This window comes from Zootoca vivipara, chromosome 3, assembly GCF_963506605.1.
Source record: "Zootoca vivipara chromosome 3, rZooViv1.1, whole genome shotgun sequence".
NCBI classification, from domain to species: Eukaryota; Metazoa; Chordata; class Lepidosauria; order Squamata; family Lacertidae; genus Zootoca; species Zootoca vivipara.
Window position 1 is genome coordinate 2,879,823 of NC_083278.1, and position 144,179 is coordinate 3,024,001.

General features: G+C 43.7%; 1 protein-coding gene and 1 long non-coding RNA gene across 2 annotated transcripts; both read right to left on the minus strand.

Annotated features, from left to right (window-relative positions):
• Positions 1 to 22,725: 22,725 nt before the first annotated feature.
• On the minus strand, positions 22,726 to 33,469 carry LOC132591868 (uncharacterized). The gene is made up of 5 exons (XR_009557275.1): positions 33,095 to 33,469; positions 31,423 to 31,561; positions 28,642 to 28,905; positions 28,034 to 28,289; positions 22,726 to 27,246 (listed from the first exon to the last, which is right to left on the minus strand). It is a non-coding gene; the product is annotated as an uncharacterized LOC132591868 (long non-coding RNA).
• Positions 33,470 to 47,085: 13,616 nt separating this feature from the next.
• Positions 47,086 to 101,133, minus strand: PELI1 (pellino E3 ubiquitin protein ligase 1). Its single transcript, XM_035102541.2, has 7 exons — positions 100,684 to 101,133; positions 67,629 to 67,773; positions 64,869 to 64,998; positions 54,579 to 54,680; positions 51,134 to 51,331; positions 50,827 to 51,015; positions 47,086 to 49,458 (listed from the first exon to the last, which is right to left on the minus strand). Exons 2-7 carry the CDS (start codon positions 67,697 to 67,699, stop codon positions 48,892 to 48,894), a joined length of 1,257 nt encoding a protein of 418 aa, XP_034958432.2. The 5' UTR covers positions 67,700 to 67,773; positions 100,684 to 101,133; the 3' UTR covers positions 47,086 to 48,891.
• Between the last annotated feature and the right edge of the window lie 43,046 nt (positions 101,134 to 144,179).

Sequence of the window (144,179 nt, forward strand, 5' to 3'; positions counted from 1 at the left end):
GTGGTCCCTTCCGACTACAATTCTATGATTCTATTGATATATTACCATAGCATATGCATCATTCTGCTTTCTTGAATTGACCTACTCCTAGGCATAGCAGCCAACTCCTAGAGGCCTAGGTGCCTCTCCCCCCCCCCCAAATTACTGGTAAATACCGTATTTGAAAGAGTCATCCCCCCATGTTGATGGGCTTTCTCTGTGGGGCTTATCTGCCCCCCCGTATTTTATTAAGGATGGAAGAGGGAGGGAAGGAAGGAAGAAATAGAGAGAGGGATAACTCATATTTGTGGGTGCCTCTGAGTGACGCTGTTATGCTGGAACTCTGCAGCAAGAGGAAGATACGGGTACGCCTGTACAGGAGCCTTATAAGCAGCTTTCTCTCTGCTTGATTTACAGCAGGCACGTCCAACAGGTAGATTGTGATCTACCAGTAGATCACTGGATGTCTGTGGTAGATCACTGGTAGGTCACTGGCACCCCTAAAAAAAGCTCACCCAAAATTTTCCTCCTCCCTAAAAAAAGTTGAACTATGACCTGAAGCCCAAAACAAAAATGGGCCTCCCTCCCTCCTAAAAGAAGCTCAACAAGTTTGACCTAAACCCCAAAAAACCGGGCTTCCCTTCCTTAAAAAAACTCAACAGCTTTAACCTGAACCCCCCATAAGGGGGTAGATCACTCCCAGTTTTAAACTCTGTGAGTAGATCAGAGTCTCTTGGGAGGTGGCCACCCCTGATTTACAGTATACAGATGCAGGAGGAGGGGCAGACTGGAACACCACTGCTTTTTATAAACATCACTGTGTCTGTCAAAGCTACAGCCCCCCCTTTCTTATTCACTTCCTTTTAGCCTTGCAGAGCCACCTTAGTCAAATTGAATCCTCTGCACCCTCATTAAATCGCCAATAGAACTCTTAATGCGATTCCTGAATGCTCATTAACAACTCCCACTGAAGAACAATAGGGTGAAGTGGTCAGCTATCGAATATTGCCTGGGGATATCTGCTCCATTGTCTTAACTGCTTAACTACTGGTAGCCACTTTGCTTTATTTATTTGATGTGTTTTTGTTACAGCTGCCCCCCCCCCAGCAAGCGGAGACTTAGCTGCTCTTGCTAAAGCAAAGCCCTTTCCACTTCAGTTTTTGGAGGGGAAAAGTGCTGGTTATGGTCTGTAAAATACATTAATTTTTTGTTTCTAGGGGGGGCAGCTGCCCCCTCCTGCCCCCCCTGCCTACGCCCATGAACAGAAGTATAGTGTCATAGTACACGATAGTATACTATCAAGGGAAGTCATAGTACCACTCTGTTCTGCCTTGGTGAGACCACACCTGGTATACTGTGTCCAATTCTGGGCACTCCATTTAAGAAGGGTGTTGACAAGCTGGAATGTGTGCAGCGGAAGGAGGACCAAGATGATCAAGGGTCTGGAAATCAAGCCTTATGAGGAACAGTTGAAGGAGCTAGGTATGTTTAGCCTGGAAAAGAGACTGAGAGGAGATATGATAGCCATCTTCAAATATCTTAAGGGCCGTCCCATGGAGGAGGGAGCATGCTTGTTTTCTTCTGCTCTGGCTGGTAGGACTCAAACCAATGGTCCAGAACGAAGATTCTGATTAAACATTACGAAGAATAGCTGTTTGGCAGTGGAACACTCTGCCTTAGGAGGTTGTGGACTCTCCTTCTTTGGAGGTTTTTAAGCAGAGGTTGAATGGCTATCTGTCATGGATGTTGTAGTTGAGATTTTGGCATTGCAAGGGGTTGGATTAGATGACCCTTGGGGTCCTTCCAACTCTAGAATTATATGATTCTATTACTTAGCACTTTTCCCCTTGCTTGAAAACAAATTGGTAGGGCATATTTACAAAAAGGAAAAAAGGAAAACTTTAATTGAAACATCAGATTACTATTATTTAAATTTCTGCAGTTTCACATTGATTTTTTATATCTCCCTCAGAATATCCTTAAGTCACACAATGCTGGGCTAGGTTTCTCTTGGGAGATCACAATGGAACAAAATACATGTTTGTTGTCTTAAGGACCTGATATGAAGCACTCTAAAGCATGGCTTTTAGATTCCATTAGCATCTAGAGTTCTTGCTGCAGCAGCAATTGACTAGTACACAAGGCTCCAAAAAGATTTTTCTTGATGGGGGTAACTGCCCCTCTTTGCTCCCGCTTGGCTAAGCCCATGCTGGGCCCGTTGTTGTTCAACATCTTTATAAATGGCTTAGATGAAGGAATTGAGGGGATGCTCATCAAATTTTCTTTTTATAACTCTCTGTGATTTTTGGACTTTTTTGCGGTTTTTAAATACGTAGTGTGCCTTATCCTCTGTTAGTTGCTTTCTTCTTGTTGTGTAACAATAAAAGCATGATTTATTTTTAATCATGGTATGTTGTCTGAAATCTGACAGCTGAATTTAGACTCAGCCTAGGTGCAGGTAACTTAACTGATTTATTTACATCTTCTGTGGTGGTCTAGCTGATCTACAGGTGGATTCCTCCGAGAGCTAGAGGTGGAGGGTGCAATCTGGACTGTTTTTCATGGAGCAGTGCTTTGTTCATTTACTGTTCCTGAAAACAATGCACACTGGACATGCTCAAAGATTATTCCTACTTCAAGTCCTCTAATGCCAGGACTGAAACCTGAAACTGAGAACAGATTTGAGCACTGGCTTTACTTGCATTTTCACTATCTGCCTCTTTACAGTGCTATAAAACATCTTTGTGTGGGGAATGTATATATTCCTTCAGGTTCCCCCCCTCTCCATTTCCCTAGCTAATAAAGCATATTCATCCCTTAAGCGCTCCTTGTTTATAGTGCACTACTGTATGAAGAAACCGTAGTAGGACAAAAGCAGTTGTCGGCCGTAACTTTCCATTATTGCAGCAGATGGCAGCCCAACACCGTACAGTAATGTGAAAAAGAATGTAGAATCCTCTTTTCTGCAAGAGAGTTGCTTGTTTTCTACAGAAACACTGGCTACAGAAGGATCTGCTTTGCAGTCAGGACTCCGGTGCATGCAACCAATAAGGCCATATTGTCAAAAGGTGGAGAGATGCTTAAAAACTGTGACAAGCAGCTTTTTACCCCAAACTTACCCAAGCTCAGCAACATTCAATGATGAGTGAGAAGTGAGATGGGTGGACAGGGCAATACTTGATTCAGCAATAGAAGAGTCTATAAAAGTCTGTGATTCGGCATAATAATATTTTCTTGTAGCAACCAATTATCTAAAGATGCAAATAATCATGAAACATTACCTCTAGGCGGGACCTCTGTGTATACTCCCTCACCCACAAATCCATGCTGGTATTCTACCTATTTTTCTGTTTATTGGCTTCTTCAGCTGGAAAGTTGGGATTTGTGCCTAATTTTTATTCTCTGGCTAGTTTTCCCCTCAACGTCTGCTGAAAACAGCTAAGCAGACTGTTAAGCCTGTGCACCAGGCTCCTGTGAGTGGAAAATTAAATTTGAAACATTGTTAGAATATTCCACACTTTTTTGTTCATACGTAGCCTACAAATTGGGTTCGACTGTAGCCCATGTTGGTGTAGAACTGTTGCTGACTTGTTACCCCAGTCTAGGTTTCTGTGACTGAGGTTTAATAGTATAATCGTTCAGTTTGGGTGGCCAGATACAAGAGGACAGAGCTTTTGTGCTTTTGTCTGCTATAGACAATTAGTTCTTTGCTTGTCCTAAATCAAGCTGCCAATCAATTTCATTGATGAACCAGAGTTCCAGTACAGTGAGAATACCCTCAGATGTCAAAACTGTGGGATAACTAGTCTAGTATAACCCACAAGCTTAAGTTGAAGGGGTTAAAACCACAGAGTAAGCTGTCCTGCCATACCTAGCCTAGGTCTCTCCCCTCACCTTGGGATGAAGGTAATCAAGCCTATTGGTGCATCTCAGTCAGTGTACTGAGAGGTTTTGACCTGGTTGCTGCAGCTCAGACTGCATGGCTCTTACAAGCCATTCTCGTTAAAGACCAACTAAGTTTTTATTTTGGTATGAGCTTTCGTGTGCATGCACACTTCTTCAGATACAGTGAAATGGAAGTTTCCAGGCACTTATGTAGAGAAGGGGTGGGGAGGGGTGGGGATGGGGAGGGGGGATCACTCAGAAGGGTGGTGGAAATGGGTGATTGACTGACTGATAGCTGTTGATGACCGCAAACGACTGCAAATGGTTTTGCATGAAAAAGCAAGGGTTGAGATGGCTGAAGATCGCTTATCATGTATAATGAGATAAGAACCCGATATCTCTGTTCAAACCAGGTCCCTCCATGGTTTTGAGCTTGGTGATAAGTTGCAATTCAGCAACTTCTCTTTCCAGTCTATTTCTGAAATTCAGAAACAGAGATATCGGATTTTTATCTCATTATACATGATAAGCGATCTTCAGCCATCTCAACCCTTGCTTTTTCATGCAAAACCATTTGCAGTCGTTTGCGGTCATCAACAGCTATCAGTCAGTCAATCACCCATTTCCACCACCCTTCTGAGTGATCCCCCCTCCCCATCCCCACCCCTCCCCACCCCTTCTCTACATAAGTGCCTGGAAACTTCCATTTCACTGTATCTGAAGAAGTGTGCATGCACACGAAAGCTCATACCAAAATAAAAACTTAGTTGGTCTTTAAGGTGCTACTGAAGGAATTTTTTTATTTTACTTCGATCCAGACCAACACGGCTACCTACCTGTAACCAAGCCATTCTCGTGTTCCCCTACCAAGAATTTAGGAAGTTTCATCACTGTAACCAAGCCTATGCAGCTTTTTCTGAATACTATATGGAAAAGCATGTGGACCTGACCTTTGGAGAGGTTGTTAAGTGTTGTTGTTGTTGTTTAGTCGTTTAGTCGTGTCCGACTCTTCGTGACCCCATGGACCATAGCACGCCAGGCACTCCTGTCTTGCACTGCCTCCCGCAGTTTGGTCAAACTCATGTTCGTAGCTTCGAGAACACTGTCCAACCATCTCGTCCTATGTCGTCCCCTTCTCCTAGTGCCCTCAATCTTTCCCAACATCAGGGTCTTTTCCAAGGATTCTTCTCTTCTCATGAGGTGGCCAAAGTATTGGAGCCTCAGCTTCACGATCTGTCCTTCCAGGGAGCACTCAGGGCTGATTTCCTGAAGAATGGATAGGTTTGATCTTCTTGCAGTCCACGGGACTCTCAAGAGTCTCCTCCAGCACCATAATTCAAAAGCATCAATTCTTCGGCGATCAGCCTTCTTTATGGTCCAGCTCTCACTTCCATACATCACTACTGGGAAAACCACAGGTTGTTAAGTAAACCATAGCAAACTTGCCAAATGTGTGAACTCTTTCTATGCTAGGGGAAGTAGGAAAATTTTGAAGGACTTATTTTAAAGATCTAGCAGCCTATATTTTCATGGTTTACTTTGCTGCATATTTTGTGAATTTAAATCTCTGCTGGGTTTCTCTCGCCAAATAGCACCTGCCCCAAACTTGGGTCGTGGCAACCAGGGAATTCTCCTATATTTATACATATTTTTCCTTCATCATAATTTGCATTGCTAATATCCTGTTTAAGAGAAACTCCAGCCATGGGTATTTGCATAGTAACATCTCGGTGATGCAGTATTTGACAACATTCTCAGTATGAATGGCAATAGTATACCTTTAAGGTATGTCTCAGGTGCAACCAATTAACTTTGTGTGCTAGCATAACTGAGATTCAGTAGGATTTGGCATTAAAATCAGGGCACCGGGAACTATTTTTTTCAGTGAGATTTGTATGATTATAAGATTGATCAGCAACAATTATTTATGTGCTTTATTTTTTCAAGTAATTAAATTATGGCTATAGGAGCTTTTGGAGTATTTTGATATAACTTTTACTGTATTCATGGAATTATTTGTATCAGCAGTCTTATGGTTTAAAAATATTTATAGACTGTATATTGAACTGATATTAATTATTGTTTGTGTGTTTTGTGTATACAGTAAATGGTATATACATTGATGAAGGATGCACTTGGAAACCTACTCAGTCTGGGTTTTTTTAATAGCTGAATACACTACTATTTGAATTTTCAAATTGGCCTTTTCATGCATGTTTTTGCTTAGCTTTAATAGCATGAATGGATCATGTGCCTTCTGCTCATTTTTTAAGTAGCCCTTTCCATATGAGCCCTTTACAAACGCTTAGACTTTCAACCGACCCCCGTCTCTAAATTAGTGTTTCCTAAACTTGGGTTTCCTGCTCTTTCCCCCATAATCTCTGACCACTGGTCCTACTAACTAGGGATAATGGGAGTTGTAGTCCAAAAACAGCTGGAGATCCAAGGTTATGAAACATTGATTTAGATAATGTTTAATCACAAATAAAGATGTACCAGTGTGGAACATGGCTCTGCTTGGTTGTATAGACTTCTGTGAAGAGGATTTTGCCTGCTTTTCACAAAGTAAGTTAACACCTCTTTTTAAGGGCTGTTTTTCAAAATGCACATTTCATTGTTTTGATGGCAAATTCCATTAACTAAAAAAGGAGAAGCAGGATTTATGATTTCCCACTTTGTGGTGCAAGATATATTCATTTCAACCCCTGAATTGCTACATCATCCAGAGCCACCTGTGGCAAATATATATATGGCAGCTACATTCAGCCAGGATTATTAAGTCATCTGGTTGCCATTGGTTACTAGAATGGGTGCCCAGCTGATGGGTAAGTCAGAGCTCATAATTCACAGCACACTCCCTAAGTACTAGTTGGACTTAGTAGAGAAAGTTACTGTTTTATTTTGCGAAGAGCTCTCTGCGTGCATCATTGTTGTCTTGATCACTCAGCCAGTTTAAGACAATTTAGTGGAACTGTCTTCTGCATTCTTGGAAGGTGCATTTGGAAAAAGAGAAGGAGAAAACAACTGGAAAACTGCCTTTTGCATTAGATAGAAGATTGTGCAAGGCTGCTTCTTGGATAGGTAGGATCTATGAAGGGGAGTCAAGGTTAAAAGGATTCTTTCTATGCAACTGTAGCCATGATTTTTCTGTGTGTCCCTTTGTGTTCCTTGAAAGTTAAACCATGGTGGGAAAACGATTTCCCACATTTATTTCTATTCCTTTTGCTTTGATTTGAATGTAATTCCAATGCAGCTGTTTTTAACTCATTTTCTGAAGTCACAGAAATGTTTGAAAAAACAGAAGTGGCTTTTGACTTGTATTCACTGCAACTCTAAGTACGGTAAGTGCCCTGTTAGTGAAAGGGTTGGCTCTTGCTTAGGGGGACTTTCCTCCCTGAAGGGAAGCTTGCTTGCTTAGTGCTGTACTGGATACAAGCCTAAAAGCTTCCCTGCAGGGCAAGTCCTATCTGTTTGTTTTTTGGAAGGCTGGTGACTCTTGTGAACCTTCTTCATGTGGAACCCAGGCACTTTCTTCTGAAGGTGAAAGGAGGTAGAGACGTAAGCCGTTTCTTCTTTGTTGGAAGATCAAGAAAACTTTGCTATAAACTTTGATAATGATTATGGACAAAATAGTTATGGACAGGTCTGTGAAGAAGGCTTATTTATTTACTTATTTACCTATTTTTTTACACACACACAAACTTGTAGTCTGCCCTGTGGAAAGATGGGATATACATATTTTAAATAAATACATGACAAAGGTAAATATTTCTGTGGAGGAAGTAATTCTTCAGGAAGAAGAGCAAGATTATTGCTGTAAACTCTGAAATAATGAGAGTCAGAATTAGGGAAATCAATTTCTGATTGGCTTGAATGTACATTCTCTTTGAATGTGTCTAATAAGCCGCCTTCTGAACTGCTGTGCCCATGACTAGAAAATCCAGGGCAGAGCCCTGCTAAACTTGTTTTGCTGGTGATCTCACAGAACAGGCAGTTCCTTCTTGGTGTTCAGTTTATGAAAGTTAACAGTAGAAACTCTGACAAATTCTCTCTTTGGTTCCCCCCCCCCTGTCCCAACGTGGGTTAACCCAAGCAGGATGTCTTCCAAGGAATTTGGAAACCAGCTATTGCTGAAGCTTGCGGGGCTACCGAAGGCCGAACCTTTCGAGGTTGGCTTGTTCTGCGTTATCATCTTATTCATTGGTAAGTATGAATCATGCTTGCAACTTTCTGGGCTCATCAGATGGGTCTACAGTATTTTGTCATTCCGGAGCTATGAAAAATGTATTCTTTCTTTGAGCTTTTCTTTACAGAAATAGTTAACTCTGGGTCAAACTCTGGGTCAAATGGTAGTGTTGTTTTGGGCTTGCATACTACAAGATTATGCAGGAGGTAGCATGTACTATTCAGAGCTACTAGAGGGCCTTAGTTTGCCTACCCATGTTCTAGAGCTCTTGTTGTTAGCAACTCTTGTGGCCTCTAGTAATTCCAGAGGACACAAGACAAATGTTAAAGCCACAACTGTCCCTTTCTGGTGAGTCTACTCATTGTAATAGCAGGTTGGGTTGTTCTAACTCCTGGCTAGCAATTCCAGAAGATAATGTGTTCTCTCTCTCTCTCTCTCTGCCTTTCAGTCACGGTCCTTTCAGTGGCAGCCATAGCCTGCACAGCTTGCTGTGCCCGCAGCAAAAATAATGTGAGGCGGATTCAAGTAATGCCAGCGCACAATGTCTGAAAAAAAACCTGAAAGTGACCTAGCAAAACATTCAAATCAGAAGCAAAAATAGAAAACAGCGAAGAGGGGGGAAAGCACCAGCCTCCGCAAAAAAAACCCACATCTGCAGGAGCACAACAAAACCACATGCTACCGTACTCCAAGTTCCTCTCCCGAATGTACTTTGTGCTCTTAGAGTAGAGCCATGTTTCTGCAGCACAGGGAAAGGCCAGACCAGCCTCCCTGCAGAGAGCATTGCATGGGACCCACGACTGAGAAGACTTAGGGGCCATCCTGAAGACATCTCAATTCCAGCTGGTTAGAGACTGAAACGTCCAAATAACAACAACACCGTAATTGGGATAAGGAACAAATCAGTGGGACTTACTCTCCATAAACATGCACTGGGTGGGACTTGCCCACTCCCCAGCTCCATTCCTCCCCCCATTTCATGCCCCATTCTCCCACCTGCAAACATTTTCATAAAGTGTAGCATCTCCCTTTCCCATTTCCTGTTTTAGAGAAAGGCAAAGCTTTTGTGCCTTTACATTAATGTATTTTTAAATGTATTTTGAAGTAATCAGGGTAGTTTACAATAAAAGGACCCAAAAAGTTGTCTGTGACTTCCCACCTTTGAGTTATAGCAGACATTTTGTTCCAAATGACAATGCATGTATTATTTACCTGATTAGTGGGATAGATATTGATATTTTGTGTTGAGGACAAATTGGTGGAGTGGACCCATGGCATTTCATTGTATGGAACAGGGGGAGGCAACCTAAGGCCCGTGGGCCGGATGCGGCCCAATCAGCTTCTCAATCCGGCCCGCGGACGGTCCAGGAATCAGCATGTTTTTACATGAGTAGAATGTGTCCTTTTATTTAAAATGCATCTCTGGGTTATTTGTGGGGCATAGGAATTCGTTCATTATCCCCCCCCCCAAAAAAATTGCAGTCCGGCCCACCACATGGTCTGAGGGCGGTGGACCAGCCCGCAGTGGGAAAAGGTTGCTGACCCCTGGTATGGAATAAGAACAATATTATTTACCTTTGCTGTGAGTGCTGAAGATCGCTCCCTGCAAGGCCCTTCTCCACCTGACCTAGGGGGTGGGGATCAGACCCTCCCTGCTCTGCTTTGGACTCCTGGGAGGCTGCAGGGACATTGCCCGCCTGCGAGTCCTGAAGGGCCCAGACTCACTGGAACAAACTCGGGGGTTGGGGCAAATATCAAAAATGCTTTTAAATGTTTTTAAATAGTTTTTAATCTGTATTGTTTTAAATTTGCTTTTTTTTCTTTTGATTCTGTTCTGTTGGGGGTAGGATTAGTTTAATTTTAGTATAAGTGTAAAAAATACTTAGTTTCTACTGTTTTGTTGTTTTATTGTATAATGTAGTACCTCGAGTTACAAACACCTCAGGTTACAAACGCTTCAGTTTACAAACTCCCCCAACCTGGAAGAGTTACCTCGAGTTGAGAACTTTGCCCCAGGATGAGAACGGAAATAGTGTGCTGGTGGCGCAGCGGAAGCAAGGTGTACAAAAGCGCACCTCTAGTTTCAGGTTAAGAACGGACCTCCGGAATAAATAAAGTTCATAACTTGAGATAGCACTGTAGTTTCATTCTGTTCTGAAGGGGATAGGGTTGGGGCTGCCTGGGAGTGGGCCCCAGCCAACAGAATAGATGGGGCAGGTTCCACAGAGGAGGGTGCACTGGGACACCCAATCTCTGTGATCACAGGCAGGAGGACCAGACCATGTCATTACTGAAGAGGCAGCTTTAGTCGTGGTCTGAAGACTATCTATGCGTCCAGTTCTGATCCTGACTGGAAGAATGCTGGGCTCTACAAGGGAGACCCACACGACCTTAAGGTGCTGCTGTGCAATGCCAGCTCAATGATTCACAACACTGCTGTCATCCAGGGCTATCAACTGTCTGGCTCTGAAGCGCCCTCTCCGATTGCATGGAGCCTGGACAGCCCCGTGGTTTTCCCCAGAGCTGAGGGCAATGAAACAATTGCCGAGATGGCTAGAGTGCAAGTGGCAGAAAACTCATTCTGAATTGGACTGGACATGGGTAGAGCTTAACATTGACACAGCCAATATGGTCAACTATCGCCCAGTCTCAAATTTTCCATGCTTGGGCAAGGTGATTGAGTGGGTGGTTGCTGAACATCTCCAGGCACGCCTGTAGGGTGCGGAGCATTTGCATCCCTTCCAATTCGGATTTAGGCCTAATCATGGTACTGAAACTGCCTTGGTTGCGCTGGTTGATGATCTCTGGCAGGCAGGGACAAAGGTGAAAGCTGCTTCCTAGGTGTGCTGGATCTCTCAGTGGCCTTTGAGACAATCAACCTTCTCGATCGTCTAGAGGAGCTAGGAGCTGGAGGCACTGTTATGCAGTGGTTCTGCTCCTTCCTCCTGGGCCGTGTCCAGAAAGTGGTGTTGGGGGATGAGCGTTTAGACACCTGGGCTCTCACTTGTGGGGTGCCTCAGAGTTCTGCCCTCTCCCCCATGCTTGTTAACATCTATATGAAGTTGCTGGGAGAGATCATCAGGGGTTTGGGCTGGGTGTTCATCAGTATGCAGATGATACCCAGCTCTACCTCTCTTTTAAATGAGAACCAGTGAAGGTGGTGAATGTCCTGTGTGAGTTTCTGGAGGCGGTTGGAAGATGGATGGCGGCTAACAGATTGAGGTTGAATCCTGACAATCTAGAAGTAGTTTTGGGGGGACAGGGCGAGGGCAGGTGTGGATGACTCCCTGGTCCTGAATGGGGTAACTGTGCCCCTGAAAGACCAGGTGTGCAGCCTGGGAGTCATTTTTGACTCACAGCTGTCCATGGAGGCGCAGGTCAATTCTGTGTCCAGGGCAGCTGTCTACCAGCTCGATCTGGTACGCAGGCTGAGGCCCTACCTGTCTGCAGACTGTCTCACCAGAGCGGTGCATGCTCTCGTTATTTCCCACTTGGACTACTGCAATGCGCTCTACGTTGAGCTACCTTTGAAGGTGACCCGTAAACTACAACTAATCCAGAATGCGGAAACTAGACTGGTGACTGGGAGTGTATACCTGAAGGAGCATCCCCCCCCAATCATTCAACCTGGACACTGAGGTCCAGCTCCAGGGGCCTTTTGGCAGTTCCCTGACTGCGAGAAGTGTGGTTACAGGGAACCAGGCAAAAGGCCTTCTTGGTAGTGGTGCCCGCCCTGTGGAACGCCCTCCCATCAGAGGTCAAGGAAATAAACAACTATCTCACTTTTAAAATACAATTGAAGGCAACCCTGTTTAGGGAAGTTTTTAATGTTTGATGTTTTATTGTGTTTTTAATATTCGGTTGGGAGCATCCCAGAGTGGCTGGGGAAGCCCAGCCAGATGAGCAGGGTATAAAGTATTATTATATTATATTATATTAATTATATTATATTATACTAGTATCTTGAAGCCCGCTAAAATAACGGGTGCTAGAACAGTGAGCTAAGGAAGGAAGTAAGGAAGGAAGAAAAGAGGGAGCAGGAGGGAGAGAGGAAGGAAAGAGGGGAGAGAAAGAAGAGTAGGAAAGAAGGAAGGGAATAAAGAAGGAAAGAATAAGAAAGAGGGAGAGAAGACAGAAAGGGAGAAAGAAGGAAGGAAGGAAGGAAGGAAGGAAGGAAGGAAAGAAAGAAAGAAAAGGAAGCGGGGGGCGCCTTGATTCGGCGCCAGAGAAGAGCGGGAAGGGACCCAGGGGCAAAAAGCATTTCCCGCGCAGCGTGAGGCAGCAGGTGTCGGGTTTTTTAGGAGAGGTGCGTATAGCCTCCTCAGAGTTGCACGTTAGCGGGGAGGGTGCTGAGCCGCGGCAAGAGGAGGAGGAGGTGGCGGCTTGCCGGGTCGGCGAGTCCTGAGTCTCTGGGACACAGCAGTGCTCTGTAGCACTTTGAATCCTCCTCCTCCTCCTGCCATGGCTCGGGGCGCTCCACGCAGCGCTGCTGGATGCTTTGTCGGTGCTTCAGCAGCAGGAGGAGGATTCTGTTATGTATTAAGTTAACTGCAGTTCTTACCCTGCTCACTGTGGCTGCAGTTCTCACTCAGGTCCACAGTGGGTGTTATGTATTAAGTTAACTGCAGTATTCCTTCTGGCCACCATGGCTGCAGTTCTTACCCTGCCCACTGTGGCTGCAGTTCTCACTCAGGTCCACAACATGCAAATGAAGGATTGAGAGTGCTGTTCACGGATTGGGTAGCTAGGGGAAGTTTGTTACTGTTGCAAGTTACTGAGTACTATATAAGCCAGTCGGCTAAGCTGCTGTTCAGTCTGGACTCAGAGCTAGAATAAAGAGCTGGATGTTTTGAGAGCTGTGTCTTCATCCTTCTTACCCACCATTTCACAGATTCAAAGTCCTACAGAGCACTGCTGCATCCCAGAGGCTCGGGACTCTCCGGCCCCTCCCATGGCGCTCTAGGCTCTTTGTGTCCCTGCATCCGTTGTGTGCTTCCCCCGACGTCGTCGCGTCTCCCGCCGTGCGCACGCACGCCCTCCCGCCTTTCCCAACCCACCCAGAGCTGAGCCCGCCTTGCCTCACTCTTTTTACGGCTATCTGAACCACCGGGTAGGGGGAGGGGTTGGGATGCGGCGATGGGGTGGGGAACGGCGATGGGGTGGGGGTGGGGAACGGCGGCTCCATCACGCGCTCGCGTCACAATCACTCGCGGTCCCTTCCCCTCTTCCCCTTGTGCCGTTAGTCGGGAGGCAAGGCGCGGAACGGCGGTTTGGAGGGGAAGCCGTTGAGGGAGAGAGAACCACATTCCGCCCCCCCCCCCCGGCTCAAGGGCGCGAGTGAGTGCGCGGGGACGGGGATTGGGCTCTGTGCGTCCAGTCCCTGTGTCCGTGGGGCACATGCGCAGTAGCGCAAACCCAGGGACACAGGGAATACTGGACGCAGAGACTATATTATATTATATTATATTATATTATATTATATTATATTATATTATATTATATTATATTATATTAATCTGACTTTGACCAAACCCAAAGAGTACTAAAAAAACCATTCCTTGAAAATGAGGGATCAGTGGGGTGCCTCAAAGTTCTGTCCTGGACGCATTGTTCTTCAACATCTTTATAAATGACTTGGATTAAGAAATTGAGGGGTTGCTATTCAAATTTGAGATGACACCAAACTATGAATTGTAGCTAATGTTGCAGAGAACAGATTCAGAATTCAAAATGACCTCAACAGATTGGAGAACTAGGTCCAAGCTAACAAAATTAATTTCAATAAAGACAAATGTAAGGTTCTGTACTTAGGCAGGAAGAACCAGACTGGCAGTTGAATCACAACTATAGGATGGGGGACATTGGCTTACTTGCAGAACATGTCTTGGTGGGACACAAGCTTAACATGAGTCAACAGTATGATGCAGCAGCAAAAAAAGTGAATGTGATTCTAGGCTGCGTCAACAGAACTATAGTGTCATAGTAAACGATAGTATACAGTGGTAACTCTACTTACGAATAACTCTACTTACGAATGGAGCTCCGTCCACCATCTTGGATGCGGTTTAGATAGGATTTTTTCTACTTACGAATTTTTAGATAGGGTTGCTTCTACTTACAATTTTTTTCTCCCAATGCATTCCTATGGGATTCGACTTACAATTTTTTTCAACTTACAAATGTGCGTTCGGAACGCATTAAATTCGTAAGTAGAGGTACCACTGTACTATCAAGGGAAGTCATAGTACCACTCTGTTCTGCCTTGGTGAGACCACACCTGGTATACTGTGTCCAATTCTGGGCACTCAGTTTAAGAAGGGTGTTGACAAGCTGGAATGTGTGCAGCGGAAGGAGGACCAAGATGATCAAGGGTCTGGAAACCAAGCCTTATGAGGAACAGTTGAAGGAGCTAGGTATGTTTAGCCTGGAAAAGAGGCCGAGAGGAGATATGATAGCCATCTTCAAATATCTTAAGGGCCGTCCCATGGAGGAGGGAGCATGCTTGTTTTCTTCTGCTCTGGCTGGTAGGACTCAAACCAATGGTCCAGAAAGAAGATTCTGATTAAACATTACAAAAAATAGCTGTTTGGCAGTGGAACACTCTGCCTTAGGAGGTTGTGGACTCTCCTTCTTTGGAGGTTTTTAAGCAGAGGTTGAATGGCTATCGGTCATAGATGTTTTAGTTGAGATTTTGGCATTGCAAGGGGTTGGATTAGATGACGCTTGGGGTCCTTCCAACTCTAGAATTCTATGATTCTATTACTTAGCACTTTTCCCCTTGCTTGAAAACAGATTGGTAGGGCATATTTACAAAAAGGAAAACTTTAATTGAAACATATCAGATTACTATTTTTTCTGCAGTTTCACATTGATTTTTTATATCTCCCTCAGAATATCCTTAGGTCACACAATGCTGGGCTAGGTTTCTCTTGGGAGATTGCAATGGAACAAAATACGTTTGTTGTCTTCAGGACCTGATATGAAGCACTCTAAAGCAGGGGTTCCCAACAAAATTTTCTCGAGGACCCCTCATCGAGCCGCTATTGTGACAAGGACCCCCATTAATTCCTAATCCTAAAATTAAAAAGTGAGAGCCAAATTAAGAGTCTTTATATATTTTATATTTATACGTTTTTTACAGTTACAACAGAGTACTCCATCAGTATACAGTTAGTTTTAATTTTCAGTTCTTAATGAGATGAGTTAAATCTGTCCTTTGAGTCCATTATTTCTGAAATATTAGGTTCCAAACTTGAAACTTTCACTCTGAAATCCGACCGCATGTCGAGCTGATTCCTATATTTGTTTTTCATGAAACACATGGAAGAAAATGCTTGCTCACACCGATATGTGGTTGCAAATGGAAGGATATTTTTCATTGCCTTATCTCCAAGTTTCTTGTAGTCCTTGCGTGCTGATGCCCAGAAGTCTATAATTTTATCACCAAAGAGGCAGCGTGCGCCAGGGAGGAGGGAGGGGAATGGAGAAGACAGGGTACCTGCGCAGTAGCACACAAATGAAGCCGACACGCGCAAAGCATCTTGGGGAGGTGAGCGTTAGTAGAATGCGCGCGCTGCCTCTTTGAAAACAGTAGTGTTTGTAAAGCGCCACCTAACGGCATACAGCAGAACTACTGCCTCTATCTTAATTCTAGTTTTGCGCTAGACTCTGCTCATGCAGGAAGCGGCCAAAACAAAAAATCTGTTATCATACAAAATATATTTAATATATTTTTTATTCTAATAGGATCTTGAGGACCCCTCTGGCATAGCTCGCGGACCCCTGGGGGGTCCCCGGACCACCTGTTGGGAACCACTGCTCTAAAGCATGGCTTTTAGATTCCGTTAGCATCTAGAGTTCTTGCAGCAGCAGCAATTGACTAGTACACAAGGCTCCAAAAAGAGCTTGTAGGTGTAATCTCAGAGCCTTTGTCTATAATCCTTTATAATTCTTGGAGAACTGGTGAGGTCCCTGCAGACTGCAGGTGGACATATGTTGTCCCCATCTCTAAAAGGTGGGGGGGGGGAGAAGAAGACCTAGGTAACTACCAACCAGTGAGTTTGAAATCGATTCCAGGAAAGGTCCTAGAAAAGAGAATTCAGCAGTCGGTCTGCGAGCACTTAGAAAAAGATGCAATTACCAAGACCCAGCATGGGTTTCTCAAAAACAAGTCATGCCAGAGGACACTCTCTCTCTTTTGGATGGAGTTACAAGCGTGGTGGATCAGGGAAATGCCATGGACCTAGTATTGCAAGGCTTCATTTCAGTAAGGCTTTTGACAAAGTCCCCATGATATTTTGTGAGGAAGCTGGTATAAATGTTGGTTGAATGCCCGCCCCTCTTTGCTCCCCCTTGGCTATGCCCATGCTGGGCCTGTTGTTGTTCAACATTTTTATAAATGACTTAGATGAAGGAATTGAGGGGATGCTCATCAAATTTGCAGATGACACCAAACTGGGAGGGCTGGCTAATGCTGCAGAAGGCAGAATGACCTTAACAAAATGAATTTCAGTAGGCACAAATGTAAGAAAACCAGATTGGCAGTTGAATCATGCTCCAAGACTGTTGACTGGGCCTTTCCTTGTGCAAACTGTTGTGTATTGAGTCAAAGGATTTTATCTCTGTATTATTATTGTCTGTATTTGCATTAGGATAAAGTAACTGCCTTTTGGTTCCAGAGAGTACAGCTACTATTGGTTCATTGAATCTGCTGTATTTGGATCCTCTGTCTTATTGGTTCCCTCCAAAAGGCAGCACTGTGATTGCCTCCAAAATGTATCCCTTTCTAGCTAGTTCCCTGTCCCTATAAATGTAGCCTTCCTGCCCTCAGAGTCAGTCTTGTTCACTTTAATAAAGAGCTGTTACTAGAGAACTGTCTCCAGCATATTATGTCAAGAGAGCTGAAATCACAAACCCGTCACAACACAAACACAAGGGCATCAGGCTGGCTTAGGGAGTTGCAGAGCAAGCCATAAGATACACCCAAATTTTCCTCCAGAACAGGGGCACCATTGGGGGGGGGGGTGCAACATGCGACGTGTCACACCCAGTGGGACATGCTGTGGGGAGGAGGTCGAGCGAAGCAGCACTATGCCCCTCCTCCCCACCCAATGCCGTATGCCCGGGGGGGGGGTTGTGGAGAGGGTGATATTCGCCCTCGCTGGTCCCAGCCCCCTCCTGGCTCCTGAGTGGGAGCTGGAGCACATGGAGGGCACCTTGCGGTGGCAGGAGATGTCAGCCCCTTCAATAGTGATTCAAATATTGAGGGGGTGGAGCCCCAAGCACCCCCATAGCTGCAAAGTCTCCCGTATTCCCCGGAAAATCCCCATTTTTCCAGCTGTTCCTAGCTGAAAAACAGATTTTTTTGTTTCCCCCCAGTTTATTCTGGCGTGGCGGCCATTTTGGAACTGGGCGGAGCATGCTTAGAAGCGACTTTTGATACTGCTCTGCCCAGTTCCAAAATGGCTGCAGTGCAACTTCTGGTGCGGTGGCCATTTTGGAACTGGGCAAAGCAGCATCAAAAGTCACTTCTGAGCATGCTTCACCCAGTTCCAAAATGGCGGCAGCTCTACATCCGGTCTGCTACTTCCTCCCGGTCCCTTATTTCTCCAACAGCAACTTGGCAGGTATGAAGCACCCCCAATAGCCAGCGTCAGTGCTTCAGGACCTTACCACTTCCCAGCAGGGGCGGAGGAAGGGGGATGCAGTAGGTGTGGGCTGCCCTGGGTGTCTCCACTGAGGGGGGTGACAAAATGTCAGGTGGCACTGCCCAAACGGTCTGCCCACTGGCTCCCTCCGCCCATGGGGTGCCTGAGTGGGAGGAGGGAGGCAGACTCCAGAGGCTCCGCGGTGCGCCCCACCCCTGGGCCCCCTGCCCCAGGCACCCGAGCGGCTTCCTCCGCCACTGCACCTGAGGCAACTGCTTCACTCAGCCATTGCAAGGCTAATAAATTAAAACTAATGTTGCTTCCTTTACAATGTTTTAACCGTGAATTATTTTATATCCACAAATATAAGAAAAAGCTTCTGGCCATTGAAACATGTGATTAATTGTTGTGACGCACCCACATCCCCACTTATTACAAGGTGCAGGGCTTTTTTATGCCCCCAGTTTTATGGAAGGCCCCATCCATGAATCATTCTCACTTCAGGGCATTTTAATCAGTTTACTGGATGAGATCCTCTCATAGCTGCCAAGTTTTGGATTTGAAAATAAGGGATCAGCACCCTCACCTGTCCCGGGGACAGTCTACGATTCTAGAATCATAGAATCATAGAGTTGGAAGAGACCACAAGGGCCATCCAGTCCAACCCCCTGCCAAGCAGGAATCACCATCAAAGCATTCTTGACATATGCCTGTCAAGCCTCTGCTTAAAGACCTCCAAAGAAGGAGACTCCACCACACTCCTTGGCAGCAAATTCTACTGCCGAACAGCTCTTACTGTCAGGAAGTTCTTCCTAATGTTTAGGTGGAATCTTCTTTCTTGAAGTTTGAATCCATTGCTCCATGTCCGCTTCTCTGGATCAGCAGAAAACAATCTTTCTCCCTCCTCCATATGACATGCTTTCATATATTTGAACATGGCTATCATATCACCCCTTAACCTTCTCTTCTCCAGGCTAAACATACCCAGCTCCCTAAGCCGTTCCTCATAAGGCATCGTTTCCAGGCCTTTGACTATTTTGGTTGTCCTCTTCTGGACACGTTCCAGCTTGTCAGTATCCTTCTTGAACTGTGGTGCCCAGAACTGGACACAGTACTCCAGGTGAGGTCTGACCAGAGCGGAATACAGTGGTACTATTACTTCCCTTGATCTAGACGCTATACTCCTATTGATGCAGCCCAGAATTGCATTGGCTTTTTTAGCTGCTGCATCACACTGCTGTGCTGACTCATGCCAAGTTTGTGGTCTACCAAGACTCCTAGATACTTTTCACATGTACTGCTCTCAAGCCAGGTGTCACCCATCCTGTATTTGTGCCTTTCATATTATTATTTTTTGCCCAAGTGCAGTACCTTACATTTCTCCTTGTTAAAATTCATCTTGTTTGCTTTGGCCCAGCTGTCTAATCTGTTAAGGTCATTTTGAAGTGTGATCCTGTCCTCTGGGGTATTAGCCACCCCTCCCAATTTGATGTCATCTGCAAACTTGCTCAGGATGCCCTCAAGCCCATCATCCAAGTCATTGATAAAGATGTTGAATAAGACTGGGCCCAAGACAGAACCCTGTGGCACCCCACTAGTCACTACTCTCCAGGATGAGTCACTACTCTCTCTCTCACCCCTTCCTTCCTTCCCTTCTCCCTTTCTTTCACTCTCTCACCCCTCCCTCCCCTCTCACCCACCCACCCCTTCCTCCCTCCCTTCTCTTTCTTCCCTCCCTCCCCCTCCTTCTCTCTCTTTTCCCTCCCTCCTCTCTTTCTCATCCACCCCTCCCTCCCTCCTCTTTCTTCCCTCCATCCCTCCCTCTCTCCTTCCTTCCTGCTCTCTCTTCCCTCCCTCCCTCTCACCCGCCCCTCTCTCCCTCCCTTGCTTCCTTCTCTCTCTCTTCCCTCCCTCCCTCCCTCTTTCCTTCTTTAAGTCAATGATCAATGGTCTCGTTAGACAGAATTCATGTTAAATTGCTGTTTTAGGGGGTGTTTTTCATCATCTGGAACAGATCAATCCGTTGGAAAGTTCACTTCAGGTGAAGTACACTTCAGGTTAAGGACAGACTTCCGGAACCAATTAGGTACTTAACCTGAGGTACCACTGTATGAGCAAAAGCTTGAATGAAAAATTAGACAGGATGGACGCAAAGATAGATCAAAATTTTAAATTAATAATGGGATTAACAAATCAGACTTAAATATAATGGACAAAGAACTGGAAAAAGCAGTCCAAGAATTAAAAACTAAAACCAATAAACAAGATGATGCAATGAAGAAAATACAGATTAGGAATAAAGAACTGAAAAAGCTATGAGAAATCAAACGATGAAATAAGGGAATTAAGACAACAATATGAAGAACTTATCTAAGAACAATATGGGATGCAAGCAAAGCATATATAAGAGGTTTCTATATTGTACAGAATGCTAGACAAGGAAGAGAGAGGGAAGAAAAATTAGATCAAATAAATAAAGAAATAATGTTAAATGAGAAAATATTAAGTAAAGATCCAAAAAATGAAAAGGCAATACAAAAAATTAAAATCTTACAGACCAAAATCTCATCAATAGTTAGTTATGAAATAGAAAATAATATCCGGTGGATGAAGCAAAGAACATTTGAATTCACAAACAAACCAGGAAAAATGCTCAACGTGGCAACTGAAGAAAAAACAAAAAGAAAGAATAATTGACAAAATAATGGAAGAAGGGGACTTGTTGGATAACCTGAAGGAAATAAATTATAGTTTTGTGAGATATTTCCAAAGACTATACAAGAAAGAGAATGAGACAGAAGAAGAAATAATAGAATACCTACCTGAAGGAAAAACATTTGCCAGAGATCCCAAAGGAAAAAATTGAAGTTCTGAATGCCCCAGTGTCGACGATGGAATTACATGAAGTTATAAGAAAAACAAAAATAGGAAAAGCCCAAGGACCAGGCAGAATTACAGCTCTACATCACAAAAAAATAGAAAATTCATTACAGATTGAAATATACTTGGAGTCGAGAGTGAATTTCATGCTCTTTATTCAGCCTTTAGTAGTAAAAGGAGAAGAGAAGGAAGGGCTCTTTCCCCAAAACATCTGCTTATATACATTATTTACACAATGGGCCGTGCGTGATTGGCTGCTTCAGGGCTGCACCTGTAGGCCAATCAGGTTGCGGATTCACTTCTGCCAGCAGCCTGATTGGCTGCTCCTGCCTGATTCACTTCCACCTGGAGCTGGATTGGGTGGCTCCTGCGGACCAATCAGACTGCTGCATTCTGGATCCTATTGTTCTTGGATTCAGCTCAGTACATAATACAGATATCAATGAAAACACTAATAAACAGTATAATGAAGGAAGGGAAAACACCAGATACTTGACAACAAGCACATATTGTAGTGATACCCAAACAAGGAAAAAACAGAGAAGATATCAGCAATTACAGACCAATATCATTACTCAGCACAGACTACAAAATTTACACAGACATACTCGCCACAAGGTTAAAAAAGGTATTAAAAGATTGTATAAACATGGACCAAGTGGGGTTTTTACCAAATAGGAAAATGAGTCCCCCCCAATGTTTTCTTTAAAAACATTTTTTTAATTTATTTTTTATTTACATTCTTTATAATCACACTTTCACCCAGGGACATCAAATAGGTTACAAAAAATCATTCAGTAGAAGGTCTATCAATAACATGCATCAAAATCATCACACTATTGGCTATACTCGACAGTATATACTTCTCTCCCTACTCATTTATCCTATGCTGTTTTCTCCCCCTTCTCCCTCCCCTTTAACCCCTCCCCCTAAATAATTATTATTTCTTAAAATCTTTAACCATGAGCACAGATTATTCATTCTAATTTGGATGCTTGGGTTGGCTATCCAATTTCTATAGTTTGTCCATTTATTTGAGATCTTTTGACATTTGTTTTCTTTTGACATTTGTTTTCCCACATCATTACCTGTTCAATTATCTCAGATTGTACATATTCAAAAACATTACCATTCCATTTTTCCATTGTCCATTTACCCTTTTCTTTCCATCTTGATGCAATAACTAGCAGACCAGCTAAAATCATGATATTATACCAATCTTGCTCATTTCTTTCTATTTTACTATTCCCCACTATTCCAAAGATAAGCATTTCTCTGTCGACTTCTATCTTAACAGGAAATAAATCAGAAATTACCCTTAAAATCTTTTGCCAATATTCCTTTACAAAAATACACTTCCACCACATATGTGCATATGCCCCTAACTCTTGACCGCAGTGCCAACACTTTGGGCTCAATCCTTTCACTATATATGCCTGTTGCGCCAGGGGTTCTATACCATTTCAATATAAATTTCCCTCCCATCAGATGTCAAAGAGAAAAACAACTACCAGACTTTTAGAAGACATCTGAAGGCAGCCCAGTTTAGGAAAGCTTTTTAATGTTTAATAGATTATTGTATTTTAATATTCTGTGGGGCTTTTGCATTAGATTTATTAGATTTTTCAAGGCTGCTTATTCGATAGGTAGGATCTATGAAGGGGAGTCAAGGTTAAAAGGATTGTATGCAACTGTAGCCATGATTTTTCTGTGTGTCCCTTGAAAGTTAAGCCATGGTGCTAAACTTGTTTTGCTGGTGATCTCACAGAACAGGCAGTTCCTTCTTGGTGTTCAGTTTATGAAAGTTAACAGTAGAAATTCTGACAAATTCTCTCTTTGGTTTCCCCCCGCCCTGTCCCAACGTGGGTTAACCCAAGCAGGATGTCTTCCAAGGAATTTGGAAACCAGCTATTGCTTAAGCTTGCGGGGCTACCGAAGGCCGAACCTTTCGAGATTGTGGTGTTCTTCTGCATCATCTTATTCATTGGTAAGTAGGAATCATGCTTGCAACTTTCTGGGCTCATCAGATGGGTCTATTTAGTCATTCAGGAGCTATGAATAATGTATTCTTTCTTTGAGCTTTTCTTTAATCTACATGGTTTCTGATTCCGCAGCAATTGTGATGTTCAGGCTTTAAGTAAACGTTTGTAAGAATTCAGTGAAGATCTACACTGCTAAGCTTCACCATGCAATATAAATGCTGTTTATGTATGTGAATATTTGTGTGGCAGAATCCGGACAGGCAACCAGCCCCTAGGTTCTATAGCACTTAAAAGTTTCAATCTGAACTTTATCATCTGAATGGCATGGGAGCCAACATTTACAGAAATAGTTAGCTCTGGGTCAAATGGCAGTGTTGCTTTGGGCTAGCGTACTACAAGATTATGCAGGAGGTAGCATGTACAGTTTAGAGCTAACAGCGGAATCTCCCAGCATGAAGAGAACGAGGGCCAATTCACACATAACTTCTCATCACTTGCATTCTCAGATGAATGTATGAAGTGTGCATATCCATTGCAAAGCAGCATATCCAAAGCAGTATGAAATGTCTGTCTGTGATAGATGTTCAAATATGAAACAGTCATCGTGATTAACATACATGTGTCATGCACAAATTTTCTTTGTTATCTCTGTACCTTTATTTGTATTCTTTGTGATTTATACCTATTATTATTATTATTTGTATCTTTTTGGCTTTTGAAAACTAAAATTAAAAGAAAAGGGTGTGGAGGTAGTGAGGAATGTGTGCAGACTGCTGTCAGCACAATACTCTTCAACAAGATAGTAGATGAGAGCACTAAGGAAGAGCAGCGAGAAAGAGACCTCATCCTGCCTAGGGTTTTATGCCATGGTCACTGTAGGGCACTGATGAAGTGATGGAGTTCAGTATTTCTCTCTCTGCCCCTTTGCAGACAGTTTACTATCTACCTGGGGGAGTTCTAGGAAGACGTTGAATACAAGCAGTTTACACTGAACTTCGAGCCATGTGCAATGGCTCAGCAGAACAAACAACCTACCGGTAAGCAGAACAACAGAATAAATTTATGCTGATGAATAATATCGGCTGATGAAGACTATCACGAAACAGTAGTATCATTCTGGGGGATTTCCAGGCAGTTAACAGTAGAAATTCTGACAAATTCTCTCTTTGGTTTCCCCTCCCCCTGTCCCAACGTGGGTTAACCCAAGGAGGATGTCTTTCAAGGAATTTGGGCGGGGTTAAAAAAGGCCGAACCATATGAGATTCTGGTGTTCTTCTGCATCTTCTTATTCATTGGTAAGTATGAATCATGCTTGCAACTTTCTGGGCTCATCAGATGGGTCTATTTAGTCATTCAGGAGCTATGAATAATGTATTCTTTCTTTGAGATTTTCTTTAATCTACATGTACAGTTTAGAGCTACTAGAGGGGCCTTAGTTTGCCTACCCATGTTCTGGAGCTCTTGTTGTTAGCAACTCTTGTGGCCTCTAGTAATTCCAGAGGACACAAGACAAATGTAAAAGCCACAACTGTCCCTTTCTGGTGAGTCTACTCATTGTATTAGCAGGTTGGATTGTTCTAACTCCTGGCTAGCAATTCCAGAAGATAATATGTTCTCTCTCTCTCTCTGCCTTTCAGTCACAGTACTTTCATTGGCAACCATAGCGTGCACTGCTTGCTGTGCCCGCAGCAGAAATCACGCAAGGCGGATTCAAGTGATGCCCGCGGACAACAATGTCTGAAAACAACTGAAAGTGACTAAAGAGGGGAAAGGAGATCCATCCCAATGGAGCTAGGGAGGGAAGGAGGTGGCCTGAAGGAGGGAGAAGAGGAGAAAGAAGGGGAAGGCAACACGGGGTGGACGAGCTGAAAAACAAAGGCAGAGGAGAGGAAAAGGGGAGGAAACGGAAGGACAGACCAAGAAGGGAAAGAGCGGCTGAAGAGGAGAATAATGGCGGAGTAAAAAAACAAAACAAAAACTGAGACATCACTCAGCGGAAGTAGGCGATCCCGAGTAAGACAAAGAGGCGTCAGTTGGCACGTAAAGGAGCAGGAATGATCCTTTGGAAAAAGGCTATCGCCACCTAGTGGTCACAAAAGAATTTACTTAGGAAACAACAGGGGGAGATTGTAAGGAGTTCAGACGTGTTGGCTCTTCCTAGACCTATTACCTCTTTTCTTCTTTATTTGTTGTGCAGGGTTATAAAAACCTAGGATATCAATAGGAGAACACAGAAACATAAGTTCAGTATTTCTCTCTCTGCCCCTTTGCAGACAGTTTACTAACTACCTGGGGGAGTTCCAGGAAGACGTTGAATACAAGCAGTTTCCACTTAACTTTGAGCCATGTCCAATGGCTCAGCAGAACAAACGACAACATAAACATGTTGAATAACATCAGCCGATGAAGACTATCATGAAGCAGTAGTATCGGTCCCGAGACACAGTCCTATTGAGGCTTTTGAGACGTCTTCCGCCGAATCTTCCACGGGGACTCGCCGAGCGGCGCCGAAAATGGCGCCTGTGCAGCCGCAGAAGCGATTCCAGCACTGTGAACATGCGCAGAAGCTATTTCCGGTGCCGAGGACATGGGCAGTGTGGCACTGGAAATAGCTTCTGCGCATGCCCGGAAGCGATTTCTGGCACTGCGGACATGCGCAGAAGCTACTTCCAATGCCACATTGCCCAGGTCCCGGACACCGGAAACGATAGTCCGTGGGAATTCTTCAGCCCACAGCCAGAAAACGTTGCTGACGCCTGTTCTATCTCCTGGCTAGGAATGTGTGCAGACTGCTGCCAGCACAATACTCTTCAACAAAAAAGTAGATGAGAGCACTAAGGAAGAGCAGCGAGAAAGAGACCTCATCCTGCCTAGGGTTTTATGCCATGGCCACTGTAGGGCACTGATGAAGTGATGAAGTTCAGTATTTCTCTCTCTGCCCCTTTGCAGACCGTTTACTATCTACCTGGGGGAGTTCTAGGAAGACGTTGAATACAAGCAGTTTACACTGAACTTCGAGCCATGTGCAATGGCTCAGCAGAACAAACAACATACCGGTAAGCAGAACAACAGAATAAATTTATGCTGATGAATAATATCGGCTGATGAAGACTATCACGAAACAGTAGTATCATTCCGGAGACATTGTCCTTTTGAGGCTTTTGAGACTCCTTCCGCTGAATCTTTTGAAAGACTATTGAGAGACTATACTTTTGTAACTTTAGAGATGTCTGCTGTTGAAACTTTTGAAAGACACTTGTGAGACTGTTCTCAGACATTTGTTTTGGCTTGATGGTCCTCACTACCACCCTGTTATATTGTACATATGAACTTTGATTGGCTTAATCCTACAATTTGAATATCATTATCCTATTATATCTTCTCTACTAACTATTAGCCTATGCGTTCTGTTTGTATTATTGTGATTGGTTTTTATTGCAACACAGGGGTTTGTTTTTGGTTCATTGTTGTGCCAAGAATACAAGAGCATGTGATGTTTGATCAAGTCATCCATTCAGGACAAATGGTGATGCAACATTGCAGTTGGCATATGAGTTCAGAGACTCTGAAGAAGAGCACCAGTAACAATTCTCCCCCACCCCTCACTGCCTCCATTAAGGAAGGAAAACTGACAACGAGCCATCTTCTTTGAAAGGATGAAAACAAAAGGATGCCGAGCCCCCACAACACTATGTCGTTTTGCTCGCCTGCCTTAAAATGAATATTTTCCTCATTTAAAAGATATATTACACATTTGGGTGTTTTCTTTCTCATTCAAAAAGCCTGCCTAGTTTCCATGTTACAAAGCAGTTCTTTAGTACGGTGAAAGGGGAAGCATATATTGTTTATGTGCTTATATATTGTTTATATGCATTCTCTTAAATATATATGATATGAAGAGTTTATATTTGTGGCATTAATACATTAATATTAAGGCAGTTGTGCTGGGAGAGCTTACAAAAAGAGGGACAAGGGTAAACCTCCACTTTTAGAGTATTACGTTAGAGTTATTTGTGGAAAGAACATAATAAAAAAGGTTAAATTCTTCAATCCATTCGTTGGTCTCTGTAGTTTAAAGTGTGCTTGTACACAGAGCTAATAAGATGCAGCCAGGGCTGGTTTATTTCAGGAAATGTGTGCAGCAGCTGGGCAAGCTAAAGCACAGCCAAGAATGAGCTGCCCAGCCACAGTTTGCAACTGAAAGGAAATCCATTTCCACAAAGACAGACCTTGTGGACATTTGGTTTACACTCCAAGGAACTTCAAAAGTTACATGTGTACAAGGTAAAAGGAATGGAACCAACCACGTGCAAAAGAGGGAGGATTATTGCCACAATGCAATGAACTGCCTGGGTGTCATTCCTAAAAGATATAAATGTCATTTCTAGCCATTTAGGAGATGCCCTTATTCAAAAAATCAGATTAGCCCAAGTTGTCAAAACCATGACCATGCACCACCAGAAGCGAACAAAGAATTATGTGAAGGATCTGACAGGATTCTGAAAGTCTTACAGCATGGGTAGGCAAACTAAGGCCCGGGGCCCGGATGCGGCCCAATTGCCTTCTAAATCTGGTATCCTTTAGCTTGTTTGATTGCGCGTCCTCTGAGCTTTCTGTGACATCTGGCCTAGCACTTTTGGCCTTCATACCGCCTGTCCTTTCAGTTTCCAACACACACATGCACAACCTGCAAAACAATTTCCAGAAATTCAAGGAAGATCTAAGAAACACTGGAATACAATGGAAAGGCATGCCAATAAGATACTTGGACATATTGTTACCAGAAAAATGCCCATTGCATAACACACACCCCTGCCTTTTGTGTTCGTTGCCTCTTATTCTGCTATTTGTGCAACCCTATATGTATTTACAACCTTCCGTGATGCACATACATAAGTGCATTGCTATGTTGCCTCAAAACACAACACTACACATGCTTCCCCCTATATTAAAAGTATAGCACAATTATACACCAAAATTAACTCCAGCTAGTTTTTAGAGGAGGAAAGGGGAAAAGCCCTGTTTTTTTGAGGATCACCTCAACGTTGTGCAGCTTCTTTTGCAAAGGGGAAAAGCCCCGTTTTTTGACGATCAGCTCAAAGTTGTTGAGCTTCCATTGCAAAGGGAAAAAGTCCTGTTTTTGTGGGGTTCAACTCACAGTTCTGCAACTTCTTTAGGAAAGGAAAGGGAGTAGTTTCTACAATTTCCAGATAGATAATCTAATCAGCCAGTCACTTGTTGCTGGGGAAACAAACAGCCTCCGTCTGCAAAACATTCAACGATGTAGGTCTGGGCAAGGGGGCGGGGCCAGAAAGGGAGCCACCGATCGACCACACATTCGCTCCATAAGACGCAGAGACATTTTCCCTTACTTTTTAGGAGGAAAAAGTACGTCTTATGGAGTAAAAAATACGGTAGCTTTGCATTACAATGCAAACCAAACTGAATTATTCCCCCCACCCATCTCTACTCACTGTGCTCATAGTAGTGCCTCCCATAGGCTTCCTTGATGTCAGAAGGGGCCCGGCTCCATGCATTCTTGTAGCTCTCTACCATGTTTGACTGCATGGGTGTTTTGAAACAACCAGGTTCAATAATGCTGACTTGGACCCCGAAAGGACGCATCTCTCGCCTGAATTGAAGAGGAAAAATCAAGAAACACGTCTTCTTTCAGAACCAGAATAATCATGCAGGTCATGATTTGGGGTCCAAGGAATAGAACATCTTTCCCTAAAGAAAGAAGAAGGGAGAGGGAGAGAGAGAGAGATATGGTGAAATGCACCTTCCTGTGTTCTTCTGTCCTGCAGGCACCAGGGTATTGTCTATGACACGGTATCAGGTATATTCAGAGGCAGCCACCAGGAAGCTGGTGCTTACAACTCTTACTGGTACATTAAATAGTTTCCTCAAGAAAAACAGGTGTGCAAACACCTGCTGATTACTTTGTAAGTCTTTGGTGCAGTCCACATGTCCCAGCACCTGCTCTTTATTCATTGCAGTCCTCTGCTTGAAACTTAGCTGGAGAAGCAGACATCCCACTAAAGCAAGGGAAAAGAGGAAGCTACAGAACTATCAGTTTTACCTCAAGATGATAAAGAAGGCTTCCACGCTGTACTTGGATGCGGTATAGGGTACTGCAAAGCATGCCTGTCGTCCCATCATACTGGACATGTTGACCACCCTCCCTCTGGCTCTTCTCTTCTCACCAGGGGCAGCATGTGTAGCGTCATGTCAATCATCCCAAGAAAGTTGACACCGATCACATTTGCAAAGCCATCTTTGGTCAGCCATTCACTGGGAGCTGATGGGGCACCAGTGCCTGCATTGTTCACCAAGCCCCAGAGCCCTGTGTGAGAAGAAAAAATTATTCTTATTGTTCCAGGTTGCCACCTGCCTTAATAATTGGATATACACAATTCTTTGGAAATGTGGGTATAGAATCATAGAGTTGGAAGAGACCACAAGGGCCATCCAGTCCAACCACCTGCCAAGCAGGAAACACCATCAATGCATTCCTGATATATGGCTGTCAAGCCTCTGCTTAAATACCTCCAAAGAAGGAGACTCCACCACACTCCTTGGCAGCAAATTCCACTGCCGAACAGCTCTCACTGTCAGGAAGTTCTTCCTAATGTTTAGGTGGAATCTTCCTTGTAGTTTGAATCCATTGCTCCGTGTCCGCTTCTCTGGAGCAGCAGAAAACAACCTTTCTCCCTCTTCTATATGACATCCTTTTATATATTTGAACATGGCTATCGTATCACCCCTTAACCTTCTCTTCTCCAGGCTAAACATACCCAGCTCCCTAAGCCGTTCCTCATAAGGTATTGTTTCCAGGCCTTTGACCATTTTGGTTGCCCTCCTCTGGACACGTTCCAGCTTTGAACTGTGGTGCCCAGAACTGGACACAGTATTCCAGGTGAGGTCTTACCAGAGCGGAATACGTCCCTTGATGTAGCCACCCCTCCCAATTTGGTGTCATCTGCAAACTTGATCAGGATGTATATCTGCATTCTTGTGAGCGCTCTCTCTCTCTCTCTGCATCTCTCTCACTCTATATGTGTTTTTTGCACTGTTTTTTTGTGAATTTTTTCCCATATTGTAGTCCGGGGAAAAATGTTTCCCACTCCCTCAGAAGAAGGAGGCTTTTCCTTCTGCGCCACAGATAACGGACACCATTTTCTCGACTCCTTTATCTTTTGCTAAGTCAAATTAAAACTTCCAGCAAGGGCTGCACAGGCAGATAGCTAATTACAATTGGAAATCCACCTGTATTCCGTTTAATGTTAGTTCTTTCTTGGTGAGGTTCAGCATAGAAGAGCACATGTAGATACACAGAAAGGAAAAATAACCGCTCACCTCACATTCATGAAAATACAACAACAGGAGTCCTTTTCAAAACCTTGACATCCAGCGACTGGTTCATTTACGAGATCTTTTTTATCTCCTTTCCAGAACACATCTTGTTGCGGAGGGCAGATAACGGACGATCTGCGGGTGGTGTAGCCTCCCCTCCCGGGAGGGGGGGGGCAATCAGCAGGACTAATTACCCTCATATTAACCCTGAATTACTGGCAAGACTGAGGGCCCGATCTCTTGGGAGGCAGCCATATCTCATGGCTGGAAACCAGAAGCGAGTATTAATTGCTTCTTATAAGTTTTTTGAATAGTACTCGTTCATTTGACATATTGGAAGTCACTTTGGGCACATTTTGTGGGAAAGTGGAATAAAGATAAACAGGTGATGATACAGATAATCCCTGGGCTGATCCAGAGCATGGAAACAACACAACAAAAAGCTACCTTTGTTCCCCACTTGTTCCTTCTCCCACTCCGTCGCTCATTTCTTGACTAAGGGTTTTTGTGGGGGGGGGCAAACTTTGTTGGGGGGGAAGCTTTTGTTAGGGTGGCAGACCCTCAGATCTGTATTGGATTTTATTGATTTGGGGAGGGAACTGCCCCCCTGCGGCTATGCCCATGCTTAAGGTAGGCATTGATATGGCTCCAGAAACTAAAATATGAACCTGGATTAATCACAGCTCATATAATAAACTTTGTTGAACATTTATTTTTATTATATCTCCATCTAACTGTCATTACATTTTCACTGGCAAGGTTACAAATGTTCCAGTTATAACATTTGGAAGATATTTTTAAAAACTCACATTTCAGTGCCTGCAAATGATTCATGTTGATATTACTTCCCTCGCTGATGTAATAACAGTAGTCTGTCAAAAATTTTGATCAATTAAATTAACCTAATACTTATCTAAGTAAGCTACCTCTTAATGAAACACATTGCAGTTATTGCAGGCAAAGCACCTGGAATCCATAGGCAAATAAACATAAATAATCCCAAGTAAATTCCCTGAAATTCAGGCACTCCTTGCTTATTCCAAAGCAGTTTCAGTAAATGCAATGATTGCCCTTGTCCAAGTCAAGAAAGCAAATAAGAGTTGTCTGCACATCCAAACTTCCAAAGACCTCTGAGCTGAAGCCAAAGTGCTTTACCCTGAAAGTTCCTCATACTGCTTAATTTAAACTGTTTATAAAGTATATATGAACAGTATACAATGGTACCTCGGTTTAAGTACACAATTGGTTCCAGACGTCTGTACTTAACCTGAAGCGTACTTAACCTGAAGCGAACTTTCCCATTTAAAGTAATAGAAAGTGGATTAATCTGTTCCAGAAAGGTCCACGGAGTACTTAAACTGAAAATACTCAAACCAAGGCGTACTTAAACCGAGGTATGACTGTACAGGATATCATATCAATGTTAGTAGTCTCTACTAGTATCAACAAGATGTTAGCAATTTCACTTCTCCGATGCTGCATTTTGTGATTGGTATAATTCACATACCTGTCTGAGAAGACTGTGGGAACGGAAGACAGCCTTATCTCTCTTCCGCTGTATTTACTTGGTAATGTACTTTTACTTTTACTTCGTTCTGTTCGTTTTCTCTCGGAGCTGAAGAGAAGGGTCGCCATTATGCTGTAGTCTGTACATAGTGTGTAAATAAATAGTAGATTAGACTACAATCTAGCTGTGTTATGCTAGATGATTAGTGTGCATAAATCAAGCTGGTTTATGTTGTTGAGTGCACTGGATGAGTGGGGAGATGCCTTTTCCAGCGTTGCAAAGGATGCTCAGAGTTCTGGGAGTTAGCAGGCACCCCTGGGTGTTTCCCAACGCATTGCAGTCTGCAACTATCCTACAAATGATTTAGTACAGGCATCCCCAAACTTCGGCCCTCCAGATGTTTTGGACTACAGTTCCCATCTTCCCCGACCACTGGTCCTGTTAGGTAGGGATCATGGGAGTTGTAGGCCAAAACATCTGGAAGGCCACAGTTTGGGGATGCCTGATTTAGTATAACAATATTAAGTTTGCATGCCTTAATGAGGAAAGTCCAAGAAAGTCCCAGTAAGAACCCTCATGTCCTTTGAGCTTCTTGCCATGCTCACAATAAGTCGCCAAAATATTTTATTTTGAAACTTGGCTGGCAAATTTATTAAACAAAATAAATATCTGTCTGTCTGGCTATCTATAAAATTATTCATGGTAAACACATTGTGCATCTGATAAAATGGACTGCTGATGCTGGTCCAGCAGTTTGTGGCACCTACTTGCCCTCTGTGGGGTTTGCAGGATACAACTTCCGTGGAAAGAAAGGGCAAGGGAGATAAATTGGGGGCGGAAAGGATTGCCTGCAAACAGTGCCCTATGGCTTAAAAGGGGTGGAAGGTATTTGTGTAAGCAGTGGCTGATATCCTCTGGAAAGGGAACTACAGTTATAGCGTCACAGCTCATGCCAACTGGGAGGGAGGGAGAGGAAAGGGGTTCTGAGGAAGCATCGCAGACCCTCCAAGTGTCCCTCTTTTCCAGGGACCTCCCTGATTTAGAGAAGCTGTGCCAGTTTCTGACTTGATCCCGGAAAGTCCCACTTTTCCTTAGGACGTCCCAATTTTCATTGGAGGCTATGGAGTTGTTTGACCTCCAAGCCACCTGAAGGCTTTAAATGTTTAAAGTTTCATGATGTTTTTCTATACTGTAGGTTGGAAGCTGCCCAGAGTGGCTGGGGCAGCCCAGGAAGATGTGTGGGGTATCAATCGTAACATTATCCTTATGGAATGGGAGAAGGAAGGGTATGGCTGGCCTAGGTGCTGTCTCCCTGGGTGCCCGAGCACCCACCCAATTCCCCATGAAGGGGCCGGGCACCCACAATGTGACGAAGGCAGCCTGACCCCACAAATAAGGTGGAGGGAGGAAGAGAGTATCTCCTGCAAAGCGTGCTACGGACAGGCCGGTGGGTGGCCTACTACTACCTTGGGCTGCCTGCCGGTGGGAGAGGGAGGGCACTACGCCTTGACCGAGGGGTCGGATCCGGCTGCTGGGGGGCCGGCCGGCCGGCAGGCAGGCAGGCAGGAGCGCAGTTCCGGGTCGGATCCAGCCTCTGCCCCTCCTGGTCCGTGGCCTGGAATTCATGGCGGCGGGGCTGACCAGGTCGCCTCCCCGGCCCCTCCGTACGTACCTGCAGCAGCCGCTGGGGCTGAGGGAAGAAGCTGCCAAGGCGGCGGCGCGGCCTAGCGCCTCCCAAGCGACACGTCGCCACCATGGAGCGGGCCGCTCTCCTTGCTCCCGGCTGGGGCCCAGGCAGGGCGGGCTGCTCGGCCGGCCGGTCGGTCGGCGATGCGGCAGCGAGCGAGGAAAGCGGCCCCGGCAAGCGCCGCCTCTCCCGCAGCCCCGACCAGAAGCAGCAGGAGGAGCTGCTGCGCCTGCGGCTGCTGGGGGCGAGAGGGGCCGCCCGCCCGTCCGCCCGCCGAGCCTCTTCCGCCTCTTCCGTCCCCTTCTCGGCCGGCCCAGCTGCTGCAGCAGCATTCAGCAGCGCCGGGCTGGTGGCGTGAGGAGGCGGAGGTGGTTGGCCGGCCCGCCCGTCCGCCCGTGGAGCGCCGGGCCTTAAAGGGCCTGCTGCGGTTGGCGGACGGACGGGCGGCCCCGGAGAGCGAATGCTCCCTTTCCCTCCCTGTCAGCAAAGTACAGCAACCGTAGCCAGCCTATACTGTATTAAATAAAGAACAACCATTTCACTCCGAAACCACCTGCCTAAGTTCAGGGTTAGGGCCGGCCCTGCGCCGCTTTCTGCTTCAAAATGTTTCTACGTCTCGCCCTTGGCATGAGAAGGAAAGTGCGCCCAGGCTGCTGCTCATCCTAGGTAGCAAAACATTCAAATCAGAAGCAAAAATAGAAAAGCACCTGCCTCCGCAAAATAAACCCACATCTGCAGGAGCACAACAAAACCACATGCTACCGTACTCCAAGTTCCTCTCCCGAATGTACTTTGTGCTCTTAGAGTAGAGCCATGTTTCTGCAGCACAGGGAAAGGCCAGACCAGCCTCCCTGCAGAGAGCATTGCATGGGACCCACGACTGAGAAGACTTTGGGGCCATCCTGAAGACATCTCAATTCCATGGGAGCAGGGCCAGGGTGGGAGAGTGTTAGAGTCAAATCCAATCTGTTACCTCCAAGGATGTGGACAGGCTGCTTGGACTAGTGAAACTAAACACCTGTCTCCTTGATCCTTGCCCATCCTGGCTAATAAAGGAGAGCCGGGAAGGGCTGGGCGATGGGTTCTGCAGGGTGGTGAATGCTTCCCTCTGTGAGGGAGCCTTCCCAGACCTGCTGAAAGAGGTGGTTATTAAACTGCTTCTTAAAAAAGCATCTTTGGACACAGCCAATATGGTCAACTATCGCCCAGTCTCAAATCTTCCATGCTTGGGCAAGGTGATTGAGTGGGTGGTTGCTGAACATCTCCAGGCACGCCTGGAGGATGCGGAGCATTTGCATCCCTTCCAATTTGGATTCAGGCCTTATCATGGTACTGAAACTGCCTTGGTTGCGCTGGTTGATGATCTCTGGCAGGCAGGGACAAAGGTGAAAGCTGCTTCCTAGTTCTGCTGGATCTCTCAGTGACCTTTGAGACCATCAACCTTCTGGATCGTCTAGAGGAGCTAGGAGCTGGAGGCACTGTTATACAGTGGTTCTGCTCCTTCCTCCTGGGCCGTGTCCAGAAAGTGGTGCTGGGGGATGAGCGTTTAGACACCTGGGCTCTCACTTGTGGGGTGCCTCAGAGTTCTGCCCTCTCCCCCATGCTTGTTAACATCTATATGAGCCAGTGTGGTGTAGTGGTTAAGAGCGGTAGACTTGTAATCTAGGGAACCGGGTTCGCGTCTAGCGCCTCCACATACAGCTGCTGGATGACCTTGGGCTAGTCACACTTCTCTGAAGTCTCTCAGCCCCACCCACCTCACAGGGTGTCTGTTGTGGGGGAGGAGGGGAAAGGAGATTGTTAGCGGCTTTGAGACTCCTTCGGGTAGTGATAAAGCGGGATATCAAATCCAAACTACTCCTCCTCCTCCTCTTCTTCTTCTTCTTCTTCTTCTTCTTCTGGGAGAGATCATCAGGGGGTTGGGCTGGGTGTTCATCAGTATGCAGATGATACCCAGCTCTACCTCTCTTTTAAATGAGAACCAGTGAAGGTGGTGAATGTCCTGTGTGAGTGGAATAGTGCCTGATGATGATTCCGGTTCATCATGGGTTAATCTATCACTCCCACTATAGGCAGGTGTTCCTTGGGAGGGAAAGCTAGATGGCATTCTAAATGGCAGTTGGCGGTTGGGAGTTGGCAGTTGAGAGTAGAGTGTCAGAGAGGGATGCAGGAGCTGTATTAACAAGTCTGTGCTATATAAAAAGAAGATATGTGATTTTAAGAACCAAATAAATTCATGTTTATAAGTTAAATGTGCTTAAACGTTCACTGACTCGGCAGTGTCTCAGTACCTTCAGAAGTGTGACAAAGAGGGGAGAACAAAGCTTTCCTGGGGAAGAGGAAACTGTTTGCTTTTTCTCCTGTCATACAAAGGGCTGGTTAGCGAAGCTGAAGGAGCCACATAGTTGCCTAAGGGAGAGGCACACTGTAGCAGTAGGGATCCATGGGAGGAACACCCCACTGGTGGCAATAGGTTTCGAACGCAGTGCCTGAGGTACTCTGGAGACAAGTCCAATTTGGACACTGGAGGTTTTTCTCCTATTTGTGGAGAAGCACAGGGAGAGCCTCCTGTTGTTGTAAGCCAAAAATTGGCTTATCTTCTGAGTTAGCCAATAAAACTCAGAGACAAGAGGAGTTAGGAGTCCATTATGTTTATTGCAAAGCAATAAGGTTACAGTCGAATCTTTTCGCAAAACTGCAACCCCGCCCAAAGGTTGGGCAGGAATTTATAACATTTCAGACAAAGGATTTTGATTTAACCAATCACATAAAGCATTACATCATTTAATATTTTAATATTCATCATTATCTCATTTCATATTTAATACGTATATCATTACCTAATCTAATACGCATGCGCAATAAGCATTGCTAACTAGGCCAAGGATTGCTAGCTAGGCCTCTGATTCTCAATAATACGTTACATTGTGAGATAGTATGCATGTTGGGAACCTGTGTTACGTGTTCTATGTAACAATTTGTGTTCTAGCTTATGAATTATATCTTTGTGATTTGCGTGTTAGCTGACCTTCTGTTCTGGTAAAAGAACGGCATCTTGCTAGATCATCAGTTTCTTAAAGCAACAAGTTCCCATAATTCACTATTATAAGCATATTCTAGGATTTATAGGGATTTACATTATCACCTTAATTGGGGCCCTTTAGGCCACCGCTACATTGTTAAAGCAGGGAATCCCTCACACCTTCTTGTTGTTCAGTTTATGGTGTTCAGTGCATATGCCCCTAACTGGTAACACTTTGGGATCAATCCTTTCAATATATATGCCTGTTGTGCCGGGGTTCTATACCATTTCGATAGAATTTCCCTCCCATCAGATGTCAAAGAGAAAAACAACTACCAGACTTTTAGAAGACATCTGAAGGCAGCCCTGTTTAGGAAAGCTTTTTAATGTTTAATAGATTATTGTATTTTAATATTCTGTGGGGCTTTTGCATTAGATTTATTAGAAGATTTTTCAAGGCTGCTTATTGGATAGGTAGGATCTATAAAGGGGAGTCAAGGTTAAAAGGATTCTGTGCAACTGTAGCCATGATTTTTCTGTGTGTCCCTTGAAAGTTAAGCCATGGTGCTAAACTTGTTTTGCTGGTGATCTCACAGAACAGGCAGTTCCTTCTTGGTGTTCAGTTTATGAAAGTTAACAGTAGAAATTCTGACAAATTCTCTCTTTGGTTTTCCCCCGCCCTGTCCCAACGTGGGTTAACCCAAGCAGGATGTCTTTCAAGGAATTTGGGGGGAAACTATGGGTGAAGCTGGCCGGGCCACTAAAGGCCAAACCTTTCGAGATTGTTGTGTTCTTCTGCATCATCTTATTCATTGGTAAGTAGGAATCATGCTTGCAACTTTCTGGGCTCATCAGATGGGTCTATTTAGTCATTCAGGAGCTATGAATAATGTATTCTTTCTTTGAGCTTTTCTTTAATCTACATGGTTTCTGATTCCGCAGCAATTGTGATGTTCAGGCTTTAAGTAAACGTTTGTAAGAATTCAGTGAAGATCTACACTGCTAAGCTTCACCATGCAATATAAATGCTGTTTATGTATGTGAATATTTGTGTGGCAGAATCCGGACAGGCAGCCAGCCCCTAGGTTCTATAGCACTTAAAAGTTTCAATCTGAACTTTATCATCTGAATGGCATGGGAGCCAACATTTACAGAAATAGTTAGCTCTGGGTCAAATGGTAGTGTTGCTTTGGGCTAGCGTACTACAAAATTATGCAGGAGGTAGCATGTACAGTTTAGAGCTAACAGCGGAATCTCCCAGCATGAAGAGAACGAGGGCCAATTCACACATACCTTCTCATCACTTGCATTCTCAGATGAATGTATGAAGTGTGCATATCCATTGCAAAGGAGCATATCCAAAGCAGTATGAAAGCTCTGTCTGTGATAGATGTTCAAATGTGAAACAGTCATCGTGATTAACATACATGTGTCCAAAGATACACCAGGTGGCATGGAGCATTTCCTGAAACAAGTGACGGGGTAATTAACAACCAAAGAAAGCTGGTAGATATAAAAGCAACTGTACTGTATAATGCTTTCTTCTGCTGAATTCCAAAGAAGAAAAGTCTGCTTGTGTACTGCAACAAATCTTCCCCCTGTTGGAATTGGGAAAGAGCCAGATGAGCCTAGCTTTCTTTCAGCTGTAACTCTGGGCTAGCCTGAATTAAAGCTTTTTGACTAAACATGTTGAAGATTATTTCCTCTGTCCTTCACCTGCTGGTACTCCAGTTCTTTACATTAGAAATCAGCTGTACCTTGAAGAACAGCTACTACCACTCATATTCTGTTTGATTTGCAAAGGGGTTTATAATCATTGTGCAGCTCACACCATCCTTTAGGAACTGTCAGGCTTGTACAAGGCCTCACAACAAGTTCATGAGAGAGGTGTATGACTTGACTCCAGAGATTCCCAGTTCCAGCACTCAGTGCCACTCTAGCGTTGGCATGATGTAAAAGGAACAGGGAACACAACCTCACACTTTGTGCTCTTTCACCATATAGACAAAAGCCATTGGTAGTAACAGTCGTTGTACAACAGAGTGAGTTCCTAAGTTGGAAATCCATGCAAAATCCTTCCTCAACCCATTACAAGAATTTCCTCTCCCAGTCTCCACTGTAGCCCAAGTGTTGTTTATGTCCTTTATCCACTCCACTTCCCAGGCCTCAGAGAACCAGCTACTACTTCCTTTCCCTCCCTCTCCCTGCCTGTATTTTCTAGGAACCCATTACCTTGACAGTGATCCTGACTGCCTACTCTCCACTCCAACTCTGGGTGTGGCTGGGAGAGCAGGAAAGCGCAGGTTACTCTTTTTTTGTAGGTGCCAAAAGCAAAACCATTAAAAACTACGAGCGTAGTTTGGGCATGCTTGTTCTAGAACAGGGGTTAGCAAAAATTTTCAGCAAGGGGACGGTCCACCGTCTCTCAGATCTTGTGGGGGGCAGGACTATATTTTGAGGGGGGAGAATGAACGAATTCCTATGTCCCACAAATAACCCAGAGATGCATTTTAAATAAAAGGGCACATTCTGCTCATGTATAAACATGCTGGTTCCTGGACCGTCCGCGGGTCTGTTTTAGAAGACGATTGGGCCAGATCTGGCCCCGGGACCTTAGTTTGCCTACCCATGTTCTAGAGCTCTTGTTGTTAGCAACTCTTGTAGCCTCTAGTAATTCCAGAGGACACAAGACAAATGTAAAAGCCACAGCTGTCCCTTTCTGGTGAGTCTACTCATTGTATTAGCAGGTTGGGTTGTTCTAACTCCTGGCTAGCAATTCCAGAAGATAATATGTTCTCTCTCTCTCTCTCTCTCTCTCTCCCCCTTTCAGTCACGGTCCTTTCATTGGCAACCATAGCCTGCCACTGCTTGCTGTGCCCGCACCAGAAAACCTGCAAGGCGAATTCAAGTTATGCCCGCGGACAAAAATGTCTGAAAACAACTGAAAGTGACTAAAGAGGGAAAAGGAGATCCATTCCAATGGAGTAAGACAAAGAGACGTCGACTGAGCCTTTAGAAGAAGACTAGCGCCACCTAGTGGTCACAAAAGAATTTACTTAGGAAACAACAGAGGGAGATTGTAAGGAGTTAAGAAGTGTTGGCTCTTCCTAGACCTCTTTTCTTCTTTATTTGTTGTGCAGGGTTATAAAAACCTAGGATATCAATGGGAGAACATAGAAACATAAGTTTAAAGGACAAAAGGGAAATAGAGAAGCTTTTAAAATATATTTTAAATACATTTTACATTTCTCCTTTGCTCTTCAGAGTTGACTTCCATTCGTTCTTCTCCTGTCTTCTTTATGCCAACTCTTTCAGTTATTGTTTTAAATTATACAATATTTGTAAATTCCATTTATTCCAATTGGTTATAATTACCTTTCTATTAACTTATTATTGTTGTTCCAATAAAAAGAAATTATTCCTGTTATGAGGTTTACTTCATTCTGCTGGTCTTCTAACTTTCGAAACAACCCCTGTGTTGCAGACTTGAGTCAAAATACCAAAAAAAGAGGCAACCCGTCGACCAATTCCAATGGGTGAAATGTATCTGTTTTTATCTTTATAAACTATAACGACATGCGAGACAGTGATCCAAGGTAATCACACTGTTTCGTTTGGTCTTCTTCAGTTTTTTAACTACAAAAAATAAATCAAATAAATATATACCATTAATTATGTCATATATTATATTAAGGCCAATGGCCGGCATGAACACGATGAGTCTATACAGTCCACAGTATCTTAATATTGAAAAAATACAGACGAATACAAAAATAAAACATACCTTGGTGTTTGTATACAATCTGCGGAACAGGGGTCATACACATATGTAACCCTTGTTGCCTGAAGCAGAAAATGAAAAGCTTAATATACAGTTCCACCACAGGTAATACCCTAGTACTAATCAAGGCTATTGGAATTTTTAAAGTTACATGCAATCTCAAGATCCTGAAAGTAAAATAATTAGATGAAACCATTCAAATCTAACTCAGAGTTCAATCCTTCTGGATGAAGCGTTTTGAACATAAAAATAAATTGTGATTCTTTTTGTCGTAATAATTTTACATAATCACGTTTAGCGTTCACCTTCTTCCTGTTAATCCACAGTACAGTGTAAAGCAAGTCCGAGTCTGAATGATTGTTAGCTAAAAAATGCTCAACCAGGGGTGCTTCCCGAACCGCATTCCTAATGCGGGATCGGTGTTCACTAATTCGTGTTCCCACAGACCCTATATAAAATATTATATTGTTGACCCTATATAAAATAAATTACATGGGCATCTAATTAAATACACCACCTCCTTTGTTTGGCATGTACTGAAATGGTTGATAACAAACTTGAATTTGGTCTCTTTGTTATAAATCAACTTGGTTTCCAAGGCCAGAGGGCAAGCGGGACACCTGCCACATCTAAAATGTCCCACAGGACCTCCAGGGATACGGGTGCAAGATGGTCTGTTGACGTCAGTATGCACTAATAAGTTCTTAAGACAATTAGTCCGTTTAAGTCCTATCAAAGGAAAATCCAAGCCAATATGGCCAACTATCGCCCAGTCTCAAATCTTCTGTGAGGGAGCCTTCCCAGAGCTGCTGAAAGAGGTGGTTATTAAACTGCTTCTTAAAAAAGCATCTTTGGACACAGCCAATATGGTCAACTATCGCCCAGTCTCAAATCTTCCATGCTTGGGCAAGGTGATTGAGTGGGTGGTTGCTGAACATCTCCAGGCACGCCTGGAGGATGCGGAGCATTTGCATCCCTTCCGATTCGGATTCAGGCCTTATCATGGTACTGAAACTGCCTTGGTAGGTAGGGACAAAGGTGAAAGCTGCTTCCTAGTTCCGCTGGATCTCTCAGTGACCTTTGAGACCATCAACCTTCTGGATCGTCTAGAGGAGCTAGGAGCTGGAGGCACTGTTATACAGTGGTTCCGCTCCTTCCTCCTGGGCCGTGTCCAGAAAGTGGTGTTGGGGAATGAGCGTTTAGACACCTGGGCTCTCACTTGTGGGGTGCCTCAGAGTTCTGTCCTCTCCCCCATGCTTGTTAACATCTATATGAAGCTGCTGGGAGAGATCATCAGGGGGTTGGGCTGGGTGTTCATCAGTATGCAGATGATACCCAGCTCTACCTCTCTTTTAAATGAGAACCAGTGAAGGTGGTGAATGTCCTGTGTGAGTTTCTGGAGGCGGTTGGAAGATGGATGGTGGCTAACAGATTGAGGTTGAATCCTGACAATCTAGAAGTAGTTTTGGGGGGACAGGGCGAGGGCAGGTGTGGATGACTCCCTGGTCCTAAATGGGGTAACTGTGCCCCTGAAGGACGAGGTGTGCAGCCTGGGAGTCATTTTTGACTCACAGCTGTCCATGGAGGCGCAGGTCAATTCTGTGTAAGGGCAGTGGTCTACCAGCTCCATCTGGTACGCAGGCTGAGGCCCTACCTGTCCGCAGACTGTCTCACCAGAGTGGTGCATGCTCTAGTTATTTCCCGCTGGGACTACTGCAATGCGCTCTACGTCGAGCTACCTTTGAAGGTGACCCGTAAACTACAACTAATCCAGAATGCGGAAACTAGACTGGTGACTGGGAGTGTATACCTGAAGGAGCATCCCCCCCCCCAATCGTTCAGCCTGGACATTGAGGTCCAGCTCCAGGGGCCTTTTGGCAGTTCCCTGACTGCGAGAAGTGTGGTTAGAGGGAACCAGGCAAAGGGCCTTCTTGGTAGTGGCGCCCGCCCTGTGGAACACCCTCCCATCAGATGTCAAGTAAATTAACAACTATCTCACTTTTAGAATACAATTGAAGGCTGCCCTGTTTAGGGAAGTTTTTAATGTTTGATGTTTTATTGTGTTTTTAATATTCGGTTGGGAGCTACCCAGAGTGGCTGGGGAAGCCCAGCCAGATGAGCAAGGTATAAAATATTATTATATTATATTACATTAATCTGACTTTGACCAAACCCAAAGAGTACTAAAAAACCATTCCTTGAAAATGAGGGATCAGTGGGGTGCCTCAAGGTTCTGTCCTGGACGCATTGTTCTTCAACGTCTTTATAAATGACTTGGATTAAGAAATTGAGGGGTTGCTATTCAAATTTGAGATGACACCAAACTATGAATTGTAGCTAATGTCGCAGAGAACAGATTCAGAATTCAAAATGACCTTAACAGATTGGAGAACTAGGTCCAAGCTAACAAAATTAATTTCAATAAAGACAAATGTAAGGTTCTCTACTTAGGCAGGAAGAACCAGTTTGGCAGTTGAATCACAACTATAGGATGGGGGACATTGGCTTACTTGCAGAACATGTCTTGGTGGGCCACAAGCTTAACATGAGTCAACAGTATGATGCAGCAGCAAAAAAAGCGAATGTGATTCTAGGCTGCATCAAGAGAAGTATAATGTCATAGTACACGATAGTATACTATCAAGGGAAGTCATAGTACCACTCTGTTCTGCCTTGGTGAGACCACACCTGGTATACTGTGTCCAATTCTGGGCACTCCATTTAAGAAGGGTGTTGACAAGCTGGAATGTGTGCAGCGGAAGGAGGACCAAGATGATCAAGGGTCTGGAAATCAAGCCTTATGAGGAACAGTTGAAGGAGCTAGGTATGTTTAGCCTGGAAAAGAGACCGAGAGGAGATATGATAGCCATCTTCAAATATCTTAAGGGCCGTCCCATGGAGGAGGGAGCATGCTTGTTTTCTTCTGCTCTGGCTGGTAGGACTCAAACCAATGGTCCAGAACGAAGATTCTGATTAAACATTACGAAGAATAGCTGTTTGGCAGTGGAACACTCTGCCTTAGGAGGTTGTGGACTCTCCTTCTTTGGAGGTTTTTAAGCAGAGGTTGAATGGCTATCGGTCATGGATGTTGTAGTTGAGATTTTGGCATTGCAAGGGGTTGGATTAGATGACCCTTGGGGTCCTTCCAACTCTAGAATTATATGATTCTATTACTTAGCACTTTTCCCCTTGCTTGAAAACAAATTGGTAGGGCATATTTACAAAAAGGAAAAAAGGAAAACTTTAATTGAAACATCAGATTACTATTATTTAAATTTCTGCAGTTTCACATTGATTTTTTATATCTCCCTCAGAATATCCTTAAGTCACACAATGCTGGGCTAGGTTTCTCTTGGGAGATCGCAATGGAACAAAATACATGTTTGTTGTCTTAAGGACCTGATATGAAGCACTCTAAAGCATGGCTTTTAGATTCCATTAGCATCTAGAGTTCTTGCTGCAGCAGCAATTGACTAGTACACAAGGCTCCAAAAAGATTTTTCTTGATGGGGGTAACTGCCCCTCTTTGCTCCCGCTTGGCTAAGCCCATGCTGGGCCCGTTGTTGTTCAACATCTTTATAAATGGCTTAGATGAAGGAATTGAGGGGATGCTCATCAAATTTTCTTTTTATAACTCTCTGTGATTTTTGGACTTTTTTGCGGTTTTTAAATACGTAGTGTGCCTTATCCTCTGTTAGTTGCTTTCTTCTTGTTGTGTAACAATAAAAGCATGATTTATTTTTAATCAGGGTATGTTGTCTGAAATCTGACAGCTGAATTTAGACTCAGCCTAGGTGCAGGTAACTTAACTGATTTATTTACATCTTCTGTGGTGGTCTAGCTGATCTACAGGTGGATTCCTCCGAGAGCTAGAGGTGGAGGGTGCAATCTGGACTGTTTTTCATGGAGCAGTGCTTTGTTCATTTACTGTTCCTGAAAACAATGCACACTGGACATGCTCAAAGATTATTCCTACTTCAAGTCCTCTAATGCCAGGACTGAAACCTGAAACTGAGAACAGATTTGAGCACTGGCTTTACTTGCATTTTCACTATCTGCCTCTTTACAGTGCTATAAAACATCTTTGTGTGGGGAATGTATATATTCCTTCAGGTTCCCCCCCTCTCCATTTCCCTAGCTAATAAAGCATATTCATCCCTTAAGCGCTCCTTGTTTATAGTGCACTACTGTATGAAGAAACCGTAGTAGGACAAAAGCAGTTGTCGGCCGTAACTTTCCATTATTGCAGCAGATGGCAGCCCAACACCGTACAATAATGTGAAAAAGAATGTAGAATCCTCTTTTCTGCAAGAGAGTTGCTTGTTTTCTACAGAAACACTGGCTACAGAAGGATCTGCTTTGCAGTCAGGACTCCGGTGCATGCAACCAATAAGGCCATATTGTCAAAAGGTGGAGAGATGCTTACAAACTGTGACAAGCAGCTTTTTACCCCAAACTTACCCAAGCTCAGCAACATTCAATGATGAGTGAGAAGTGAGATGGGTGGACAGGGCAATACTTGATTCAGCAATAGAAGAGTCTATAAAAGTCTGTGATTCGGCATAATAATATTTTCTTGTAGCAACCAATTATCTAAAGATGCAAATAATCATGAAAAATTACCTCTAGGCGGGACCTCTGTGTATACTCCCTCACCCACAAATCCATGCTGGTATTCTACCTATTTTTCTGTTTATTGGCTTCTTCAGCTGGAAAGTTGGGATTTGTGCCTAATTTTTATTCTCTGGCTAGTTTTCCCCTCAACGTCTGCTGAAAACAGCTAAGCAGACTGTTAAGCCTGTGCACCAGGCTCCTGTGAGTGGAAAATTAAATTTGAAACATTGTTCGAATATTCCACACTTTTTTGTTCATACGTAGCCTACAAATTAGGTTCGACTGTAGCCCATGTTGGTGTAGAACTGTTGATGACTTGTTACCCCAGTCTAGGTTTCTGTGACTGAGGTTTAATAGTTTGGGTGGCCAGATACAAGAGGACAGAGCTTTTGTGCTTTTGTCTGCTATAGACAATTAGTTCTTTGCTTGTCCTAAATCAAGCTGCCAATCAATTTCATTGATGAACCAGAGTTCCAGTACAGTGAGAATACCCTCAGATGTCAAAACTGTGGGATAACTAGTCTAGTATAACCCACAAGCTTAAGTTGAAGGGGTTAAAACCACAGAGTAAGCTGTCCTGCCATACCTAGCCTAGGTCTCTCCCCCTCACCTTGGGATGAAGGTAATCAAGCCTATTGGTGCATCTCAGTCAGTGTACTGAGAGGTTTTGACCTGGTTGCTGCAGCTCAGACTGCATGGCTCTTACAAGCCATTCTCGTGTTCCCCTACCAAGAATTTAGGAAGTTTCATCACTGTAACCAAGCCTATGCAGCTTTTTCTGAATACTATATGGAAAGGCATGTGGACCTGACCTTTGGAGAGGTTGTTAAGTAAACCATAGCAAACTTGCCAAATGTGTGAACTCTTTCTATGCTAGGGGAAGTAGGAAAATTTTGAAGGACTTATTTTAAAGATCTAGCAGCCTATATTTTCATGGTTTACTTTGCTGCATATTTTGTGAATTTAAATCTCTGCTGGGTTTCTCTCGCTAAATAGCACCTGCCCCAAACTTGGGTCTTGGCAACCAGGGAATTCTCCTATATTTATACATATTTTTCCTTCATCATAATTTGCATTGCTAATATCCTGTTTAAGAGAAACCCTAGCCATGGGTATTTGCATAGTAACATCTCGGTGATGCAGTATTTGACAACATTCTCAGTATGAATGGCAATAGTATACCTTTAAGGTATGTCTCAGGAGCAACCAGTTAACTTTGTGTGCTAGCATAACTGAGATACAGAAGGATTTGGCATTAAAATCAGGGCACCGGGAACTAAATTTTTCAGTGAGATTTGTATGATTATAAGATTGATCAGCAACAATTATTTATGTGCTTTATTATTTCAAGTAATTAAATTATGGCTATACAGTGGTACCTCGGTTTATGAACACAATTGGTTCCGGAAGTCTGTTCATAAACTGAAGCGTTCATAAACTGAAGCGAACTTTCCCATTGAAAGTAATGGAAAGTGGATTAATCCGTTCCAGATGGGTCCGCGGCGTTCATAAACCGAAAATTCATAAACCGAGGTGTTCATAAACCGAGGTTCCACTGTACAGTAGTAGCTTTTGGAGTATTTTGATATAAATTTTACTGTATTCATGGAATTATTTACATCAGCATAGTCTTATGGTTTAAAATTATTTATAAATGGTATATTGAACTGATATTAATTATTGTTTTGTGTCTTTGTGTGTTTTGTGTATACAGTAAATGGTATATACACTGATGAAGGATGCACTTGAAAACCTACTCAAGTCTGGTTTTTTCTCATTAGCTGAATACACTACTATTTGAATTTTCAAATTGGCCTTTTCATGCATGTTTTTGCTTAGCTTTAATAGCATGAATGGATCATGTACCTTCTGCTCATTTTTTTTATTAGCCCTTTCCATATGAGCCCTTTACAAACGCTTAGACTTTCAACCGACCCCCGTCTCTAAATTAGTGTTTCCTAAACTTGGGTTTCCAGCTGCTTTCCCCATAATCTCTGACCACTGGTCCTACTAACTAGGGATAATGGGAGTTGTAGTCCAAAAACAGCTGGAGATCCAAGTTTATGAAACACTGATTTAGATCATGTTTAATCACAAATAAAGATGTACCAGTGTGGAACATGGCTCTGCTTGGTTGTGTAGACTTCTGTGAAGAGGATTTTGCCTGCTTTTCACAAAGTAAGTTAACACCTCTTTTTAAAGGCTGTTTTTCTTCTAAAAACATTTCAATATGCACGCATCATTGTTTTGATGGCAAATTGCATTAACTAACAAAGGAGAAGCAGGATTTATGATTTCCCAATTTGTGGTGCAAGAAATATTCATTTCATAAATAGCTCAACCCCTGAATTGCTATATCATCCAGAGCCACTTGTGGCAAATATATATGGCAGCTGCATTCAGCCAGGATTATTAAGTCATCACAACTGGGAAACTGCCTTTTGCATTAGATAGAAGATTGTGCAAGGCTGCTTATTGGATAGGTAGGATCTATGAAGGGGAGTCAAGGTTAAAAGGATTCTTTCTATGCAACTGTAGCCATGATTTTTCTGTGTGTCCCTTTGTGTCCCTTGAAAGTTAACCCATGGTGGGAAAACGATTTCCCACATTTATTTCTATTCCTTTTGCTTTGATTTGAATGTAATTCCAATGCAGCTGTTTTTAACTCATTTTCTGAAGTCACAGAAATGTTTGAAAAAACAGAAGTGGCTTTTGACTTGTATTCACTGCAACTCTAAGTACGGTAAGTGCCCTGTTAGTGAAAGGGTTGGCTCTTGCTTAGGGGGACTTTCCTCCCTGAAGGGAAGCTTGCTTGCTTAGTGCTGCACTGGATACAAGCCTAAAAGCTTCCCTTCAGGGCAAGTCCTATCTGTTTGTTTTTTGGAAGGCTGGTGACTCTTGTGAACCTTCTGGCAAAGCTACTCACACGGGTTCTAGCCACATCTTAAATACTTTGAATACAAATATATTGCAATGCAGAAATCTTATGTGTTATTCAGATAGGCCTTCGCTATGCGAATTTGTTTTACCAACCAGTATTTGCTGATATTGTAATTGTGTATGATGTATACTACCTTGCTATATTTTTGTGAATGTATGGTTTATAAATATTTAAATACATGCATGCATATATGTGCAGAGATGTATTCATATTGCAACATGGGAATAATCATCCTGGGTTATATTTTTCTTCCCATAAAATGCCGGAATACATCACCTCAATTAATTTCCATTTTAGGGAGGGAAAATGAATTGACTATGGCCTTTTGCAATGGTACAGTATGTATGAACATGTACACAAATACCGTACATCTCCATGGTATCCTAATGTGCTCCAGTATCAGTTCCTAATCTAATGTACAGAACCTGTCTAACGCACTTCCTGGCTCTCTTTTGTTTCTCCCAATGGAGGAAGAAAACGGAACTCCTTGTATACCTTGGTGTTTTCTTTTTTATTTAAATAAGCATAAACCCTTCAGTGCTGCAAATGCAAAAAACAAGGCAAGAAAAAAACAAACCAAATACATAATATATAACATGGAGGGAGAAAAGAACTTCATTGAGGGCAAATTGCATATTCCAAGTATCAGGTAAATGTTATGTGACCAGTTCATTTTGTTACAGTTCTACCAGACAGAGAAAGAGAAAGAAAAAACAAGGGTTTTTATCAAGTAACCCAACATGTAGTTAAGCACTTCAAAAAGCACATCAATTTAATTTGCTTTAGTTATGTTTTAAAACCTGCTGCTTTTCTACCAACTCAATATTGATTTAGTCTTTTACAAAATAAAGCAAGCTCATCTATCATATTCCCATCTCCTACCCTTTCCTGATCCAGAACTAATCTACACATCCAGTCAATGGATGCAACACACAACTACCATGCTACTCTATCCAAGTCACCTAGGATAATGTTTCATAGTAAGATAAAAAGAAAAAGGAGTTACTATACATGTTGCTCTATCTTACATGTTTGTATCCAAGCTGTAAACTCATATCCTTTTGAACTGATCACTTTCACCCCCTCAATTATATACTTTTTAAAAAGACAAATTTTAGATATTAAAGGCATGTTATTCAAATCATTTACATTGAAGGCAAAGAACATTATCTTTTCCATCTCAAAAATGATGGGCTAGGAACTATCTTCAGTCTGCTCCAGCTATCCACCACCAATCTTTTCTACATAACCAGCTTCATCCATTATCTAGAGGAATTCACCACTTAAATAATAAGTATTCTTCATCTCAAAGTAAACTGTAAAAGCCCAGAGAACGAAATAGAGTTGAATTTAAGACAGCAGTTCATTTGAAATTAGAATCTTTTAGCTTATGTTATTTAAATGCAGCTCTCAGATAACACGAGTTAGTCAATCGGTCCTTGGAAAATAAGTCTGATGTAGCCTTGTTCACCAGAAAGCTGATGTGCGCAGAATGGACAGGCTGCATGAAAAGTGTGGGTACCATGAGGAAGAGGTATTTGGGACCAATAGGCAGTTGTCTTTTCTGAGCACACATGTCCACATGGGCTGAATGCGTGAGTTGGAGGGCCAGCATCCACATAAAATCCAGCTTCACATCCAAGCCAGAGCGGCACATAAGGGCCAACAGATCGGCACATGGGGCATTCCCGGTCCTTCCCATCTCTCTCTTCTTTGTTACCCCAGTTGTGGTAGCCATGGACGTGGCCACAGTTCAGGTAAACCCAGGGTTGCTTTTCATCTACAACATCTTTCCTCTTCATACTAGGAAAGGCTAGTGTGTTAAAGCCCACAGGGCACTGAGGTCTAGCAGCATTTATTTCCTGTCTTAGAGCTTCCAAGTGCTTCACGGTGGGAGTGCGCGAAAGGCCTTCTGCAGTGCGCCACAGTAATGTTGCTCCACAGAGGTCAATCAACGAACCATCCTGAAGTTGGTTTGTTTCGTTTTCAACCTGGAAACAAATACAAATTTCACAAACGATGACTTAATACTTAATGACTTACTTAATATTTAAGGCTGAGGCACTTCATTTAAAACAGGCATAGGCAAACTCGGCCCTCCAGATGTTTTGGGACTACCACTCCCATCATCCCTAGCTAACAGGACCAGTGGTCAGGGATGATGGGAGTTGTAGTCCCAAAACATCTGGAGGGCAGTGTTTGCCTATGCTTGATTTAAAAAATAAAAATGGTAAGGAGACCAGAACACTGTAGCCACATCTGATACTAGCAACACTGTTCCTCTGAATGGGCTTTATAACCATCACTTTGCCAATGATGGCCAACTCAAATTACCAACTATTAACAATTGTTTAGTATCTGAGCCTGAAATAAAAAGTCACATGGCTGGCCCCTATTCTAGATTAAAGTTCCTTTTGCCAAAATGATGCACAAGAAGAGCTTTAAAACTTTTGAAACTCTTGAAACACACAGTATAAACACTGGCTTTAACTAAGCACAGAAATAAAAGACTGGGGTTAGGAAAATGGAGTTTGTTCTATAACTGGCTACTTGAAGCAACTTCATAACGAAAGAAAGTCTTGGTTTCAATAGCTTTTTTTAAAAAAAAACCCATTGCAGAATAGCCCACAACTGTTTTGTTTTAAAACTTTTTGAAAACTGATTTTATGGATTTTCTTGATTTTATGGATTTTAAAACTGTATCTTGATGGCTAAAACTGGCCAGCATGCTCCGTTCTGTCAACATTTCCACTGGGGGAATCTCTGGCCTCACCAAAAATGCCCCAAGCTTTACACCCCACCCCACCCCGGCCTGGAATTCTACAATGTTTCAGGCAACAGAGTCTAGTCACAATTTATAATTTCCCACAGTGCTTCCAGCATGGCATGAAGCATTTTTCTGTGGCATTACTGGAAATTTAAAATGCATGACCATTGGCAATATATTTCTTATGTAAGATAATAGGTACCAATCTAGGTTTCTGCTTGCATTATATAGGATTGTATAAAGTTCCAGGTAGCAGATACTGAAAAAGGAACTATATTCTAAATTTGAAAGATGGCAGGAAGGATGGGAGGAGGCCGACACTTGGAAAACAAGACAGTAGTTGCAGGAGTGTTTGCAAAGAATATCTTTTGTACCTCACCTTTCGTTTCACACAGAAAAGCATCAATATTAACTTAACAGCTCTTGGGACTAAATGCAAGGTGCTCATACTAACATAGATCCTCATTCTGCAAATATCTAGTAGTGGATTAGATCCTCTTGGAAATAGGGCAATGGACTCAAAATGTAGCATGACATCTTCACACACACTGTTTACAGCTGTCTGGCAAACTTGCTATTTTCTCAGACTTACCATTTTCCCCCTCTGCTGAGCAGATCTTGTTTCACGGAGACTGAACACATTCCCACATACAGATATCTCCCTCCATACTCCTGGCTTGGAGTCTTCGGTGAATCCATTGCGAGGATGCATAACAAGAACCCCATTTGTGGTTAATCCATCCATTTGCCCATCCAAAGTCTTCCACTTGGCAGCTTTCTCCTATAGGGGGAAACATCAACAAAACAGCTTTTATCCATTGGTTCTTTGCAGATCAGTTGAAAAGCAAGCTAATATGTTTAAACCTGCACTGAGCAGCAGAAGGCAGCAGCCCCCTTACCCCTAGAAAGATGTTTTTGGAGGAGTCAAAGCCAGCAGCATATATTCTTGCTGTGAAAGGAGGATTTCGTTCACATATGATTCTGCAAGCAAACCTTGAGATAGTGCTCTGAACAGACTGAGTCTCTGAATTGCTCTGGCTTCCAGGAACAGTATCTGTCACTACGAAGTCTATGGGGCTCTCTGTTGATCGTCCAATCTGACAAAAACAAAATGGAGAATAGATTTAGATACAAAGTACTCTAGCGAAAGTCAACAATTAATATTTCACCCCTGCCCTAAGCCTCAAGCATGCTACCCTATCTTAATCATTTGACTTTTAATGCTTTAGTACTGTAAGCCAGACTCAAAGAACAGCCCCTCGAGATCTTTGGAGCAATGGGAAACAATACTATCCATCTATTCATTGAAGAAAGCATGCAGAAATTCCCAATGCAGGCATTCTAATATGGCTGAGAACTACTGCCAAAAAATGTAGGGGAGGGGAGATGCCCCCTGAAGAGAGTTCTACTTCAGCACAATACTCTACAGCAGAAGCACAGACCTAAGACGCTGATATCTTGCATCAAAGTTATAGAACAGTAGTATGTATTGTCAAGTTCAATGTGTGGTTTTTTTGCACTGGGTTGTGAATCCAAAGTTACATTCCAGCAGCAGTTCTTCAATTAATGCCCTTGCTGTGATGAATCAGAGAGCACATGTATTGTTCACTCTGAGACCCTGGACACATCCCCACCACATTGTTGGGAAAATGTTAGCCTGAAATTATTAATGTTCTTTCCACACGCATATGGTCAGAACACAGATAAGCTACTCAGTTCCAACATAAACACAGATAGCCTCACACCTTTTTTAATGGCTGAAAACAATGGGTTGCTGGCGGCTCTTGGCTGCAACCCAAGAATCCCCTATTAGGTAAAGCAAGCAACACTTTTCAGGTTTTATCAAGAGCTTCTGCGAAACCAAAACATTAATGCCCCTTAAAAAGGGGGGGGGTATTAAAAGGATGTAGCACAGCAGACTCTCACACAGCATAGCTGTTGAGTAGTTACTGAAATGGGTCCAAATGGGTTTTAATGTATCTATGTGGGCTTTATTGTTTTGTTTGTTGGTTTGCTTGTTTGTAAGTCACTTTAGGTTGCCTTGGGGAATGAACAGGTTTAATAAATAAATAAAAATAAATTGTTTAAGCAGCTATTGGAACCAGCACATCTTAAACGTTGTTTTTTATCGCCCTCGGTCAAAGTGACAGCCTCATTTCTGTCAAACCCACCCCCATTTCCAAAGCACCAAAGATGGCACTTTTATTTGCCCTGTTTTGAAGTGATCAAGAGCCAAGGGTTCTACACATCGGTCCACACCCGAAGGAACACAGGCAAAGTGTTTTTACACCCTGTTGTGGTATTTTAAGGTTGTGGGTCATAAAAACCTTTTGACCCACGCCGGCAGGATAATCAGCTCGATTTACAACCTTGTCTGATGTTTATGGCTGCCCAGCACTCTTCCAAATGCGCTCAGGCACACTTCAATTCTCTTCAAACGTAGCAGAGTTCCAGCACAGCAAGGACGATGGCAATTGTCTGTGTCTCAGTTGTGGTGTCTCAAATAACAACTGACACCAATGCTTCTATTCTAATAAGTCTTTATTTAGAAGCATAAAGCAACAGAAAAACCAACTGAAGCTAGCTCTTATCTCTCTTACAGAACCAAAACTAACTCTCTCTCAGACTCAGACTCCTATATACTCAGACAGACTGAGACAGAACAGACTGAGAACAAATGAGAAAATGCCTGGATAATATGGGCAGTCACCCAGAGAATAAGAACGCCCTCAGGAGTGTTTCACTCTGTCCTGTCTAGAATCCCAACACACCCTCAGCCCATCATGTCAAACAGCAACTGCAGCTGACCTCTCCTGCTACTGTGATAACCTTTGGCCACTCACCTGGACTGTGTTCCTGGGCCAATTGATACTATCAAAAGTATCAACATAGGGACAAAAGAACTGCCTTAGACTGAGAAAAATCATTGGTCCACTTAGCTCAGTACTGTCTACATTGGGTGGCAGCAACTCTCCAGTTTCAGACAAACTTGAGACCTTCTGCAAGCCACTGAGATGAAGTGCTTCAAGCAGCAATGCTTTTTACAAGGTTGCTTTGTTTCAGGCTATGATATGTTGGAAGATTAAAGTTCCTACAGATAAAAATGGATTATGTTGGGGTGAAGGCTGGACTAGAATTCCTTGGTGTGCTCATTTTCCACCTGATTTTCTTGTAGGGGATCATTTGAGGCATGCAACTGCCACATGCAGGCTGAACTGGTAAATTTCAGGGAAAAAGCTTTACCACTTTGATTCTTCAGATTGTTTATGGTGTTTCTTTTGTGTTCCCTGCCTGACAAAAAAACAGTCTCATCAGGATCAGGTACAGTATGTGGCTTGCCAGTGTATTCCATGAACAGAAACACTGTGTTCAAGAGAATCCATTTACAGCAGCTGCTTAATTTTGTGCTCCTGTGACAGGCCAGGGCCTTTTCCCGACAGCTCACAGCTCAGCTTTCCTCAACCTGGTGTCTTTCAGATGTTTTGGACTACGGCTTTCATCATCCCAGGTTATTGGCTATGCTGGCTGGGGCCAGTGGGGCAACACAACATCTGGAGGGCACCAGCTTGGGGAAAGCAGGCACACTGGATATGAAGATTCATGCCACAATAGGACAGTTTGAACTGACACTGTACTTTTTGCCCTCTCCCTGCTGCAGCTATTTTTCTTGGATCTGAATTTAAAAGTGCCTGTGGTCCACATTATAACTTACAAAATCTGCAATGTAAAAGTCCTAGGAAGGTAAGACAGAAGAGTAGTATATTTTGGATGCCACTATAGTAATAGAATATTAATAGAGCTTTGAGCAAAAATCATTAAATTTAACCCAGATCAGAAATTTGAACAAAACTCAAGTTTGAAGAGCATTCTCTCTAGAAATAGTTCACTGTACCCGCAATACAGCTTTTCATTAACATGTAGTGATTGTTTTCAGCTGAGACAAACATTTCTTTACTACTAGAAATTCCTTTATAGTAGGGGGTGGTGGTGGAGGGTGATACGCAAGAAAGGAAGAGAAAGATCAAATTACTTGGCCCTTAAAAAAATGTTTACTCTGGCTGCCTGTGGAAAAGAGGAGAACAAAACCCTGAGTCTCTTTTATAGGGACTTCCTTCCCATCTCCATTAGCCAATAAACCCCCAAAGGTCTTTTCTAGTTTTACTTTTCTCAGGGTTGTTGAGTTGCTGGTGCTATTAGCGTTAATGGCCTGGGCAAGCAAAATAAAAACCTTATTTTTTCATGTTACTGCAACTAGAGTTGCTTCTTTCAACATGAGAACAAGTTCCGATGGTGACAGCAGTGTTAATCCCGGGGTGATCTGTAACTCAAGCATACTTTATATACCTGAAACATGTCTGTGTTGCTGTCATGTGTATATTCAACCACCACAGTTTGAACTCGAGATAAGGTGTAGGATATACTATGCTGGTCCTTGTTGCTTATTGCCTGTGGAAAAGAAAAAGTGTATTTTTGATTATGATAAACCAGACAGATAAAATAGATTAGCAAGAGCAATTCTTCATCCTAACAGAGCACACTCCTGCAAGAATAAAGCTGGTTTTAAGCAGAATTTTGAATGATTAATTGTTAATGTTTTAAATGTCTATTGTTTTAATACTATGTGAACTACAGAGAGGACTTTGTTGATAGGGCAATCAAAGAAAGGTTCAAAACACACACACAGTTATGATTTCCAAGTCTCACTATTTCAAATAAATGTTTTACAGGTCACAATGAAACTGCAGTACTCTATCTCAACTTTCGAATGACCTAGGTTAGGAGAGAAATACTTCAGTATATGATTTCAGCATAACCAATATGACCATAACCATAACTTCCACTATTACTGCTAAAACCTTCTGATATCTCAAGTTCTCAGTATTTGGCCAAGAGCTCTGACATTATAATAATAATTAGTAATGTCACGACTTTCTTAATACATGCTAACTGCATACTTCTCTTTTAATTTCATGCTTATTACCAGCATTTTGTCTCGCTTACTCACACACATGCAGCCTGCCAGGGCAGTGATTCTGCAATATCACCTGGCCAATGATATGTCTCAGCATGACAATGCCTCTTCTTCCTTTTGTCTGTAATGAAGGCAGCTGATATTTTGGAGCAACCATGGGAAGATTCATTTGAACCAGGGCTGGAGAACCAGAGGCCCCGCAGATGTTGTGGGATTCCCATTCCTATCAGCTCCAGCCAGCACAGCCAAAGGTCAGGAACTACAGGAGTTGTAGCCCAGCAAGAGCTGGAGCCCAAATTTCCCACCTCTAATGCAAGCCGTACTTTCATCGCTACCCAAACTTTTTGTCATTGCTGCTACCATCCAGGAAGACTATGATACACCCCTCTCCTTACACTGTGTCAGGGGCGTAGCCAGGATCAAAACTAGTGGGGTGTGTGTGTGAAAGCCATGGTTGTTCAGGGGCGGGGCCAAGGGGCGGAAGGGGAGGGGCTTAATGCTCTGTTGTCGGCTTTCTAGAAGCATCTACCATGACCCACTATGGGTAACAGGATGCTGGACTAAAATAATAGTTGGGAGGGTCCCCAAAAGCGTCATCTAGTCTGACCCCCTGCAATGTTGGAATCACAGCTAAAGACAGATGGCCACCCAACCTCTGTGTAAAAACCTGTTAAAGAAGGAGAATCCACTGCCTTTCTTCTAACTTGAAGCCATTGGTTTTGGTTCTGGAACAGCAGAAAACAAGCTTGCTCTATCCTCCATGTGACAGCCCTTCAGATATTTGAAGATGGCTATCATATTACTGCACAGTCTACTCTTCTCCCAGCTAAACAGGCATATGATGCCCCCAACGTAAGGCTTGGTTTTCAGACCCAATGGGCTCTGTTCTGAGTAGGGTTCTGTTGTGTTCTTATGATATGAAATGCAACAGAACAATAAAACGAAATGACCTCTTAAATAAAGGAAGCAAAAGAACTCTGGTAGGAAGCGATAATTTCAGACAATGAAAGAGGAAGACCAGAGAGAAAATGTTACTATAACAACAACAATAATAAAAAAATATTATTTAAAGGTTTTAAAATGAACCATTTTTGTCATACAAGAAGAAAAGGATGAAACTTAGCATGTTGGGGGAAATACAGAACTTGGGCAAATTTATCAGTATGGTAGAGAAAACAAACAAATGGAACCAAAGCAGAGGAACTTAAGAAGTGAAGGGGGTGTTCTTCTCCAGCAAAGATTAAATGACAGGACCCCAACTTTCAGTATTAGTTTCCGATTAAGGACTATGTGTGTGCCTGCCTTAGAAATGCCTTTTTAATGACATTGCAATTAATTTAAATGTTAAGCACCTTGAGACTGGTTGGACCAGATGACCTTTGAGGGGTCCCTTCTAGCCCTCTATATCTCTATATGTTGTTTAGTAGTTTAGTCGTGTCCAACTCTTCGTGACCCCATGGACCACGCAGAGTATTAATACCTAGCAGCAGAGTATTAAAATGCACCTTTTTAAAAATACAGTTTTATTAAACAACTGCAAAAAGAGAAAACAAAAGTGGGGGAGAGTTGGTATTTTGTAACATGTACCTTAAAAAAAACTATTTTTTTAAAAAATAGTCAAGCGAAACAGAAACTATTTCCTTTTTTCCAGATGCAGGAATAGTTACTAAGAAATGACCAAGTAGGAGATGTAAAATAGGGAAAACGTCCATGATTGGTCCAAGCATGGCCCATGCAAGCTTCCAACTTTCACATAAGTCTTCACCTGGTTGGGAACCCATTATCAGCAGTGAGCTTACTCCTGCACCTTGCATGTGGATACATTTTCACAGGGGCCTCACTTCCAGTGATTTCCAGCAACACAATTCTCTGTATCGGACACTATCAAATGCAGAGGATCCTCCTTCAATGAGCATCACATCCACAGCATGCACTTCAACTGTCCACACCTCCAAAGGCCACAAATACAAATCTCAATGCCTCAACAATGCACATGCGAAAGCATTTTCCTTGATGAAGAGTGCTGTGAAACTCACAAGTCTACACCCACCTAGTTCAAAAGATATAATCTTCTCACTTCCTTTTTCTGTTATTCCTCCTCCGGGGACAACAGCTCATCAGGATATAAATGATGAGTACCAGAATCCACTCTGCAGACACTCAGAGGCAGGTATTTTTAAGGCACCAAATCTCCCAGGAACAGATAGTTATAACCTAACCATGGTCAGAGCCCCTCAACTCCCCCCCTCCAAGAAATTTCCTAAGGAAGACCCTCTCCCAAGCCCCCTCCCCTTTAAAAATAAAAAAACACCCACCACCAATATTTGCAAAAGTCCCTCAAGATGAAGCTTCCTAATGCAAGAGGAGATGGGGGTGAGTCAAGCTCGAGATAAGATTGCAATTTCAGCCCATCCCGACAGGGCGATCTTATCAGGACGGGACTTGCAAAAAGGAATATTTTAAAGCCTTTACCTCGGCTCTCATCAGGGGATCGCTGCTAAAGGGTCCCGGAAGGGGAAAAGGATGTTAAACAGGGGGAGAGTGATTTCTTTCTTTTTTTAAAAAAAAGATTTTTATTGATTTTCAAAAAAGACAGACACAAACAAAACATACAATATAGCACTGTCCCTTCATTTTCCCTCCACCCACCGGTCCACTTCTGCCACCAGTGGAACCCGTGTGCTTTAAGAATCAAAGGGGTCCAATTGTGAGTTGAGTTCAGCTTCCCCCCTCCCTCCTCCCCCCCTATCCCCCCCTGCCACTGAGAGAACAGGGAGGAAGGAGTTATGGGGATTTGCATCCCCCAACTCTTTCATAATCACACAACACCACAAACAAAAAAGAAAAAAAAAGAAAAAGAAAATTGGGAAAAGTTGAAACTTCCCAGTTCTTGTTATTTTAACATTTTAATTGCGACTCCCTCGATAGTCTTCCTCATGGTTTTCCTAACAAATTCTGATTACTTGTGGCGAATTTTCCAACTCAGTTTCAAATCTTAATCTTATAATATTAACTCAATCCTCCTCCTTTTTCATGCTGCCCTCCCACAGGTCCCCTCCTGCCACAAGAGGAACCCGCAGGGCACAGCACTTCCAAGGTTCCATTTCCTCCTCACCCATCTGGGCACCCCCTGCCACTGAGTGCCTCAGAATAAGGAGAGGGGGGTAGGCAGCTTTCTTGCCTAAACACCTCACTTAACTTACAAAAATTTACAATAACTTAAAAATTCTTTCCCAAACCATTCTTATGCTCCCTTAAGAAAACATAACTTTTTTCCCTTTCTTTTTTACATTCCATCTCCTCTCCCTAAGTCTTTTTCCCCCAATTGGTTCAGCGTTTCCATTATCATGCCAAGATTTCGAAAACAGTCTTTCAAAAACCAAAACAATACCTTTTAACTAAAGTTTTTACCTCACACCCATTCTTTCCCAAATCCATCTCCAGACCTTTGCCCCCCCCCCCTGTCCCTATCCTTCCCATCCCTCAAAAACACCACTCCACTTTTAAACCCCTCCAGGATCTTTAATTCCATTAGTCTTTAAGTTCCTTTGCCTCTCATCTTCTTCTTCTGCTTGTTTTTCTTCCTTTTGGAAATCATATTTTGCTTCATCCCAAACAAATTTGTCATAGTCCAAGTCCTCTTCAATCCTTTCATCCAATTGTTTCTCCTCACACACAGTCTCAGATTCAGCAATCTCCAAATCTAAATTATCCTCTAAGTCCTGGATTTGGACTTCAGTCTCGACTGGTGATAAGTTGAGATGTTGCCGTTCCTTGTAAAAGTCTTCCCATGACAGCAAATAGTTCAACACAGTCTCCTGGAAGGCTCGAGAAAGCTTTGTTTTCATACTTCTTGTAACCGCAGATAAACAGGGGGTAGGGAACAATGGGTACTGGAAAATTCCTTTCTCAGACGATCGACTCCATTTTGGCTGTTCTTTTCCTTAGTTCATAACTCAATCCCAAATCCGTTCTTACTTCCAATTTAAATAGTTCTATCACGTTTTCAAACAATTTTTAGTTGTTCAACAATGCAATCAATCCACCCGGTCTTTTGACAGTTTGACAGCTTTTGACAGCTGTCAAAATACTCTTCCCCTTAATGCCGCTGTGCCTCAAGGGGTGCCGGACTCGGGGGCTGAGATGGTTCCAAAAAAGTCTTTTTTTCCCTCTCGGGTCCACAACTCCAAATTCTTTCGTTGTTCGGCTTAGGTTTTTTTTTTTTAAATCGCCTCCCAGTTTCCCATTAGGAAGAGACCGACTTCCGTTACTTTAAAGTCTCTCCTATTTTTCCAATCAGCAAATTTAGAATCCAGATCAAAGTTCCACTTACTTCTTTGGCAATCTTTAATTTAAATCGGAAGAATCCGCCGCTTGCCGGGTCAGGACTCGGAGCTTCGCCTCCCGGAGGTAAGATGTGGCCCAAAATAGCTCCCGCGGTTCAACCCCGCCGGCTCACGATCGCTCTATTGAGCTCTCGGGCGGCGGGGGATCCGCCAAACGGAGCAGCCGCTGGACGCCTAAGTCATCGGAACTCTCTATCCGATGCTTTTACGGGGAGTCCGCTCGCTCTGCGGACTTCCCCCCCCTCCGAGAAGCCAGGGACCTCGGCACGCGAAGTCCCTGCGTCCTTCTCACCGCCGCGACGAACCGGAAGTGCCGTTAAACAGGGGGAGAGTGATTTCAGCTCAAGGAGATCGTTGCTGAAGGGTCCTGGAAGGGGAAAAGGATATTAAACAGGGGGGGGGAGTGATTTTAGCTGAGAGGGAGATCGCCGCTGAGGCTGCTACAAGGGTCCTGGAAGGGGAAAGGGATGGTTTAAAAGGGGAGTGTGATTTTTAGCTCAGAAGGAGACCGCAGCGCTCAGCGCCCCCCCACCCCAGTTTCAAACTCCAGGTATAAAGCCCGCGCTGAGCAAGCTTCTTACCTGGAGTTTGTAGCTGGAGATGCAGAGGCGCGGGGTGGGGCTGCAGCCCCGACAGACACCCTCTTCAGGGCGGTGCCCAGGGCGGTGCCCAGGGCTTACCGCCACCCCATGCTTGCTCCGCCCCTGAATAAAACACGCCAGCAGCTGAGGGAAAGGGAAGGCTGCACAGCTTCCCCACTGCTTCGGGGGGCAGCTGCCCCCTCTGCCCCCCTATTTACGCCCATGCACTGTGTATCAGAGAAGTGGGCTGGGCTCATGCTATGTTAAATTGCTGTGCATGGTTGCATTCTGCTCCAGCACAGCCAAGCAAAACAACCAGAAGGTTTGCTTTTATAAGCGGTGGAAACACTCTGCTAACCTCAGAGAATTCATCTGCTTCAATGGCAGTTAAATCATTATTTTTACCAATTGCTGTTATACTGATCATTGTGGCAGCAGCCTTCAGTCTCCTGATTATTTTTTGGCACTGTATTTTTAAAAATACTTGGATGCAATTTACCTGTTAATATTATCACATGGGTTTTAGTGAGCTGCTTTGCACTTTCTCTTTTTAGTGAAAAAGCCAACAGGTAAATAAATAGTTTAAATAAATGAATGAAGGCAAGGGCTATTGGGGGAGAAAGTCCACATGTGCTCTGCTTTGTACCAGGCTTAACCTTTACTTCGGTTTTCTTGTAATCTTTTAAAACTAACCGTTCAAAGAAAGGGTACAAATAGACATGCCTGTGCACAGTTCAAACAATGCAGTGCTTTAAAGTCACCACTCTGAGTATGTTAAGCACATTTCTTGGTTACTTTCTTAAAACAGCAATGAGCACAACCCTAAGTTAACTGAAGATGACAGAGAGATGAGAGTTCAGACGTACTCAACATCACATATTATACCTCAATGCAGGCTTCAAGGAAGGAAACCAAGGCGCAAAAGGAACACTCAAGCCCTTCAAGATCCCATTAAGCGGGACTGCTACCAAATGACTCTTAAGGACCCTGATAACATTGAAGAACAATGGACCAAGCAAAAAACATCCATTACTGCAGCCTGTGAACAAACCATTGGATACCAAACCAAGAAACACCAGGACTGGTTTGATGAGAATGACCATGAGATTCAACGCATTATTCACAAGAAAAGGAAGGCCTTTCAGATCTGGCAAAGGTTTTTTTCTTAGTGGCACAAAGAAGAACCAGAGAAGTAAAAAACGCCTAGTGGATAAAAAAAAGTTCAAGAGATCCAGCACTTAGCTGACACTCATGATGCACGGAGTTTCTTTAAAGCCACAAAGACCATCTATGGGCGACAAATCATGGCATATGCCCTCTACACTCAACAGATGGCATCACACTTCCAAAGGATAAAGAAGCTATTGCACTGCTCTAGAAAGAACATTACCAGCATCTCCTTAACCGCAACTCCCCCGTAGCTGCTGAGGTCCTCTCACAAATTCTGCAAAAACAACAACAACAACACAAACCGAGATGAGCTTACAGTATCTTGAAATCTGGGAGTTTTGTACAGCTATTAAGCAAATGAGAAACAACAAAGTCAGCGGACCTGATGGGATACCTGCCGAAATCTTCAAATTTTACACATTACTTGGGAAGAAAGGCAGACTAATGCCAGTGTACTGAAAGAAGCAACATCAACTTCATTCATTGGACTGGTCATGTTGCTCGGATGCCTGATTATTTTCTTCCAAAGCAACTACTCAATTCCAAACTTAAAAAATGGAAAGGGTAATGCTGGTGGTCAACAAAAGAAGTTTGTTAAAGACTCTCTCAAGATAAATCTAAAAAAATGTAGTATAAACACAGACAACTGGGAAACACTGGCCTGCAAGTCCTCCAATTGGAGAACAGCCTTTACCAAAGGTGTCATGGACTTTGAAGACGCTCAAACTCAGGATGAAAGAGAGGAAGGCACACTTGGCAAACCCTCACCGTGATCAACTCCTGCACGGAAACCTATCTCCCCACTGTGGAAGGATGTGTGGATCCAGAATTGGCCTCTACAGTCACTTACAGACTCGCTATTAAGACCGTGTTCATGGAAGACAATCTCACTTGGTTACGAATGATAGAAGAAGAAGGAGAGTATCTAAATTCGTGAAATCTAACCATCCTGAAGGCCTTGTTCTTGATAGTTTCATAACCTGCTACCCCCTGATGTTGTTGGAGCCCCCCTTCCAGCAGTCACAGGCAGCATGGTCAATAGGGATGCTGGGAGTTGTAACCTAGCCCCTCCACCCCAAAAAAGAGTGGCAGGTTCTTCATTCCCTGTTTTAATGAGTGCTGATGAAGTGCTACAAGGTAAGTCCATTTTGAGCAACTATGGAATGAAATACTCCCTGCACAAAACCCGCCCACTGCCTCTAGCACAGCTTTGGAACATGAAGAACAGAGAAAACAGATTCATAAGAGTGCTCTACACATATTGCCTTTGCTAGAAGTTCCAGCTCTTTCTGGAGATGCTATGGAGAGACTTCCATCGCTACCAGCACATACCAGCTATAAAGCATAAATTTGTACCAGCTATAAAGCATACATTTAGAAGCCAGCATTAGCAGCCTCCTGTTGCGTTCACTGAAAGCCTGAACTCAAGAGATGCTAATTAGGTGCAGGTGTGTCACTTCACAACTATGAATTACAAACCCCCCTTTTTTTAACTGCATGGCTGATCTATACAACAAAACAGACCCAACTGGTCCCACTTAGTGCTTCACAACAGATCACATGTTGCTATGGAATGAGCATATTAGTCATGCCTACTGTTAGCCATATGCTGGCCTAGACACCCTGAGTGATTAAGATCCTAAGGATGATTAAGTGTCACAAAGGATGAGACACTAATGGTGATGGCTGACAGAGCTTCCTCCCCCATCCTTCCAGCTATTACCACTGGGGACATGGGGAAGAAAAGTGGAGTTTTATCAAACAGGCCTTTTTACTTAAATACCCTGTGGTGATTAGGAAGTCAGTTGGACAAAATGGGAGACGCTAGAAAACAAAAGGAAATAGAAATTTATTCAGTGCAGGTTGGAATAAATTAGCAAAGCACATTAAGCGTGCTATTGACAGCCTGGAATTGGTAAATATGATGGTAACTTGTTTTGCAAGATGCCGCCTGGTTGTCTATAACTGATCAGACACAGACCACTGTGAGAGCTTCAAACTAGGGAGCATGAAATACCCTTCCTCCTTCAAGGACTGACTCTTTGCAGTTCATCTTTCACTCAATAAATAAATAAATCATATTTTCCACTGGCTGATTATAAAAAGTCATATCTATTACAACATTTATTTTGTGGTGGTTGGCTGAGCTGCTTTAGCACCACAGACAAACGGGGTGGGGGTGGGTGGGGGCTGCCCAGATAGGAGGGCCTAGGAAAGCATGAGCAGCCAGGGAAGGGGAACTACAAGTGGCCCAGAAGAGCGAGGGGAAGAGTTCCAGGATTGGTTACAACAATTCAAAATTCAGAAATTAAAAACGGTTAAAATAAACTACAGTCACAGAAACAGGGTGGGTCCTGAAAAACACACATCTCAAGTGCCAAAGGCCACAGATTGACCAAGGAAAGAAACTACCTGCTAATATTGCCTTATCCTAACAGCATCTTAAAAAGCAGAGACATCACCTTGCCTACAAAGGTCCGTATAGTTAAAGCTATGGTTTTCCCAGTGGTGATGTATGGAAGTGAGAGCTGGACCATAAAGAAGGCTGATCGCCAAAGAATTGATGCTTTTGAATTATGGTGCTGGAGGAGACTCTTGAGAGTCCCATGGACTGCTAGAAGATCAAACCTATCCATTCTTAAGGAAATCAGCCCTGAGTGCTCCCTGGAAGGACAGATCGTGAAGCTGAGGCTCCAATACTTTGGCCACCTCATGAGAAGAGAAGAATCCTTGGAAAAGACCCTGATGTTGGGAAAGATTGAGGGCACTAGGAGAAGGGGACGACAGAGGACGAGATGGCTGGACAGTGTTCTCGAAGCTACGAACATGAGTTTGACCAAACTGCGGGAGGCAGTGCAAGACAGGAGTGTCTGGCGTGCTCTGGTCCATGGGGTCACGAAGAGTCGGACACGACTAAACGACTAAACAACAACAAACCTCAGCACTAGTTTAAATGAGCTCTGACCCTCCAACACTAACAGAACCCCTTCAAAATATGAGATGCCTTGTTGCATTTCCCATACAGTACCCACCACAAATGTTACGTGAATGTGGGAAATACTGAGCAGTGCTGCTTGAGAAAATGTTTACTCTTAGGAGTGAACGTTTTCAAGAGCCAGTGGGTTGCAGTGGTTAAAGCTTTGGATTTTGGTCAGCTTCAGATTCAAATCTCTCCAGGAGTTTCAGACAGGAGCGTTTTCCCAGCACTGCCTGGAGATGCTAAGCATTGAACCAGGGACCTCTACATGCAAAGCAGATGCTCTACCACTGAAGCTCACTAGGGTGGATCTGAGGACACTCCTGTTCTCAGCCCAACCTACTTTGGCAGGGTGGTTGCATACATGTACACTTCCATGACTTCAGTGGAGAAGGGCAAGATGCAAGTGTAAATAATATCATTGAAAATGTCTTCATTTCCATGAGCAAGATTAGCTTTTTCAAAAGAACTGGCTTTGCATTGGATTACTTCAGTGAACTTAATTATCAGAATTTGCTGCAAGTGCCGATGCCATGTAACAAAACAAAGGCTGGCCTTTGGTGACGATAGCTCATTAGTCAAGCTTACCTTTGCTGCCTGAGGCGTACAGGCAATGTGCACAGTGCTAGGTTTCACCCCATTTGCTTTGGCTCTTTTAAATAAAGCAAACCTGCTTTTTCTTCTTCCTCGATCTCCATTTGGCAGAGAGCCATTGTACCTGCGGGAAAAGGGTGAATGAAGACATTACAGAGGGTATTTGCGGATGGGTTGCCTCTGAATTAATCTGGACATATTACCATAAACCTGTGGAATTAAAGATCTTAAAAAGAAAGTGTAGTGTTGTTTTTTTAAAAAAAGTTGTGCATCACTCAAGTAGATACACTGAGTGTGGTGGTGATCTATGCCTTTATGGCTGAAAGGAATTGATGTGTGCAAACAAACAAACAAACAACAACAACAACAGAAGCTTAATCCTGACATGGTGGTCACAGTCAGTAGAACTGACTCAGTAATTGGGGTTTAACCTGGATGGGGCTATACTCTCCTTGAAAATGCAGGTGTGTAGTATGGCGATTTTTCTGTATGTGGCCTTGACCGTGGTTGCCCAGGTGTCTGCCAAGACCAGAAGTGCCTTTGCCCAGCTGAGACTTGGGCACCAACTGTGCACATTCTTGGAGATGCAGAGCTAGCCATGGCCCTAGCTCCATTACATCTGGATTTCTGTAATGTTGTATACATGGAGCTGCCTTTGAAGAGTCCAAGAATGCCATGGCACATGGCATGTGCTTTTCAAACCTAAACAGCTGCAGTAGCTTCCAATTCGTTTCCAGGAACAATTCAAAGTGCCGGTTCCCTTTGATGGTGATCACGTTAGAAAGGAGAGAAGGCAGTCCTTCAGATATCCCAGTCTTAAACCATTAAAGATTTTAAAGACTGGGATATCTGAAGGACTGCCTTCTCTCCTATCAAACATGATCACCACCAAAGGCCCTTCTGTGTGACCCAGAATCCCTTGCAGTATACCTGGTTTCGACAAAAAAGAGGGGCTCCCCCCCCCATGACTGAAATTCCCTCCCAAGAAAGGAACACCTTATCGTCTCTTTAATGGCATTCTGAAAGCTAGTAAAAATCTTCATTTTTAAGAAGGCATTTGGTTTGCAACTGATTGTTTGCCAAATGAATGGGCAGTGGATGCAGAGCAGGTGGAGATATCCTGGCTTCTTAAAATCATAGAATTGTAGAGTTGGAAGGAACCACGAGGTCATCTAGTCCAACCCCCTGCAATGCAGGAATCCTTTGCCCAACATGGGGCTCGAACCCACAACCATGAGCTTAAGAGTCTTATGCTCAACCCAAAATAAAAGTCTTTGGATATTTGGAATAACTTTTACTGCTGCTGTATTACTGATATTTGGCTGTTTAGTGCTATTTACCTACTGCTGCTTTAGTGTTTTAATTATTTTGTAACTGATTTTTAAATTGTTAATTTTTTTCTTAGAATACTTGTGCATTTGAATGATAGGGGTGGAAATGATTTAAATATATACATATAAAACACCCATGAAGACTGATTGGGAGATGATATAGTACTACACATCCACTGAGGTCCTTCTAAAAATCATTGCAGAAATGTAAAATTTATGTGAAATGCACTGAATGGTAGGCTGAGTGCCTATGCTCTCTCTTGCTGACAAGTCTGTTACTTATAGCCTAATGTAAGGTAAAGGGTAAAGGGGCCCCTGACCATCAGGTCCAGTCGTGTCCGACTCTGGGGTTGCGGTGCTCATCTCGCTCTATAGGCCGAGGGAGCCGGCGTTTGTCCGCAGGCAGCTTCCGGGTCATGTGGCCAGCATGACAAAGCTGCTTCTGGCGAATCAGAGCAGCGCACGGAAACGCGGTTTACTTTCCCGCCGGAGCGGTCCCTATTTATCTACTTGCACTTTGACGTACTTTCGAACTGCTAGGTGGGCAGGAGCTGGAACCGAGCAACGGGAGCTCACCCCGTTGCAGGGATTCGAACTGCCGACCTTCTGATCAGCAAGCCCTAGACTTTGTGGTTTAACCCACAGCGCCACCTCGGTCCCAGCCTAATGTACCATAAACCAAACACCTTCAAAATAAATGACACAATGCGGGTCATTGGGATGCAGGTGTCGCTGTGGGTTAAACCACTGAGCCTAGGGCTTGCTGATCAGAAGGTCGGCGGTTCAAATCCCCGCTACGGGGTGAGCTTCCGTTGCTTGGTCCCAGCTCCTGCCAACCTAGCAGTTCGAAAGCACGTCAAAGTGCAAGTAGATAAACAGGTATCGCTACAGCGGGAAGGTAAACGGCGTTTCTGTGTGCTGCTCTGGTTCGCCAGAAGCGGCTTTCTCATGCTGGCCACATGACCTGGAAGCTGTACGCCGGCTCGCTCGGCCAGTAACGCGAGATGAGGCCTGCAACCCCAGAGTCGGTCACGACTGGACCTAATGGTCAGGGGTCCCGTTACCTTTACCTTTAAATGACACAATACAGCCAACATTAAGCCTTATTGATTTCAGTGAGAAGTTTACATACATGTTAAATTTCTCCTGCTGGAACAGATGGAGCTTGGAAAGGTTTAGTGGTGGTTGGATCATGTCCAAAGTCATGAACAACAGTAAGAGCATGAGGGCATATTCTAACTAACAATGCCATCCAACATTAGTATGATGGCTTTAGCTTGAAGTCAGGGTGCAAGAAGAAAATGACAGTGGAAATAATCTTCACAGGTCCAAATTGCATTGCATATAGTGACAAGTAAAACTGCTTTTCTTCACAGAGATAAATGCATTTCCACTGGTTCTCATTTTAATAAGAAATACTTACCCCAACACAATCAGTTCACCATATTTCACTGGTGCTTTTGACGGATGGTTTTCTTGATCAGGCGAAAACATGAGCCTAGTTAGTTCCTTTATCTCAAAGTCCACTTCTCTGATCAAGAACCTTGGCAAACTTTTTTCATTATTTCCTGGGGAGGGTGGAGAAGTTAAGACATAAATTGGAGTGGCTTAGGATAAATTAGGGATGCGGGTGGCGCTGTGGGTTAAACCACAGAGCCTAGGGTATTGTGTAGTGAATTGGTTGTCTTGTTTACTGGTGCTTTGCCTCCTTAAAAAAGCTCCATAGCTGCCAAGTTCTCCCTTTTTTAAAGGGAAATTCCCTTATGCTGAATAGGCTTCCTCGCGAGAAAAGGGAAACTTGGCAGCTATGCTTCACTCACATAATTCTATTTGACTGCATAAGAACTAAGCATGCAACATGCAAGGGTTTCACTTTGATAAGAGAGGTTGGCTTATGGAACTACACAACACTGGACACTATTAATTCCATTTCTTGAAAGTTTTAACTTTCAAAAAGTTGCACCAAGCATTTCTACTTCTCTGATTATCTGGTTCACATAATACTGCCCTGGAAAGTCCTTCTCTTTTAAACTTCCTCTCCTCTCTCTCTCTCTCTCTCTCTCTCTCTCTCTCTCTCTCTCTCTCTCTCTCACACACACACACACACACACACACACACACTCCTTTTGTTTAGAAACATCCTGCATGCTCTCACCTCAGAGACCTTTGTATGGCATAGCTTTAAAGTTACATTCATCTTGTACAGCTCAGGTTGAAACATCCTCAGTTCACCCAGTGTAGGCAAGGTTTAAAAAGATAGCAGCAGTAGGTGGAAGTGAAAGTATCATTTTGACACCAGTAGCACAAATTCACCCTCTCTTCCCTTTGGAAGCATACTAATTTGAAATCTTTAGAACCTAAAAAGTCTCCCATGGCCCACTTTTGTCAGCCAACAACAATATGCCAAGGGGAAATTCAATCACATATCTATTTAAAGGAATTCCTAATTCCTAATGGACAACACTGAGTTTCCATGCTGTTGTTTTTTAGAAGTTGATAATTCAGTACAATTCTGCTGCTTAATTCAGAATCTGGCAGACTCTGAGCACACACATATGAGGGGGCAAGAAAAGAATGCAAAGCCCTAGCATAGCAACAAGACAGGACAGCCTGTAAGACTTGGCAGCTACTTTGCAAGTGTGTTTGTTCTTCATTACAATTGTGAGCCTACACCACTTGGCCCAGCTCCTGAAGCAACAAGCAGTGCGCTGGGACTGAGGTTTCGCACTGCAATGGAAACAGGTGCTCCTCTTGCTGGGGAACAGCCCTCTCCCCAAAACCTATAAGGGCTGCCATAGCCAGTTCATTACATTAAGAATTGTTCCTGCTAAATCTCTTCAACCTGTTTTGGGAAATTCATGGACCTGAGAGAAATCTGCAACATCCATGCTAACTGATCCAAGTGGTTACTTTATCACAGTGGCCTTCTTGATCTGCTTAATCCCACCTAAGTGACATAAAGGGGCCCAGAAGCAAGATGGAATCCTATCTTAACTTGTCCATCCTGGTTTGACATTGAATTGTCTTTTGCCATTCAAGCTGGGGTTGCGAAGGAGGAAAGGAAGAATGGGGCACACACGTGAGCGAGTGCTACGGATTCTTCCTTTGCAGACACAGTTTGCAACTTGAATCTCCCGACATTAAAAGATGCCCCATGACTGACAGGTGGGAAGTCCCACTCTCCTGTCAAAGTGGCCTGTGGAGGGTTGACCAGGTCCTATTACCTACCCCTGCTTTAGAGGTTGAGGCCAAACACAAAACCTATATCAAGTATATTAACCCGGGAACATTTTGCTGTTATGCAAAAGCAACAGATGATCCTACTCTGAGGAAATCACAACACCATCCTACGTATTATCTGTGATGTTCTCAGCTTCCCACGCACAATGTCACAGAATTACATGTATCTTTTTTGCACAAGGTGGCTATTTTAAAGTCAGCAATGTGCTATTACCATATACCTTTAACTGAGAGTGTGCCTCTGTGGCACTTCTACCTACCTAGTTCCTACCTAGTGGGGTGGGGGTGCAGTTGGGCACAAATTTGCAGTTGGGTGGGAAGGAAGTGCAGGTGGATCAACTGGGGTGGGGGAGAATGAGACACATCAGGTGTATCTGTTAAAAAGCACTTAAATGACAGGCAATGTCAGGGACAGTATGTACACAAATTACACAAAGGCTGAATGTGCTCAGTTTACATACTTAAACTGCCCAAACTATATTAACACACCTTTCTTAGGGCTAGGGCCGCATCTGCTTCAGGCAGGTAATGCTTTGTCACCCATGCTAAGATATTACAGTACAATGGATGCAAAGTACTGTATCTGTTTCCACAGGCAATTGGGCCCTGCTTTTACTTTTGAGCACAACCCTTGCAGATTGTGCTCCAGCTGCTATAAATTGAGAGAAAGGTTTGAGAAGAGAAGACCTTGCAGGCAATGAGGATTGGGCCTGTCTTGTGGGATTTTCCTAAATAGAGAGAACTAACAGTGAATCTCAGTGTAAGAATTTAGCAAAACCAGGGATGCAGATAGAGCAAGAGGACACTTAAGGATAGTGAATTGGAGATTCATTGCTGGCTAGGACAAGCACAAGTCAGAGTCTGTGTTTGGTACAGCACAGGGAAGTTTTCAATCAGGAGGAAGGTAGTTATCCTGTTTTCTATTCCTTCTTTTTAAAGGCCCTGAAACGACAACCAACCAACCAACCAACCAACCAAACAAACAAACAAAAATAGTTACCACATGGCATCAGGAGATGTTCTCCTTCCTCTGTGAGCTAACAGGAAAGGTAAAGGTAAAGGGACCCCTGACCATTAGGTCCAGTTGTGACCAACTCTGGGGTTGCGGCGCTCATCTCGTGTTATTGACCGAGGGAGCCAGCATACAGCTTCCAGGTCATGTGGCCAGCATGACAATGCCGCTTCTGGCGAACCAGAGCTGTGCATGGAAACGCCGTTTACCTTCCCGCTGTAGCGGTACCTATTTATCTACTTGCACTTTGAGCTAACAGTAGTCAGTACTAAAAGTCTGTACTACAAGCGCTATTGACTGCAGTATAAAACGAAGCATCTTAAGCAACCAGCCAAGTTGAGCTCAACAGGTAAACTTGGTGAAAACTGGCGAAGCCCAGTGCTTGAGAGGTACCAATTTTGACCACACAATTTTCATCAGGCAGCAGGATGGGATGATCCAATGGACCTTTCACCATTGTGTCATTAAGATTTACACCATTGCAAAGTCGTTGGATTGTCCTGTTAGTTACAGTATTGTAGATAAGAACTACTGGTTCCTAGGGAAAAACCACCGCTGACACAGAGCGTAACCAGGAAGCAAAACATGTGTTGTGTTCATTTGACTTGGGGGGGGGGGCGTCTCACAGGGAATTTTGCAGTTGGAAAACCTGATTTCGAAACACCCTGGCTCCTTGGAGGCCAGCCTGCCATCAGGGCATGAAGGCAGCCGCTTTCCTCTGTTTCAGTGTGATAATAAACACTTTTTAAAAACGCGTCCATTATCACAATCATGCACTGGATTATGGAGAAAGCTAGAGAGTTCCAGAAAAACGTCTACTTCTGCTTCATTGACTACGCAATTTTTTTTAATGACCCACCCTAATGCACACGAAAGCTCATACCAATGACAAACTTAGTTGGTCTCTAAGGTGCTGCTGGAAGGAATTTTTTTCGTTGTTTCGACGTCAGATCTACCTACCTGTAACTACAATTCTGTCAAGAAATGGAAGTTACCAGAAGCTGGGATAGAATATGAGACTCTTAATCTCAAGTTTGTGGTTTTGAGCCCCATGTTGGGTAAAAGATTCCTGCCTTGCCTTGCATGGGGTTGGACTAGATGACGTTTGTGGTCCCTTCCAATTCTACAATTCTACGATTCTATTTAGACAGACATTCATTCTGTGATAAAAAGGTGGGTGCTTCAAATGCTGAGTACAAGGCTTTATCTGGAATGTAAACTTCAAAAAGAGAGAAAAGAACCTGGTGTAGTATCTGAATTTTGCTTGTTTCCCTGTGATCAATGTTTATTCATTTTTAAATCCCTTTGAAATAACCAGCCTAGACAAAGAGCTTCCCAATTCACCAATAACAACAGATTCTCTTACAAACATATTAAGAGCACCCTTTTCTAAGTAATCAATTTTTAAAACATGCTTTCCCCCCAAAGCTACTGAATACTAAGAAGCTTACAGTTTGCAATCATTTCATTAGGAAATTGCTTTCCCCTGCTAGAAATCTCACTCATACATGAGAAATGAGATAGAAATCACGAAACCTAAATCCACTTAGAATCCATGGCCCAATTTTATTGATTTTGATGGGATTTACTTTCAGAACATGCCAGGATTTTGTAGCCTACCACATACAAAACATTTTGTTCTGGTAAAGACAGAGGAGGGGAGAGGGGGAGAGAGAGAGAGAGAGAGAGAGATGCACACATTAAACAGGTATCTGTTGTCAGATCACCTTTTAGCTAATCTTACAATATATGTTTAAGCTATTCTTTGCACATTCAAAAAAAATCTTCTGGAGACAGAAACAAGATATTACAAGAAAGACACTTGGACTGAAACACTTACCAGCATGCCTCGCTGTTCTTTGCCTAACCTCCTCCACACAGAGAGACATTCACAATATACCAGCAGAAACAAGAGAGAGAAAGCCAACCTCTTCAAATTAAAGAGGAAAAAGGAAGAGAAGTGTGAATTCCACACAATCTATAGGTATGGGTCAGACGGCTGACTCCCAAGCTAGAGTGCGCCTCTCTCTAACTGTTCTTTTACGTTGGTCACTGGAGTAAGGAAGGCTGGGCCCAAGTTACGCAAAAGCACTTGGCAGAAGCCCAATCCTATTGGCTGGAGTCAGAGCTAGCATCTTGCTTACTTTCCCAAAATGAATCTAGAAACTCCAAAAGGAAGAAAAGGAAGTGGAGGGAGGGTGTGGAATACACTCTTCTCCACCCCGAAAAGACATACTGAATTCCCAACAGCTTGTCAGGTTTAGAGGGAGGGAGCCAGAGACAGAGAGAGCCTGTTCTATTTCCTTGTCAGCCTGTGTTACATAACTGTACCAATATATGGTACACTATGGGTTTTTTGTTGGGTTTTTTAAATAGCATTTACTAGACCAACTAGCTGTCTTCACCTCCCACATCATCGGTGACTTTCTCATGCAGGAGGTATTAGAACAGCAGCAGTTAGAAGCGCCTCTAGCACAGGCAGTTTTGAAACAGAACTACAACACGACTTCCAGCAATCGGGCACACACCTGCAAGAGATGGCAGCTGTGGCCACCCACTTTTAGAGAGAAACACTTGACTTTAGGGTGCCATCCCTAAAGGTAATGTTTCTGAATACCAGTTGCTGGAAACCAGTTGCAAGTGCTATGCAGGTTTTCCCATGGGCATCTGGGTGGCCAATATGAGAACAAGATACTGAATTAGATGGGCCATTGACCTGATCAAGCTGACTCTCCTTATGCTTTTATGTTCTTACTAGTGTCATTCAGCCCGTTAAATAAACGGGCGCTAGAACATTCGACCTGTTTCGGCGGCGGCGACGCATGGGGGGGGGGCTAATTGGCCCCTCCCGTGGGCCGCCGCTTCATCGGGGTGCTCCGCTGAGACCAGCTGGGCAGTGGTCGCCCGGGAGAAGGCCACGATTCTTCTGAGGACCGCGAGGGAAACGGTAGGCAGAGGGGTGGGGGGGGAGAGCGCACGCACGTGTGTGTGTGACACCTGCTTGCTGCTAGTCGCGGGGGGAGCGTGGGGGGGAGGGAGAGGAAGCAGCCTCCTCCTCGCGCAGTGAGGCGCTTGTCTGGCCAGGAGCGGCGGTTGGCAGAGCGTGTGTGTGTGCATGCGTCCAGTCTCTGCATCAAATCCCTGTGTCCGTGGGGCACATGCGCAGTAGCGCAGACACAGGGACTGGACGCAGAGGCACTTGCACATTATTATATAGGACTAGTGGTCATTCAGCCCGTTCAGTAAACGGGCGCTAGCCGGGGGGGGGGCAAGGCATGGGAGGGGAGGGGAGGAAGCTGTCCTGGGGGCGGCGAGTGGCCTTCTCCGCCGACAGAGGCGGCCCGGAGTGAGCGCTAAGGCGGCAGAGGCAGATTGCAGGCCGCTCTCCCTTCTCCCGCCGCCGGGGCGTCAGGCTTGGGGCCTCCTCTTCCGTGGGTGCCAGCGTGGGTGCCAGCGAGCGCTAAGTGGCCGCGGGACAAACATACGATGGAGCGCGGCCGCTGGCAACATCAGAGAGCGCCGCAGCGCCGGCGGCCACGCCAGGAAGCCCAGGGCGGAAGCAGCCGAGCTCCCAAGGAGCGCGTCAGCGGCGCACCTGGCGACTGCGGGGCAATCATCCAATGGAGGGAGGGCGAGGGCAGGTGCCCAGGAACGCGGCTGCTGGCAACAACAGAGAGCGCCACAGCGCCGGCGGCCCCACCAGCAAGCCCGGGGAGGAAGCAGCGTCGCTCCCTCCCAGCTCCTGCCCGACCAAACGACCCACTGACTGCTGAGGTAACCCAACCGCCGCCAACGGCCTTTTAGCTCCTGCTGCGCAGGCGCGTCAAGCAGGTGGGTGGGGAAGGACAGCGGCGGCGGCCGTGTGAGGCACGGCACGGTGGGACCCGGCTGGGGAACCTCAGCGAGAGCGAGATGCCATTTCCACCAACTTCACCAACTTTACAACAATGACTCATATTCACAAAAGGAAAGTTACCCACAACTTTAAATAAGCATGCAACCCTGCTCTCCATAGGACTTCACCACATCGTTCTTGGCTTGTTCCATCTTATCAGCATTTAATTTTCATGTGTTTGATAGAACAAAGAAATGCAGCCAAATCTGACACCACCTTGAATGGTCTTGCATCAATCCACTAGACATGCTTGGAGCAGGGTAAACTTTAAAAGCTGTTCCTGTAAGTAAAATTAGTCCAAAACCCACATCAGTTATTTTTGCTTGAAATTCCGAATCAAATACATTCCAAAAGACTACAGGCAGTGACCAATTAACGTGCCTCTGAATGACATACAATTCTGCATGCATGCAGCGCTGAACCCAAGTCACCCAAAAGAATCACTAAAAAAGGAGCCCTAACTGGGTGGGGCTCCACTGATGCGTGCAGGGGTCAGGAACAGAACCCCAAAAGAAATGGACATTGACTGTAGTAAGTTTCTCGTTCTATTGGAAATACCACATTCATTATATCCTGAATGCTAGACTTGGGTGTCCGGGTGTGACTGTCTCCATATGAGACTTGTTTTGGGGGGGAGGGGGCAGCTTGCAGAATTAAGTCTTAAAAGTTGAGGACAACAGGTTTTAGGTAAGCCTAAAATATATTTTATTAGTCTTCATATATCCTTGCTGCTAATCCATAAAGTCCAATTTCTCTATTTGCTCTAAGGAGGGAGAAAGGTTGTTTTCTGCTGCTCCAGAGAAGTGGACACGGAGCAATGGATTCAAACTACAAGAAAGAAGATTCCACCTAAACATTAGGAAGAACTTCCTGACAGTAAGAGCTGTTCGACAGTGGAATTTGCTGCCACGGAGAGTGGTGGAGTCTCCTTCTTTGGAGGTCTTTAAGCAGAGGCTTGATGGCCATATGTCAGGAATGCTTTGATGGCGTTTCCTGCTTGGCAGGGGGTTGGACTGGATGGCCCTCGTGGTCTGTTCCATGATTCTAATATTGCGCCATCTTGCAAGTAAGATAGCAATCAGCCGCCAAAATGAAGTTTATGATTCTGCTGATGCAGACTACCACCTGTGCCTGAGAAATAAAATTTGTCTGATTACAAAGCAAATTTGCATGATTTATAAAGTTTGTTATAAACAGCAATTTGATGTGACAAAATTTGGGCATTTGGCTCGTTTCTGGGTTCTGGCTCACTAGTATATAAAATGTTTTTGCAGCCACTCACTATTCCATATTGTACTTCCAAGTTTAATATACTTGTGCATACTGAATACACTGCCCCAACCAGGGATGTGTAGCTTGCAGCCCTCTGGACTACAACAGTGGTGTCCAAACATTTTTCAAAGAGGGCTGGATTTGATGAAGTGAAGGGCTGTAATGGCCAACCAAAGCCTTTTTATGATTTTACCCCAACGTTTTTGAGCTTTTTTAAAGGATTTTACCCCAGGAAATAAACTGCCACAGGGGCCGGATATTAAACCGACCAACGGGCCAGATTAGGCCCCCCAAATGGACTTTGGACATGCCTGGACTACAGCTTCCATCATCCCCTGTGATTGACCATGCTGGCAGGGGCTGATGGGTGCTGGGAGCCCAACAGCCATAGAGGAAGGTTTCATATGGCACTATCCTACTGCAGACGTTAACGTCATGTAGTGAATGGCATATTATGCAATGTGTGTGTTTTCTGTGATAGTCTTGTGAAACTCACTTTCAAAAGCAATTTAGTTCTCTGTCAGGCTAAATCAGTGAGGTTTTTCAAAGGGACAATCTTGGTTCTGGCACCAGAAAATTGCCAAAGACCACCACACATGACTGAGGCTTGCCAAATAAATAAACAGCACCAATGGCTGCCTTGTAAAACAGTGAGGAGCTGCAAGAGCACATCTAGTAGGTATGTTTTTGTACTGCAATATTCCAATAGGCTAATAAGTGTGGTAGCTGCTGGTTTGGTCTTCCTCAGCAGTGAGTAGGCCTGGGCGATACATCCATATATCACCCAGGACCAGTATTAGGGGCAGACTGTGATAACTGCTTCAAATCAGTGGTATACTGCTGGCGAAACCACCGCCTCCTGAGTCCCTCTGCTCCCAGGCCCCAGTGCGCGGAGGGAAAAACAAGGTGCAGCCAGCACTGGAGGCAGAGGGACTCAGAAGCAGTGGAAGCTGCACCAGAAATATACTGCTAAGTGAAACCGCCATCGCAGTCTGCCCTCATAGTGCTGCAGAGGGAGAAACAAGCTGGATTGGCAAGGCTTTAATATGTGATGTCCTTACCCTGGAATTGTTAACTGAAAGACAGCCTTCCAAAAGAAAAATGAAATCCATTTGAATATACAAATCCTTCAAAACAAACCAATACTATTTTAACTCTCTTCCAAAGCTTTTCTACAGTGGTACCTTGGTTCTTGAATGGCTTTGGAACCCAAACGCCACAAACTCGGAAGTAAGTGTTCCGGTTTGCAAACTTTTTTTTTGGAAGCTGAACATGCTCCTATTTGAGTGCTACACTTCTGTTTTTAGTGCCACTTGCCAGCGGTTGTAATCGTCAGGGCAAGGGAAGAACAGCCCCCCCCCCCACACCCTGCTTGCGCCAGCCGAGAGTTCAAAGCTTCCCCTCGTCGCCCTTCCGGTCACCCTCTGCCCCACTTGCAGCGTTCTGTCAGGGCAAGGGGAAGGGTGCCTGGCGGTGCCGTGTCCCAGGCCAGCCCCGGCGGTGAGTGAGAGGCCGGGCTGGGCAGCAAGCATGCAGGCAAGGGATGTCACGGTCTCCCCCCCCGGCGCTGTGTGCCTCCACCACTGCCACTATAGCAGCAACCACCCCCGCCAGCTCCTGCTGCCTCTGCCCTCCTCCAGTTCCGGGTGTCACCCACGGCTGCCGCTCCAGGTCCCAGATCAATAGCGAGTGGCTCGGTCTAAGTGACTGCCGCCACTTCCCCTCACAGGGTGGGAGGGCGCGGGCAGCATGCAGACGCCACTGCTGCAGTGCGAGTTTTTGACCGAGGAGAATGCACCCAAGTTGCAGAGGCTGTTCATGCCAGCCCTGAAGAAGGTGAAGAAGGGTGCTGGGTGGGTGGGGAACCAGAAGGGATGGCTTGGGGGGGGGAGCTGCTTGGGGGGGGGAGAACCGTTGCTTCCCTTTCCTCCCCCCTTTAAACTCTCCCCTCCCATGTCCAGTTAGCCACCTCCACACACACACACACACACACACACACACACACACACACATCCCGCATGCGCTCCCCATCCCTCCAATAACAATGGGTAGATCACTGCCAGTTTTTGATACTGGCCACATCACAGTTTATTGCTTTCATTTTATGGATCAATGCTTTTGTTAGATAGTAAATTTCATGTTAAATTACTGTTTTAAGGGTTGTTTTTAAAAGTCTCAAATGAATTTATCCATTTTGCATTACTTTCTATGGAAAAGCGCACCTTGGTTTTGGAACACCTTGGTTTTGAAACGGACTTCCGGAACGGATTAAGTTTGAGAACCAAGGTACCACTGTATTCCTCAAGCATTTTTTTGTAACGAGAGGTGGAAATTTATATATCCATTCAGAATGCCAAACTATCCAGTAGTCTGACAAGAGGAGCTTTCATGCACTGGCTATCTTCTTTCTTTGTTTGTTGTTGTTGTTTAGTCGTTTAGTCGTGTCCGACTCTTCGTGACCCCATGGACCATAGCACGCCAGGCACTCCTGTCTTCCACTGCCTCCCGTAGTTTGGTCAAACTCATGTTCGTAGCTTCGAGAACACTGTCCAACCATCTTGTCCTCTGTCGTCCCCTTCTCCTAGTGCCCTCAATCTTTCCCAACATCAGGGTCTTTTCCAAGGATTCTTCTCTTCTCATGAGGTGGCCAAAGGATTGGAGCCTCAGCTTCACGATCTGTCCTTCCAGGGAGCACTCAGGGCTGATTTCCTTAAGAATGGATAGGTTTGATCTTCTAGCAGTCCATGGGACTCTCAAGAGTCTCCTCCAGCACCATAATTCAAAAGCATCAATTCTTCGGCGATCAGCCTTCTTTATGGTCCAGCTCTCACTTCCATACATCACTACTGGGAAAACCATAGCTTTAACTATACGGACCTTTGTCGGCAAGGTGATGTCTCTGCTTTTTAAGATGCTGTCTAGGTTTGTCATTGCTTTTCTCCCAAGAAGCAGGCGTCTTTTAATTTCGTGACTGCTGTCACCATCTGCAGTGATCAAGGAGCCCAAGAAAGTAAAATCTCTCACTGCCTCCATTTCTTCCCCTTCTATTTGTTTCTCCTCTAAAACACTCAGTGCAAATCTGTTTCATTTGCTAGAAAGTTATGTTACATGGTGAGAAGCATTCACCTTCTCAGCAAGGAAGCTTAAAAACCTCCTCAAACCTATCATCTATGACCTAGCTAACTACAAAAACAGGCTGCTATTTTGCCTTCTCTGCTAACATCCTCTGCAATGCTGACCCACTGCTCAACAAGCCTAACCAGCATTACTTGAAAACAAATTATATGATTTGCAATACATATTCAGGTACCAGTTCAGCAAGCTTCGCTGTGCAATGAAATATAGTGCTATTTGTCTAATATGGAATGTCAACTTTGATCCCAGCTCTTATATTCCAATGGAGGCCATAGGCAACTAGGCATCTGCCTTTTGAGCTCCTATTAATCCCTGATATGGCGCTAGTTTAGCTCTCTAAGATTTCACCTTCTGGGAATTTGATCCAGTAGGACCACCATTTTAAAACATCAGGGTTGAACGAAGCACGTAGTCCAGGTTATGAATGTAAATTAACAATTAACAATTTAATTTCATTACTAATAATTCAATTTACAGTGGTACTTTGGTTTACGAACTTAATCCGTTCTGGAAGTCTGTTCTTAAACCAAAGCATTCTTAAACCAAGGCGTGCTTTCCCATAGCAGCGGGGGACTCAATTTACAAATGGAACACACTCAACAGGAAGCGAAACATGTTCTTATTCCAAGGCAAAGTTCACAAACCAAAACACCTGAATTTTAACAGGGAGAAATGTAAAGTACTACACTTGGGCAAAAAAAATAAAAATGAAAGGCACAAATACAGGATGGGAGATACCTGGGCTTGAGAGCAGTACATGTGAAAAGGATCTAGGAGTCTTGATAGACCACAAACTTGACATGAGTCAACAGTGTGATGCAGCAGCTAAAAAAGCCAATGCAATTCTGGGCTGCATCAATAGGAGTATAGCGTCTAGATCAAGGGAAGTAATAGTACCACTGTATACCACTCTTGTCAGACCTCACCTGGAATACTGTGTCCAGTTTTGGGCACCACAGTTCAAGAAGGATACTGACAAGCTGGAACGTACCCAGAGGAGGGCAACCAAAATGGTCAAAGGCCTGGAAACGATGCCTTATGAGGAACTGCTTAGGGAGCTGGGTGTGTTTAGCCTGGAGAAGAGAAGGTTAAGGGGTGATATGATTTGTTGTTGTTTAGTCGTTTCAGACTCTTCGTGACCCCATGGACCATAGCACGCCAGGCACTCCTGTCTTGCACTGCCTCCCGCAGTTTGGTCAAACTCATGTTCGTAGCTTCGAGAACACTGTCCAGCCATCTCATCCTCTGTCGTCCCCTTCTCCTAGTGCCCTCCATCTTTCCCAACATCAGGGTCTTTCCCAAGGATTCTTCTCTTCTCATGAGGTGGCCAAAGTATTGGAGCCTCAGCTTCACGATCTGTCCTTCCAGGGAGCACTCAGGGCTGATTTCCTTAAGAATGGATAGGTTTGATCTTCTTGCAGTCCATGGGACTCTCAAGAGTTCAAATATATAAAAGGATGTTCATATATAAAAGCCATGTTCAAATATATAAAAGGATGTCATATAGAAGAGGGAGAAAGGTTGTTTTTTTGCTGCTCCAGAGAAGCGGACACGGAGCAATGGATTCAAGCTACAAGAAAGAAGATTCCACGTAAACATTAGGAAGAACATCCTGACAGTAAGAGCTGTTCGACAGTGGAATTTGCTGCCACGGAGTGTGGTGGAGTCTCCTTCTTTGGAGGTCTTTAAGCAGAAGCTTGACAGCCATCATTCAGGAATGATTTGATGGTGTTTCCTGCTTGGCAGGGGTTTGGACTGGATGGCCCTTGTGGTCTCTTCCAACTCTAGGATTTTATACTGGGAGAGCTAAGGTAAGTACTAGCCAGGCTCCCCACCCGGGCACTTCACTTTCCACAGATCTCTTGTACTTCAAGAGTTAACATGCGACACAGGGATCCTCCTCTACTCCATGGAGGTTCTCCACACTATTTAGGACAGTGACTGACTAAAATGGCATGAACAGGGTGAAAATGTGTGTATATCAATCAATCAAATGTGATCATATAAATCAATCAAATAAATCAATGTGTGTATATTTTTGAGGTACATTTTCCTGCATTTCTTATTGGAGGCATAAGGTTAACAGAGGTCAGCAAACTTTTTCAGCAGGGGGCCAGTCCACTGTCCCTCAGACCTTGGGGGGGGCAGACTATATTTTTTTTGGGGGGGATGAACAAATTCCTATGCCCCACAAACAACCCAGAGATACATTTTAAATAAAAGGACACGTTCTACTCATGTAAGAACACGCTGATTCCCGGACCGTCTGTGGGCTGGTTTTAGAAGGCTATTGGGCCAGATCCGGCCCCTGGGCCTACCCATGGCTTAAGGTATTTGAACCTCTGTATAACTGAAGACTATTAGGCCTACTGGAAGAGAGGAGAAATTGAGAGCAAGATATGACTTCCATGCCTCATTACAGTTACAAAATAGAGAGTTTGCTGCATGCAGGTTTGTTGTTTAGTCGTTTCCGACTCTTTGAAACCCCATGGACCAGAGCACGCCAGGCACTGGTGTCTTGCACTGCCTCCCACAGTTTGGTCAGACTCATGTTCGTGGCTTTGAGAACACTGTCCAACCATCTCGTCCTCTGTAGTCCCCTTCTCCTTGTGCCCTCCATCTTTCCCAGCATTAGGGTATTTTCCAGGGAGTCTTCTCTTCTCATGAGGTGGCCAAAGTATTGGAGCCTCATAATGCATGTACTGGTAGCCTAACAACAGCCATAGTAATGGATTTCTAGTCTATGACCCGAAAAAACTGTCTGAGGACAAACGCCAGCTCCCTCGGCCTGTAAAGCGAGATGAACGTCACAACTCCAGAGTCGCCTGCGAGTGGACTTAACTGTCAGGAGTCCTTTACCTTTTTTTTTAGTCTGCATTCTGAAGTGACACAAACATCATGGTATATCACCAGCTAAATATCACAATATGTGTATCAATAATGGTGGACAGTCTTGCCAGGCCTTCCTAGGGCGGCAGAGGTCCCGCTTTACCTCCCCACGGCAGGAGAAGGTGCACCACGCTTCCCCACAGCAGCCAAGGGCCTTGAGGCTCCCCGCAGCGGTGGAGGCCCTTAAAATGAAAGGTAGTAGTAGGTTTCATCAAAAATTATATAAATTTCCATATAATGTAATAAAGTTTCAGCTAATTTAAGAGTCGTTCAAGTTGCATCTCCTGCCACATTCAAAGGTCTAAGTGGAATCTCCGCATGTGTAAGTCCCACTGAGTTCAACTAAGCTTACTTCTAGACATGCATTTGCTTGCGCTGCTTACCAAAAAACACACTTCCCATCATTCTCACATAGTACCCAACCTCCCATTTCAGCATAAGGCAGACAGCTAAATCTTCTCCCCTCCATCCCCCCCCAAGCCCTCATGCCACCAATCACTCCTTTTTATCAAAGAGAGGGAGGGAGGGCAAGCAAGAAGACTCCTTTAAAAATGTTTTTTAAACCTTCCGTTTTGATGAGGAAAACTATTTAGGGGGAACTAACAACATAAACTCCACCATAAAATGAAAATAAAAGCATAGGTCCAATACACCTAATTGCAAACCACATTGTGCAGTTAAGGATTTCCAGGTTCTAGTAGCCAAAGAACCAGCAGCCAAGAACCAATACACAGCAGATTTCATTGAATTAGGCTGGGATATGCAGCCTGTTTGCCCAAATGCTCTCTACATCTCAAGCCCAGATTTTGAAAAATAAATATATTAGCTTTTATTAATACAAACCCCTTTTCTAACTTTTATTGAAATTATACTGAAAGATAAACAAAGTACAGTACACACAGTGTTCTGAAATGGGCACAGAAACTTATTCCAATATGTGTTCCATGTTAGCACTACTGTCTCGAATGAATGCCAAGATTTGTTAAACACACATTTCAGGGAGAAGAGTCATCATAGAATGCCATACATTTTAGATACCAAGGGCTGAAATACTCAGAACCATTTTACTGGAAATCTTGCTTAAAATAAAAGACAAAATACAGTACTTACAAAACAATTTATTCTCTAAAACCACATCCAGCTTTCTGTCAGAGTTCACACTTCCATGAAAGCCATGAAAATCCTTACAGTTTCGGATTTTGGAAGTAGATTACTGGTAATTAGAATATTACAAGGCAGTCCTGAGATGACATAAGACTGACTTTATCTACACAGAATGAGATGAGAATGATGTGGCAGAATAGACTGTACCACCACAGATGGGGCCTCCCAATTTTGAATACCATAAAAAAGCATGCAAGCAGAAAACGGGCATGTTAAGAGGTGAGCCTGCTCTTCTCCTGCCCTGCTATATTTCTTATGTGCAAGGAAATTTTATTTTATTTATTAAATTTCTATACCACCCTTCACCAAAAGATCTCAGGGTGGTTCCTTGACATGCACACCCAGCTTACGGTAGTCACACCACTTCCCTCAGCTGGGAGGATGAGTCATCTTCTATGGTTCCCAGTTTTTTTCACTTTCCATTTGAATGCATGGTAACATTAAAAGACTAATCTTCCATCTGCATTCTGAAGCGACACAAACCCATTTTACCACCTCAACCTGCAACAAGCTTAGTCCTACCACATCCATCAGTCAACGTGTTTTCAAGTGATTTCTTTGCTGACTGTTGGAAGAGGCAGGAGCATAGCCAATGTCTCCCAATCACTATGCAGATAAAACAAAAACCTAAAGAAAAATAATTGACATGCAGTCGCAGTTGAGGGACAGCACTCAAGAAGCCAGTTTGGAAGTCACTGAACTGTGGCTGGACAAACCAGGAAGTGTTCTATTAAGCCAAGTGCACAATGAGAGCAGGGGTGTGAGGTAGCTACAAAAGTACAACTCATTTCAGATCTCCCAGACCATGGTTTAGTTGTATTTTTTGGACATCTTAACCACCACCTTGAAGGGGAAATTTTGTCCTAAAATGTAATAAAAAGCAAACAAACAGAAGTAGTTAGTTATACCTCAAGGTGCAAAAAGAGGACGAAACATAAGAATCACAGCATGTTCCTGATTCTCCAAACCATAGCTCAGGAGAGTAAGCATGTTGCATGTTTACAATTGAACTGACTCATTGTGCTGCCAGGAGGCAAATAACCAAATACACAGGTTTCAGTTGTAACCAACAACATTATATTTTTTCTATGTTTACAGATGTACTCCTCCAGGATCTGAAAAAAGCCCTCAGACGTTTAATGGGCAAAGAAACACACATAAAATATACTCATGCTTGGAACAAAAACTGTCCTCCAAAGTTGTGGCAGGGATAGTCATTGACTTTTGAAGGTTTCAATAGTCTCCAATAAAACATTGAAATAAGCAAAACTAGCCATTTCATTTTGTCATGTTGCTATGACTCAGGACAAGCAGATGCTCTGAATGATGTTTCACCACAGAGAAGGCAAGGCAGGGCAGGGCAGGTGCGGCCTTACTCATTTTCAGCGTCCTTGGTCCCGAAAGCTTTTAGCAGCAATGTTATACTACCAATTAGTATGTAACGAAAAAAATTAAGGCTAAAATCTAAAACAGCCTGGTGCTCTTCAGGAATTTTGGACTGCAATCCACATTCCCAGCCACATAGCCAATGGTCAGGGTTGAGTAACTGTGGGGTAACTGTGCCTCTGAAGGACCAGGTGTGCAGCCTAGGAATCATTTTGGACTCACAGCTGTCCATGGAGGCGCAGGTCAATTCTGTGTCCAGGGCAGCTGTCTACCAGCTCCATCTGGTACGCAGGCTGAGACCCTACCTGCCCACGGACTGTCTCACCAGAGTGGTGCATGCTCTAGTTATCTCCTGCTTAGACTACTGCAATGCGCTCTACGTGGGGCTACCTTTGAAAGTGACTTGGGAGCTACAACTAATCCAGAATGCAGCAGTTAGACAAGTGACTGGGAGCAGCCGCCGAGACCATATAACACTGGTCCTAAAGGATCTTCACTGGCTCCCAGTATATTTCTGAGCATAATTCAAATTGTTGGTGCTGACCTTTAAAGCCCTAAATGGCCTCGCTCCAGTATACCTGAAGGAGCATCTCCACACCCATCGCTCAGCCCAGACACTAAGGTCCTCCTGCCAAGGGTCTTCTGGCAGTTCCCTCACTGCAGGAAGTGAAGTTACAGAGAACCAGATGGAGGGCCTTCTTGGTAGTGGCACCCTCCCTGTGGAACACCCTCCCATTTGATTTCGAGGAGATAAAGAACTACACAACTTTTAGAAGGCATCTGAAGGCAGCCCTGTATCAGCAGGTATTTAATGTTTGCCATTTTACTATGTTTATGTCACCCAGAGTGGCTGGGGAAACCCAGCCAGATGGGCAGGGTATTAATAAATAATAATAATGATGATGATGATGGTGATGATATCAACCGTTTGCCCTTCCACTTTCCCCCAGGAAAACCCACAGTTTAACAGTGAATCGGAACAAACTGCAATCAAGTTTTCTGCAAATTGCCATTTGTTCTGATTCAGCACTAAAGAATGGGTTTCCTGGGGAAAAGCAACAGGGAAAAGGCAAGACCGCTCAGACCCAATGCCTAGAAAGCACAGGGCAAGTAGAAAACCATGCAGACCTGTGCCTTCATTGTTGAACACAGATTATAAAATCTTCGCAGGGGTCCTGGCAAATAGGTTCAAAGATATATTAAACAGAATAATTGGAAGAAATCAGCAAGGATTTTTGCCCCAAAGAAAAATGAATAATAATGTGAGGATATTATTGGATTTGATGGAATATCTAGATTGGAACCCTGGACAAAGTGTAGCCTTCATCTCCCTGGATGCCGAGAAAGCCTTCGACAATGTAAATTGGATATATATGATAAAGGCTTTAAAAAAATATTGGAGTCGAAGGGAACTTTCTATGGCAAACAAAAAGGTAAATTAATAATAAATGGGGAAGTAATAGAGGACATTGAAATAACCAGGGGCACGCGACAAGGATGCCCACTTTCACCTCTTTTATTCATACTATCGATCGAATATCTGATAAAAGGAATTAAAGAAGAGGAAGGAATTAAGGGGGTGAAAGTGGGAAAAATTAGCTATAAAATTATGGCATTTCCCGATGACATGATTATTATGCTAGAGGATCCCATAGAAAACATCCAGAACTTAGAAGAGTACCTTCGAAAATATGGGGAAGTATCTGGCTTTAAGATAAATGTAAAGAAAACGAAAATAATCACAAAGAATATGAAGAGGAAAGAAGAGGAAGAATTAGGAAAGAAAACAGGATGGGAAATTGTGAAAGAAGTAAAATACTTAGGTATAGAAATAACAGCCAATAATATGAACCTATTTGAGAACAATTACGGGAAGAAATGGAGAGAAATTAAACAGGATTTAGAGAGATGGAGTAAGTTAAAATTAACATTTACAGCAAGGATAGCAGCGATTAAAATGTCAGTGCTACCGAAGATGATATTTTTGTTCCAAATGGCCCCAATCATAGGGAAGAGAGAGATATTTGATAATTGGAAAAAAGATCTGAGTAAATTCATATGGGGGGGGGGAAGGCAAGAATACAATTTAGATTATTGACTGATATAAAAGAAAGAGGAGGCTGGGGAGTGCCAGACCTAAAGTTGTATTACGCTGCTGCCGGTATGTGCTGGGTTAAAGAATGGATGAAATTAGATAATAAAGAGCTATTAAATTTAGAGGGATTCAGAAATAAACAAGGATGGCATGCTTATTTGCTGGAGGAGAAGGAAGGAGGATATAGAGAGTTCACTGACCACATTATCAAAAAGTCCCTATTAAAGATATGGAGGGAGAATAGAGGCATATTAGAATCTAAAACGCCCTGGTGGGTTTCGCCCCCAGAGATGACAACGCTATTTAGTAGAAATAAAGAAGGAAAATGGGCAACATACCAAGACCTGTTAATAAAAGAGAATGGGCAATTAAAATTAAAAGCATATGAACAAATGAAGGAACACTGTACAAGTTGGATGCACTATTGCCAAATGCAAAGTCTATTTCAAAAACATAGAAAGATTGGGTTCAAAGATGGGAAATCTAAATTACAAGAGATTTTGATAGAAAATAATGAAAAACCATTGGCAAAATTATATAATTATTTATTGGAATGGGAGATGAAAGATGAGGTAGTAAAAACAACTATGATTAAATGGGCCCAAGATATCGGGAGTCCCATATATAGTAACCAATGGGAGAAATTATGGAAAGAGGGATGGAGTTTTACGGCATGTGCAAGAATAAAAGAAAATATGCTAAAACTAATGTACAGATGGCATTTGACCCCCGAAAAAATAGCCAAGATTTACAAAACAAGTTCGAATAAATGCTGGAAATGTAAAGAAAAAATAGGAAATTATTATCATTGTTGGTGGCAGTGCAAGAAAGTTAAGGAATTTTGGAATTTAGTATATGAGAAATTAAAAAAGATGCTAAAAATAACATTCGATAAAAAGCCAGAATTATTTTTATTAAGTATGGTACCAGAGAACATCCCAGAAGACAGAAAAAACATCCTCCTCTACGCAGTTGCGGCAGCAAGACTTCTCATTGCCCAACATTGGAAAGGGGAGAGGGTGCCAACTATTCTAGAATGGCAGGAGAAGTTAGTGGAGTTTATGAACCTCTCAAAAATGACGGCAGCAATCCGAAACACTCCCAAACAAATTTGCAAAAAAGAATGGAAGTATGTTGAGGGTTTTTTTAGGAAAGAAGGAATAAACGCAGATCTGGTGATTTGTTTAGATTGAAAGATATAAAAGGGAAATTTTGAAAATATATGTAAATAATAGGAAAATATATATAAATATATTCATATATATGTAAATAACAGCTGAGGTAAAGCGAGACTAAAGAAATTATGCAAAGGAAAGCGGTATCCAAAATAACAGGAAGTATCTTAGATTTTAGCATTGGTGTTTTTTTTTCTTTTTCTTTTTCTTTATTCCTTTCTTTTTTTCCCCCCTCCTTCCCTCTCCTTCCCCCCCGTCTCCCCTGTCTCCCCACCCTTTACCCCCTTACTTTCTTTTCCCTTCCTCCTTTTTCCCCCCCCTTATTATTATGAATGTTAATTTATGATTTATATATGTTTAACATAGAATAGGTTGTTTGAAGTAATTTCTTTTTGATTATACTTTTATATACTTTCATAATTTGTTTATAATTTGCTTATTTGTTTGTTTATGTACCCATTTTTCTGGATTATTCATCAGCTTATGATTTATGTAACTTTTTTAAAGAATGAAATAAATGTTTTTTTATAAAAAAAAAAGAAAAAAAAGAAGTGTGGACAAGCCCTTTAACCAGTCACTCCAGCGGCCAACATTGCTTTCAGCCTGTGGAGGTGACGCTGAGCTAAGGAACTCTCAATAATGGCCGGGTGGAATTGCTGCTGAATGTGGGCCTCTGAGCAGCCAAGGTATGGCAGATGCAACAGCAAGCAAGATGATATTTGTCCAGGGGCCAAAGTGCTTGAGATCTTTGCTGAGGGTCAGAACATTGCCCAGAACAGTGGGACGGGGAAGAGAAGGGGGGAAATTCCATCTGGCAAAGTTAGATGCTTGCACAGATGGGACATTCATCATAGCACAATGTTCAATTCCACCCTATGAAAACTAAATCAGCTTTTTTTGCACGTTAATATTGAATATATTCAATAGCAGACTTTTGACCAGTGTGAAAAACTCAGATATATAGCTAGGCGTCAAACGGCTCCTTAAGCCAATGTTACCGTTGCTAAAACAGAATGTCTAGTTGCCGTATTTGGGCAAGACGACTCTAAAAGCTTACCATATTTTTCAAATGATGGACTGACTGTAATTGATTATCAGTCAATCATCTGGCTAGTACATTTGACAACCTTGAGCTACATTAAGAACTTTGAGAACTGAAAGAAGAAAAGTCACTTGTTCCAGGGACAGTCCACATATATACTGGCCTACTCCTACCTCTTTTTCTTAATGGCGACATGGGTCAAGCACTGGGGTTGGGTAAGTGAAGACAAGCTACAATGATGAACTATAACATTGCTCACTGCTCCTGCTCAGGTGCCATCCTGGCACCCAGGCATCTTCATTTGGCCACAAGTGGCCAATACCGAGGTGCAACATGCGCCTGGCTACTTTCAAACACTGCCTTTGAACCTTGCTGTGAAACTTGTCTCCAGGCTCTCCATCTCAAAATGCCACCCCTGGTATTTCAGACCACCTGCAATTATTCTGAAGAATAAAATGGGTCGTGAGGTAATTCTTAGTAACTACCTTATAGACCTCCAAAATAAAGATTGTGCCCCAATGTTTCCCAACCATAAAATGTGGTGGGTAGGGGTGTACCACAGATTTAATGGCTAACTTTGGCTAATCACTCCTCTTTCAGCTTCAGAGTTCATCTACAAAATGGTACTATTCTCTGTGACAAGGTCTTTGCCCAGCTCCCAGGTGCAAGTTTAGGGTTTGATGTCAGAATCCCTAACCTGCCAGGTACTCAAATGAGAATTTGTTCTTTATAGCTAGGTCATCCCAGTGGCTGATAGGGTACAGGCTGGCTCTGCCATCACCACTTGAGGATGTCAGTTGGTGACCAGCTTGGAAAACTAGATTACGGAGCATGAGAGAAACAAAGATCACGTAAGCCTGAAGCCCACCCACACCCAAGTTTAACAATAGATATTTTCCAGTCACTGATCTCCTCCACCTCTTTACAATCTAGTAATACGGCTAGGTTCCTGCTTCAGATGCATTTAAAAACGTGTATTAGTAGTTTTATATTTAGCAATCTTGCGAGCACTTCAAAATGTCTTGGTGCCACTGTGTGGCAACTGAATAAAACTGCCGCCTCTGCCTCCCCGCCTGACCCGAGTAAGCAGCTGCTGGCTCCATGAAGGGCTACTTCTCCAGCTGCGGCATGAGTCAGAGAAAGCCTTGCATGGAAAGCAAACACAGCCCCTCTGCTCCCATGCCTTGGCTAGGCCAGCTGTGCACTTTGCATGTGCCCAGCCCTGGTGGAAGCACAAGCACCACCTTCATGGAAGCGGCTACTGGCAGCCTCCAGGGGGTGGGGGTTCAGGCAGGGGCAGGGCTCTCAAGCAGCCAGCTGCAACCCAGCCCGGGAACCAAGAAGCAGGCACCATGCCAGACTGACACACTGGTGGGGCAGCTACCAGATCCTGCATGAAGTGCTGCTACTGCTGCAAAGCACCAGAGGAGAGGTTAAGCCACTGCTGCTCTTGACGCATCCTCTCAAAGAGGCAGAAGGAAGGGGAAGTGGCAGGTCCCACCAGCTGCTCTCCAAGTTAACCCTGCATGCCTGCAGAGAGAATGGTCCCTAAAAAAATTAATTGCGTTACTAAACAAAAAAAAAAGTCAATTTAGTGTCACAATTTTAGATATTCAAACGTAAGTCACTACTGAGTCTTATACATCTCACAACCTCAGTTATCTGATTGACTATTAATTTTCTTTTCTAAACCAGACCAAAATAAAGAATGGATTAGATAAATTTAAACAGAAGATTGTTAAACAATATATTCTTATTGCCAGGAAAAAATTCATTTCTTTTATAATACAGGCCAAACCAGAAAGAATGGATAAGATTTTACAGAACAAAAAAAATTAAATGAAATTTATATATTTTGCAAGGAAAAATTGCATTTCCGCATTCTCTGACAATAGAGACACCATTTTTCTTTGAAGAACATTGCCAGCCATTCTGAACACACTTTCAGATGGCACACTTGTTCCTCAGATAGTCCAAAACTTATTTGCAAGCGCGTTCAACATTGGGAAGGATTCCACCATATCAATGTTCACTGTTGGCATAGACCTATAATCTTTTAGCTTTTTTCTGCTTTCAATCCGTCATCTGCTAGTGCCAGGTCCTCCACTTAAAAAAAAAGCCATAACTTTTTTTGTGGTGGAGCATGGTGAGTATTTGGCTCTGTAGAAGCGGCACACAGACTTCCATGCAGCCTGTCATCTTCTTTATGGCATCCTATCTGACAGCCTCAGGAGCCTCCAAGAAATGCAGGCGTTCGGTACGTTGGATCACACAGAGGCTACAAATCTGAGATATCAAAGGGGCAAGAGGAGAATTGAGAAGAGGTCTAAGGTAGGGAATGGGATTGGAGGAGAAAATGGGCGGCATAATGAATGGAAGTCTTACAGAGTTAACATGGGGCTGGCAGCTGCATATGCTAAGTTAATTAAGAAACCTATGGGCTGCTTCTGCCCCCTAAGAAAGGTGCACACAACACACAGAGGGGGTCCCCCTCTTTTATTGCGGAGTTCAAGGGCTGCACACACAGGAAGAAGCATCAGCTTCCCAGTTTCTCCAATATTGTGCTTTTTGAATACCACACACACAATTTGCAATATATTGCAGGGTCATTTTTTTTTTAAAAAAAGTTATGATTTAAAATTTGCTATCAGACGATATATTGACTTATAGCACAGCCCTAGACATGATATTAAGTTCTTCTCTTCACAGTTTACCCACTTGTGTGAAGGCAGGTGCAGAGCAGATGTGCTTGAGCTGTGTGCACCGTAGAGCTTACGAAACCTAAGTTTAGCATTACATGGAAACCTAGCCTTACCGGCTACCTGAAACAAATAAAAACTATAGGCTAGCCAAAAGTTCCACAGAACTAATAAATTGTCTTAGCTTTTTAAACCGCCTGGGGAATAATTGCATAATGATGTTAAGATATTAATAACAAACAAACCTGACAAGTTTAATCAGAGCCTCTTAACTGTGATTTACACCATAAAGTAGCTCAATCCAAAGACACTCCTTTGAATGAAGGCGGCCAGTGGTACCTCTACTTACGAATGACTCGACTTACAAATGTTTCTACTTACGAATGGAGCTCCATCCGCCATCTTGGATGCTGTTTAGATAGGGTTGCTTCGACTTACGAATGTTTTCTCCCAATGCATTCCTATGGGATTCGACTTACAATTTTTTTCGACTTACGGATGTGCGTTCGGAACGCATTAAATTCGTAAGTAGAGGTACCACTCTATTTCCGTGCACCAATATTGACTGGTGAAGCCTAAAATCCTCCATGAAAAGCAAGAATCAAAGGGAATTTAATAAAACTAGATGCAGAGTACAAAACTGAGCAAAATCTGGTTTGTGTGCTTTCAGTACATGCAATACTCTAAATCAGGCACAAGTCCTGCAGAACACGAAGTACTTGCAGGCAGAGTCTGCCAAGAGCCAGGAATATAGCAGCTATGGCTTTGAAGAACAAAAGCAGAACTTGCTATCATTTCCACTTGAAGCTCCCACCCCCACCCTTTTAAAATACCCATCAAGGTGATCTCTGAAGGAAATATTAGAGTTAACTGGCAAAGCATTACTAAATGCTGCACATGGATTGGCGGAGGACCAATACCTGCCATTTTAAATAGCAGCACAGGTTATGAATAGCTGCTAAATGTAAGTTGCCTCATAGATACAATATGCAATGCCACTCAGCTGGCTTACTGAGGCAGTTGCCACATGAACTGTGCTACAGAGATCAGTGAGCTGAAATACTGCAAGCACCAAAACATTTTAAATGATTTAATAAGCACAACCCATCAAACTGACTCATTGAATTGTTTACATGCTTCTCATGATCTACATTTGTTTATACACAGCACCTTGTGAACATTGTAATGCACATGACCAAACCATGCTGCCACCCTATAAAGTAGCTACAATCTTAATTTCTGATATACAGGTACAATGCAGTTTGCCTTTGGTTAGGCAATCTGACACGCTAGGGAAAGAATGCATTTCTTCCTATACAGATTCAAGGGGATCTGGTTGATGAAGAAGTCACAAAACTATGGACAAATGTAATTTTCACTTCAAGAGAATAGGAAAATAAAATGCAATGGTTTGGACTGCAGGAAAACTAAACTAATAAATAGAAGTCAACAGCATACATATGATGCCTAATTTTATGCTTGTTCCCCAAGTTTACTAGACAAGCTTTAAGCCATTTCCTTTTATCTCCTGGAATCAAACAACTAACTACAGAAACTCTAACTACTAACTACATTTGTTTTCTCTCATTCTGCAGAGGAAAACCTGCATGCACACAACAGCCAAAAAAAAGAGGGTGGAGCAAAGTTTATAATAGATGGTGGGAAACTGAGGAACTGACATCTCTTTAGAATTTGCAACATATCCCTAGTGGTACATTACAGAAGTGGAATGAGCTATGACTTTCTCTGAAAGGAATATACAGTATTTATATTATATAAAGGCTACATATGTAATGTATTTCAGATTTTTTTGCTAATGACATACAAGCCATACTCCATGCTGTTTCACTGCGTTCCCATGCACTGCTCTGGTTCGCCAGAAGCGGCTTAGTCATGCTGGCCACATGACCTGGAAGCTGTACGCTGGCTCCCTCAGCCAGTAAAGCGAGATGAGCACTGCAACCCCAGAGTCGTCTGTGACTGGACCTAATGGTCAGGGGTCCCTTTACCTTTATTTCAACTGTATGTTGTCCTTACCTACCAAATTGTTATCATTCACAGTTCAAACAGTCACAGGCCTAAATGCAATGGTTTGGCATTGAAGGTAATCTGGATCTAAGAAAAACCAAGGGTCTGGGACATATTATTTGACGCACAACTGAACTTTAGAACAGACTGTTGTAAAGTTAGGTAACATCAGGCAATATGAAAGCTTGATTGCCGGTGTTTAACCTGTAACAGCTCACTTACAAATGTGAGCCATTGCTTGAGACTGCATACCATATAAGGAACAACTGCATCTGCAAGCTGCATGCAGAATCACCCATTACACACTTTACCCCTGTGAACACTGATCTGAGTTTACTGTTGCTGCCTGAGATGTGGGAGAGAAGCCAGGAGAGTCGGGACGGGGCTACCATGACAGACAGCCCGGGCCCTACCACCACCACCACGGCCGACTCCACCCCCACCTACCCCCGGGGGGGGGGGAAGGGAGGCTGCCAGGTAAGCCGTGACACAGGCCGGACCTCCCCAGACCCCACAGTCAGCGCCACCTCCACCGCTAGACACCGTCGGGTAACCCGTCAGGTACCTGGGAGCCGGCCTGACAGGCTGGACCTCACCTCTCCTCACCCCCGCCTCCGACTGGAGACGGAGGCCAACAACAACAATGCCACGGGAGACAGGCTGGACCTCACCGGACCTCCCCTCCCACCACCCACATTTGCCGCCACCTCCACGCGACCCAGACCGCAGCGGGAAACCTACATACCGAGGTACGGAGAGTAGGGGGTGGGGATGGGTGGTGGCGGTGAGGCAGGAGGGGGAGGCGAAGGTGAGGACTTACGGTTCCACTGGAGGAACATGGAGGGGTCATGGGGGCCCCCTCCCCCCCTGTACTGGGAAACGGGGACCCGGAGTCAGCCATGGCAATGCATGGCCGGGCCAGCTAGTGCGGGGCTGTGTTTCCCCTGCTGAATCATCTGCTCCATATTCTTCAGGTCGGGCATTGTTTTCTTTTTTGGAGAAGACTGAGGCAAAGAAGGCATTGAGGAGTTCTGCCCTTTCTCTGTCTCCTGTTTGCATTTCACCATCTTCTCCTCTAAGTGACCCCACTGTTTCCTTGTTCTTCCTTTTGCTACGGACATACCCATAAAAGCCCTTTTTGTTGCTTTTAACCTCTCTAGCAAGCCTGAGTTCATTCTGTGCTTTAGCTTTTCTGACTTTTCTGACTCTACATGTGCTGGCTATATGTTTGAATTCCTCTCTGGTGGTTTCCCCCCTTTCCATTTTCTGTATATATCTCTTTAAAATCTTAACTCAGTTAAAAGTTCTTTAGATAGCCACCCTGGCTTCTTTAGGCACCTTCCATGTTTCCGTCTCATTGGTATTGCCTGAAGTTGTGCTTTTAATATCTCCCTTTTAACAAACTCCCTGGAGTTGGTTCATTGTTAGGTGACTTTCACCCCACCATCAACCTAACAATGAACCAATCTATGCAAGAAATACATTTTTTGAACACTACTATAAAAATACAGGATGGACGTATAGACACCACCTTATACTGAAAACCAACTGACCGACAAACATATCTACATGCTTCTAGCTACCATCCCAAACATACCAAACAATCCATCGTATACAGCCAGGCCCTACGTTACAACTGCATCTGTTCCAACTCTACAGACAGAGAATCTCACCTAAGAGATCTACAGCAAACCTTTTTAGAACTAAAATATCCACCTGATGAAGTTAAACAACAGATCAACAGAGCCAGACTGATACCTAGAGAGAACCTGCTGCAAGACAGACCCAAAAAAGAAAATAACAGAACACCACTAGTTATCACATACAGCTCCCAAGTTAAAACAGTACAACGCATCATCAGAGATCTACAACCTCTCCTGGACAATGACAGCTCTCTTTCTCAAGCTCTGGGAGGAAGACCTTTCATTGCCTACAGACAGCCACCCAATCTTAAACAACTCCTCACCCACAATAATACAACCACCAGACTTAACATGGACACTGGTACCAGAGCCTGCAATAAACCCAGATGCCAACTTTGCTGCCACATACACCCGGACAACACCATTACTGGCCCCAACAACATCCAACATACCATCTCAGGACTATTTAATTGCTCATCTTCTAACATTGTGTATGTCATCAAATGCCAACAGTGCCCTTCAGCTCTCTATATTGGACAAACAGGCCAAACCCTACGCCAAAGGATAAATGGACATAAATCTGACATCAGGAATCACAAGACAGAGAAACCAGTAGGAGAACACTTCAATCTCCCAGGACATTCTATACAAGATCTCAAAGTAGCTGTCATATTACAGAAAATATTCAGAAACAGACTGGAAAGAGAAGTTGCTGAATTGCAACTCATTAGCAAGCTTAAAACCATGGAGACAGCTGGCATGAACAGAGACATAGGATTCTTATCTCATTATACATGATCAGCTTTCCTTAGCACCTCAGCCCTTGCTTCCCCCCCAAAAAAGACCAATTGCAGTCATTAACAGTCATCAACAGGTTTACCACTCCTATCAGCCAATCACCCATTCCCCCCCTTCTGAGTAATGCCCCTCCCCACCCTCTCACTATATATAAGGGTCTGGTGACTTCTGTTTCAGTGTATCTGAAGAAGTGTGCATGCACACGAAAGCTCATACCAAAATAAAAACTTAGTTGGTCTTTAAGGTGCTACTGAAGGAATTTTTTTATTTTGTTTCGACTCAGACCAACACGGCTACCTACCTGTAACTAGATCCCTGGAGTCAGTTTTGGTGTACAGACCTAAACACAGGTTGAGAGAAGCACAAAAGGAATCAGATTTTTAAATTTTCCTTCCCCCTTTCCTAATTACACAGAATCCAGAATTGTGTAGCTGGAGGTCTGCCTCTCAATGGGAACCTACTGAGTCTGTCCTTTGATGTCTTCCAAAAATAGGAAATGCCTCAAAAGCTGTGGCTAGGACAAGCTAAAGGGAGTGCTGTACTGTAGATCTTTGCATATTTTCATTCTCAAAACTATACTCAACAAACAGAGAATCATGCAAAGGTACACAGTTCCTTTTTTGGTCACCTTTCAATCTACCATTTTAAAGAAAGCAGGTGAGTAGAAGAGAATACATCTTCAAATATCTTCAAGGGCTGTCACATGGAAGATGGAGAAAGCTTGTTTTCTCCCGCTCTGGAGGCCATAACCTCAACCATTAACCAATGGCTTCAAATTACAAGAAATGAGATTCCAACTAAACATCTGGAAGAACTTTCTGACCTCTTTCTTAAGAGACTCCCACCTCTTGATCATGCAAGGTTTTTAAGCAGATAGCCATCTGTCATGGATGCTTCCGTTAAGATTCCTGCATTACAGAGGGAAGGACTACATGATCCACAGGGTCCATTCCAACTCTACAAATCTGCGATTCAGTGTTTGCCTGATTACAGTACTGTACAGATATGAAGGTGGATTCATCCGACTTCTTGCAAAGAGAGAAAACCTCCAATTCTACACCCTAGCTAGCACAATATCCATTTAAAACCTTACCAATCTAAATAGCTGAACATCTCTGTGGCAAACTACTGTAGTTTGACTATCACAATCCTTTTTATATAGCAATGGCTTTTTTAGGTGCTTTAACTCTGGTTGTGCTCAATTTCATCAGCATTAATTGGTGGCATAATATATGAATTAAACATAGCCTTACCTTATTTCTGAGAATGAAGCTGTATTAGACTTCCAATAGCTTTAGGAATTTAGGTTTGTAGCATCAAGCTTATGGAAATAAATTCTGTCATTTTGGAGGTACTACTTTCCCTTCACAAGCTATACAGTTTTGCCATTGTATCTAAAGGCTGACATAAAATCTCTATTGTTACTAGCTCTGGACATGCAAACTCACACTTTCCCCAATTTATGCTGTTGGAATTTAGTACAGGGAAACTAGAATTATTGCTGGGGGGGGGAGTGAAATGGGAACCTGACAGCAGTTGAATTGAGGCAGCTTTACCTACTAAGCCTTGGAATTTTTGCATCACAACAAAAACTCCATTCAAAGGTGACTATTTGTGTTGAATCCATGTATTGTCCACAACAAACCTTTGCTTAGGCCTATGATTTTTCTTCTTGCAGGTCAGGTAGCACTACACACCCACATCCGGTCCAATACACGCAACTGCAATCCTTCAAAATTGGAGCAAGGAGGGGGGTCCTGAGAGCCCTGCTAGATCAGACCAAAGGCCTATCTAGTCCAACATCCTGTTTCTACAATGGCAAATCAGATGCCTCTGAGAAGCCCACAACTAGGACATGAGGGCAATAATAGCTGTTGTTCCTCAGCAACTCAGCAGTGACTACCGTACTGCCTCTGATCCTGTAGACAAGTACCCATTGACAGCCTTATCCTCCAAAAATTTGTCTAAACATTTTCTAAAGCTATCCTAGTTTGCAGCCATCACAACATTCAGTGGTAGCAAATTTCCTTAGTTTAACTATGTGCTTTGTGAAAACTTCTTGTCTGTCTTGCACTCCACAAAACTCAGATTCATTGGGGAACCTAGGTTTTAGTATTAGAATTTTTTTTTGGGGGGGGGGACTTCTCCCTAGGGAATTTCTGCATGCCACACAGGGCTTTATACACTTTTATCATAACCCCACTTTACTTGCCTAACTTCTAAGCTAAATAATGCCAGTGTCACATGTCCTTTAGGCAAGTTGTTCCAGTTCCTGATCATTTTATTTGCCCTATTTGTAACCTTTGCCAGCAGTTCTACTACATCCCTTTCAAGGCAACCAACACTGTACAGAGTATTCCACGTGTGGACTCATAGATTTGCTTATTCTTTTCCTAACGATCTCTAATATATTGCCTTTTTCACAACAGGACCACACTGAATCATCATTTCTTTTACTTTTTACTTTTTAAATTGTTTACTTTAACACACCAAAAAGAAAAAACAAATATCCATCAACACAAAACAAAAAGAACATTAACACATTAATAATCTCAAAACTTTTAATTAACAATGGTCTTTTTCTATAGACCCGACTTCCTGTCTACTCCTTACTTCAATTTCTCATCATTTATACACTGCCATAACATAACAAATTATATTAAAAATTTAGTAATCTTTAGTCTAACTTAAATTTTACATACTTGAAACTGCTACTGAAATTATTCGAATGCTGCAACAGAGTTTAAACCACAATTATTATTTTTCAGATAAATTTTGAAGACTTCTTCCCATTTTGCGATAAATACCTGTTTTGGTTTTATTTATTATGATTTTTCATTGACTTATCCACTACAGCCTCCACATCCCTTTCCTGACCAGTCAGTCAGACAAAGTGATCACCATTCAGACCAGGCATATCCGCATTAGGCTCAAAGCAGTCATAATTGATTATATCTGAAGCTGAAGCATGTACAAGGAGCAAGTAGGACCACCTATGAAGCAAAATCAATATATTCTCCACCCTGGGAGGGGGGAGAGGCAAGTCAAGGCTACACATGCTGAAATTAGGAGTAGATCCTCTTTCTACCCTTATTTGCCAGTTTGGATTTTAAAAAACACTATTAAGAATAAAAAACCCTCACCACACTGAGTTCTCTAAACCATTTAAACAAGTTTTCCAAGATTCTCTCACGTAAGCCCACGAGTAACACAAAACTTTTAAAAAGACACCATTGAAGTGCATGGGTGGTAATAATACCTGCTGACAGCTCAGACTTCAAAATCTTGTGCCTCAAATATAACATTTTGAAACAAGGCACTTGGATTCATTTGAAACTACTTCCAAGTCGATGTAAGTAGCAGTTGGCCTTGGTGTATTCATAGTTTTTCCATATTCATTAGTCAATAATTCCAAAGATCAACAGCAATGCTACATTTATTCAAAAGGGCCACAACCTCAGGAGCACTTTTTCAGTATGAGTTCTCTTAAAATATGTCCTCTGAATATCAAACTGGGGACACCAGCATGAAAATATATCTAGTCAGTGGACCAGATGTTTAGGTAATACTGACAGTTTACAGGAAGTATCAATTTACATGAGAGATTAAACCCAAAGTATAGCATACAGGAAAAAAACACCCTAGCAGCACATCTAGTATAAACACCCAGCATGCTACTATACCTTTCATTATACAGTACCGGTAATAAGCTTTGTGAGATACAAAATAGAAAACAGGAAACTTCACTCTCACTCCTGGCCACTCCACTTTCCTTCCCCCTTACAAATTAAGCATAGAAAAAGTAACTCCATTGCTGGACAGCTCAGATTCAGAACAGATAAAACTGGAATTCTGATAGCAAGCCAAGAAGAGGAATCACAATGATTGCACTGAAAAAGTCCGTTGACTCCCAGCCAATATAAAACATGTAGCCTTTTAAAAGGTAATGTGATAAACAAAACACTGCACAGAAAAGTCATAAGCCAAGACTCATGGAACTATGTTCTGCAGGTTTTTAAACAAAACAGTATAACACAGAACTTCAAATTAGTAAGAGCAGGTGTAAAAGATTTCTCTTTAAGAGATGACACACTGACAGATTGAACTAAATCATAATTAAATCACAAAGATGACAACATCGAAACCCTCACCACCTCAAATCATTGTACTCCTCTTTTGATAAAAACAAATAGGAAATTAAACAATACCTCCTCTATTTTAGCCCTTTAAAGGAAACTGGAGAAGGAAAGTAACTTTGCTACAAATACCTCACACTAGGGTTAATTCAGACCGAGGACACAAGGCCAATTTTTAAAAGCAAACTTTAAAAGGATAAACACCACACCAAAACCTTGTTTCCTTTTGGTGGTAAATCCTTTGGTGGGGCATAAGTAAGAACACAGGAGAAAAAAGCTTTTACACATTAGCACAAAGGAATACTACCTACTTTGTTCTGCTTTTTTATTATTCAGCTAACGTCCAGGACTACTAGCCTTTAGTTAGTCCTGGACAAGCCCAGCTTTAGGAAACGCTTCTGGCTCCCCCTAAAAAGGAGAGATTTCCTCTAGCAAAAGCTCCATGACAAAGGCATCCCTTCCCTTCCCTCCCCCCGCCGCCACAAAATAAAATTACAACCATAATCAGGTTTTTGCTAAAGGAAGAGGAAGAGAGGACGTGGGGCTGCTGAACTCGGCCGCCTGTGCAATTTCCCTTTCCAGGAGGACAAAGAACAGCACGCAAACCTGAAGACAGCAACACAAGAGACTGAAAACAACCCAGGAATACATGCATACGTGCATACACACATACAAACACACATTTTTTTGGGGGGGGGAATACGAATTTATTCTTTTCTCCCTTTAACCATTTTCTTGCTTTTACAGTTTAATTCTTCATTTTAAAAATGTGCCTTTCCCCCCTTTTAGTTTACTCGCGTCCTAGCCAAACCCGACAAATGGTTATTCGAAATGAAACCCTGTCCGGAACGGAGAGCGCGGCTACTCACCCAGTCCAGGACCGTCGGCGTTTTCCTCCCTCTGACAATTATCCTCTCTGCTGGGAGCCCCCCCAAAAAACAACACGCCACAGCCAGGCAGGAAAGACACAGGACGGCGGCGGCGGCGGCGACAGCGACGGCTGCAAATCAATCCCAATCCCCTCCCAGCTGCCGGGGGGCGGCGAGGGGCGGGAATCCAGGACCCCCGGCACCAACGCGGAGGGAGCCTGAAGGGGGAGGGCTCTTCAAGGGCTTAGTTCCCAGTCAGCCCCCACCACACCGGGCCCGAATGAATCCCGCGGAGGGGGCGAACGAGAGGGACCAGAAGCCGCTCGCCACCGACTCTGAGGCCTGCGAGGAAGGCGGCAAGGGCGGAGGGGCAAGAATCCAAACAGCAGCCCTCGGGAGCAGAAGCAGCCGCTCCGACACACAGAAACACACACACACATATAGCACGGGAAGCGGGCGGGGAAGCGGTGACCTCATCAAAACGCACCCGCCCACCGGAGGATCACGGGAACTGTAGTCCTCCAGAGAGGGAGGCGGGAGGCGGCCCTCCTCAGTTACGGCGCTTCTGAAACGAGCCGACTTCTGCGAACATGGACGACGCCAAGAGTCATTGGGCAGGTTTTTGTTTTGTTTTTTGAAGCACCGCCTTAATTTGTTTGCTTATTTATTACAAACAAGATTTTAAATCATTCCAACAACTCAGATTTCCAACAACAAGCCCGCAACTTGCGCGCGTTTAACTTGTGTGCATTCAGTTTTACGTACTTGGCTTTTTAAAAAGTTAAAAGGGGGGCGGGCGTCTAGGGAAAAAGACTTTGGCTGGGCGCGATCCCTGGAATGAGGGTTTCCACCTTCGGCCAGGCAAAATAAGGGACATGGGCGGGGGGTTGGGGTTGGGCGGCTATTAATTACTTGACCTGGTGCAGAATGAAATGACTTCAAAGCAATCCATTACAATGTGTTGCTTCAAATGCTGGCCATACTCATAGAGTAGACCCAATGAAATGTACGGCTCTAAGGTTAGCAATGCACATTCATTTCAATGACTCACATCCTCCCCCACCTGCTGAATTTCCACCTGTCAAAAGAATGGTAAATGTAGAAACTCAGCCAAAGAAAGAAAGAGATGGAGATGGCAACAAATTCTGTTTCTTTTCCAAACAGAACTTTGCTTCCAACATCTCTTTCCATATACACCTGCTAATGCCAATTCAGTCACACACACACACGTGCATCATAGTCAGACAAGTTCATCCAACCACTAGGTTGTCACATATTTGAGGCATTTTAAAAAGAATTCATCTGTTGTCTATAGGCATTCATAGAATCTTAGAATTGTAGAGTTGGAAGGGACCCTGAGGGTCATTTAGTCCAACCCCCTGCATTCAAATATTATTTGTGTGTGTGTGTGTGTGTATGAAGGTAAAGGGACCCCTGACCATTAGGTCCAGTCGTGACCGACTCTGGGGTTGCGCGCTCATCTCGCATTATTGGCCGAGGGAGCCGGCGTATAGCTTCCAGGTCATGTGGCCAGCATGACAAAGCCGCTTCTGGCAAACCAGAGCAGCACATGGAAACGCCGTTTACCTTCCTGCTGTAGCGGTTCCTATTTATCTACTTGCATTTTGACGTGCTTTCGAACTGCTAGGTTGGCAGGAGCTGGGACCGAGCAACGGGAGCTCACCCCATCACAGGGATTCGAACCGCCGACCTTCTGATCAGCAAGCCCTAGGCTCAGTGGTTTAACCACAGCGCCACCTGGGTCCCATATATATATATATATATATATATATATATATATATATATATATATATATATATGTGTGTGTGTGTGTGTGTGTGTGTGTGTGTGTGTACATACATACAGTATATACATACAGTGGAACCTCGGTTTATGAACACCTCGGTTTACGAATTTTCGGTTTACGAACACCACGGACCCATCTGGAACGGATTAATTCACTTTCCATTACTTTCAATGGGAAAGTTCGCTTCAGTTTATGAATGCTTCGGTTTATGAACAGACTTCCGGAACCAATTACACCCATGCTTTGGGTTAAGTACGCTTCAGGTTGAGTACTCCGCGGACCCGTCTGTAATGGATTAGTCCACTTTCCATTACTTTCAATGGGAAAGTTCGCTTCAGTTTATGAACGCTTCAGTTTATGAACAGACTTCCGGAACCAATTGTGTTCATAAACCGAGGTTCCACTGTATATACACATACATACATACATACATACACACACAAACCCACACACATATATAATCATATATAGATATAATTTTCATATTTTACATTTCAAATTAAACATATTTCATACCATACATTCAATGACTTCCCTCCCTCCCCTTCCAAGGTTCTTTTAGATTATCTACCATTCCTGCATATTTTAATATATCCATCTACATCAGTTCTCCTGTCTTGCATCACTTTTAAATATGTTATACAACTGAATTTACCTTAATACTGCCAGTGTTTTCAACTGTGCACAATTATTTTCTACATACTCAGTGAAAATTTTCCACTCCTCTTTAAATACCTGTTCTTCTTGTTCTACTTGTTAGACCAGCTAACTCTGCATATTCTATCATCCTGAGTTGCCAGTCCTCCTTACTAGGGACCTCCCTCACCTATTTTTGGGCTAACAAAATCCAAACTACCGTTGCTGCATACATAAATAGGTTTTTCTCCTGTCGCCCACCCCACTCACACACAAAACAAAGACCACCACAGCTAATCACAAAGGAACAACCATATCCTAGGCCAACCACAACATCTCTCACCATAAAAGGAAAACAAGCGAACAACAGAGAACCTACACAAGCGTCGCTGACAAAAAAGAACCCCACACCTATTAAGCAAAATAAAAACATTGTCACCCCACCCCACCCTCCCCCATCTACTTTCCTTCCCCTCTCCTCACCAATGTCTCAACAAATGAAACTGATTAGTAAAAATGCTAAGAGAGACATTGCACTTATCTTTGTAAACCAAGAAAACCCTTAATAAAAATATATTTAAAAAATAAAAAGGTTTTTCTGACACCTAGGAATCTCTGTCTGGACAATTCCTAACAGAAATGCCTCTGGTTTTGGGGGGGAAGTTGTTTTAAACATTTCCCCATCTCATTATACGGTATATCATTTCCCAATATTCTTTAATAACTTTTTTGCATGCCCACCAAATATTGAAAAAGGTCCTTCCATTTCTTTACATTTTCAACACAAATCCGATTTCACTTTATACATCCTAGCCAATATACTCGGAGTTAAAAACCATCTATGAATCATTTTAATGTAATTCTCTTTCAATGTGTAAAGGTAAAGGGACCCCTGACCTTTAGGTCCAGTCATGGACAACTCTGGGGTTGTGGTCCACATCTTGCTTTACTGGCCGAGGGAGCCGACATACAGCTTCCGGGTCATGTGGCCAGCATGACAAGTTACTGATTGGTTACAGTCAGTGGCGGGTGGCGCTGTGGGTTAAACCACAGAGCCTAGGGCTTGCCAATCAGAAGGTAGGCGGTTCAAATCCTCGCGACAGGGTGAGCTCCCATTGCTCGGTCCCAGCTCCTGCCAACTTAGCAGTTCGAAAGCACGTCAAAGTGTAAGTAGATAAATAGGTACCGCTACAGCGGGAAGGTAAACGGCGTAAGGTGGCTAGATTGGCCTCTACTAGGGCTGCGTTTTAAATTTTAATATTGTATTTTAATCTGTATTTTAATTAATTGCTTTTTATGTTTTATTGTAATTTTATTGGTGTTAGCCGCCCTGAGCCCGGTTTTGACTGGGGAGGGGAGCGTTTAAATAAAAAAATATTATTATTATTATTATTATTATTATTATTACAAGTAGATCACTGGGTGTCTGTGGTAGATCACGGGCAGATCACTGGCTCCCCCAAAGAAGCTTAACAACTTTCAACTTGTACCTGAACCCCCCAAAATGGGGCTCTCCTCCTCCTTAAAAAAGCTCAAGCTGAACCCCCAAAATGGGGGTAGATCACTGCCAGTTTTTAGCTCTGTGAGTAGATCACGGTCTCTTGGGAGTTGGCCACTCCTGCCATATATCAACCAAGTAACAGGAAGACCATAGCCATATATGTATGAGCCCAGGGCTGATCTAAGACAGTTATTTCACGTGTGGACGTTAACTGGACCGGCGGTATAACCTTGCTTAAACTCTGGTAATGAAACAACATCCTCCACTTGAAAACAGCAGGCCAGATGAAGGTAATCTGTATGGCATGGACAGCTCTGTCTTCCAAAACTTTGGCCTGACTTGTTCACTGCACTACCTTGCCCCTGTCTGCTGCTTGAACAAACAAATGTCGCAATGCAGGAATGGAAATGCCATGTGTCATGTGTGCAGAGTAACACGCACACACACATGATGCCTGCTAGAGTGTGTGATCTAGTTTGGCTACTTCTCTGCCATCTTGGTCAGCCAGGTACCTTTCAAAAAGGTGGTGCCTGTGACACTTTGGAAAAAGGTGATTGCACCAGACAGACAGACAGACAGACAGCCTGGCCTGGCTAGTCACAAGCAAGCAAGCATTGCCACTTCTAGGGCATCAGCTCTAGAAAATGTCTGAACAGTGGTTTTATGTAGACCAGGGCTGTGCAGTCTATTTTCTGTTCAGGGTCACATTTCCTTGGGGATACTGTTCTAAAAAGCAAGTGAAAGTAACTCCTTTCTGACTTTAGTGTGCTGTATAAATACGCACACCTGCGTGGCTGAAGCCTACTAATTTGTTCTCAGAGAGCTGAGAGGATGGAACCCAACTCATACAACTGGAATAAACTTTTTTTAAAAGTTTTTTTTAAAAGAAATTAACCAAATACATCAGTTAATTTTGTTCTGAAATTAAATAGAATGAGGGAGAACACTTTTAAAAGCCAATAAATATAAAGAAGAAATGTTAAGCAAAGAAGGGACTCTGATGGAATGGAAGAATCGGGTAACTTCAGGAGCGCATAAAGAGGTGCATTTGTTTAGTCCTGTATTAAAATGCCAAGTTATTTCCAACTGAGACGTCTAGGCACTGACCAGATCTGTATCCAGATTTGCTTAACTGCAGCAATGTGACTATAATGTCACATGCTTTCAGATCCTGTCCTGGAACCTGAGACCACCTGCAATGCAGACATTATATTGCACACAAACACCAAGAGCAGAACTATCCCCGCCCCCAGCATTACTTTCTGAAATCTAACTCCACCATCACCATGTAAGAGCAGAACCACTGGAGGGTTCCCCAATACAGAAAGGCTTCTTTACAAATAACATCTACAATGCTGTTGTTTTGGATGTAAATGGCAAATTCTTTCGAAATAATGAGTCTAAGGCAGGTGCTTCCTGGCATAAAGACTTGTTATTTTGTATGCACATCAAGTACACAAACCCAACAATCTTGCAAACAGGCCATTCAGTACAGGACAACTTACAATGTAGCAGAAACATTTTTAAAAAAACTTCTGCATGCTTAGAGGCAAGAAGAAACTACAAGAGCAAGCAATGTCTCTTGAGTGTAGAAGATCTCTTCAAGAGAAAGATGAGGAGGTGACATATGATTTGAGGATGAAAAGGCGAGGTGGTGGTGATTTCTGTAAAGTCAATAGTGCTGGATGCGAGCTCTCACAAATTGTGAATGATGAGGAATGAATCAAGTCCACAACTGGTTTTGAAGAAGTGGGCAATAGAGATGAAATTTGGTAACTTTATTTAGCACCTTTAAGTTGTGAGAAGCAAAGCAAATTCTTTTTTTGCCCTGGGTCTCCAAACGGCAATACCAGCAAAATATAAAATTATTTAGCCGATGTGAAAAATATCTGATCACCAATGCAGGCAGAGCTGACAGAGCTACGTGTTCAAAGGAGATCTGTGTTTTCCTTTGCAGCAGCTGTCAGATTGCAGCTATATTCTGGAAATACAGAAGCAGTCAAAATATGTTAAGCCATAGCTTTTCCTGAAAAATTAAAGGACATGTTTCTAGTCAAGTCAAGGGGTTTCCTAGCACCAAGGGACATAGTCTGTCAATAACACTTTTAAACAGTTGAAAATGTTGTGAAAGAGGCGTCACTTCCGCCTAGTGTATGCTTTTTCTTGTTGTTGTTCCACCGTCACTTCTGGACTAACAGGTTTTCCAGTTTGCAATCATACAAAAGAGAGCTCATACCACAATCAGTGGTCCAGCTCTCATAAATACTTTCAATTTTCTGAAAAAATGTCTCCAATCTTAGACTTGCAGGAGGAACTTTCCCAGGCAGGTCTGCCAACACATTTACCCAGGGGTTTCTAGTCAGCCTCTTGTAATATACAGGAAACACAGAACTTGTGCTGAAGTAGTTGCTCTAAGAAATAAATTACTTCTCGCCAAAGACTTTTGCCTGGGTTGCGATTAGAAAAATGGCCAGTCCAAAGTTGCTATTCATTTTTGTACACTTCAAAACAGAGACCTGAGTAGCACATGCTGAGTTAGAGCCAACTTAAGTCAGCAGACCCATTAAAATCAATGTTCTTAACCTAGGGCTTCTCCACACTTACCTTTCCTCTGCACTTTCCAGGCACAGTCCATCCTTTAAAGCTCCATATCCAAGCACCATTTTTCCTGCTCTGGAGCCTTCCCCATGAAAACCCGCTCTTGAAAGCTGAATCAGAGCAAATGGCAATCTGTGGAAAACCTGAATTGCCATTTGCTCTGGAGCAAAAAGGGAGAGGGGGGACACTTGCACCTGGAGCTTTAAAGTGTGGACCATGTCTTGAAAGAGCAGGGCAAGTATGTCCTGCCCATTGATGCCAGTGGCCTCTTCTGGGTATGACTTGGTTGGACCTGCAGGGCACCCGAGCTGCCACGTCCCTCCCATTATGCCCTTCAACCTGAACTTAAATTGTTATTTTGCATTTCTACCGTGTTTCTCATATTATAAGACACGTCTTATATTTATTTTTTCCTCAAAAAAACCCACTATGGGTTATTTTCAAGGGATGTCTTATTTTTTTCCTCCTCCTGCCGCGGCCGGCATTGCTGCTGTGCCTACCACTATGTCTTATTTTCGGGGTATGGCTTATATTCCTTGAATGCTTAAAAATCCTGCTATGACTTATTTTATGGGTATGTCTTAAAATATGAGAAACAGGGTAATTAGGGGGACACTTTCTGGATGAGTGCAAAAGGATGTCCATCCACTTATTGTGCTCATTCAGATGTTTTTTTCCCTTTATTTTGTCTTCTTAAGAATGCATTTGCCCTTAAAAATGTATTTAGACACTGTTTTGCCCGAAGGTTGTATGCAAGACAGGCATGTTTGAATGGCCTTTCAGAAAGGCCAAAAATTATCCATGATGCTTCTTAATCACTTTGGTTACTCTTAGCTTCCAGTTTTACAGTTGAATCTACTAGGAAATACAGTCTGGGTGTGGGAATGAGAGATGAATGCAGCTGGCATAGCTCTGTATTTTTTGTGATCCTGTATTTGTTTGGTCTCGGCTTTTTTCAAACATGGTGAGAAGCCCTTTTAACAGCCTGTTTCTTCATTTCCTGTGAGTCACAAATTCTGTCTTAAGGTTGTTGCATGACAAAGTTCCTGCTAATACTTCTTTCTCATTGCTCATGTCAGGGCATGTGAACAAAACGTGAATAAGATGTTTGTGAGTTATTGAAGGAGTGGGGGGTTTGCACATAGATGAAATCCAAGAGAGTAGCCATGTTGTAGTTTGTTGTTGTTATTTACTGTTTAGGCAGCACCGTTAATGTATATGGGTGCTTTATGGAATAATATAAACAAGAATTAAAAGGTCTTGCTCCCAAGGTCTCTGCTTTGACTGTGAGATAGATACCCAACAGAAGGAGAGGAGGGATGAAGGTGAGCAAATGCATAAAGGTAAAGGTAAAGGTACAGTATAACCTTCTTAAGATTTAGAGCAGATAAAGGTAAAGGTAAAGGGACCCCTGACCATTAGGTCCAGTCGTGACCGACTCTGGGGTTGCGCGCTCATCTCGCATTATTGGCCGAGGGAGCCGGCGTATAGCTTCCAGGTCATGTGGCCAGCATGACAAAGCCGCTTCTGGCAAACCAGAGCAACACATGGAAACGCCGTTTACCTTCCCGCTGTAGCGGTTCCTATTTATCTACTTGCATTTTGACGTGCTTTCGAACTGCTAGGTTGGCAGGAGCTGGGACCAAGCAACGGGAGCTCACCCCATCACAGGGATTCGAACCGCCGACCTTCTGATCAGCAAGCCCTAGGCTCAGTGGTTTAACCCACTGCACCACCGACACAAAGAAACATCTTAGGACTCAGCTACATTGACAAAGATAAAGCGCTTTATATGTGTTGTTTATGCATTCTAACACTGTGACACCAGATGGTATGTGTTTAACAGAAACACTTCTTTGATGTGTCTAGGTCCAGCCTTTGTTTGAAGCAAGCTTGTTTTCTTCTGCTCCGGATTGTAGGACCCAAAGCAATGGATTCAAGTTACAAGAAAGGACATTCTGACTACACACCAGGAAGAACAGTAGCTGCACTTACTTTTGGGGGAGGCATGCCTGTACCCTGAGAGCCCAGCGCGCTGCTCGCAAAAGCAGCATGGATGGAGCTGGGCATGCAGTGCGCCTGAGCTGCTGCACCCCCCCCCAAGCCACATTCAAGGTGGAGGGTGCCCTGGAGGGAAGCAGTCACTCTGGTGGTCCCCCCCCCCATGGCATGCCCCTGCGCACCCACCCCAGCACTAGCGGGACTTGCTGTGCCTCTGAGGAAGAACTTTCCAATGAAAATTGCTAATATATTTATATAATGTAGTGGATGTTTATAACATTGTACATCATTACCTAATTCATTGCACTCAAAGCATCTGTTAAATTGATTTATCATTGCATTCCATAACTGCTGAAAAGTCAGTGAGGAATCAGATAGTTACTGGTATCCAAGTGAAGTTCGGTCGAAAGTGAAAGCAATGGCAACATCTCAGCTAAAGGTTAGGAGTTTTTGGATTCTGTATTTGTCCTTGGTTCGCCATGGTAGATTTTTTTCTTTAAGTCTTTTAATATTGCATCGGTAAGAAGCTATTGCCTTGACTGTGATAGTCCACTTTGCACCTGTGCTTCCATTTTTGACAGAATAGTTGTGAATTTAATTTCACTTCAAGCTGGTTTCCAGAGCAACACTACTTATGCCAGGCTCCCCAAGCTACGGCCCAGGTGCGGATGCGTCCCAATCGCCTTCTAAATCCGGCCCGCGGATGGTCCAGGAATCAGCATGTTTTTACATGAGTAGAATGTGCTCTTTAATTTAAAATGCATCTCTGGGCTATTTGTGGGGCATAGGAATTCATTCCTTTTTTTTTCAAAATATAGTCCAGCCTCCCATAAGGTCTGAGAGACAGTGGACCGGCCCCCTGCTGAAAAAGTTTGCTTACCCCTGACTTATGCCATTTCAGATTGTAAACTATCTCCAAGTCCCAAGAATCCTGGACTTGTTTGAGGTGAAGCAGGACAAGTACAATGTGCCCTGAAACAACGTCTGTCCTGACTTCTGCCAGGAGCTCGACGACAGAAATTAACTTTTAACAATTACAATAAATAATTACTAAACTATCATCAATAAAAACGACAGCAAGTCACAATGCACAAAAACCCACAATACGTACAAAGGAATGTATGGGACCCCCTGGGGTACAGTTGGAAGCAATGGTATAGGTAGCCATAGCACTGACCATTTTAGCTCTTTTGCCACCAAACTCAAAACACCTTCCCTGCTCCCCCTCCCACTGAGGAAGCTGGCTGTGCCAGTAGTGGAAGAAAACAGCAGAGTGTAGCCTGGGATTGCTTTACCATCTGCCTTCATTTCAGGAAGCAGCTGCTGAACAGGGGGAAAGCATCAAAATGTAGAGTTTCATAAGGATATAGGATTAATATGGATTGTGACTAAAGTTGTGTGTATGCCACTTCCCAAACGGGTGGTGGGAGCGCACTGGATGCAGAATGAATGGGAGTGTGCAGGGCACACAGCCTAAGAAGTTCCTTTCGCTGTCGAGCTTCTATTCTCAAGAAACAGAAGCAGCTTCGAGTGAGTACACACTGGCATTCAATGCAGGAAGCAGGTGCCATTTTTGGGATGCTGTACATACAACTTCACCCCATATCATCCCTGTCCTACACTGTTTGTCAATCCAAAGCACGTTCTGCTGAAACAATCAGTGGTGGACCTACATTTTTGGAGCCCTGAAGCTTGAACAGATATGGAAGCCTCTTCGCAACCAGCAATTAAGTTTCCGTGTGCTGCTCTGGTTCGCCAGAAGCGGCTTAGTCATGCTGGCTTTACGCCAGCTCCCTCGGCCAGTAAAGCAAGATGAGCACCACAACTCTAGAGTCGTCCGCTACTGGACCTAATGGTTGGGGTCCCTTTACCTTTACCTAACCACTGTTATCTTCTTCAATGAGATTGTTCCACAAAAAAACACCACATTATTTTATTTTATTTTATTTTCTTAATAGCTACTACACTTCAGATTTTGATTGAAATTGCTGTACTAGATTCGCTCACATGTCAAAGTCACTGGTGTGAATAAAAATTTCCTATGCCTTAGCTTATACTAGTTTTTGAGTTGCGGAGGGATGAAAATTAGGGGAAATTAGGCAAATGTTATATACATGCATGATGCACTTTTTAATGTGGACAAAGTCACTTCTGGGGCGCTTCCAGGATTTGGGGTCCTGAAGTTTAGCCCCTGGGATCTGCCCCTGGGAACAATTATAACCCATTTTGTGCCACGAATGCCCTTCTCCAGCACTTGCTGCACAGAGAGCACTTTCTCAGGTCATTTCCTATTGGGACACACTTGCTGGTGCTGCAGGATTATGCCACTCCCCTTGCCTTGCCTTGCCTATGAATAAAATAAGCAAAACAGGACTTGTATTGAGATACATATATATGTGGCACTTACCCAGTTTGGGTGGGTGCTGATTGAGGCCTCTCGCCCTCCTGTACCCTGGGGGGTGGGGGCAAATAAATCTCCTTGCAGTCGGCCATTGGGCTTCTCTGTGGCTGGCCGTGATGGCACCTGGAATTGCCTGCCAAAAGTGTGATTTGAATTTTGGCCCAGTCAAGGCCTTGGAGGGGACCAGAGCTTGGGTGGTGGACCTAAGGAAGCAAGGCTTTTCACTCCAATTGGCCACTGGAGAATAAAAGCTGGTTGTGGCTGGGGACCATAAGCACAGCCGGCAGAAGAGCAATCAGCCTGCCCAGCCCACATGTTGCTGTTTAGTTGACTTGTATAATGACTTTGCTGTGGTTTAAAAATAGTCACTGTATTTAGGGCTGAGAAGTAATTTGTATGCAAACAAATAATAATAAAATGATGATTATTAAATAATTATACAACATATGAAGGGAACCCTGTATAGGAACGTTTAAAATGTTTAATGTTTCATTAAGTTTTTGTATACGTTGGAAGCCACCCATAGTGGCTGGATCAACCCAGACAGATGGGCAGGGTACAAATAAAACATTATTTAAAACGTTGTTGTTGTTGTCTGTTGTTGTTGTTGTTGTTGTTGTGCCCATTGTTTTTTGTTTTGTTTTGTTTTTTGTTTGCCTTCCTCCTAGCAATCACCACACCCTTTGGCAGATAAGGCATTGAGTGAAATCCTGAGTCCAATTCTGGGTCTGGGGTGATTTGGGGCACCACCTCAACCTCATGTAGGTGGGTTCCCAGGGTACCACAGTAAAGGGATTTGAATGGAAGTTTCTGTTTTGAAGCCAAGCAAGGAACAGAAGGGCCATAGAACTCCCAGTTGCGGCATGGGGAGGGTCAGCTTAGTTGATCTGTGTCTTTTTACAAAAAACAAACAAACACTTTTTGTTTTGTTTTTTAAACAAATACATATACTGTAGTAACCATTAAACACTTATTCAGCAGTACAGTTAATGGTGCTTGTTTTAACTATTGTCCCTAGACATACATTCACACATTCAACATTAAAACATATCCCTCCAAGTTGATCTGCATCTTGAGGTAAAGGTAAAGGGACCCCTGACCATTAGGTCCAGTCGCAGACGACTCTGGGGTTGCAGCACTCATCTTGCTCTATAGGCCGAGGGAGATGGTGTTTGTCCGCAGACAGCTTCCAGGTCATGTGGCCAGCATGACTAAGCTGCTTCTGGTGAACCAGAGCAGCGCACAGAAACGCCGTTTACCTTCCCACCGGAGCGGTACCTATTTATCTACTTGCACTTGACATACTTTCGAACTGCAAGGTGGGCAGGAGCTGGGACTGAACAACAGGAGCTCACCCTGTTGCGGGGATTCGAACTGCCAACCTTCAGATCGGCAAGCCCTAGGCTCTGTGGTTTAAACCACAGCGCCACCCGCGCTGGTGACTGGCCCATAACCCAGCCATGACCCTGTCCTAACCTCAACCTTCCTCTGGGAAGGTGATAAGGGATGCACACCCAATGTCTAGGCCAAAGCTTATCTAGATCTGTAATCAATAAAGCTGAGGCAAAATCTTAATCCCACAAAGTTGTCATGTCTGCTTATTCCATCTGTTATACCTCATGTCTTTGCCCACGGGGGTAGGGCACACTGCAAGTGGATCTGCAAATCAACACACAAGCTGCTTTCTTTCAAAAGACTGCAGAATGATTTATTTATTTTAAAAAAAGGAAGTGGAAATACTCATCAAATGGAAGGGAGTAGAGAAGACTCAGTTCCAGCACCTCTCAGGTGGGCAACATTGTTCTGGTTACAGGTAGGTAGCCGTGTTGGTCTGGGTCGAAGTAAAATAAAAAAATTCCTTCAGTAGCACCTTAAAGACCAACTAAGTTTTTATTTTGGTATGAGCTTTCGTGTGCATGCACACTTCTTCAGATACCAACAGTGGGCAACATTGCCATTATAAGAGGACCAGGGTGTTATCATGGTTCATGGTGTGTTCTGGCATTGGAGAAGACGATTGTTTGAAAAGACCCTGTGTGTATGGACAACACTGATAGTATCTATCTCTTTGGGTTATGTTAACGCTTGAAGGTGTGTACAATTGCAAACTGCCATGTACTAAAATAATTGTGAGAAAACAGTGCCTGTGTATATCAAAGGCTACGTGTGTACACAGCCTTAGAGAGGCAACAATTTTCATGTTCTGCCAAAAAGAAAACAAATTAAAGTAGTTTTTAAATTTCGCAATAGTGAGTGATGGGGCAAATGAAGCCTCTTTTTCTGAAGTGTGTTCAGATGTGGACCCTGATTTGAATTAGAGATGGGCTGTTTTCCCATCTGGCAAACTGACTTCTGAACATAATATCTTGTGTTCTGTGCACACCCCTAAAACATACGCGTTCAGAGCCACTTATATGTTGGTATCTGCCCTAAGACATAATAATAGGGATGCGGGTGTCACTGTGGGTTAAACCACAGAGCCTAGGGCTTGCCGATCAGAAGGTTGGCGGTTCGAATTCCCACGATGGGGTGAGCTGTTGCTCGGTCCCAGCTCCTGCCAACCTAGAAGTTTGAAAGCACCTCAAAGTGCAAGTACATAAATAGGTACCGCTCCAAGCGGGAAGGTATACGGCATTTCCGTGTGCTGCTTTTGTTCGCCAGAAGCAGCTTTGTCATGCTGGCCACATGACCTGGAAGCTGTATGCCGGCTCCCTCAGCCAATAATGCGAGATGAGCATCACAACCCCAGAGTTGGTCACGACTGGACCTAGTGGTCAGGGGTCCCTTTACCTTTATCTGCTCTAAATCTTAAGAAGGTTATACTGTACCTTTAAGCAAACAGCTAAATAAGAAATGTGATAGAAAGCAGGAGGATTGCAATGACATTTTGTTTAAGAAGTCCCCCCCCTGCCCCGAGACAAACATACACATTAAAGGGACATTAAAGGGAACTTAGAGAACTGATACACTGGAGAAACACTGTTCTGCAATCATCTTTGATATTTAAGCAAGAGTCAATTTCTCTTTCATGACAGGTACATTCTGTTCTGGCATCAGTGTCTAACTAGATTTTCTGAGTCATATATGCAGAATAAAATGACAAGTAGTGGCCTGTGTTGTTTTCTAGAGGAAACATGTATTATTTCCCAGCATATCTTTGAAACTGCTGAAGCCATTAAAACAGCCATGAGTTGCAAATGTCTTTCTTTCTTTCTTTTTAATGAGATGCTACAGACATCATTATATGGACACATGCTAATTCCAAGTCCTTGAACAATATGCAGATATGTGTTTAGGTATATATGTACAGCGAACTAATATCAGTGTACTGGAACAAGCAACGATCCCCAGTTTTGAAGCAATTATTATTCAACATCAACTTTGTTGGTCTGGTCATGTTGTGTGGATGCCTGATGATCGTCTTCCAAAGCAACTACTCTATTCCGAACTTAAAAATGGAAAGCGTAATGCCGGTGGTCAACAAAAGAGTTTTAAAGACTGTCTCAATGCAAATCTAAAAAAAATGTAGTATAAACACTGACAACTGGGAAACACTGGCCTGCGAGCGCTCCAGTTGGATAACAGCCTTTATCAAAGGTGTCGTGGGCTTTGAAGAAACTCAATTTCAGGACGCAAGGGAGAAACATGCTAAGAGGAAGGCACACTTGGCAAATCCACACCGTAATCAACTCCCACCTGGAAACCAATGTCCCCACTGTGGAAGGACGTGTGGATCCAGAATTGACCTCCACAGCCACTTACGGACCCATTGTTAAAACCGTGTTTATGGAAGACAATCTTACTCGGCTACAAGTGATCGCCAAAGAATGTACAGCATGCTTACCTGTTCACCAAGGATTTATACCTTAAATTGAATAGCATTTTGGCAATACCTTTTCAGTTCATGGTCACAGATCTACTCTGCATGGTCCCCTCCTCCCCCCACCCAGGTAACTCAGTACCTCCATTCGGCCTAGTCTGTAAAGGCTTCGGCCTAGTATGTAAACGGGAGCAGAGGTGCTGTTGAGAGGGAAGGTTTTATAGGTGCAGTACCAGTGTAGCCGCTGCTAGAGGGCGCTGGTTTGCAACCTGGTTCTTTTCCCAGCATGCATTTTTGTCTGAGTGGTATGTTTTGAAACACGGTGTTTTGGGGTTTTTACCTGGCATAGGTGTGACATATGTCTTTGAAAATGGTATGGGGTCACTCTCATATTCGCATGCGGCATTGTGTCAAAATTTGAACGCAATCGGTCAAGCGGTTTTGTTGAAAAGTGGATACTAACGGACATGGCCAGTTTACATTTATATATATATAGATTGAATCATATTTATGAAGCCCTGTGTTCCCCAATAAATAAGCACTAGAATATGCCTGTTGTCATGTTTAGAAGTTGACTCCAGATGTCATAACTTTGTAGTAGTTTTAGGTGCAGGGCCGTCTTAAACGCCCCTGCCGCTGTGGTGTGCCGGATCTCTCCGGCGCCCTCCCGCCCCGTTTCCCAGCGCGGTGGGCGGGTGGGCGCAGCGGCGGGTGGGCGGGCAGGCACAGCGTGATCTCTCTGGCGCCCTCCCGCCCCGGCTCCCACAGGCGCAGCTGCACGGCGGACCGGCCGGCCAGCGGGCGGGCGCAGCTCACGCCGCCTTTCTGGCGGGCCGGCGCCATGGTGCCCTGCGCCACCGGGGGTCTACCTAGAGCCGGGCCTGTTTAGGTGTGCCAGAATCTGGAACAGTTTATTTGTTTGCTCAGTCTCTCCCCATTGTTTACTTGGACAGGAACCTGTCAAAGATTCTGGTAGACTTCCCAGTCTATACCCAGGCTTGTACCAGAGTTGTTTTAATAAATCCAATGCTTGACCACTGCTTTTTCTGTCAATTGTCCATGAAGCATTTGACACCTGGTACTAAAATAATAATCTACAAACACCTGCCACTGCTGCTATGTTTTATCACAGACTGCCTGGGTGCTGGCACTGAAGATATGCAATGATATCATTGGATGCTGACCAGCCACATTAAAATATGAATCCAGAAGTTAAAGGCAAACACTTTAAGGGAAGTGTAATCATTGTTGTCATACCAGCTGATATTTAAAATCTAAGTGGTGGCTGATGTAAGTTATAACTAGCTTCAATTAGCAAAGACTAAGCCCTTTAATTATAGTAATTACTAGGTAGACTTCCTATCTCTGCCAATGTATTCCAAACCCCATAGGAGGTTTACTGGTTCCATTAACAATTCAACTAAAAACCCCACTAAAAATTATTCCCCAACCCCTTTACTTTGTACTGCCTCCAAGTAACACTGCATTCATATACTAAATACAAGTAGGTGGATGTGTAAATTATTGCAATCCATCTGGATGTAGATTTAATTATTTCCTCTGGAACCTGTTAGAGATACAATTTACCACATGCTAATTAACAAACTTTAACGAACTAACCTTCGGAGCCATATTTGTAGATGCCTGAAGTCAAAAAGATCATTACGGTGGCAGAAAGCGAACAATGATTTTAGAAAGCGGTACAGAATATTCTGCTGTTACCTGTTTAGCAACATTCCCTGCTATTTTGCTTATATTGGATGCAATGAAAGCCAGTATGAGGCAGGTGCATCAAAATATCATAAGGTAATGGGGTGGGTGGGTGGCAAGGCATAAGGTAGTGCCTGAACTCCAGATATTCAAGACCCTTTTCACTCTGATTTCTAACCCAGATTGAGGACTGAGCCATTCTTCATCATTCTGGTGGGCAGTACACCAGGAACTATAAAAGGGAGAGCATGTTCATATTGGTTCAGTGGACCCTTTCAGTCCACTGGCTTTTGATTCCACAAACTGTTAAATCCTTCTGGGTCACTTGTCCTGGGTGGGGTAGATGTTCAAGCTATATCAGTCCTTGCTGGAAGGTAGCTGGTTCTGAGTGGCTACTCTTGAGTTACGAATGCCACACAGATTCCTCTTATCCCTATGTTGTTTAACATGAAACCACTGGGGGAGGTTATTTGTCACTGCCCACCTCTCTCTTTCCTTTCCCTCTGTTTCCAGGGAGGCGCTGGAAGTCCTGAACCAGTTCCAGAGAATAACAATGGGTTGGATAAACACAGGAAAGTCCTAAGTGTTTTTACTCAGTAGGAAAGCTGATATGGGAAGTGCTTCTGGTACTGTCTTTGCTTCCAGATAGCCAGGTAGTCAGCTTGGACATGGTGCACCAACTGCAGCCTCTCCCAGGGAAGGCAGATCTTTCCACTACACATATTCATTGGTTGGGTCCAGGCTGGATAAAGGTACATGGGACTGTCTTTGAAAAGAGTTAGGGAACTTCAGCTTTTGCCAAGCTCCTGTCCCAAAACACTACGACGAGTGAACACACAAACCCCTGCATTGCGAAATATGACTCAGCAATATAAAACAACAACACGATGGCCAGAAACAATTACAGTGTGAAAAACTTTATGGAATAATTCAAAACATAAAGATTAACAAACTAAAGTCTCTGAAAGTCCTGAATGAATCATGGTGCCAGACTTTAGCCGGCGGAGAACAAGCTATGAAGCGTTGTGATTGGTAGTGTCCAATTCTGATGTCCAACTCTGAGCTCTGCTGAACAGTGATTCCAGATAGGAACTTTAATTGTGGATCTTAGGAAGGCAATAAAAAACTGGAATGTGAGGAAACGGAGGTGAAAGGAACTCAAAACTGTGTTTATCAATAACACCAATACAATAAGCTTGCTGTAGGACTGTCTTTAAAATTGTAACTATAGAGTCTGTGGGGTCTCTAGAAATTTTCATATACTGTAAAACCATGAACAGTTTCATGGCTTCTGCTGCATATTGATGTCTGTTTTCAATGACAATTCCACCTCCTTTGTCCGCAGGCTTTATGACAATGTTAGAGTATTTATGTTTGAATTATTCCATAAAGTTTTTCACACTGTAATTGTTTCTTTTTTATATAATAATTTTTATTAGTTTTATACAAACAAGACAAACAAAACATACATTATAACACTGTCCCTTCATTTTCCCTCCACCCACCAGTCCACTTCTGCCACCAGTGGTACCCGTGGGTGTTAAGAATCAAAGGGGTCCATTATAAGTTGGGTTTGGCCTCCCCCCTCCCTCCTCCCCCCACATCCCCTCCCTGCCACTGAAAGGACAGGAATGGAGGAGCTCTGAGGGTTGGTTTCCCCCCAGCTCTTTCATAAACATACTTAAACAAATACAAACAACACAACAACAATAGGGAAGAAATATAAATTCCCAATTCTTATTATCTTAACATTATAATTGTGACTTCCTCGATACTCTTCCTCCTGGTTTTCCTGACATTCTCTAATTAATTATGACGGGTTTTCTATTCCAATTCAAAATCCTATTCTTATAATATTAACTTAATCCTCCTCCTTTTCCATGCTGTCCTCCCATAGGCCCCCTCCTGCCACAAGAGGAACCCGCAGGGCACAGCACTTCCAAGGTTCCATTATTGTGACTGGGTTTCCTTCCACCCCCTCCTCACCCCTCTGAGCACCCCCTGCCACTGGGTGCCTCCGAGTAGAGAGAGGAGGATAGGCAGCTCTCTGCCCAGACACCTATCTGAACTCACAAAAATTTATATTAACCTAAAAATTCTTTCCTCAGCCATTCTTCTAACTCCCTCCAGAAAACACAGTTTTTAAAAAAACTATCATATCTCTAATCTAAGTCTTAACCCTATACTTTATCGCACACACCTTCCCCTCTCCCTAAGTCTTTTCCCCCAATTGGATCAGCATTTCCGTTAACAAGCCAAGATTTCGAAAACCGTCTTTCAAAAGCCAGAAAAAACCCTTTTAACTAAAATTTTCACCCCACACCAGTTCTTTCCCAGTTCCATCTCCAGGCCTTTGTCCCCCCCTCCCCCTGTCCTTCCCATCCCTCAATAACACCACTCCACATTTTAGCCCCTCCAGGGTCTTCAATTCCATTGATCTTCATGTCCCATTGCTTCTCATTTTCTTGCTTTTCTTGTTTTTCTTCCTTTTGAAATCCATGCTTTGCTTCATCCCGAACATATTTTTTATAGTCCAAGTCCCCTTCAAGATTCTCATCAGGTTGTTTCTCCTCACACACAGTCTCAAAATCAACAGTCTCCAAATCCAAATTATCCTCTAAATCCTGAACTTGGACTTCAGCCTCAACTGATGATAAATTGGGATGTTGCCGTTCCTTGTAAATGTCCTCCCATGTTTGTAGATAGTTCAGCACAGCCTCCTGGAAGGCTCGAGAATACTTTGTTTTCATACTTCTCTTAACCGCAGACAAACAGGAGATAGGGAGCAAAGGGTGCTGGAAAATTCCTTCCTGTTAGACGATCGGCTCCATTTTGGCTGTTCTTTTCCTTTGACTTTAACTCAATCACAAATCCATTTTTAATTCCAATTTAAATAGTTCTGCCTCATTTTCAGTCAATTTTTGCTATTCACAGCAATACGATAAGTCCACCCGGTCTTTTGACAGTTTGACAGCTTTTGACAGCTGTCAAAGCGCTCTTCCCCTTAACAATGCTGTACCTCAAGGGGTGCCGGACTCGGGGGCTGAGAAGGTTCAGAAAAGTCTTTCTTTCTCTCGGGTCCACCGACCCTAAAACTTTTTCCTCTTTCGGCTTGAGTTTATTTAAAACGCCTCCCGATTTGCCATTAGGAAGAGATCGACTTCCGTTTCTTTAAGATCTCTCCTATTTTTCCAATTAATATTTCTAAAGTCCAAATAAAGATTTCACTTACTTTATGGAAATTTTTTATTTTCTTTGGAAGAATCCGCCGCTTGCCGGGTCAGGACTCGGAGCTTCGCTTCTTGGAGGTAAGATGTTCCCCAAAATAGCTCCCGTGGTTCCACCCCGCTGGCTCTCGATCGCTCTACTGAGCTCTCGGGCAGCGGGGGATCTGCGAAACGGAGCAGCCGCTGGGCGCATGAGTCACCGGGACTCTCTACCCGGTGTTTTTACGGGGAGTCCGCTCGCTCTGCGGACTTCCCCCCCCCTCCGCGAGGCCAGGGACTTCGGCGCGCGAAGTCCCTGCGTCCTTCTTCTCCGGCGCGACGGACCGGAAGCCCACACTGTAATTGTTTCTGACCATCATGTTGCTTTTTATATTGCTGAACCAAAACACTATGACAGCAGCTTTTACTTGTAAGCAGGGAAGAGAGGGGACACGGGTGGCACTGTGGGTTAAACCACAGAGCCTATGGCTTGCCAATCAGAAGGTTGGCAGGTTGAATCCCCGCAACAGGGTGAGCTCCTGTTGTTCGGTCCCAGCTCCTGCCCACCTAGCAGTTCGAAAGCACATCAAAGTGCAAGTAGGTACTGCTCCGGTGGGAAGGTAAACGACATTTCCATGCGCTGCTCTGGTTTGCCAGAAGCTGCTTAGTCATGCTGGCCACGTGACCTGGAAGCTGTCTGGGGACAAACACCAGTTTTCTTGGCCTATAGAGCGAGATGAGCGTGCAACCCCAGAGTGGTCCATGAGCATTCCAATCTTCTTCCTCCTCTTCTTTGCAATGCTTAGGTTCTTTATTATTTGTGGCATTGTCTGAAGTTGGTAGTTGCTTTTCTTGTTCCTCTGCATAATCCAATACTGTCTCTTCTCCAAATTCAATATACAAGCAGCTCCTTTCACTTTCTTCACTTAGTTGTTTATTAGTTTCACGCAGCTGCTTGTTATTCCTTGCCAGTTCCTGTTTAATGTCCAAAAGTTCCAAAAGAATCTTTTGCCACAGATCTTGTGATGATGTTGAGTCTAGAGTCATTTTTGCTTTTTCAAATTCCATAGGAGAACAGCAGATAACAAAGCCAGAAATGACAGGAGTCATATTACCAAACCTCAAGTGCCATTTTAATGTCCACTCTGGATATCTTTTCCTTTTTTAAATCTTGTGTTTATAACTCAAAATCTTAGTCCATAATCATATACACATCTTCAAATTCACTTTAAATTTAACAGATCCAAGTTCAATAAAACAGTGACAGTGACGCTCGAAAATGGCTCCCGCGACTACCACCCCATTCTCTCTGGGGCTCCTAATGGAGCTTGCCGGGGAGTAGGGGAGTCTGTTTTTGGATCTCCGCCGAGCACTTCACCCCCAGAACGCTCAATCTGGGGCTCTTTCGGGGGCCGCGTCGCTCTCGCAGCTCCCCCCCTCGCAAAGCCAGGCTCCCTTGGAGCTCGAGGGAAACCTCACCGGACAGCTCTGGCGATGAACCAGAAGCCGATTTACACTCTCTCTCCTTTGGACCCAAGCTCTCCAAATGAATGAATTAATTATATGGCCTGGAGAAGATGATGCAAACCACTGCTTGGAATTCTTGTCCCTCTGATAACAGGGCACAGTCAATATACTGAGCTAACCCATATTTTGCTCTGTTTGAATCATATAATCATAGAATTGTAGAGTTGGAAGAGACCACAAGGGCCATCCAGTCCAACCCCCTGCCGAGCAGGAAACACCATAAAAGCATTCTTGACATATGCCTGTCAAGCCTCTGCTTAAAGACCTCCAAAGAAGGAGACTCCACCACACTCCTTGGTAGCAAATTCCACTGCCGAACAGCTCTTACTGTCAGGAAGTGCTTTCTAATGTTTAGGTGGAATCTTCTTTCTTGTAGTTTGAATCCATTGCTCCGTGTCTCTGGAGCAGCAGAAAACAACCTTTCTCCCTCCTCTATATGACATCCTTTTATATATTTGAACATGGCTATCATATACCCCTTAACCTTCTATTCTCCAGGCTAAACATACCCAGCTCCCTAAGCCGTTCCTCATAAGGCATCGTTTCCAGGCCTTTGACCATTTTCGTTTGTTTGCATCCTTCCCTCAAGGAGCTCAAATAAACGTTTCAGCCCCACATCAAGTTCAGGAATGTTAGGCTTAGAGCCCTCAGGGAAAGTGGTAATGAATACCAGAGCCTTTACCAGTCTGGTCCAGTGGTAGGGCAAGGCAAGGCAAAAAGGGCAGAACAGGTCATGTCAAGACCAGATTCTGGCAGCTCCCGTTGGACTCCGCTGGCTGAGTGTGCATCAGCACAGGATCAGGGTCATCTGAAGTCTTAAAAAGACTGGAAGGGCTTGAACTTCCAGTCCCTCTTTCTCTGCCCCCCCCCCTCTGGAGAGCTGCTTGCAAGATTTTAAAGTCCTGCAGCCTAGTCTGCAGCTGCATGCTCTTGTGTGTTGGTGGGTCAGGAGAAACCACAGCAGAATCACTCTGAGTGTGATTGAATAGCCATGTGCTTAGGCCAGGGCGATGCAGAAAGGGGTGCTGAGAGCCAGCGTGGCATAGTGGTTAGAGTGTTGGACTAGGACCTGGGAAACCAGGGTTCAAATTCCCACTCAACCAGGTAGCTCACTGGGTAACCTTGGGCTAGTCATTGGGGGAGAAGACCAATGTACACTACTTTGAGGTCCTTGGAGGAAAAGGTGGATAAGAATGCAATCAATAAATAAATACTGTAAAGCAAATCTTCTGGTCTTGAGGCAACTGGTGCATCATTTGAATGAGAGTTGTCCGCAGGCCAGCACTGGATCTGGAAGGTAGGGGAGAGTTTTAGAGCTGAACAAATCTTAGGTATGTTTTCCATATAAGGGTCCCTTCCAACTTGACTGCTACTGCAGTCAAACTGGATTACTAATCAAGAAGCAGACACACAATCAAAGAACAAACAACACGTGAAAGAGTGCAAAGACTTGTTTCACTTCCATGCTTAAGTTCAGGAAGCTCAAAGCAGAAGTTCAGAGAAACAGGAGGTATGTGGAAAAGGTGATAGTTTATGTTGGCTGAAGTTACAGCTTGCTGTATAATGTCCTTCCTTTCCAGGAACGCTTGAGTGCCAACTTGAGTAAAACATTTTACTCAGGAGTGCCAACTTGAGTAAAACATTTTGTGGGGCCCATGTAAGGCCCTCCCTGCATAATCAATCACATGATACAGTGTACACACTCTATTTGAATGGGAATACCCATCAACTTTGTGGGGGCCCCCATGGCTCCTAGGAGTTGGGGCCCCTAGGAGTTAAGCACCCTGGGGTGCCTTGAATGATGGTCAGGGGTGCCGCGGGCAATACTATCCTCTGTCCCTCTTTCCTTCTCTCTCCCCTCTGATGCCCTCTTGCATCTCTGCCTCCCAAAGGTTTGCATAGCAGTTTGCTGCGGCAGCCTTGGCCATAAGCTCCCCGGGCAAATGGTGCCTCTGGACGTGCTTCCCAGGCCCCTGTGGGGCAGTGTGAGGAGGCACCTCTCTAGGGGGGGGCTCAAAGACCAGGGGGGGGGCTGCCCAGAGGGCTTCCAAGGAGAGGGGAGAAGAGAGGAGGCTGAGGGAACACTCCACGGGGAGGGTGTTTGAAAAAGGGTGAGAGGCTGCCAGCTCTGCAGGCAAGGGGTGATATAACTGGGCTCCTGAGCCCCACAGGGGTGCCACAGAAAGAATGGAGTTGGTCAAGGGAGCCGTGGACTCAAAAAGGTTGAAAACCTCTGTGTTAACAAATTGACTATGCCAAACATAGCAAAACAACAGAGTTTATCAATTGCTAAATTCAGTGACTGCCATAAAAATAAATTACACCACCCTGAGGTAGGTAGACAAACTCCTCTTTTTGTGTACTGGTATCCAAATATATATATACATATTTTGACACCGTCACCCTATTTTTAGTTTCCTTTTGGATATGTTTAGAAAGAGCCCTTAACTGTTGCCATGCTGCCATGGAGACTGTATCCATGTGCACTGATATGTTTATAATTGTTTTAAACACTTTCAAGGGCAAAGTCAAGCAGCAATATTGTTTTAATGCTGCTTTAAAAACTATTATTACAATGTTTCTTTGCTACTGAGCTTCATATGGTCTTTGAATTTTGGTGATTTGAGGACTTTGCTATTAGGTAACTGACTGAATGGAATGTCCAAAATAAATAACCCCCCCCCCAACATCAGAGGCTCAGCTCCCCAAATACAAGTATTAGAATTAATTGATCTGTGTGAAGGCCCATTTAGCAATTCATGAAGTCAACAGAGACTCATATGCATTACTTTAGACATAAGGGTGCAATTACTGGAACATCTAACAGTTTCAGCAATAGCTTCTTGCATCCAGCATGCTATTCCAGAACTGCATGTCTTGCTTGCTTATGCTTTACACTGTCATGTCTACAGTGTTGAACCTGACTTGATTTTCAGGCAACACTTTCTAAAGGTATATATCTTTGCCTCAAGATAGGTCAGCTCTCCCTAGCAAGTTATTTCTTCTTTTTACTATGCATGTAAAAAAAAAGGAACATTACGTGTCTCTAGCACTGGCGGAGGAAGAGGAGTGCGGGGGGAGCGCACCGCCCCCGGCAGCACGATCCCAGTGGGGTGCCATCGCGGCTACCCCACTGCCCGTGCTGGGTGCCACGCCCCCTCAGGACTGGGTGCCACTACGCCCACAGGACGCGCACCAGCCCCGCCCTCACCTGCTCTCCGCCCCCCCGGTGCTGGAACATGAAGCTCCGCCACTGGTCTCTAGTATTACTGTTCCAGTAGGAACATTGTATTGTGGTGGTAATATCAGCATGATGGCCCCTCTTGGTAGTTCCTGCACCCCCAGAAGCTCTTGGAGAGGCATTCTGCATGGCAGCACCTAAGTTGTGGAAGTCCATCTCCACAGAGGTGTGTCTAGCATCTTCACTATACTGTTTACTAAAGATGCGCCTCTTTACCCTGGCCTTTGAGGCAGGGGCGTACTCAGGATCAAAACTGGGGGGGGGGCGCAAGCCATGGTCATTCAGGTTGTGACATTTCAGCATGGAAAAGGTGAATGAAACCAAAATTTAAAGAAAATTATATATAATTATAGCAGTGCTTTATTACAGTAGTTATTACAATTATTTGCTTGAAAAAATATTTTTTATTCTAGTTACATGTCTTATACTAATATCATTTTTCTTGGGTTTGAAAACTTTCATTTCAATCCAGTCCTGATTTTCCTTGAAGAATTTCCGATGGACGCTCATCAAACACAACCCAGTTAGTCTGTCCTCTCCCATTGTACTTCTGAGCCAGGTCTTTACCCTTTAAAATTTAATTTTCTACAGAAATTTCTTAACTTACCTTTTTGGAACCAGTTTCTTATATCCATTTAGGCAGCCTTGATGTCTTCTAAATGTAAATAAGAAGGTAAACTAATAGCGGGCGGCTCAGTTTAGTGACACAGAACTCACTAGACCCCTTGAGAAGATTTCCTCTTCTCTCTGCTAGAGCCCGCTAGAGACCTCTCCCTCCCTTGAATCCCAATGGCTGGCTGACATAGATTCCTCTACCAGTTGCTAGGTGGCTCTAGATACTTCTCAGTTTTTACACCATTTCAGTGTGGTAAACAACTGATTATTTGCCATCGCCCTACCTAATTTTGTTTTGTTTCATCACTTTATAACCATTTAATTTTTGTTTGCTTCTTGGGGGGGGGGGCAGCTGCCCCTCGCTGGGTACACCCATGCTTTGAGGTGTTTAGTTTTAGGGCCAATCTGATTTTCACCATTGTAATCTGTTTTGAACTGTTTTGAACATATTTTAAATTATTGTAACCCACTCTGATACCTTAAGGTGAAAAACAGGTTAATAGCAATGTTATCCTTTATGGATATAGAAGGCATAATATACCATGATATCCCATAGTAAGTGATTACAATGGAAGTGGTTGCGCAATGTCTATCTGCAGAGCTGTTATCCTTTATCCTGTTACACACAACATATAGTTATGGAATTCAGTGAAACAATGATGCAGTGAATGTTCCTGGTTTCTTAGATGGCTTTTCAAAAAATGAGACAGATTCACTTAGACTAGGCCTCACAGCAGCTGTTAACCATGAAAGCTGAATTGGGCCTCCACATTTTGAGGCACATTTATTTTTTATATTTATGTTTATATTTGTATTTATATTTATATTATATTATTTTTATATTTCTGACTATAAGGTAAAAAGATAAAGGAAGCCATTGCCTTCATGTCTTACTTCACACCTTACTTCAGTTGTAATATGCATACCTTGATGATTCAATAAAACAGGTACACTGTAGTGAGTGAGCCAATTGCCACTTCCATGAAGGATGGTGGCATGTGTGGTATTAATATATTAACTTTGTACTATTTTGACATGCACACCTTTTTCTCAACTTGGGAATTTCAAAATTCACTGTGTCAGATCTGATTTCCAATTAAGATGGAGAGTATTCTGACAGCTGAAACAGTTATAGGATCCAAACTGATCTCAGCCCAGCTGTCATCTGGGGGCAGCCATTCCACCAGGCTGCCTCAATAGGCAAGACAGGAAGCAGAGCTCATTTCATCAGCTCCGATAGAGGTCCAGCTCCATCCAGCACCTCTTGGCCCTGAACTGTGCCATCTGCTCATTACAGGAACATCTGATTAGAAACTGGTACTGCTTGATTTTGATTTCCCTCTTCTCTTCCTGTCCATTTCCCCATGTTTTCTTGGGTTTTATTTTTTAGGATGGTAAGCTGTAGATAGGAACGGTCTTGTTTTGATTGTATGTAAATTGCTCTGGGAGTCTTTTAGGCTGAAGTGTAGGGTACACTGGTGAACATACTACAAGGCATGAACTTGGCTCAATTTTTTTTTTACTAAGGAAACTTTGATATGCACATGGAGCTGAGACACTAAGAAGAGCTTCAGAGGCTGAGCCTACATGTTATTGTGATTGTTGCAGTTATTGAAAATGTGTTCTAATGTAAGTTGATGCTATGGAGTAGCTTCAGTCTTGCCGTGAGAGAGCGATCCAATAAATCACATGAAAACACTTCCAAGTATTATGCCAGCTTTCATTATTTATTTGCCGCCCCCCCCCCCCGCCGCCACAGTAATTTGCAGAGGCTATCTGAATTAACAAGGGAATGGCAATTGCCTTAGCAATGAGTTGTTTTAGACATTCAAAGCATGTTAGCCTGATGTCTCATCTTGATTCTAATCCACATTTCAAAGTCTGCTTCCTTGATCTAACAAATGTAGTGATTAACCTTACTAAAGGCATTGATTGCACATATGTGCATCAGTTCCATTGATGTAAATATGTGACTTTATTAAATAAATGGGATGCAGGTGGCGCTGTGGGTTAAACCACAGAGCTTAGGGCTTGCCGATCAGAAGGTCAGCGGTTCGAATCCCCGCAACGGGGTGAGATCCTGTTTCTCGGTCCCTGCTCCTGCCAACCTAGCAGTTCGAAAGCACATCAAAGTGCAAGTAGATAAATAGGTACTGCTACAGCGGGAAGGTAAATGGCGTTTCCATGTGCTGCTCTGGTTCGCCAGAAGCGGCTTAGTCATGCTGGCCACATCACTCGGAAGCTGTACGCTGGCTCCCTCGGCCAGTAAAGCGAGATGAGCGCCACAACCCCAGAGTTGTCTAATGGTCAGGGGTCCTTTTACATTTACCTTTTATTAAATACTGTAAAAGGAAGTGATTATCATTGATTAGCCATAAACATTAAGCTCCTTCCCTATTACAAAATATGTTTATTTCATAATTATTTCAGAATGTTACTCTTTTATGAGGTACACAGTATAAGAGCAGAAGGTCCTTAAGCTTTTAAAACTGATGCAATTTGGTGTCATATTTTGCCTGACACACACACACACACACACACACACACACACACACACACACACCGGTAAATTATCACAAACTGTATAATATTACAGCTCTAAGAAGAGGAATTGTGACATTGCGTACCCAGGCGCAGCACGCCCTCCCCCAGGAGCAAAGCCATCCAAGGGTAGAATAACAGGACATGACAACATTTCAGGATTAAAATGGCCACAACTTTATTGATTTCAGGTGTAGGTACCAGTAAGCCTTGGCATAGGCCAGGGGTCAGCAAACTTTTTCAGCAGGGGGCCGGTCCACTGTCCCTCAGAGCTTGTGGGGGGCCAGACTATCTTTTTTTGGGGGGAAATGAACAAATTCCTATGCCCCACAAATAACCCAGAGATGCATTTTAAATAAAAGGACACATTCTACTCATGTAAAAACATGTTGATTCCTGGACCGCCTGTGGGCCAGATTTAGGAGGTGATCGGGCTGCATCCAGCTCCCGGGCTTTAGTTTGGGGACCCCTGGCATAGGCATTGGGCATGTAGCCCTCTCAGTCCCTTGCTGGGGGTGTGAGGCATGTCAGGATTAGATAGGAGGGAGATGGAACCATTGCAAAATGCAGATGGTCCCCCACACAAGGCGCTGAGGGAAGCTCAGCCTCAGGCGTCTGACTTTTTGGACAGAGACTTCCCTCCAGACCCCTCTAACAGGGGACCCTGTTATAGCCCTGCAAGAAGTGGGTGAATCACCATTTCACCCCTTCACTAGATGTTGGACTAAATATAAATAAATTGTTGTGGTGGTTGTGATTGTGGTTTAGGAGCTGCTTGACATATCATAATTTGTTCACTTGTACAATATGCATTAATAAAATTAAATTAGTCTTCCCTCCAACTAAATCTTTGTTATTTTTGCATTTTATGGTCTGTTTGTTTTAGTGTACCTAAAATCATTTGCTTATTAGGGGTTACATCATATTTTCTTCAAATATTGCTTTGCACTGGTAGAGTTATCAACATTTTCAAAAGTTCTGGCTTGGCTTTTGAAAAATAGGTGATTGTGGCGTTTGCCCATTCCTTGTGATTTTGTTTGTACAGGGGGATGGAAATGGTTAATGTAGATTGACCAATGAGAAAACTCAGAGGCGGAGCCTACCTGGTTTTGAGGCTCAGCCCTGAGGTTTTACCATTGGGAGATAGAGGAGTCAGAGTCAGACAGAGCCAGTAAGACAGACATAGCGGTTGTCACAGCCAGAGTGAGAGACAGGGCTAGAACTGAGAGAGAACAGTGTGACAGTGTGAGATAGTGCCACATCTACTTAAGGGCGTGCTCTTGAGAAACCATTCTGAATATATTTAAAACTTGTTTGTTCTTCAATAAACTTTAATCTTCGTTGTTGACTTTACAACCTGACTCAGTATTTCACCAGAAGAAACCTGGTTGGTGGCAGCGGAAGAATAAAGCAGGTCAGTAGTCCATGAAACAACCGGGGGCTCTGTACGAACGCCACAGTGGTCCTCAGTAATTAGTTAATTGGGAGCCATTGCTGTAATGGATTCTTTTCTCTGGAAAGAGGACGCTAACAGGGATTCATTGCCTGGGGCCCCAGAAAACCTTGGAGATGTCTTCCATCTGCACTGTCCTGAGAATTGCAGTCAGACAGGACACTCCATGGACACTTAGAATAATAGAACCATAGAACTGTTGAATTTGGGTCCCCGAGGGTCATCTTGCCCTCAGCAATGCAGGAATCTTGACATGTGGACCTACGCAATAAATTTGTCCACATGAATGTGTGCATGAGGATATCTGGGGCTATGCTTGCATGAATAAAGTATCTTCTGCGAACTATTCCCTGAGAGCTAGTCCTGAAGCTGATGAGAGACTTCCACCTGCACATAGGCACCTTGTTGTGTATGTTGAAAAGATGCAATCCTATTCACTCCAGTTTTTGTTTAAAATGCATGACTGCACATCTCGGCCTCCTGAAGATGCCAGGTTGGTTATTCACCTCAAATTCCCACCACAATCAAGGCAAATACCTGACAAGTCAGCAGTTCGAACTCAGCCAGGTAGCAGCCCTTGAAGCCTAAAGTTGCCTTTCCTGTTCAGTAATCCCGAGTTGTAGAAAACACCAGTTTATTCTGCTAGACAAAACAGAGGATCGCATGATTCTGCAGGTGGGTTGGATTCTCACAAGGTACCGGGGGGGGGGGGAGTGGTGTCACTCAGCTGCAGGCGGAACTGATGGAAATGTGCTGTAATTGTTACTTCAGATTAAGTGCTAGAGATCGCACCACTCAGCTTTCCCTGCCACCTCCAGTTTGTCGTGCCACACTCAAATTTGCATTTTGGATGCAAGTCCTCCCACGCATTTTCCAAAGAGCTCCCTTTTATAATGCTGACTTCTGAAGTTCTCTCTGCATCTGTTAAGGACAAGGCAGGTACGTCTCCTTAATGCTTGAGAGAGAGAACACATTCTAATTAATCAAACCACAAAACCCAGGCTGAATTCCTAACAACGTCCATATTTTGATATAAAAAGCCCAGACCCTTGAAACTAACACGGGGACAAATAGAAGAAGACGGCTTCACCCCGGTATGGTTCCCCTTTATCACATACACAGCCCAACCAGACAGTGACAAAAATCCACCAACAGCATACGAATCAATATGGTTAACCTGACCCAAAACACTCACCCACCCCACTCACACACAAAACAAAGACCATAACAGCCAACCACAAAGGAGCAACCATATCCTAGGCCAGGCATAGGCAACCTTGGCTCCCCAGATGTTTTGGAACTACAACTCCCATGATCCCTGACCACTGGCCCTGTTAGCTAGGGATCATGGGAGTTGTAGTTCCAAAACATCTGGAGAGCCAAGGTTGCCTATGCCTGTCCTAGGCCAACCCCAACATCTCTCACCATAAAAGGAACACAAATGAACAGCAGAGAACCTACACAAGCGACGCTGACAACCCCCCCATTAAGCAAAATAGAAACATTGTTACCCGACCCCTCCCCCTCCCCTCCCCCCATCTACTTTCCTTCCCCTCTCCTCACCAATGTCTCAACAAATGAAATTGATTTGTAAAAATGCTAAGAGAGATATCGCACATATCTTTGTAAACCAAGAAAACCCTTTAAAAAAGAAGAAGCAAGCTCTCTGCACCCTCCCCCCCCCCCGGTGCCGGATCATGAAGCTCCGCCACTGGGGTGCAACAGCATTTCTGCCACTTGTGATTCCCAGCAACTGATATTCAGAGGCCCTGTTCTCCTGACACTGTGTCATGGACTGGCTGGATGGAAAGGAATGGTGGGAGGCACCTCAGGGTTTTGCTTTTAGCATTAAAGTACTAGACAACTTGGGACCAGGGTACATAAAGGAGCAACTGGGCACCTGAGATGGGGCCCTGCTGAGAGTACTGCATGAGCCAGAGGTGTGCTTAGTTTGTACTAGAAACTGGCTTTTAGTACTGCAGCTCCAGCCCTGTAGCTCTGTTGTCCAGCTCTCCTGGGTTTCAGGCTTCCCAGGCTCTATTTGGAGAAGGACTGAGCATGGGATCTTCTGTTTGCTCTGTAAGCCTTTGCTTGGGCTGTGGAGACATTATGTACATGATCTCCCTCAAAAGTAACTGTTTGAGTTATGGATATATAGACATACTTTCTTCTTCTTCTTCTTCTTCTTCTTCTTCTTCTTCTTCTTCTTCTTCTTCTTCTTCTTCTTCTTCTTCATCTTCATCTTCATCTTCTTCTTCTTCAGTGATCACTCTTTTCCAAGTAAGATTGTCTTCCATAAACACGGTTTTAACAATGGGTCCGTAAGTGACTGTGGAGGCCAATTCTGGATCCACACGTCCTTCCACAGTGGGGACATCCACACGGTGTGGATTTGCCAAGCGTGCCTTCCTCTTAGCACGTTTCTCCCTTGCATCCTGAGATCGAGTTTCTTCAAAGCCCATGACACCTTTGGTAAAGGCTGTTCTTATGTTCTTAGAACACAGTCGTCTAGTGTGATACCTTTGTGTATATTGCCTGACAACATTTATAGGCCTCCTTAGAGCATTCTCAGGGAAGCTTGGGACATTTCCATTGGTCACCAGATGTGGTTAACTATCTTTGGCTAATAGCAGAGGTACACAACCAATGTAAACAAGAATAGTCTTTTTCACACCAGCAACACAGTGCCAACTCCTACATGGTATTATGCATTTCAATTTACAGCCCAAAACATATTTACGGCCACACTGTATATCTGTCCTGATTGTTTACTGCAGTATAGAGATGTGAAGTCCTGGAAAAAACCATGCGTGCCCCCCCCCCGGTTTTCCCCTGAAGCCTTGCTTTTTTTCTGAAAAATTGGAAGAAGAAAAAATAGATTATGGAATGTTTTATTTTAACATGATGAATAAAATATTTTAAGATAAGGGGTTCAAATATTTTATAAATCATTTTTAAAAATTATGTATGGTTTCAGATGATTCTAATTTCTGTGAGGACAAGCAAGTCCTAGGTTACACACTGAACTCTCCAATACAAGAACAAGATACATTTCCTCCTTTAGGAGGTGCTGTTGTCACTAGAAAAGAAAAAGGTTTCAGTTTTGTTTTTGCATGCGTGTGCTATGCTATGCGTTCTGTTCCGCTTCAGTAGGCCTCAAAGCCCTGGAAGAAAACATACTGTGGAGAGGAAATATGAATAATTGTTACTTCTGGATTTTTAAAAATTGTTTTGTGGAGTGTTTTTTGTTCCACATAAACTAGAAAACAGTTCAGGAGATTGTTGCTCCATTTGTTACAAATACAAATAAATATTATTTTAAAAGTAAGTTCTTTTTGTAATAATTGTTTGGATACACTATATCTTTAATATGCTAGTTGTGGTAATTTTATGCCCATTAAAATTGTCCATAGTTATATTTTATGTTTCTAAAGTAACAGAATGTCTTTCAATCTGGAAAAGAAAAAAGAAGTGCTAATGTAGTGTTTTTTTCAATTTTTCCGAAAATTTCCATTTCCCCCTGAAAAAAAAACGGTTCCCCCCCCCCCCGAGCTTCAAAATTTCCGGAGATTTTACATCTCTACTTGGGCCTAAAAGCCCATGTGAGGGGGGGGGCAGCGTGGCCTCAGCTCTGCCCTCAGCCAGCCCCCACCTGCCTGCCTCCTCCCTTACAACCAGCCCAGGTAGAGGACCTGCCTGCCCCTTCCTCTGCCCTCCCACCCTTACTGAGGCTGAAAGGAGGATTATAAGGTCTGCATGGGGTTTTGCGTGGTTTGGATATTGTTGAGCTGGAAAAGATGCAGAAAATAATCAGAATCATCAAGAGCTGGAGCAACTTTCTTTCAAAATGAGAACACAAAATACATAATACAGTCATACCTCGGTTTAAGTACACCTCGGTTGGAGTACTTTCAGTTTAAGTACTCCGCGGACCCGTCTGGAACAGATTAATCCACTTTCCATTACTTTCAATGGGAAAGTTCGCTGCAGGTTAAGTACGCTTCAGGTTAAGTACAGACTTCCAGCACCAATTGTTTTTGTAAACCGAGGTACCACAGTAAACAAAAACACTTTAACAAAAACACTTTTTAAAAAGAAAACCTTTTTTTAAAATGGGGTTGGGCAAAAAGAACAAAATCTCCAACCACCTCATAACTCCTGAGCATCAGCTGGCTTTCCCCTACTAAGTTCACCCACCAGGTGCCACATGATTGCTCCCTACTTTTGTAAAGAAAGGTGCAAGGAGGGGTGGGGTTTTGTGCATCCTTGAAATCAGGACATGCTTGGGGCTTTTAGTTTACAAAACTAAACCGTCTGTCTTCTGCTGCCCAAGGGATCAGGGCCTGGGGTAAGTGCTGTGTTTTGCAATTTCAAACGTTTGACAGACTATCTTTGTAATTATTACCAGGGTTAATTCCTTAAGTAGCCCCAACTCTCAACCTGTTCCTTTTTTTCAACATCCAGTGTTATTTTCTGAATCAGGGCTTTAAACGGGGCATCAAGGACCCAGACATGTTTCAAGAACACTGGAAGAAGGCCAGGCTGCAGGTCCCCCATGTTTGCAAGCCTTGTTAATGGACCAGGCAAATGTTCCTGTCAAGCCTGAGAATAATTGTGGGGATTACACGAGGAAATGGCGCTGGCATGTGTGGGAATGACTGAGATCTGGTGCTGGCAAGCCACACTGATCTTCGAGAGTGTGGCGCGGCAAACCGGCTAATGTCAGAATGGGAAACACGTGAAGAAGGACAGGTCAGAGGCTCAGGTCAGCAGGGCAACAGGTCACAACAGAGCTAGAAGGATCTAGGAGGATCTGGACGGAACTGGATGAATCAGGACAAACCAGATGGGTCAAGCCAAGGAGGGCAACACAATGGGAACTAGGAGGGGGTGTTTACAGAGTGACATGTGCTTGGAGCATGGACAGAGGGCATGGCAAAACAACACGTGGGCTATGGAGGATGTCTTAGGGAGTGACCGGGTGTGACGTTACAGGAAACATCACCTTGTATGCACTGCTGTAATTGGCTAGAAGTTACACTGTTGTAATGATTAACTGTCATCCTGAGCTTTCAATAAAAGGAAGCGCTCGAGCTCTGCTCTTGGTCGCCTTCCCATTGAGTTCAACCTGCCTTGAGTTGTGTCATCTTTGCCATTACAACAAATAATATGCTACACATCCTATTGATCTATCATCAGCAATTGCTGCTTAATATTAAGGCTATGGTTAGACAAAAAGAGTTCAAGCAGGCTCACTAAGGCTTTGCAGATTAGGGAGACATACCCAGAAATGGCTGTCCTATGAGGCAAGATGAGCAGCAGGATCCACAGGGGCAGCAGATTTGGCCATCAAGGAATGACTCGCTGGCTTCTGTGGCAGCAGCAACTGCTGTGGAACACTCCTCGGAGGCTGGATCTGTTGCCTCTACAGCAGCCTCTTGGTGAACAGGAGGAAATGCTGGTCTCCCAGCCGGGAGGAAATAGTGGGTTATCTAGTTATCTCCCGCTTGGACTACTGCAATGCGCTCTATGTGGGGCTATCCTTGAAGGTGACTCGGAAACTACAACTAATCCAGAATGCGGCAGCTAGACTGGTGACTGGGAGCGGCTGCCGAGACCACATAACACCGGTCTTGAAAGATCTACATTGGCTCCCAGTACGTTTCTGAGCACAATTCAAAGTGTTGGTGCTGACCTTTAAAGCCCTAACTGGCCTCGGTCCAGTATACCTGAAGGAGCGTCTCCACCCCCATCATTCTGCCCGGACACTGAGGTCCAGCACCGAGGGCCTTCTGGCGGTTCCCTCGTTGTGAGACGCCAAGTTGCAGGGAACTAGGCAGAGGGCCTTCTCGGTGGTGGCGCCTGCCCTGTGGAACGCCCTCCCAACAGATGTCAAAGAGGAAAACAACTACCAGACTTTTAGAAGACATCTGAAGGCAGCCCTGTTCAGGGAGGCTTTTAATGTTTAATAGATTATTGCGTTTTATTTTTCTGTTGGAAGCCGCCCAGAGTGGCTGGGGAAACCAAGCCAGATGGGCGGAGTATAAATAATTTATTATTATTATTATTATTATTATTATTATTATTATTATTATTATTATATTATCCTGGCATCTGTACGCACGCAGTGTGATTTGGAGTGGGGGCCCACTTCAACCTTCAAGGTAAGGTTGATTTGACACCCCACCCCTTGTTCCTGATGTAGATCTTCACTCTCCTCCTTGCACCCCCCCCTCTTTATTCCACTCCTTGTTCCTGACTCCTTGATCTTCACTCAGCCTTTCTTCTCTGGAAGGCGTGTGTGCCATTTTGTGATTCATCTCAGGAGCCAAAATGTCTTGGGCCAGCTCTGTATCAATATGTGAAAATGCTTTTGAAATTGGGAGGTAACCTGACTCCCCTAAATTTCTCTGGGATATGGGTCACAGCCCTTTCTATCTTTCATCAGTCAGTCAATCAATCAATCAATCAATCAATCAATAAATCAATCAATCAAAAAGCAGCATCAAGTGGCTTAAATTCAATAAATGTACATTTATTGCATAAGAGCTCTGAAAATGCCTTGAGATGTATCAGGTGGCATTCACCCCACTGAAAATCTGCCGCAGGTGCATCGTAAATCGAAATCTGGGTTTGTTGGTTGTTGTTTTTTTATCAGCTTCTATTGGACTAACTTCCTGCCTTTCTCTCCAATTTTAACCAATCCCTGCAGGGAATAGGGAAAGACATAGCAAAACCTCCCCGCCCCCCCGCCTCCCATTGACAATTTTCTTCTTGATCGCGTCGCCCTTCCTTCTTCCCGCCCAGGCGCCTCCCCTCTCCATCCGATTGGCTGTGATGATTCGAGGAGCGGATTGGTGGGCGGCCTTCCCGGGGCGGGGCGGGGGCTTGAGACCAGCGAATTCAAACGGAGGAGACGAGAAGAGAAGCCCCTCCAGCCCTCCTTCCCGCAGGGAGCGGTCGCCTCCAGCCTCTCCCGCAGAACAGGCACGGTGTCCCCGTAGGCGAAGGTCCTGCTCCCGCCCTGGCAAGCGAGCCCTGCTGGAGATTCGGAATATTCCTCACCCGGCATGAGATCTGCCTCGATTTCACCCCACAGCTGACCCTCCCCGCGGACTGTGGGCAAAGGGAGCTGGTCCTACTTTTCCAGGATCCATGTGCATTTTTAAACCCTGGAAACGATTTAGGGCAGAGTTGTGGGGCTGGCTGCTGTAGTAATCTGAGGGCATGAGCCCCATCTCCTTCCCCCATGGAATTGGGGGTGAGAACAGCCGGAAGGGTCCTGATGATGGGAGTGGATGTGCTAAACCACCATGGGGTAACCTGTGACCCCAAAGAGTCCCACTGCCATCAACCTTAGCCAGCATCATTAAAATGATATACCACCCTTTAGCTGAAGATCACAGGGTGGTTAGCAACATAAAAACACAAAGTACATGACATAATAATAGAAAAAGATTAACACCCCCCCCCAAAACCTAACATGGATTGGTTAATCAGCCAAAGGCCTGGTTGAAGAGGAATGTTTTTGCCTGGTGCCTAAAAATATGTAATGAAAACACTATATCACTGAGGCCACCTGAGCCTAAAGCGATAGCAAAGGATCCCTCCCCAAACTGATGCCAAAGTTTGGTGCTGTGTTTTGTGCCGCTGTGCCCCCCCAACCTGAGTAATCACTCAGGCAGTCCCCCCCCCCAATCGATCTGGTCTAGGGAACTGCCCGCTTAACACTTGCATCAGTCTTAATCTGGATTGGGGTTCAGTTTGTTGGCTCTCATTCAGTCCATTACTGGGGCAAGACGACTACAGTCCAGCGCATCCACTGCCTCACTGGCAGATGAGGAGAGGTGTGTAATGTCGGCCTATTGCGGACAATGTGCTCCAAATCTCGGCAGTTTCACGTAGATGTTAAACAGCATGGGGGGGGGGGCAAAATGGGGGCTCTGCCAACTGTCTGCACCCTTCCCACTTGCTCTCTCTTCTCTTCCTGTCCTCCTTTGCTCTCCCTTCAAGGCCACCAAAGCGTTTCTTGTCCACTTGTTGGAGGATGCCACCCATGGCAAGCGGGTCACCCTCCACCCTGAGGACATCCAGCTGATTGGGCGGATCCTGGGCATCCAGGACGCCATGGGCTAGCTTCCTGCCTCCAAGGGAGCAGCAAAAAGGCAACCGGGAGCATCCCAGAAACTGTGGCGGGTGTGAATGCTTGTTAATAAATAAATTGAAATCTTGTTCACAAAACTAGATGGTTTGACTGCTGCATGGGATGTATATTCACCAGTACTGAGCGTTTGACTGCTGTCAGCTTCGTGGTAGATTTTCTACATGTATGCAATAGGTAACATCACATCCCAAGCATGCAGCTGTTTTGGTTGCCAAAGAACTATAGAATGCTTTGGCAAATACAAATGACACTGGTGCTGGGAGAGAAGTGTTTGATGTGAACAGACACGTCTGATTGCTAGACATTAAGCCATTTCATTCCACTTAGTTCAAGAAGCTATTGTGACTCTTCATCAAACTGGTTGTTGTCATTTCTGGATGAACTGTGCAATGAATTTTCATGTCCAGCTGAGAAATGATCTCTGCAATCTTATGAGATTCAGCTCTGATGCTGACAGAACTTCATTCTAATTGATGCAGGCTGGGGGAGGGGTAATGCAGGGTGCATGGAGCACAGAGCTTAGCTTTTCAAGAACCTAGGAAATTCTGGGTTCTAGGTATCAATGCAGGAGCATCTGCCCAATCGCTGACTCTTTAGCTCTCTCAAATGCATTTGTTACTCTCTTCAGTTTCATCCTATCTCTGAGTCTTGCTGGGTGGAGATAGCGTTGCTCCACCCTGTGTGGGTGGAGCCAAAGACGTCCTGCTGCATTCTGCCATGGATTGGCTGGATGCAGAACAGTGGCGGGGGGGGGCACAAGCTGGGAACCCCCAGGGGAAGAAGGCTCAGAGCCAGAGGATTGATGGTGGGACAACTATGAGTGGTCAGAGGGAGAAGAGGGAGCCAATGGGGAGGAAGAGGTGTCAGAAGCTGAAGAGGTAACAGGGTTTAGGGAGCAGGAAGAGGCTGTGCCAGAGAACAATCCAGAACTAGAGCCAGTGGAAGCTGAAGAGGAGAGGGACCAAGAGGACTGCTTGCTTCACTTCTCACAACTGCCTCTTGAGAAAAGTTACTCTGCTGACTAGGCCTGGCCTCCTGAGCTGTTTGTTTCTTTGAATAAAGAGTTAACTTCACGGACACCATGCAAATTATTACTGACCCACTCTTGGCACCCACACGCACACACTGGAGGTAGTATTGCCTGAAAGCCACTGATAGGCTGCCTTAATCACCATCTTCCTCAAGAGAGAGCAATTGACTAGGCAGGGACAAAGCATGGCTAAGGGAGCCCTGCATTGGTTGGCTTTGGCAAGAGCTTAACAGTGATAGTTCCCAATTTCAGCTGTGAAACTACCACCATTAGTTCATAAGTGGCACACATTTTCCCTTGTATGGAAATATGTGCTGTGGGTTTTCCTGCCCTTCTTCCATCTCATTGTCTGCTGCTGGAATCAACTCCACAAGAGGGGAGCTGCCGCTGAGAAGGCCCTGCTTTCTGTTATTGGTGGCCTGAACACAGACCAGGGGTGATTATGTGGGAGGATTCGTCCTTTAGGATGGCATTGTCAGTGAAAATATATGCCCCATCAGTCAATATAAATCCATCAACTAATCAGATTAGATGGGAGGAGTTGGAAGCAGATTTCCCACCCTTAATTTCTACATCACATGTTACTTAAATATACAAAAATCAAATTATTGCTTTCTATGTTTTAGATCCTTGATTATAAGAAAGCTGGTAGCCACAATTTTCCTATTTGGATGTAACAGGAAACTATATTTAGTTGAAGATTTCTAGGGTTGATCGCTCTTCACAGCAAAGGGAGGAGAGCAAAAGGCTAGTGAATATCTTGGTTTAATAAGCCACTATATAGTTTTAACTGGACCTTTGAGTCTGCAGTGGAGATAACACTTTGTTGCACTGTTTTTTGCTTATCCTGTCCTGTTAAATTGCACTTTGCACCAGGGTTTTTCCAGTTGTATCTTTGCATAGAAATATTTAACTGCTCTCTGATATTTTATGCCCTTGCACATGAGTTAGGACCACCAAAGGATCTTTGCTTTCTTGCAAATCGTGTCCTCCCTCAAAGAGGTGCGACCTGGCAACCGAACCCTGTGTTGTGGGTGGGTACAATTGGATAGCCACAACACCCTATTGGTAGGTCCCTTGATGCTGGGTTGAGTCAGGCCAATGGGACGCTAGCCAAACCGATCAAGGGACCTATATATGCCCATGCACATGACTCAGAGCTTCCTCTTTCCGTCAGTGCATCAGATCAGAACACCCACCCACCTCTCCCTACTTTTACGGCTTGTGCGCTTGACCTTCCTATGCCGTCGTGTGTCGTGTGTCGTTGGGACGGGGGCACGGCAGGACCTGTGCTTTTGCTGAAGAGCACCCTCTGAAGTTCAAATGCTGTCCCACTGAAGCAAAAACATATAGTAGATTAGCATACAGAAAACTATTGGCAGAACAACAAGCATTTGGGTCAGCTGTGGTTAAGACACCACTAAGAGCTAACAATAAATTTCATTTCCGCATCAGCTACCTGCCTTCAGGATCAGAGTTGCCAGGCTTTGGCAGAGTCTGCCAATCTGGAATTATCATTGATGAATGTCAGGTTGGTCTGGAGTAAGTCATCACTTATCCATTATTGGAGCTTCAATAACTACAAAACCCAAATCTGAGATCCCATCGAAACTGATGTCAAAGTTTGGCAAAAGTTTTGCAGTGTTGTTGTTGTTGTTGTTTAGTCGTTTAGTCGTGTCCGACTCTTCGTGACCCCATGGACCAGAGCACGCCAGGCACTCCTGTCTTGCACTGCCTCCTGCAGTTTGGTCAAACTCATGTTTGTAGCTTTGAGAACACTGTCCAACCATCTTGTCCTCTGCCATCCCCTTCTCCTAGTGCCCTCAATCTTTCCCAACATCAGGGTCTTTTCCAAGGATTCTCCTCTTCTCATGAGGTGGCCAAAGTATTGGAGCCTCAGCTTCAGGCTCTGTCCTTCCAGTGAGCATTTTGCAGTGAAAACCCTGCATTTTAAGAAGCCCCACAAATGGCTTCTTTTCTATTATTTTTGAAACCACCAGAAACTAAAAAACCTTCACCTGAAAAGAAGCAAAATCACCAGAAATGCAAAAACCGATCGAAACGAATATAAAGGAAGCAAAACCACCAGCAACAGAAAAAAGAAAGAAGAACACACACACACACACACACACACACACACACACACTGAAATGAAGCAAAACAACCAGAAACACAAAAACAAAAACTAACATATAAGAAGTAAAACTGAAAGAAACCCCCCAAAATGAAAGTCCCCCCCTCAAGTAGAGGTGCTGCTAGTTTCCTTTGATAGTGCATTGTAGGATAGTAAAGTATTCACCTCTCCATCACCATTGGGCCATTTTTCATGCTTATCAAGCAATTGACAAATCTCCCCTTTAGGGATTTTTGCTCATTCTTTGCATGGGGCAGCAGCCTCAGTGGTAGGTAAGGGGAGGTTTTCCAATAACAGATGTTTGTAGGGCTGCTACATGGGCCTCTCCCATTACAATATTGCAAAACTGAGCCCATCGCTTCTTTTGATGCAGCCTTTGGTTGCAAGGTGGTGCTGAGAGTAGTTCCACAGTGATCTGGAGGCAAAGGAAGCCCCCCCCCCAAATGCTGGGATTCTGCTCTGGAATTTCCCTATGAGGAATGGCATCCCGATTCATCTGGTAAAAGCAGATTTTTTTCATACTGTGAATTTCAGTTTACAGATTGGGGGGATGACATTCCACCCTCTTCTATCTTCCTCTGGATAAGAAAAGGTTCCATTTTTTGTGTTCATATATCACAATATTCACTAGGTGGTGCTAAAGTCACGTTTTATTTCTCCTGAAAACATGCTCCCCCAGCTTTGAAATGTCACAAAGAATCCTGAGAATTGTAGCATCAGTTTTCACTCCTCACAAGCAGTGTAAATGGTCCTTTAAATTACGCCATTAAGTAAATGACGCCATCAAGCAAAGGACACTTGACTGAAGGCATCTTCAAACAGAGACTTTATACCGATGATCATATTAATTCTCTTTTTTAAAAAAATAAAATAAATTTTTATTGTTTTAAAGAATACAAAATAGCAATACACAAATACAATCATGCAGAAGATAAAAAACACCATACAATGAAAAACAAACAAACAAACACAAAAAGAATAACAGCTTAACATACTTACGGAAAGTAAAAAGAAAAGAAAAGAAAAGAAAAATCCCCTTACAGTATTTTATCTATCTCTTACTAACTTATGATCTAAAATAAAAAAATTCATTCAGTAGCACCTTAAAGACCAACTAAGTTTTTATTTTGGTATGAGCTTTCGTGTGCATGCACATCTGAAGAAGTGTGCATGCACACGAAAGCTCATACCAAAATAAAAACTTAGTTGGTCTTTAAGGTGCTACTGAAGGAATTTTTTTATTTTACTTCGACCCAGACCAACACGGCTACCTACCTGTAACCAGAATTATGATCTAAATTCTAACTTACAGATGGCTTCCAATTAGACTTGCTGTAATTTATCTTTACATTGTTTCTTTATGCACAGTTTGTTATATACACATCATTTTCTTTTCCCTTTTTTCCTCTATAGTTAATCTTTATGGTGTATTGGGTTCAGTCTAATTCTGCCAGTGGAGTTTCTTTTACCTTATTCTTTCTTATATACTCTTTAAACACTTCCCATTCCTTATTGACTTCTTGTTTCATTTGGCCTCTTATTCTACCTGTCATTTTTGCTAATTGCATGTATTCCACCATTAGGACCTGCCATTCTGCTATGTTGGGTGCTATTTTGTTTTTCCAATTTCTTGCTATTATTATTCTTCCTGCCACTAATCCATACATGAGCAATACTCTTTTGGGTTTTCTTATTTCGTTTGGCAATAGACTTAATAGAAATACCTCTGGCTTTTTTTAAAAGTTGCACTTTAGTAGTTTTTTCAACTCTTCGTATTCGTCATTCCAAAAAGCGCTAACCTCTTTACACAACCACCACGTGTGCAAATATGAACCGTTTTCTTTCTCGCACCTCCAGCATGTAGGTGATCTATTTTTATACATTTTGGCCATTTTCTCAGGTGTTACATGCCACCTGTACATCATTTTGAATATATTCTCTTTCAAGTTGTTACAGGCTGTAAATTTTATATCAGTTTGCCAGAGTCTTTCCCATTGTTCCATTAAGATATTGTGTCCCAGGTCTTGTGCCCATCTCACCATCGTTGATTTTGTTTGTTCCTCCTTCAGTTCCCATTCTAGTAGTATGTCATACAGTTGTGAGATGTATTTCCCTTTATTTTGACTTATTACTTTTTCAAATTTTGATGTTTCCTCTGCTATTCCTATTTTTGTATCTTCAATAAATCTTTGCCTTATTTGGAAATATTGGAACCAATCTGATATGTACTCTTTAATTTCTTCATATTTTTTCAATTTTACTTCCTCCTTTCTCCCTTCCACAATTGTCTTATACGTTACCCAATTCCTTTCCATATTTAATTTTTTAACCGCCGTTGTTTTGGCCGGTGATGTCCATAATGGGATCTTTGGTTCCAATATTCCTTTGAATTTTGACCAGATATTGTATAATGATTTTCTTACTAAATGGTTTAAAAACTTTTAATCAAAATGGCAAACTAGACAACTTTCCCAAATTGTTGTAAGAAGTGTGAAACACTACTAACTGTACACGTGTTATGTGATTATTAAAATTTGGCCTTGCATAAGGCACTGCTGAAATTTGAGAGACCAAAGTGTGACCCTGCTTGTGGGACCAATAATAAGCATGGAAGGAGACCTCCACACGGCAACTTCTTGTCAATTCAAAGGATCCAGGAATATGATATATTTTATTTAACATAATTTGTATACTGCTTAATTGTACAAATCTCCATGTGGTTTAAATAATTTGAATGTATCAATAAAAGCCAGAAGTTAAAAGCAAGTTGGTCTGATTCCCTCCCATACAAATAAAACCAGCAGTTAAAAAAATGTGTTATGAAATAAAAGTTATTAAAATATATGCCCATACTACATACCTGGACAAGCTTGCCTGAAGTAGCAAGTTTTTATCAGGAGCTGAAAACAATACCATGACTTTGGGTTCGGTCAGTCAGCCAGTTACAAATCCACTGAATGGTAGCATTGTCTAGCCCGCATTTTACCAGTTTCTTTACAAGAATATCATGGGGCACCTTGTCAAAGGCCTTGCTGAAATCAAGATAGGCTATATCCACAGCATTCCTTTCATCTACCAGGCTTGTAATTCTGTCAAAAAATGAGATCAGA

Excerpts from the sequence above, each read along its gene's own strand:
- PELI1 (XM_035102541.2), bottom strand. The coding sequence starts at position 67,699 with ATGTTTTCGCCTGATCAAGAAAACCATCCGTCAAAAGCACCAGTGAAA. Across the intron at positions 51,332-54,578 it reads GCAACACAGACATGTTTCAG|ATTGGACGATCAACAGAGAG; the intron begins GTATATAAAGTA and ends TGTTTTTGTCAG. Across the intron at positions 51,016-51,133 it reads CCAAAAACATCTTTCTAGGG|GAGAAAGCTGCCAAGTGGAA; the intron begins GTAAGGGGGCTG and ends TTCCCCCTATAG.